Genomic DNA, 144179 nt, shown 5'->3' on the forward strand with positions numbered 1-144179 from the left:
ACTGGCTGTTACGTAGGTGGGACGAATTCGTCCCGCCTAGCCCAGAGAGGTTATCAAGCTGGGTATTTTTTTATACAACTTTTCACATAACAAACATTACCTGTCGTTGTTGATGTTGGCCTAGGAACAGTGGGTTAACTGCCTTGTTCAGGGGCAGAACGACAGATTTTTACCTTGTCAGCTAAGGGATTTGATCTTGCAATCTTTTGGTTACTAGTCCAACGCTCTAACCACTAGGCTACCTGCTGCCTGAGGTACATATGTACACATACAGTGCATTTGGAATGTATTCAGACCCCTTGACCTTTTCCACATTTAGTAACATTACAGCCTAATTCTAAAATGGATTCAATTGTTTCTTTCCCTCATCAATCTACACACAATACCCCATAATGACAAAGCAAAAACAGGTTTTTAGATGTATTCAGACCCTTTACTCAGTACTTTGAAGCACCTTTGGCAACGATTACAGCCTTGAGTATTCTTGGGTATGACGCTACAAGCTTGGCACACCTGTATTTGGAGAGTTTCTCCCATTCTTCTTTGTAGATCCTCTCAAGCTCTGTCAGGTTGGATGGAGAGTGTTGCTGCACAGCTATTTTCAAGTCTCTCCAGAGATGTTTGATCAGGTTCAAGTCCAGAGTCCACTCGTGCGCTGTTTTGGCTATGTGTTTAGGGTCTTTGTCCTGTTGGAAGGTGAACCTTCGCCCCAATCTGAGGTCCTGAGCATTCTGGAGCAGGTTTTGATCAAGGATCTTTCTGTACTTTGCTCCGTTCCTCTTTCCCTCGATCTTGACTAGTCTCCTAGTCCCTACCACTGAAAGACATCCCCACAGCATGATGCTGCCACCACCATGCTTCACTGTAGGGATGGTGCCAGTTTTCCTCCAGACTTGATGCTTGGCATTCAGGCCAAAGAGTTAAAACTTGGTTTCGTCAGACCTGAAAATATTGTTTCTCATGGTCTGAGAGTTCTTTAGGTTATTTTGAAGCAGTGGCTTCTGTCTGGCCACTCTACCATAAAGGCCTGATTGGTGGAGTGCTGCAGAGATGGTTCTCCCATCTCCACACAAGAACTCTGGAGGTCTGTCAGAGTGACCACCAGGTTCCTTGTCACCTCCACGGCTAAGGACTTTCTCCCCCGATTGCTCAGTTTGGCCGGGCGGACAATTCTAGGAAGAGTCTTGGGGGTTCCAAACTTCTTCCATTAAAGAATGATGAAGGCCACTATGTTCTTGGGGACCTTCAACGCTGCAGAAATTTTTTGGTACACTTTCCCAGATCTGTGCCTCGACACAATCCTGTCTTGGAGCTCTACGGACCATTCCTTCAACGTCATGGCTTGGTTTTATCTATGACATGCACTGTCAACTGTGGGACCTTATATAGATGTGTGTGCCTTTCCAAATCATGTCCAATAAATTGAATTTACCACAGGTGGACTCCAATCAAGTTGTAGAAACATCTTAAGGATGTTGTAGAAACATCTTAACGTCTCTTGGGCAGGTGGGACGCTAGCGTTCACACCACCCACGGTTCACACTATTCAACAGCCAGTGAAAAATCAGAGCTACAAATTCAAAACCACAAAATGTCATAATTCAAAGTTCTCAAACATACGACTATTTTACACCATTTTAAAGGTACATGTCTCCTTAACCTGTTATGGCTAGGGGGCAGTATTTTCACGGCTGGATAAAAAACGTACCCGATTTAATCTGGTTACCACTCCTACCCAGTAACTAGAATATGCATATACTTATTACATATGGATAGAAAACACCCTAAAGTTTCTAAAACTGTTTGAATGGTGTCTGTGAGTATAACAGAACTCATTTGGCAGGCAAAAACCTGACAAGGTTTCAGGCAGGAAGTGGCCTGTCTGACAAGGTGTCGTTCTTCTTGTCTCTGTTTATTGAAGAGTGAGGATCTTAGCTGTCCCGTGACACTTCCTACGGCTGCCATAGGGTCTCAGAAGGCGGTAAAAAGCTGAATCGTGGCTTTGCAGGCTCTGGCTGAAACAAAGTAGCGCGTTTGGGTAGTGGCTGGTTACAGTACTGTGAGACTCAGGCTCGTGCCCGCGTCGACCGAAAGCTTTGTTTACTTTCCTCTGTTTAGCTAAAAGGAGATTCCCGTTCGGAATATTATCGCTTTTTTACGAGAAAAATGGCATAAAAATGGATTTTAAACAGCGGTTGACATGCTTCGAAGTACGGTAATGGAATATTTAGATTTTTTTTGTCACGAATTGCGCCATGCGTGCGACCCTGATTTACCATTTCAGATAGTGTCTGGGACGCACGAACAAAACGCCGCTATTCGGATATAACGATGGATTATTTTGGACCAAACCAACATTTGTTATTGAAGTAGCAGTCCTGGGAGTGCATTCTGACGAAGACAACAAAAGGTAATCAAACTTTTATAATAGTAAACCTGATATTGGTGAGTGCTAAACTTGCCGGGTGTCTAAATAGCTAGCCCGTGATGCCTGGGCTATGTACTTAGAATATTGCAAAATGTGCTTTCACCAAAAAGCTATTTTAAAATCGGACATATCGAGTGCATAGAGGAGTTCTCTATCTATAATTCTTAAAATAATTGTTATGCTTTTTGTGAACGTTTATCGTGAGTAATTTAGTAAATTCTTAGTGAATTCGCCGGAAGTTTGCGGGGGGTATGCTAGTTCTGAACGTCACATGCTAATGTAAAAAGCTGTTTTTTGATATAAAAATGAACTTGATGGAACAAAACATGCATGTATTGTATAACATAATGTCCTAGGGTTGTCATCTGATGAAGATCATCAAAGGTTAGTGCTGCATTTAGCTGTCTTCTGGGTTTTTGTGACATTATATGCTAGCTTGAAAAATGGGTGTCTGATTATTTCTGGCTTGGTACTCTGCTGACATAATCTAATGTTTTGCTTTCGTTGTAAAGCCTTTTTGAAATCGGACAGTGTGGTTAGTTAAAGGAGAGTCTTATCTTTAAAATGCTGTGAAATAGTCATATGTTTGAAAAATTGAAGTTTTTGTATTTTTGAAGAATTTGTAATTCGCGCCACGCCTATCATTGGATATTGGAGCAGGTGTTCCGCTAGCGGAACGTCTAGATGTAAGAGGTTAATGTAACCACATTGTCCGATTTCAAAAAGGCTTTATGTTAGGACAGTTCCAACACAAGAAAAAGCACACAGCCATTTTCCTAGCAAGGACAGGCGTCACAAAAACCAGAAAACCAGCTAAAATTATGCACTAACCTTTGACGATCTTCATCAGATGACACTCCTAGGACATCATGTCACACAATACATGCATTTTTTGTTTGATAAAGTTCATATTTATATCCATAAACCCCATTTTACATTGGCGCATGATGTTCAGAAAATATTTTGCCTTCAATACTGCCGGGGAATCAGCACAACAATTTACAAAAATACTGACCAGAAACGTTGATAAAATATTAAACTGTTATTCAAAGAATTATAGGTGAACATCTTCTTTATGCAAACGCTGTGACAGATTTCAAAAAAGCTTCACGGGGAAGCACACTTTGCAATAATCTGAGTACTGCGCTCAGAAAAATACACTAGGCAATACAGATACCCGCCATTTTGGAGTCATCTAAAATCATAAATAGCATTAGAAATATTCACTTACCTTTGATGATCTTTATCAGAGGCACTTCCAGGAATCCCAGGTCCACAATAAATGTTGTTTTGTTCGATAAAGTCTATAATTTATGTCCAAATAGCTCCTTGTTGTTAGCGCGTTCAGTTAGCTACTCCAAATGTAGGAAGCGTGTGGAAAATGTCAGGACGAAAATTTAAAAAAGTTATATTTATGTTCGTTCAAACATGTCAAACATTGTATAGCATCAATCTTTAGGGCCTTTTTCACTTAGAACTTCAATAATATTCCAACCAGACGATTGCAATGTCTTGAAAAACGTTTTGGATGCCAAGCATTTGCCATACCAAATGGTGATGCAGCCATTCAAGATGCTCTCAATGGTGTAGCTGTATAACTTTTTCAGAATCTGAGCGCCCATGCTGAATCTTTTCAGCCTCCTGAGGGGGAAGAGATGTTTTTGTGCCCTCTTCACGACTGTGTTGGTGTGTGGACCATGATAATTCCTTAGTGATGTGAACACCGAGGAACTTCACGTTCTCGACCTACTCGACTACAGCCCCGTTGATGTGGAGTATGGTAAGATTTGCCAAATAGAGTGCGAGGGAGAGCTTTGTATGTGTCTCTGTGTGTGGAGTAAAGGTGATCTAGAGTTTTTTTTTGCCTCTAGTTGCACATGTGACATGCTGGTAGAAATGAGGTTAAACGGATTTCAGTTTTCCTGCATTAGTCACCGGCCACTAGGAGCGCTGCCTCTGAGTGAGCATTTTCTTGTTTGCTTATGGCCATATACAGTTCGTTGAGTGCGGTCTTAGTGACAGCATCGGTTTGTGATGGTAAATAGACAGCGATGAAAGATATAAACTCTCTTAGTAAATAGTATGGTCTGCAGCCATCTCTTTCTTCTTTGAGTTTCGGGATTTGGGCCTGGTCTAGGATAATCAATATGCCTTTCGCCTCCGACTCATTGAAGTAGAAGTCAGAGCAAAAAAATACACAAAATAGCACAATTGGTCAGGAGCCTGTAAAGCGGCCACTATTGCATCCAGCGCCATTCTTACAGGACATTATTGATGTCACATAGGCCGTTTTCATGACACTTTTCTAGTTTTACATGGGGGAATTTTATTTTGAACATTTCAGAAATCCCGTGAGCCAGAAGTACTTTTTTATTGTTGCTGACGAGATCCTGGTGACCCCGATATCTTCCCCCCGCTGAAGGGCTTCCACTAGATAACACAGCCACAAAGTCAAAATTGGCTATATTGTAAAAAATCCTGTAACCTAAATGTTCATTATTTAACCTGTTGGGGCTAGGGGGCAGTATTGACACGGCTGGATAAAAAAACATACCCGATTTAAACTGGTTACTACTCTTTTCCAGAAACGAGAATATGCATATAATTAGTAGATTTGGATAGAAAACACTCTAAAGTTTGTCAAAACTGTTTGAATGGTGTCTGTGAGTATAACAGAACTCTTTTGGCAGGCCAAAACCTGAGAAGATTCCATACAGAAAGTGGCCTGTCTGACAATTTGTGGTCCTTCTGTTGCCTCTCTGTAACGGCTGTCTTCTGTAGAAATGGACCAAGGCGCAGCAGGTATGTGAATACTCATCTTTAATTAAAATAAAGGAGTAGAGCATCCACTTAACAATTCAAACAAAGTGACAACAGCTACAGTTCTGCAGGCTAGAAACGCAGTGCAAAAAACAACCACCCACAACCCCAAAGAAAAACACACACACCTATATAGGACTTCCAATCAAAGGCAACTATACACACCTGCCTTCAATTGGAAGTCCCAATCATCCACCCAACATTTAACCAATACAAACATGCCACGTCCTGACCCCAAAACTAAAACACTAGCTCCATCTGCTGGTCAGGACGTGACACTCTCTATCGAAAATACAGTATCTCTGCTGTTACGTGACACATTCTAAGGCTCCCATTGGCTCTCTGAAGGCGCCAGAAAGTGGATTGGGGCGTCTGCTGTCTCTGGGCAAGGTTCAGGAGCTCTGTTTGTGAGTGGTCAGCCTGGTGGCTCAGAGCCTGGAAATGCGCAGTCATGAGACGTGGCCATTTTTTTCTTCACCTGTTTGAATGAATACAAGGTTGTCCGGTTGGAATATTATAGCTATTTTACGAGGAAAATCACATAAACATTTATTTTAAACAGCGCATTACCCTTTGGATAGTGACCTGAACGCACAAACAAAACTGAGGTATTTGGATAATAACTATGGATTATTTGGAACCAAAACAACATTTGTTGTTTAAGTAGAAGTCCTGGGAGTGCATTCTGACGAAGAACAGCAAAGGTAATCCAATTTTTCTATTAGTAATTCTGAGTTTACTGAGCCTCAACGTTGGCGGGTGTCTGAATAGCTAGCCTTGATGGCCGAGCTATGTACTCAGAATATTACAAAATGTGCTTTTGCTGAAAAGCTATTTTAAAATCTGACACCGCGATTGCATAAAGGAGTTCTGTATCTATAATTCTTAAAATAATTGTTATGTGTTTTGTAAACGTTTATCATGAGTAATTTAATAAATTCACCGGAAGTGTTTGGTGGGTATGCTAGTTCTGAACATCACATGCTAATGTAAAAAGCTGGTTTTTGATATAAATATGAACTTGATTGAACAAAACATGCATGTATTGTATAACATACTGTCATAGGAGCGTCATCTGATGAAGATCATCAAAGGTTAGTGCTGCATTTAGCTGTGGTTTGTGTTTTTGTGACATATATGCTTGCTTTGAAAATGGCTGTGTGATTATTTTTGGCATAATCTAATGTTTTCCTTTCGCTGTAAAGCCTTTTTGAAATCGGACAATGTGGTTGGATTAACGAGAGTCTTATCTTTCAAATGGTGTAAAATAGTCATATGTTTGAGAAATTGAAGGAATAGCATTTCTAAGGTATTTGAATATCGCGCCACGGGATTCCACTGGCTGTTGAGTAGGTGGGACGATTTCGTCCCACATACCCTAGAGAGGCTAAAGGTTTGAGAAATTGAAGTTATAGCATTTTTGAGGTATTTGTATTTTGCGCCACGCGATTCCACTGGCTGTTGAATAGAGTGGGACGCTGACGTCCCACATTTCCCATAGACGTTAAATCCCACTAGTTTCTGTATACTGTAAAGTCAAACAAAAAACAGACATATTTTCAGTGGCGGATCGTCCATTAATTATATAAACTCATCAAAAAAAGAAACGGCCCTTTTTCAGGACCTTGTCTTTCAAAGATAATTCGTAAAAATCAACATAACTTCACAGATCTTCATTGTAAAGAGTTTAAACACTGTTTCCCATGCTTGTTCAACGAACCTTAAACAATAAATGAACATGCACCTGTGGAACGGTCATTAGACACTAACAGCTTACAGACGGTAGGCAAAAGAAAGATGCCCAGGGTCCCTGCTCATCTGCGTGAACGTGCCGAGGACTGCAGATGTGGCCATGGCAATAAATTGCAAGGTCCGTACTATGAGAGGCCTAAGACAGCGCTACAGGAAGACAGGATGGACAGCTGATTGTCCTTGCAGTGGCAGACCACGTGTAACAACACCTGCACAGGATCGGTACATTCGAACATCACCCCTGCGGGACAGGTACAGGATGACAACAACTGCCTGAGTTACACCAGGAATGCACAATCCCTCCATCAGTGCTCAGACTGTCCACAATAGGCTGAGAGAGGCTGGACTGAGAGCTTGTACGCCTGTTGTAAGGCAGGTCCTCACCAGACATCACCGGCAACAACGTTGCCTATGGGCACAAACTGGACTGACAAAACGTGCTCTTTACTGACGAGTCGCAGTTTTGTCTCACCAGGGGTGATGGTCGGATTCGCGTTTATCGTCGAATGAATGAGCGTTACACCGAGGCCTGTATTCTGGAGCGGGATCGATTTGGAGGTGGAGGGTCCGTCATGGTCTAGGGCGGTGTGTCACAGCATCATCGGACTGAGCTTGTTGTCATTGCTGGCAATCTCAATGCTGTGCATTACAGAGAAGACATCCTCCTCCCTCATGTGGTACCCTTCCTGCAGGCGCATCCTAATATGACCCTCCAGCATGACAATGCCACCAGCCCTGCTGCTCGTTCTGTGCGTGATTTCCTGCAAGACAGGAATGTCAGTGTTCTGCCATGGCCAGCGAGGAGCCCGGATCTCAATCCCATTGAGCATATCTTGGACCTGTTGGATCGGAGGGTGAGGGCTTGGGCCATTCCCCCCAGAAAGGTCCGGGAACTTGCAGGTGTCTTGGTGAAAGGGTGGGGTAACATCTCATAGCAGGAACTGGCTAATCTGGTACAGTCCATGACGAGGAGATGCACTGCAGTACTTAATGCAGCTGGTGGCCTCACCAGATGCTGACCGTTGCTTTTGATTTTGACCCCCCCTTTGTTCAGGGACACATTATTCCATTTCTGTTAGTCACATGTCTGTGGAACTTGTTCAGTTTACGTCTCAGTTGTTGAATCTTGTTATGTTCATACAAATATTTACACATGTTAAGTTTGCTGAAAATAGACGCAGTTGACAGGGAGAGGACATTTCTTTATTTGCTGAGTTTATATTATATAATTCAAGGATTATGTTTTAAATGCTCATAAAAGGGACTTGCTCCATTCAGCCATAAGATCATTTGTGAGGTCGGGCACTGATGTTGGGCGATTAGGTCTGGCTCGCAGTCGACGTTCCAATTCATCCGAAAGGTGTTCGATGTGGTTGAGGTCAGGGCTCTGTGCAGGCCACACTGATCTCGAAAAACAATTTCTGTATGGACCTTGCTTTGTGCACGGGGGCATTGTCATGCTGAAACAGGAAAGGGCCTTCCCCAAACTGTTGCCAGAAAGTTGAAGCACAGAATCGTCTAGAATGTCATTCTATGCTGTAGCATTAAGATTTCCCTTCACTGGAACTCCCGAGTGGCGCAGCGGTGTAAGGCACTGCATCTCAGTGCTAGAGGCATCAGTACAGACCCATAAGGCAGTGCACAATTGGCCCAGCGTCGTCCGGGTTAAGGTTTAACCGGGGTAGGCCATCATTGTAAATAAGAATTTTATATAAAAATTACTTACCTTGTTAAATACAGGTTAACCTCTCTGGGCCAGTGGGACGTCAGCGTCCCACTCTATTCAACAGCCAGTGGAATTGCGTGGCGCGAAATACAAATACCTCAAAAATACTATAACTTCAATTTCTCAAACATATTACTATTTTACACCATTTGAAAGATAAGACTCTCGTTAATCCAACCACGTTGACCGATTTCAAAAAATCTTTACAGCGAAAGCAAAACATTAGATTATGTCAGGAGAGTACCCTGCCAAAAATAATCACACAGCCATTTTCAAAGCTGTAACGATCGTCTGGAAGAGGGGACCAAGATGCAGCGTGGTAAGTGGTCATAATGATTTTTAATGATACACTTCAAAAAAACAAACAGGGAAAACGAAAGCCAACAGTTCTGTCGGTGCAAACCACACAACAGAAACAATCCCCCACAAAACCCAAAGGAAAAACAGGCTCCTTATGTGTGACTCCCAATCAGCAACAACGAACTACAGCTGTGCCTGATTGGGAGCCACACACGTCCCAAAACAAAGAAATACAAAAACATAGAAAAATGAACATAGAACGCACACCCAATGTAACACCCTGGACTAACCAAAATAAAGAACAAAAACCCCTCTCTATGGCCAGGGCGTTACAGTACCCCCCACCCAAAGGTGCGGACTCCGGCCGCAAAACCTGACTCTGAAGGGGAGGGTCTGGGTGGGCCTTCTTACACGGCGGCTCAGGTGCGGGACGTGGCCTCCGCTCCACCCTCGGCGTCGCCCACTTAGGTGGCGCTCCTGGCCGCACCGGAGGACTGGTGGGCGACCCTGACTGCGCCCGCCTGGCGGGCGATTCTGGCTGCGCCCGGCTGTCGGGCGGCCCTGGCGGCTCCGGGCTGGCGGGCGGCCCTGGCGGCTCCGGGCTGGTGGGCGGCCCAGGTGGCTCTGGCCCAGGATTCACCAGGCTCGGAGACATGAAGTAAGCCTGGCCCTGGGCGCAGGCACAGGACTCACCAGGCTGGGGAGACATGAAGAAGGCCCTGGGCGCAGGCACAGGACTCACCAGGCTGGCAGGCGGCTCTGGAGGCTCCGGCGGCTCCGGGCTGGCGGGCGGCTCTGGCGGCTCTGGCCCAGGATTCACCAGGCTCGGGAGACATGAAGGAGGCCTGGCCTTGGGCGCAGGCACAGGACTCACCAGGCTGGCGGGCGGCTCTGGCGGCTCCGGACAGGCGGGCGGCTCTGGCGGCTCCGGACTGGCGGGCGGCTCCGGACTGGCGGGCGGCTCTGGCGGCTCCGGACTGGCGGGCGGCTCCGGACTGGCGAGACCCACTGGAGGCCTGGTCCTAGGAGGAGGCACAGGACGGACCAGGATGGGGAGACCCACTGGAGGCCTGGACCGAGGAGGAGGCACAGGATAAACCGGGCTGTGGGGGAGCACTGGAGTTCTGGTACTTAGGCTATTTACCCACACTCCAGGCTGAATGCCCACTTTGGCCCGGCACGGGCGGAGCGCAGGCATTGGGCGAACTGGACCCTCCCAACGCCCTGGAGACACAGTGCGCAGAGCCGGTGCAGGATAACCTGGACCGAAAAGGCGCACTGGAGACCAGACGCGCTGAGCCGTCACAATCCGTCCTGGCTCGATGCCTGCACTCGCATGGCACTTGCGGGGGGCTGGCCTATAGCGCACCGGGCTATGCACGCGCACTGGAGACACTGTGCGCTTCACAGCATAACACGGTGCCTTACCAGTACCATGCTGCCTGCCGTAAGCATAGGGAGTTGGCCCAGAATTCCTTCCTGGTTCCGCCACACTCCCCGTGTGGCCCCCCCCCCCATTCTTTTGGGGGGGGCTGCCTCTCGTGCCTGTTGCGCTCCCTCGCTTCGTACCAGCGCCTCTCAGCTATCGCCGCCTCGATCTCCCACTGCGGGCGGCGATACTCCCCAGCTTGAGCCCATGGTCCTTTACCATCCAGTATCTCCTCCCATGTCCACGAGTCCTGAACGCTTTTCTCCTGGTGCTGCTCCTTCCTCCGCTGCTTGGTCCTTTTCTGGTGGGGGATTCTGTAACGGCTGTCTGTGGAAGTAGACCAAGGTGCAGCGGAGTTAGTGTTCATCTTTGAATTTTAATACACGTAAGAACACTATACACACAAAACAAGAAAACCGACAGCCAAACAGTCCTGTCAGGTGCAAAACACTAAACAGAAACAATCCCCCACAAAACCCAAAGGAAAAACAGGCTCCTTATGTGTGACTCCCAATCAGCAACAACGAACTACAGCTGTGCCTGATTGGGAGCCACACACGTCCCAAAACAAAGAAATACAAAAACATAGAAAAATGAAGCACTAACCTTTGATGATCTTCATCAGATGACACTCCTAGGACATTATGTTATACAATACATGCATGTTTTGTTCAATCAAGTTCATATTTATATCAAAACCAGCTTTTTACATTAGCATGTGATGTTCAGAACTAGCATACCCACCGCAAACTTCAGGTGAATTTACTAAATTACTCAGCATAAACGTTTGCAAAATACATAACAATTATTTAAAGAATTATAGATACAGAACTCCTTTATGCAATCACGGTATCAGATTTTAAAATAGCTTCTCGGCAAAAGCACATTTTGCAATATTCTGAGTAGATAGCTCGGCCATCACGGCTAACTATTCAGACACTTGCCAACGTCGAGGCTCAGTAAACTCAGAATTACTATTACAAAAACTGGATTACCTTTGCTGTTCTTCGTCAGAATGCACTCCCAGGACTTCTACTTCAACAACAAATGTTCTTTTGGTTCCAAATAATCCATAGTTATATTCAAATAGCTCTGTTTTGTTTGTGCGTTCAGGTAACTATCCGAAGGGTGACCCGCGGGCGCATTTCGTGATAAAAAAATTCAAAATGTTCCTTTACCGTACTTAGAAGCATGTCAAACGCTGTTTAAAATCAATTTTATGCGATTTTCCTCATAAAATTGCGATAATATTCCAACCGGACAACCTTGTATTCATTCAAACAGGTGAAGAAAAAAATGGAGTAGTCTCGTGACTGCGCATCTCCTGTCTCTGAACCACTAGGCTGACCACTCACAAACAGAGCTCCTAAACCTTGCCCAGAGACAGCAGACACCCCAATCCACTTTCTGGCGCCTTCAGAGAGCCAATGGAAGCCTTAGAAATTGTCACGTAACAGCAGAGATACTGTATTTTTGATAGAGAGGCAACAGAAGGACCAGAAATTGTCAGACAGGCCACTTCCTTTATGGAATCTTCTCAGGTTTTGGCCTGCCATATGAGTTCTGTTATACTCACAGACACCATTCAAAACGTTTTAGAAACTTTAGAGTGTTTTCTATCCAAATATACTAATTATATGCATATTCTCGTTTCTGGAAAAGAGTAGTAACCAGTTTAAATCGGGTACGTTTTTTATCCGGCCGTGAAAATCCTGCCCCCTAGCCCCAACAGGTTAACCACTGCAATAGATGAGGTGAGCTGAACGGCCATCAGAAAAGAGGAGACAAGATGGATCACTGTGAGCAATACTTTTTCCAGACAAATATTAAAAATCTCTATTCTTACACAACATGCCAAAATCGTGCAGAACACCAATACATATCTACTATCAGTGTAGATATTAATGCAGGGAAACTTAAATCCATTTTACCAAATTTCTATCAGCATGTTAAATGTGCAACCAGAGGGAAAAAAACTCTGGACCACCTTTACTCCATGCACAGAGACGCATACAGAGTTCTCCCTCGCCCCCCATTTGGCAAATCTGACCATAATTCTATCCTCCTGATTCCTGCTTACAAGCAAAAATTTAAGTAGGAAGCACCAGTGACTAGATCAATAAAAAGTGGTCAGATGAAGCAGATGCTAAGCTACAGGACTGTTTTGCTAGCACAGAATGGAATATGTTCCGGGATTCATCCAACGGCATTGAGGAGTACACCACATCAGTCACTGGCTTCATCAATAAGTGCATCGGTGATGTCGTTCCCAAGGAGCGGGACTCTAACCAGCAAGCTTATAAGAAATCCCGCTATGCCCTCCGACGAACCATCAAACATGCAAAGCGTCAATTCAGGACTAACATCGAATTGTACTACACCAGCTCTGAAGCTTGTCGGATGTGGCAGGGCTTGCAAACATTACAGTCTATAAAGGGAAGCACAGCCGAGAGCTGCCCAGTGACATGAGCCTACCAGATGAGCTAAACTACTTCTATGCTCGCTTCGAGGCAAATAACACTGAAACATGCATGAGAGCACCACGCTCTCCGCAGCCGATGTGAGTAAGACCTTTAACCTGTTAGGGCTAGGGGGCAGTATTGACACGGCTGGATAAAAAACATACCCGATTTAATCTGGTTACCACTCCTACCCAGTAACTAGAATATGCATATACTTATTACATATGGATAGAAAACACCCTAAAGTTTCTAAAACTGTTTGAATGGTGTCTGTGAGTATAACAGAACTCAAATGGCAGGTAAAAACCTGAGAGATTCCTTTACAGGAAGTGGCCTGTCTGACCATTTCTGGAACTTCTTTGCCATCTCTATCGTTTACTAAGGATCTCTGCTCTAATGTGACACTTCCTACGTCGTCCATAGGCGCTCAGAGCCCGGGAAAAACCTGAATGTCGTCATCCCAGCCCCAGGCTGAAACACATTATCGCCTTTCTCAAGTGGCCGATCAAGGGACTCTGGGCTTAGGCGCATGACCTGACCTTTAAACAGCGGTTGACATGCTTCGAAGTACGGTAATGGAATATTTAGAATTTTTTTTGTCACGAATTGCGCCATGCGCACGACCCTTCTTTACCATTTCGGATAGTGTCTGGAACGCACGAACAAAACGCCGCTATTCGGATATAACGATGGATTATTTTGGACCAAACCAACATTTGTTATTGAAGTAGCAGTCCTGGGAGTGCATTCTGACGAAGACAACAAAAGGTAATCAAACTTTTATAATAGTAAATATGATTATGGTGAGTGCTAAACTTGCCGGGTGTCTAAATAGCTAGCCCGTGATGCCTGGGCTATGTACTTAGAATATTGCAAAATGTGCTTTCACCAAAAAGCTATTTTAAAATCGGACATATCGAGTGCATAGAGGAGGTCTGTATCTATAATTCTTAAAATAATTGTTATGCTTTTTGTGAACGTTTATCGTGAGTAATTTAGTAAAATGTTAGCGAATTCCCCGGAAGTTTGCGGGGGGTATGCTAGTTCTGAACGTCACATGCTAATGTAAAAAGCTGGTTTTTGATATAAATATGAACTTGATTGAACAAAACATGCATGTATTGTATAACATAATGTCCTAGGGTTGTCATCTGATGAAGATCATCAAAGGTTAGTGTTGCATTTAGCTGTCTTCTGGGTTTTTGTGACATTATATGCTAGCTTGAAAAATGGGTGTCTGATTATTTCTGGCTTGGTACTCTGCTGACATAATCTAATGTTTTGCTTTCGTTGTAAAGCCTTTTTGAAATCGGACAGTGTGGTTAGATTAACAAGAGTCTTGTCTTTAAATAGCTGTAAAATAGTAATATGTTTGAGAAATTGAAGTAATAGGATTTTTAAGGTTTTGAAAATCGCGCCACAGGCTTCAAGTGGCTGTTACGTAGGTGGGACGAATTCGTCCCGCCTAGCCCATAGAGGTTAAACAGGTCAACATTCACAAGGCCGCAAGGCCAGAGGGATTACCAGGACATGTACTTTGAGCATGCGCTGACCAACTGGCAAGTGCCCAAGGACACTAAGGTAACCTGCCTAAATGACTACCGACCCGTAGCACTCACATCTGGAGCCACGAAGTGCTTTGAAACGCTGGTCATGGCTCACATCAACACCATTATTCCAGAAACGCTAGATCCACTCCAATTTGCATACCGCTCCAACAGATCCACAGATGATGCAATTTCTATTGCACTCCACACTGCCTTTTCCCACCTGAACAAAAGGAACACCTATGTGAGAAAGCTATTCATTGACTACAGCTCAGCGTTCAACACCGTAGTGCCCTCAAAGCTCATCAATAAGCTAAGGACCCTGGAACTAAACACCTCTCTCTGCAACTGGATCCTGGACTTCCTGACGGGCCGCCCCCAGGTGGTAAGAGTAGGTAACCACACTTCCGCCATGCTGATCCTCAACACAGGGGCCCCTCAGGGGTGCGTGCTCAGTCCCCTCCTCTACTCCCTGTTCACTCATGACTGGACGGCTAGGCACGACTCCAACACCATTATTACATTTGCCAATGACACAACAGTGGTAGGTCTGATCTCCGACAATGACGAGACAGCCTATAGGGAGGAGGTCAGAGACCTGGCCATGTGGTGACAGGACAACCTCTCCCTCAACGTGATCAAGACAAAGGAGATGATTGTTGACTACAGGAAAAAAAGGACCGAGCACGCCCCCATTCTCATCGATGGGGCTGCAGTGGAGCAGATTAAGAGCTTCAAGTTACTTGGTGTCCACATCACCAACAAACTAACATAGTCCAAGCACAACAAGATAGTCATGAAGAGGGCACAACAAAACCTTTTCCCCTCAGGAGACTGAAAATATTTGGCAATGATCCTCAAAAGGTTCTACTGATGCACCATCGAGAGCATCCTGACTGGTTGCATCACTGCCTGGAATGGCAACAGCTCGGCCTCCTTCCGTAAGGCATTACAGAGGGTTGTGCGAACGGCCCAGTACATCACTGGGGCCAAGCTTCTTCCTATCTAGGACCTCTATACCAGGCAGTGTCAGAGGAAGGCCCTAAAAATTGTCAAAGACTCCAGCCACTCTAGTCACGGCAAGCGGTACCGGGGTGCCAAGTCTAGGTCCAAGAGGCTTCTAAACAGCTTCTACCCCAAGCCATAAGACTACTGAATACCTAATCAATACCTAATGAATACCCCACCCTTCCTATCTTTTACAGCACTGCTACTCTCTGTTATCATCTATGCATAGTCACTTTAATAACTCTACCTTCATGTACATGTTACCTCAAATAACCAGTGCCCCCGCACATTGACTCTGTACCGGTACACGCCTGTATATAGTCTCGCTATTGTTATTTTACTGCTGCTCTGTAATTACTTATTACTTTTATTTCTTATTCTTATCCTTATTTTTTTAAACCGCATTGTTGGTTAGGGGCTAGTAAGTAAGCATTTCACTGTCTTCACTGTTGTATTCGGCGCATGTGACTAATACAATTTGATTTGATTTGATAACAAGTAAAATAAGGATGTTACAGGGAGAATTTGGGCATGGCATCAAAGCCCCATTTTAACCAGGGCCTGATAGATGGGAAAAATACCCTTTTCTGCTTCTTTGCTAAGAGTGTACTGAGCTTTATATGGTCTGTGATTATACTTCAGGACAACATTCACCGGGGTGGCACCTCTCATCTTCCCATTATCGGTCTTGGAGACGGCTCAGAGCTGTTCTGGCACTTCATCCAGCTATGGTATGTGCATGTTATCTTTAGACTCGACCATCGAATTCTCTGCAGGAATAGGTTCTTTCTTCGGTATCGTTCGGGTGGTAGCACAGAAAGTGGAGGAAAAAGGTTGCTGTTGATGGTGACCACTTCCCATCACCTTCCCAGGCCACCCAATCATTGGCTGTCATCTGTATTGTTTTTTTACATACTACAATGTGGGACAGCACCTGTTACTTCATACAGTGTTCTCTGTACATCAGACATCAGAACTCCGGCCGCTGTAAATTACTCACCATAGTATATTCCATCAATTGTCACTTCCACTCTGCTTTTCTGCTTTGTCCATCTTTGTTGTGTTAGGTTCTGACAAACTGAGTAAAAACTCAGACGGACAACTAGGAAAAGCTCAAACCAAGTTTATTCACCCGCTGGGTCAAACAGCTGAAAAAGACAAAGACATGTTTACACTGGTACATATATTTATACCGTCTACTTGGCAGAGTAAACTCCTAGACAGCAAATACATCTCTGTTGTTAGGCAGGACTTTAGTGGTGACTGTTCTTTCTCACTTCATCTGACCTGACCTCGGCCCAAATTCCTAAATTCCTCCCCAACTCACGGCTGTCCTACCTTATCTGTTGACTGAAACCAGACCATTGCACTTCTCTCCATATGATACATGAGATTTAACAATAACATGTTCTGACAGAATGTAAACTTTCTGCAGTCCCCTTTCTCACTCAGGAGATTTCCATACACTCAGTTCTAATATGTTAACATGAATAAGGATATTTCAAGTTAGATCCAAACAGTTGATATTCAGGGTCTCCTTCACATGAGGGGACAGCTGCTGTGCAGTGAAGATGTTCCAGGACCTCCCATGCACAGTGGTGTGAGGAGGTAAGTGATCTCTCTCGCAGTTCACCTTCCACCTCAGCATCGTCAAATTAATCTTGCACATCAGATCTCTTCCTAGGAGGTTTACAGGGCAGGTGGAGGAGTACAGAAATCGATGTTTCCAACTTCCATCTTCCCATTTAACATAAGTGAGGCATTCTTTAGAGGGAATTCCTGATGCTCCAACATTGTGGATTACTTTTGGGCCAGATTGTTTCAACACTGAGATAGCAGCCCCTGTGTCTTCTAGGAATGGAATCTTCTGGCCAAGTATTTCAATTTTATCAGGGGACTTTCAGTCGAAAAGGTGGCAAGTTTCAGCATCTGGCATGTTTCTTGTGGTTCTTCATCATCGGAGTCTTCTTCTGTTTCCACCTCATCCTATGTTCTTTGCCCACCAAAGGGATTTCCAACCCTTACATCTTCAGATGGTCCTGGACATTCACCCTGTTAATCTCCATCACCAGGACAGTCCCTTGCTAAATATCCTGGCTTGCCACAGTTGTAGCATCTCCAGTCTCCCCCTTCCTCTACCTCGTCCTTGACCTCCACCTCCACAGTATCCTCTTCCTCCTCATCCTTCTCCTCCAGCGAAAAACATCAACTGTGCAGCTTGTAGTTTAGCACCAGTCTTGGAGTTCTTCGACCTGATCTGTCTTTCTGCATGGTTTGACATCAGCAAGGTTTTTTTTCTCCCACCCAATGCATGTAGTGGTCACAGATGTCGTCAAGTCGCAGGCCACAGCAGGCTGCCATATGATTCTTCATCAGGGGTCAGACCAGAGTTCTGGAGGAAGGTCTTCTCCATTCGTTCCTCAAAGCTCTCATCAGCCTTCATCACGGTGGAATGTATTTTCTGCCAGTCTGTGTGATTTGGGTATGTTGTCTTTACATTATCAAACACAGCAGTGAGTTGCATCCCTGTTCCAATCTTCCTTACACTGGTTTCACAACTTCAAACACCGACAGAGTATTTCCTCAATTTCACAAGTGGTGGGGTTATACATGGCAATGATTGCTCTCACCTCTTCTTCAAACGTCATAGCATCTTTTGCGGGGTCAGTCACATCCTTTACAATGGCTTTCACCTCATCCACATCCCAGAGTCGATCCACAGTCATAGCAGCTCCCCCGAAGGTTTGGATATGATATCAGTGGGAAGAGCTTCTTGAGTAGGTGCCGCTCGTCTCCTTTGCGGTCTTTATCATCCTTATCAGAGCTGGATTCTGGAGGGCTGTCGGCTTTGTCCCTTCGTCTAAGGTCATTGTCAGTCTTTGGTTTTGGCCTTATCTTGGGTTATCTTGGGTTTTTAATCAATTTTGGGTTTCACCTCTTCTACACCGGCTCCCGCCTGCTGCCAATAATAGGCTGGGGCACGGTCAGGTTCCATGATTGTGGAACTGGCCCGTACCCGGGGTTCACTGGTCTGGCACCCAGGGGTTTGTTTCGGCATGGTTGTTGGTCACCCCACCAAGAAGTCCTCCCAGAGGAACCGGAGGGGGTGGTGGCTGTGGCGTTGCTGTTACCATGATTGGATACAGTTGGTTGAACTCTTCTCTCATCCTTCTTCTACTTCTCTCATCTTCCTTTTGTTTGTCTTCGTCTTTCTCTTGCACTTGCTTTACCATCAGTCCTTTTATTGTTTTCTCCTTCAGAGAATCTGCTTCTCTCTCCCACTTTCTAAAATCATCCCACTTCACTTTAACTTCTATGGGCTACGTGGGACACAGCCAGTGAAATATCAGGGCGGCAAATTCAAAAACAACAAAATGTCATAATTAAACTTTCTCAAACATACAACTATTTTACACCATTTTAAAGATACACTTCTCCTTGATGTAACCACATTGTCCGATTTCAAAAAGGCTTTACAGCGAAAGCAAAACATTAGATTATGTTAGGAGAGTACATAGACAAAAATAATCACACAGCCATTGACCATCTTCATCAGATGACACTCCTAGGACATTATGTTACACAATACATGTATGTTTTGTTCGATAAAGTTCATATCTCTATCCAAAAACAGCATTTTACATTAGCGCGTGATGTTCAGAAAATGTATTCCCACCAAAACTACTGGTGAATGTGCACATCAATTTACAAAAATACTCATCATAAACGTTGACAAAATATATAACAATTATTTAAAGAATTATAGATAGACTACTCCTGGATGCAACTGCTGTGTCAGATTTTAAAATAGCTTTACGGAGAAAGCACATTTTTCAATATTCTGAGTACATAGCTCGCCATCACAGCAAGCTATACAGACACCCGCCAAGTTCGGGGCAACCTAAACTCAGAATTAGTATTAGAAATATTGTCTTACCTTTGCTGATCTTCGTCAGAATGCACTCCCAGGACTGCTACTTCCACAAGAAATGTTGTTTTTGTTCGAAATAATCCATATTTATGTCCAAATACCTCCGTTTTGTTCGTGTGTACAGACCACTTATCCAAAGGCATGATGCGCGAGCGCGGAACCAGAGACAAAAAGTCAAAATGTTCCGTTACCGTACTTAGAAGCATGTCAAACGCTGTTTAAAATCAATCTTTATGGTATTTTTAACGTAAAATTGCGATAATATTCCAACCGGACAATAGCATATTCTTTCAAGAAGAAAAAGAAGGAACTGCGCGCTCGCGGGATCGAGCATATCCAATCCCTTTGTTGCCAGGCAGTCCACTCAGTAACTGAGCTCCTATACTCTGCCCAGTGACAGGAGAATGCTCAAACCACTTTCTGAAGGCTGTTGACAGCCAATGGAAGCCTTAGGAAGTGCCACGTGACCCCACAGAAACTGTAGTTTTGATAGAGAATCAAAAGAAGAACTACAATTCTCAGACTTTCCACTTCCTGGTTGGATTCTTCTCAGGTTTTTGCCTGCCATATGAGTTCTGTTATACTCACAGACACCATTCAAACAGTTTTAGAAACTTCAGAGTGTTTTCTTTCCAAATCTACTAATATGCATATTCTAGTTTCTGGGCAGGAGTAGTAACCAGATTAAATTGGGTACGTTTTTTTATCCGGCCGTGAAAATACTGCCCCTATCCCAAAGAAGTTAAACCCAGACTTGGACCACACACCTTCTCCACAAAATAGCAGGCAGAGGGAGCAAAATAATGATTGCTTTGCAACACTTGCAGTTAGCCACTGATTCATCCAAACCACTCATAGTTGAATTTGCGATTTCCGATACGTTTTATCTATACTTTATCTTCATTGAACAAGGATTGAAAAGGATTTGCCAGTAGATTGTTGACGTGATTAATGAGGATGACTGCAAGACTTGCTTGCTAGCTAAGTATGACGTTGACATGATAAGTCCAATCAAAGCTACAGTAGATATAACGTGATTTGACATCATTTTATCTGTGGCCAATGACCTTGAGCCTTCTTGGATGGGCACTTCTAATGCAAATCTATGGTAGCACCCAAGGGGGCTTTAATTGCCTAGCTCTTCCTGTAGATTCTGCGGTGCTGAAGTGTCCCCATTAGTGAAAGAACAGTGAGCCAATCACGTTGCAACTAGAGAAGATTACCTACACCTACACTCTGTATATTCCACAAGCTGCCCCTCCACCATAGAAAGCACTGAGCTAGGCTGAAACACCTGCAATTTGGATCTGCCTTACTCAAGAAAGCAAAAAAGAGACAATGTTTGTATGTGGCTTTATTAACTTTTTACATTGTTTTGCAAACTGATATGGGACTCATATTAATGCCAAAATAACATGTGAAAATAATAAATATATATACACTCCTGTTCAAAAGTTTGTGGTCACTTAGAAATGTCCTTGTTTCTGAAAGAAAAGCACATTTCTTTCCATTAAAATAACATCAAATTGATCAGAAATACAGTCCAAACAAGTCAAACAATGTTTATAATCAAACCTTAGGTACCCTAATACCTAAATAAACGATACAATTTAAGACAGAGAATCGTTAGTCTTTACCGGAGAAAAATACCAAAGAACGCGCTCTCTTTGACGCGCTTGTAAACCCTTCAGCCAAAATGGGAGCCACCTAGAAAAACTACAATTTCTGACTCATTTTTTCTAAAACCAGCCTGAAAGTCTTTCTAAAGACTGTTGACATCTAATGGAAGCCCTAGGAACTGCAATCTGGGAGGACTTGGCCTTACAATAAAAGTGATAGCCATTGAAAATAGAGGTAGGCTGATTTTTTTGGGGGGGGAGATGGTTTGTCCTCAGGGTTTCACCTGCCATATCAGTTCTGTTATACTCACAGACATAATTTTAACAGTTTTAGAAACTTTAGAGTGTTTTCTATCCAAATCTACCAATTATATGCATAGCTTCTGGGCCTTAGTAACAGGCAGTTTACTTTGGGCACGCTTTTCATCCGGACGTCAAAATACTGCCCCCTACCCAAGAGAGGTTAAAGTTGTTGCCCAAACCTATGAACGTGCTGTTGTAATGGCTTCTGAAGTAGCTCCAAGTGCCACTTTTGTTCATTGCTATGCACACCGGTTCAATTTACTTCTGAGTCAGAGCGTGAAGATCATTCCCAAAGTTAGGGTTTTCTTTGCGACACTTGGCATCTTCACCACTTTTTTTTGCAAGTCGACCAAGAGGGTGATGTTGCTTGAACAGGCTGGATGTGCACGCTTGCCGAAAAACACATCAACACGTTGGAATTTCACTTCTCGAATTGTCAACACTGTGTTGAAAAACTATGAGCAACTGAGGGACCCATTCACCTATCATAGAGCACCCTACCATGGACGATGATACTGTGTCATGTGCAGGTGGGTTCAAGGCAAAGCTTGAAGATTTTGATTTTATTTTTATACTTCTAACATTTGAGGGGATATTTGCTCACACAGATATTTTGTTTGGCATAGTGCAACAGAAAGCCATGGATGTAGCCTACTGTAAGAGAAGCATAGAGAATCTGACAAGCAGAATGGAGGAGCACAAGTCTGATGTAGCATTTAGTGCCATAAATGAGAAGGCAGCAAGCATGACAGAGGATCCAGAGATCATGCACAGGAGGAAGTGTGGGTAGGGCACACAGGATGTAACGCACACCTACAAGGCACTGTATGACTCAATTCATTATAATATCAAGTCTCAGATAGCACAGAGGTACAAAAGCCTGAACAGCATGCGATTCTTGGAGTTGTTTGATGGTAGAACATTCCCAGATGATGCTCTGACAAACCTATTGCAGACATATGGCAATTTTTTTTATCACGAAACACTGAAAACAGCGCTGCAAGTAGTTTACTGTGACGAGGAGATTCAAGGGTACATTGCAAAGCTGTGTGACACAATCCTGTACTATAAGAGCAGTGGACTTGATGAAGCGATGCCTGAGCTGTACAGGCTCATGCGCCAAGTTGCTACTATAGGGCAACATCAGCTGTGGTGGAGCTAAGCTTCTCCTGCCTCAAAAGGCTGAAGAGCTACTCTCGGAACACTATGGGACAAGAGAGTCTGAGGAACCTTGCAATCCTATCCATAAAGAGGAGAATTCTTAAATCACTGCAGAAAAATTCTCAATGGTATGAGAAGGCCATTGACCAGTTTGCCAAGCAGACTATGAGAAGAATGGACTTCATCTTTCTCCATTATAATACATTTTACATTAGTTTAATTGTTATTGAATTTGTTACCAATTTTATTTTGTATTGCAGTGATATTTATTTTGTTTTTTGTTTTCAACAGTAATTCCCCCCATGGTCCCCAGAGAGAATACAGTATTTGGCATGTGTCAAAAAGTAAGTGATTGACGTATTTTATGTGTCACGTGGTTATGCCCATATATGTACATCCTGTCCAGATGTTCTCACACTATCGAGTGAGTGTTTATGTAACCTGATACTGCAGCTGTTCCTTTGAAGTAAAGCATGTGTTTGCACTAAAGCTGTCATGGTGATTGATGTGTAGTGACCTTGTTGAACTGTGGAATGTGTTTGAAGATTGGAAAGAGTAGGGCAATGTTGTAGTGAACTTATGGCTCTGCTGTTTCGGGATCTTGTATATGAAACAGTAATTGCCGGGGTAGGTCAGCCAGAGTATAAGTAAAATCTGTGAACACACCGAGCTCCAAGTAACCTCAAGAGTGCTAAACCACAGAAGACTCTAAAAAAGAAAGAAATAAAACATGGATTGTTTTATTACAGACACGCCCGTGATGACCTTAACATTGGAAGCAGGACCCTGGGTTTAAACATAGAGAAAGGGATGAGTATAAAGCATCAATATACAATGTGCTAAAAAAGCGTTTTCTAAATTTGTATTGAACCCAAATACCGCCCGCAACTGTGCTGAGGGATCAAGTGTTAATGTCTAATGGACAACTATGGACTGTAGAGTGAAACTCTATACCATAGTCGAAGGAGAAGAATATACAGACCAGACCTTAGGAGTGGACTACAGGCTTGAAGACTGGCATGTGTTTCGCAAGGTGGTTTGTCCTGAACTGAAAGTTATCACAAGGGGTATAGCTTGTTCACGGACTACGAGGCCCATTGGGAAGGTGCCCCTTACTCCTCAGGAATAATATTTCATAGGGTGAAATACAAAAAAAGAACGGACTTCCATGTGGGTGTGTGGAGTTCTATATCAGCAATGAGAAAATCCGCAACGGTAACATTCGTGATGGTGGACTGACCGGGGATTTTAGGTTGCGTATGCTTATTCCTTTTAAATAGTTGGGATATATTTGAATTGAAAATGTTAGAGTTAGTGGATGCTCTCTTGTACAGAGCCAACGCCGGTAGAGTATTGTTAAACTAAGGAGGTGCATTATACGTATGAATCCTAAGGATGTTGATTCAAAGGAACCCCCAGAAGGGCCATCCCCTGAAAAAAACTAAGTACGGGGCTGTTACATTAACCACGCCCCGATACCAAAGGAATGGTTCAACAATAAGAGGGGTGACCATAACTCCTATTATTCTTAATTTCAGCATATACCATGGAAATTCATATACCATATGACGACTCCAATACGTCATGGGTACAAGACCCTAAGGACTCTAAGCCTCACAGCCCTCCTTTCTACTCCCCCCAGGCATGCCCCTGACACCCCCTACATGTACACATCATGAGGATGTATTTGATGGGGTGGTCAGTACTATTTTTGTGGACACCATCAAGGCCTCTGTAGCCACACCTTTAGATGTGGTGATTGGAGAGTATATAAGAGAAAAATGCCCAGGTTGTGAGATCAATCACCCCAGCCAACGACAACACTTCAACCACTTTGAGGAACTGTTGAAAAGACTGTGGTTTGGCCATTTTATACCATCGATGGTCAGAGCCCTGGAGTTTATGGGTCTTGTGCCGTCTATTCCTAGGGTTTATGGTGTAACAGAGGCTTTCCTACATGAACTGAAGGAGACGATCTTCATCCATGAGAAACTCAAAGAAATCAGGCAAGCACTGGTGGACGACAACAAATTCAAGGAAGCTTTGGTGGCTGATGTGGTGACTTTCTGGCTCAATAAACCCCAAGAAAACGAGTAACAATATATATTTTTTAATTTAGATATAAAGCAATGGGTAACTATTTGCGTATGATGTTAACCTCTCTGGGCTAGGTGGGACGAAATCGTCCCACCTACGCAACAGCCAGTGTAATCCCGTGGCGCGATTTTCAAATACCTTAGAAATGCTATTACTTCAATTTCTCAAACATATGACTATTTTACACCATTTTAAAGACAAGACTCTCGTTAATCTAACCACACTGTCCGATTTCAAAAAGGCTTTACAACGAAAGCAAAACATTAGATTATGTCAGCAGAGTACCCAGCCAGAAATAATCAGACACCCATTTTTCAAGCTAGAATATAATGTCACAAAAACCCAGAAGACAGCTAAATGCAGCACTAACCTTTGATGATCTTCATCAGATGACACACCTAGGACATTATGTTATACAATACATGCATGTTTTGTTCAATCAAGTTCATATTTATATCAAAAACCAGCTTTTTACATTAGCATGTGATGTTCAGAACTAGCATACCCCCTGCAAACCTCCGGTGAATTTACTAAATTACTCACGATAAACGTTCACAAAAAACATAATTATTTTAAGAATTATAGATACAGAACTCCTTTGTGCAATCGAGGTGTCCGATTTTAAAATAGCTTTTTGGTGAAAGCACATTTTGCAATATTCTGAGTACATAGCCCAGCCATCACGGCTAGCTATTTAGACACCCACCAAGTTTAGCCCTGACCAAACTCCGATTTACTATTACAAAAGTTTGATTACCTTTGGTGTTCTTCGTCAGAATGCACTCCCAGGACTGCTACTTCAATAACAAATGTTGGTTTGGTCCAAAATAATCCATCGTTATATCCAAAAAGCGGCGTTTTCTTCGTGCGTTCAAGACACTATCCGAAGTGTAAATAAGGGTCACGAGCATGGCGCATTTCGTGACAAAAAAATTCTAAATATTCCATTACCGTACTTCGAAGCATGTCAACCGCTGTTTAAAATCCATTTTTATGCCATTTTTCTCGTAAAAAAGCGATAATATTCCGACCGGGAATCTGCATTTAGGTAAACAGACAAAAGAAAAGAAAGCATTCGGTCGACTCGGACACGCGCCTAAGCCCACAGTACTCTGATCGGCCACTTGCCAAACGCGATGAAGTGTTTCAGCCAGAGCCTGCCTCGATATCGTTCAGCTTTTCCCCGGGCTCTGAGAGCCTATGGGAGACGTAGGAAGTGTCACGTTATTGCAAAGATCCTCAGTCTTCAATAAAAAGAGCCAAGATAAAACACAACTTGTCAGACAGGCCACTTCCTGCATGGAATCTTCTCAGGTTTTGGCCTAAAGAATGAGTTCTGTTATACTCACAGACACCATTCAAACAGTTTTAGAAACTTTAGGGTGTTTTCTATCCAAAGCCAATAATTATATGCATATTCTAGTTACTGGGCAGGAGTAGTAACCAGATTAAATCGGGTACGTTTTTTATCCGGCCGTGTCAATACTGCCCCCTAGCCCTAACAGGTTAAGTTGGGGATAGGGGGCAGTATTTGCACGGCCGGATAAAAAACGTACCCGATTTAATCTGGTTACTACTCCTGCCCAGTAACTAGAATATGCATATAATTGTTTGATTTGGATAGAAAACACCCTAAAGTTTCTAAAACTGTATGAATGGTGTCTGTGAGTACAACAGAACTCATATGGCAGGCCAAAACCTGATTCCAAACAGGAAGCGCCCTCTCTGACCATTTCTTGGCCTTCTAGTCATCTCTATCCAAAACAAAGGATCTCTGCTGTAACGTGACATTTTCTAAGGCTCCCATGGGCTCTCAGAAGGCGCCAGAACGTTGAATCATGACTCTACAGTAGCGCATTTGGTAAGTGGTCGATCTGAGAACAATGAGACGGGGGCGCGCATGCACGTGATAAGTCCATTTTCTTCTTTGAGTCTTTGAACGAAAACAACTTCTCCCGGTCAGAATATTATCAATTTTTACGAGAAAAATCGCATAAAAATAGATTTTAAACAGCGTTTGACATGCTTCGAAGTACGGTAATGGAATATTTTCATTTTTTTTTGTCACGATACGCGCCGGGCGCGTCACCCTTCGTTACCCTTCGGATAGTGTCTTGAACGCACAAACAAACATTCTGACGAAGAACAGCAAAGGTAATCCAATTTTTCTTATAGTAAATCTGAGTTTGGTGAGTACCAAACTTGGTGGGTGTCAAAATAGCTAGCCTGTGATGGCCGGGCTATCTACTCAGAATATTGCAAAATGTGCTTTCAGCGAAAAGCTATTTTAAAATCGGACACCGCGATTGCATAAAGGAGTTCTGTATCTATAATTCTTGAAATAATTGTTATGTTTTTTGTGAACATTTATCGTGAGTAATTTAGTAAATTCACCGGAAGTGTTCGGTGGGAATGCTAGTCACATGCTAGTCACATGCTAATGTAAAAAGCTGTTTTTTGATATAAATATGAACTTGATTGAACAAAACATGCATGTATTGTATAACATAATGTCCTAGGAGTGTCATCTGATGAAGATCATAAAAGGTTAGTGCTACATTTAGCTGTGGTTTTGGTTTTTGTGACATTATATGCTAGCTTGAAAAATGGGTGTCTGATTATTTCTGGCTGGGTACTCTGCTGACATAATCTAATGTTTTGCTTTCGTTGTAAAGCCTTTTTGAAATCGGACAGTGTGGTTAGATAAAGGAGAATCTTAACTTGCAAATGGTGTAAAATAGTCATATGTTTGAGAAATTGAAGAAATAGCATTTCTAAGGTATTTGAATATCGCGCCACGGGATTCCACTGGCTGTTGACTAGGGTGGGACGCAAACAACCCACCGAGCCCAGAAAGGTTAATACCTCTTGAATCGCTCGTCACGCATGCGGGATCAACATCCAGTGAAAAATCATATTGCCATATTCATAACCGAACCATAACAAAATGTAATAATTTTTTTTTCTCAAACATAGGACTATTTTATACTGTTTTATAGATACATCTCTCCTGAATCCAACCACGTTGTATGATTTCAAAAAGGCTTTACAGCCAAAGCAAAACATTACATTATGTTAGAGGAGTACATCGTCAAAGTAGCCACTGTCATGACGTTGGCCTCTTTGAGTACAGGGAGGACAGTTGACCCCCTCCCCCCTTGCACCATCCCCCAACCTACCTCCCCCTACCCAGGCCCTGTGTGAAAGGGTTGTAAAACTCTAAGAGGGAATCTCTTGCCACATGTCCCATAGAGAGACACAGGAAATTCTTCCAACTCACAGAATTGGGGAACCGAATGACATTTGTGTTCTGGAGAAGGTATGGAAGATTGGTGAAGAATCCAGCTACGAACTGGTCCACTTGGTACAATTTTGTGATACTCAGAAGAGACAATATAGCCATATTACCATAAAACTGTTTATATAATAGCCTCAGCTTGAGACTTGCATCCACATGGTTGTATAAAATGTATTAATAAGGATAAAGCTATTTGTAATACATTGAGATGCTATGTACTGATGTTAATGTGATAGAATTGGATTTCTGTACCAAGCTTAACTCAGTCATCGGCACGCCCCCAGGGACACAGACAGGACCAGGCGTCATTTGACAAGCCTGTTCTATGGTCACTATAAAACACACCCTGATTTACATTTCTAGGAGACCAGGCCTCCACTCCATTGTGAGAAGTTGGCCAATAGGTTTGACCATCCAATCCATCTACTGAAAGTGAACCATACCACGTGGTTAACTTTTAGACTATCGATACCGACAGAATAAGAACAAGTCTTTGATATTAATTATTAGTCTGCAGCTAAGTAAATTATATCATTGAACGCGAAGACCAACGAAACATCCATTCTATAACGACATTAATGAATGTCGCTTTGAAAGATCCATTCTAACGAGAGAGAGAGAGAGAGAGAGAGAGAGAGAGAGAACGCGGACAAAACTCTCCATCAGAACGACGCTCCAACAAGGATCCCGACGACACACTGAGCGTAAATATATATTGATTGCAATTGTTCCCGAATGAGTGAGCGTTCAATTGTCAATTGTTAATATTAATGAACTCTGTAGGGTCTTCTCAGCTGCCCTTTATGACCCATTGTTCTACAAGACACCAGCCACGCCTGTTTAGACCACTAGGGCACATTACTCTACCAATTCTTTGTGATGATAATTACTGTTTGTATACTTTCTGTGAATTAATTAGTTTAGTAAATAAATGATTTTAAGACAATTGATGTATGGATGACTCTTAGTAAAGACTGGGTTCGTGCAGATACAACAATTTACGACGTTTGGAATGAGACTGGACGCGAGGTAAAATACACCATTTAAACCAGAAGATAATCGGCCTATACTATAATAGAATATAATATATAATGTTATAATATAGGAAAGTTATATTAGGAAAATTATAACTTTGTAATCTGAATATTCTCCTTGGTGCCCCGATCTCCTAGTTAATTACAATTAAACGATTAATCAGTTTAATCGCGTGATAATAATTACAGGGAGTTAATTGATAAACATGTCTTCAGTTTAATGGTACCCCAAAGACACGACACCACATCGCCATTTTCCGACCAACCACATGCATCACAAATAACCAAAAAACTGCTAAATGAAGCACTAACCTTTGACAATCTTCATCAGATGACACTCCTAGGACATCATGTTACACAATACATGCATTATTTTGTTCGATAAAGTTTATATTTATATATAAAAACAGCATTTTACATCGGCGCGTGATGTTGAGAAAATATTTTCCCTCAAATGCATCCGGTGAAGCAGCGCTACAATTTACTAAATTACTATTCGAAAACATTTTTAAAATGTAATATTGTCATTCAAAGATTTATAGATTAACATCTCGTGAATGCACCCGCATTGCTAGATTTAAAAATAACTTTACTGGGAAATCACACTTTGCAATAAAAGGAGATTCTATACTCAGAAAAATAGGCTATGCGATACAGTTTAGCGCCATCTTGGAACAATCGCATATCAAATCTACTCTTGTATACTATTGTAAATATTTCCTTACCTTTGATTATCTTCATCAGAAGGCACTTCCAGGGATCCCAGGTCCACAACAAATGTAGTTTTGTTCGAAAAAGTTAATAATTTATGTCCCAATAGCTTCTTCTTGTTAGCGCGTTCCGAAGGCTACTCAAAATGTACCGGAGTGCGCGGGACTTGTCGTCACGAATGTGCAAAAAAATATATTTAAGTTCGTTCAAACATGTCAAACGTTGTATAACATAAATCTTTAGGGCCTTTTTCAACCAGAGCTTCAATAATATTCAAGGGGGACGATTGCATTGTCTTACTAAACGTTTCGAAAGGGGAGGGTAGCCAGGGGTGCCCGCATCATAATGGTAATGGCAGTGACCAAGTTCCAAAGCCTCTCTATCGGTCAGTTTGTACCATAGAAGACTCAAACCACTTTGTAAACACTGGTGACATCTAGTGGAAGCCTTAGGAAGTGCTCAATGAATCCTAACTCACGGTGTGTTTTATAGGCAAAGTGCTGAAGGTGAGTCCACAAATCAGATTTCCACTTCCTGTTAGGATCTGTCTCGGAGTTTTGACTGCCATATGAGTTCTGTTATACTCACAGACACCATTCAAACAGTTTTAGAAACTTTAGGGTGTTTTCCATCCACATCTACTAATTATATGCATATCCTAGCTTCTGAGTTTGAGTAGGAGGCCGTTTAAAATGGGAACGTATTTTTTTCAAAATTCGCTGTAGTGCCCCCTATCCTTGGCATGCGCTAAATAATAAATACATTTTCTCTTTTGAGAGAATTTACAAATGTTATGCACCAAATGATTGAAAATAAAGTGAACAATGTATCACTCTTCACATCCAACAATGCAGGGGTTAATGCAGAGCGTGTGTTAAAAATTGAACAAATCATGAGTCATGTAAGACATACGGGGGAGACTCTATAATGGTCACAACTGGTGTCACGTCTTGTGGATTATTCTGAAGAACTAGAAACATCCTTGTCTAAGACTTTAGTTTATTTGTTTGAACCATCATGTAATTGTAACATGTATCATATTTTTTGCTTATATACTTATGTAACGGAATGTGTTTTAAAAATTCAGCGATATAAGCCTGTAAATGTAAACCAAGTATACCATGTGTTGCATGCATGGGTCATTGAGAAAACGGGTACTAATATCTTGCTAAGTATCATGAATTGTCTGGATACGTAATACTTAAAAAAAATGTATGCAAAAATTACAATGGAATGTTCTCGTTATTTGAAAGGGGCTCATTAATGTTATTGTACATCGGAGAGGCAAGAAGGATGGCTGACCGGATGCTGAAAAACATTTATTATTCCCCTTCTAACCCAGGGTCTTTTGGGGGGAAGGAGAGTCTCCAGAGAGCTATAGCTGAAGAAACAAGTAGCAGGTTACGCGATGCTCAAGTGAATGATTGGCTAGCAGAGCAGGATGCTTATGCACTCTGCATAAACCTGTGCAAAAACAATTTCCTCAAAATATATATTTTTTCTACTCATCCCTTGTCCCAGTTTCAGGCGGATCTATGTGACATGCAGGCACTTGCTGATAAAAATGATGGAAATCGATACATGGTAACGGTTATAGATATTACCCTTATTTGTAAGGGTCTTAAAAAATAAGAGTGGGGCAGAGGTGACCCGGGCCTTTGACTCTATCTTGGAAAAAGGAGGAGCACCCAAGAAAGTGCAGACTGACGGCGGTAAAGACTTTTTAATAATACTTTTCAGAAATTCATGAAGAAGCACAATATCGTACATTTTGCTACAGGTTTGGATTTGAAAGCTTCAGTTGTTGAACGCTTTAACAGGACTTTGAAGGAGAGGATGTGGAAATACCTTACAACACCCATAGATGCATATGTGGATATAATTCAAGATTTAGTAAAGGGTTATAACTACAGCTACCATAAGAGTATACGGATGAAACCCTCTGAGGTCTCTTCTGAAAACTCTTTGCAAGTCTTTAAAAATCTGCATAGTTTGTTCCCCCTTCGCTGTAAGAAAAAACTTGATTTTAAATTCATAGTGGGGGACTTTGTATGTATATCCAAGTTGAGGGGTGTTTTCAACTAAAAATATGAGCAAGGTTAAAGCGATGAGCTGTTCACAGTTAACGAATGTCTACCACATATACTTCCGGTCTACAAGTTAAAAGATTATGATGGGGAGCTTATAGAGGGTTCCTTTTATGAGAAGGAACTCCAGAAGGTAAAGACAAAGTATTTCACATGGAGGAGATTCTGGATCAAAAGAGAGAAAGGGGTAAAAAATAGGTGTTGGTCCGTTGGAAAAACTGTCCACCAAAGTTCAACAGTTGGGTATTAGAGGACGAGGTGGTGGAGGCAGTGGGGGTTAACTTAAACCCTCATGCAGGAAAAAAACACATCCATTCGAGTGTACACAGGAGTGCATCATGGAGCACAGTGGGTTTTACCTGCCTCTCCCCAGTAATGCGTCTGAAGATATATATAGGAATAACAAAAGTTTGAATTATACAACCAATTTTCCAAAGTCTAGAGAGTTATCAGAGGCCTGGGAAGTAGGTCTCAGCGAGATTACATACCCCTACAGCTGGTATAATATCAAGGATAAGGACTGTGATTTTTATTGTAAAAGGACATCTGAACCCCCTAAGCCTATAAAGCTTAAAAATGATTCTGTAGAACTGTAGAGAGGATCATCTTTGAGTTGAATGGCCTCCTAACCCTGAACCATATGAAAATACTATTGAACTACAACCCTATTCATAAACGTGTACAAATCTCAGGGGATGATGAGGGGGGTATAAAGACCAGTGGTAATTTAGCCTACATGTTGGGGATGAATCCCAATATATGGACGTATGTGAAAGATACATTATTCCCATTCCCAGCGGATATACATGCAGGGTTTTACAACATGTTTGTGTATACTGACATCATATCCTATCAAAGGGTAGGAGACAGTTATGTGCCCCTCCTGAGAACAGTTCATATCGATGGAAAAGATGGTGATGTAGTCACTGTTAACCTCTCTGGGCTAGGCGGGACGAATTCGTCCCACCTACGTAACAGCCAGTTGAATCCTGTGGCGCGATTTTCAAAACCTTTGAAATGCTATTACTTCAATTTCTCAAACATATGACTATTTTACAGCTATTTAAAGACAAGACTCTCGTTAATCTAACCACACTGTCCGATTTCAAAAAGGCTTTACAACGAAAGCAAAACATTAGATTATGTCAGCAGAGTACCAAGCCAGAAATAATCAGACACCCATTTTTCAAGCTAGCATATAATGTCACAAAAACCCAGAAGACAGCTAAATGCAGCACTAACCTTTGATGATCTTCATCAGATGACAACCCTAGGACATTATGTTATACAATACATGCATGTTTTGTTCAATCAAGTTCATATTTATATCAAAAACCAGCTTTTTACATTAGCATGTGACGTTCAGAACTAGCAAATTCCCCGTAAACTTCCGGGGAATTCGCTAACAATTTACTAAATTACTCATGATAAACGTTCACAAAAAGCATAACAATTATTTTAAGAATTATAGATACAGAACTCCTCTATGCACTCGATATGTCCGATTTTAAAATAGCTTTTTGGTGAAAGCACATTTTGCAATATTCTAAGTACATAGCCCAGGCATCACGGGCTAGCTATTTAGACACCCGGCAAGTTTAGCACTCACCAATATCATATTTACTATTATAAAAGTTTGATAACCTTTTGTTGTCTTCGTCAGAATGCACTCCCAGGACTGCTACTTCAATAACAAATGTTGGTTTGGTCCAAAATAATCCATCGTTATATCCGAATAGCGGCGTTTTGTTCGTGCGTCCCAGACACTATCTGAAATGGTAAATCAGGGTCGTGCGCATGGCGCAATTCGTGACAAAAAAAATCTAAATATTCCATTACCGTACTTCGAAGCATGTCAACCGCTGTTTAAAATCCATTTTTATGCCATTTTTCTCGTAAAAAAGCGATAATATTCCGACCGGGAATCTCCTTTTAGCTAAACAGAGGAAAGTAAACAAAGCTTTCGGTCGACGCGGGCACGAGCCTGAGTCTCACAGTACTGTAACCAGCCACTACCCAAACGCGCTACTTTTTTTCAGCCAGAGCCTGCAAAGCCATGATTCAGCTTTTTACGGCCTTCTGAGACCCTATGGCAGCCGTAGGAAGTGTCACGGGACAGCTAAGATCCTCACTCTTCAATAAACAGAGACAAGAAGAACGACACCTTGTCAGACAGGCCACTTCCTGCCTGAAACCTTGTCAGGTTTTTGCCTGCCAAATGAGTTCTGTTATACTCACAGACACCATTCAAACAGTTTTAGAAACTTTAGGGTGTTTTCTATCCATATGTAATAAGTATATGCATATTCTAGTTACTGGGTAGGAGTGGTAACCAGATTAAATCGGGTACGTTTTTTATCCGGCCGTGAAAATACTGCCCCCTATCCCAGACAGGTTAACTACGACAAGCCACACCATGTACCTGAGAAATGGAAAGATCGACCGGCCATCTTTATTGTCAAAACCCATCCTAAACACATGCCTGGTGAACATTGATTGGCTAGCTGTGACGGTAGAAAAATCACAACTTCTTTTGATTCCTACGGCTTTCCCCCCGGATTTTCACATTTCCCCCATCTATTAACCTGTTAGGGCTAGGGGGCAGTATTGACACGGCCGGATAAAAAACGTACCCGATTTAATCTGGTTACTACTCCTGCCCAGTAACTAGAATATGCATATAATTATTGGCTTTGGATAGAAAACACCCTAAAGTTTCTAAAACTGTTTGAATGGTGTCTGTGAGTATAACAGAACTCATTCTTTAGGCCAAAACCTGAGAAGATTCCATGCAGGAAGTGGCCTGTCTGACAAGTTGTGTTTCATCTTGGCTCTTTTTATTGAAGACTGAGGATCTTTGCTATAACGTGACACTTCCTACGGCTCCCATAGGCTCTCAGAGCCCGGGAAAAAGCTGAACGATATCGAGGCAGCCTCTGGCTGAAACACTTTATCGCTTTTGGCAAGTGGCCGATCAGAGTACTATGGGCTTAGGCGCGTGCCCGAGTCGACCCCATGCTTTATTTTCTTTTCTGTTTACCTAAACGCAGATTCCCGGTCGGAATATTATCGCTTTTTTATGAGAAAAATGGCCAAAAAATTGATTTTAAACAGCGGTTGACATGCTTCGAAGTACGGTAATGGAATATTTAGACATTTTTTGTCACGAATGGCACCATGCTCGTCACCCTTATTTACCCTTTCGGATAGTGTCTTGAACGCACGAACAAAACGCCGCTATTTGGATATAACGATGGATTATTTTGGACCAAACCAACATTTGTTATTGAAGTAGAAGTCCTGGGAGTGCATTCTGACGAAGACAGCAAAGGTAATAACATTTTTCTTATAGCAATTCTGACTTTGGTGAGTGCTAAACTTGCTGGGTGTCTAAATAGCTAGCCCAGTGATGCCGGGCTATCTACTGAGAATATTGCAAAATGTGCTTTCACCGAAAAGCTATTTTAAAATCGGACATATCGAGTGCATAGAGGAGTTCTGTATCTATAATTCTTAAAATAATTGTTATGCTTTTTGTGAACGTTTATCGTGAGTAATTTAGTAAATTCACCGGCAGTGTTCGGTGGGAATGCTAGTCACATGCTAGTCACATGCTAATGTAAAAAGCTGGTTTTTGATATAAATATGAACTTGATTGAACAAAACATTCATGTATTGTATAACATAATGTCCTAGGGTTGTCATCTGATGAAGATCATCAAAGGTTAGTGCTACATTTAGCTGTGGTTTGGGGTTATGTGACATTATATGCTAGCTTGAAAAATGGGTGTCTGATTATTTCTGGCTGGGTACTCTGCTGACATAATCTAATGTTTTGCTTTCGTTGTAAAGCCTTTTTGAAATCGGACAGTGTGGTTAGATTAACGAGAGTCTTGTCGCAAGTGTCCCACCTAGCCCATAGAGGTTAAACAGTTTTTGAACAAAAATGGATCAAAGATCTACTACAGCATCAAACAAGTACAAGATAACCTTTCCACTACATGTGGTCAACACTGTGTATTCTGCCTGTGGAGTTTCTTTTGAAGATGTTATGTCTCTTTATAATGATGATTTAAGAAGTAATGATAGCACCGTAGATTGTTTTGTTAGAAAATATCAAAGGTGTTTAAGTATGTATTTTAATACTCTATAATCAAGGTGTATGTTCACATTAAATGTTTCAATGTCACAAATGTTAAATTGTATAATTAAAAAACATTTTTTTTATTGAATTTTATCAAGTCATTCAAAAGTCTAACCACCCTGAGAGATCAGGATTAGGAAAAGGTCCGGAGGCGTTCAGGGGTGAGGACTCATCCATAAATTAGTTATTATTAGCCCTTTCAAAAGGGGGATGGGTACCAAGAACATCGTTAGGAGTGCTGTAGCTCTTTGAAGTGTTTTGTTTTAAAGTTTAAATCTGTTGGCGAAGCTTACAGTTTGGTACACCTGAGAGTGGAATGTTGAGGACTGCCAGGGCTTTAAGAAACTGACGCCACCGAGGAGGTCTTCTGTCATCAGCAATCTTGCTGTGGTAGTTTTAATTAAGCAAGTCCATCATATGAGAACCACTGACAACATCCCCCTGAAAGATAAACTCTCCTTTGTCATTTCAAGTAGCAGCCCCCTTGGAGTCTTTTATTTTATTTTTTTACTTTTATTTTGTTCATAATGTATCTAACATTTTTTCTGTTATGTGCTGTAACATGTGTGAACATGTCATGCATAACATTATCTTCAACATGCATTTGATCTTCAACCGGTAAGATCTCTGGTCCAGGCATTACAGGGGCATGACTCTCTCTATGCTCTTCATCCTTTAAGGGTTGCGGTAGGGAAGCGATAAATGGTTGGTTTCTCTTTCACCTTGTTTAACCAAGTGCCAAATACCTTTGCAAGAGGTTTGTGTGTTTTTAGACCTTATCATAGGGATTCAAACCTTTTCTGTTCAAAATTTCCTTCATGGCCATATCCAAATAATTTCCCGCTGTTCGTCTGATATTTTCAGGACCCTGTAATTGCTGTTTAAGTCTATCCAACTCTTGTTGAGGCACTAAGTCAATTTTATTGGCCATCACACTCTGTGTTCAACCCCCACGTCTGGCAGCAATAAGGCTGGTGATGAAGGGCACGGCTATACTTAGTAAAGGTAGAAGAAAACCGCCAGACTGTCTCTTCTTTTGAAGACTGGCCCTTTTATTGGAAAAGAGTTTGATCGCAGTCTTTTGTCTCTTCAATTTTTTTAATTGGGTCAGGGTGAGTGGAATGCAGCCTTTGAGAAGATTCAAAGCAATCTCACATAGTGATAATATGAGATCTGAAGAACAATGACCCAAGATGGCCTTGTGTTCTGGAGTATTTGATTTTAAATCCACGATTAAATTAGGAAATGGTGCTTTGGTAGCGTCCTCATACCTTTCCATGAAGTAGGATTTCCTTCCAGGGTACATCTGCTGAGCTAGAATGTTTATTTGTAGTTTGTCTCTAGGGTTTTTGTACAAAACCAAGTAATTGGCGTTCAAACTAATGGTATGGCTTTTTTTTACCTTGGTGAAACACATTTTGTACCAAGTAAAACACGGACAGGTTTTGATGATGAGTATATTAAGTAAAAGCTCGTGCTATTTCAGGATGTTCACTCCGGCACCAAAACCAGCAGATTGTTTTTATAAGGAGGTAAAAGTTCATCATCAGACAGGGATGCGGGTATTCCTTCAACAAACTTGATTTTTATTTTCTTCAACAACTCATCATACAAAGGTTGATAACATGAATGACACCACACAATATTGTCAGGTTTCTGAGATAATACATGTTCAGAATTCTCTAAAATACTTTTTACAAAACAAGTTTTACCGCTATTGGATGGGCCTGCGATTAAGGCCGAAAATGGTAGTTGCAACCTGGGATCAAAACCTTCTACAGCAGCCATTATATCTTAAGGGTTAAGACACACAGGACTTGTAACATAAGTCAGTAACCAAAGGGCAAGCTGGTCCCATCAGGTACAAGCAATCTCTTGTCATAGACTACCAGGAATATTTTAGTAAGTGGGGCATTACATAGATGGAACCCGTTTTTATCCCTAACAATCTGTTTGTAGGAGTTAAACATTTCTTATTCACCTTTCTGGTCATTTATGAACCCCTCGACTAAGCGTGTGATTGATTCCAAGTTTACATGGGAGGCATTTTCATAATTTTGAGTCACGCCTTTGGCTTTCAACACCACATGATTGTCTTTAGTCCTAAAAGCATAGATTTTGGGACCACAGGATGACCACTCTATGATATGGTCACCATCTTCGAGTTCACTCGTTAAACCACCCAGATAGTTGCTAAGAGGGGGGTTCCAATCACCAGGTTTTCTTACATAGACCACAGTGTCTGTGTCATGGTAAAGAACCCTCCTCTGCAGCTGCTCCACGAGGGTGTATAGTTCAAGTCAAAGGATTTTAGTGAAATGGATAATACGATTAAAGACAAACGCACAGCTCTACAAATAGCTGTTAATGATGATGGCATATTCAATGAACTGATGAAAACTAACCAAGAGCTCCAGGACAAGCTGTCTACAGAAATAAAGGAACTTAAAATCAAGAAATTCAACCAAGACAAAAAAGACAATGCCGAGGATAAAGTCTACTTTTGGAGAAACCCTGACAAAGGAGGTCCTGCTCCTCTCCATGGCAGACGCAGGAGGGATGATGCTTACTTTGATCCACCCCCGTCTGACCAACACTCTACAACCAGCGCCTCATCGGCTTCCAGTGGCAGTTTTTTATTCAACGAGAGACTGGGCCAACGGAAGGGCGCAGTTGGCCGCAGGCACGCGCATCGAGGAGATGCCGCACCCGACGGGGTAAGAAGAAACGACTATCAGAGGAGACCGTTCACACGGTCCCAGAACCCACAGGACTGAGTGTCTTTAATTTATCAAGCAAGATATTGAGCCCTGCCCATGTCTCTTTGCTTAATAAAGGGTTATCTTTTGTGCCTACAACACAGTGTAACGATTTTGACGTTAAGGTAGACATGTTCAAGTTTTTTAGAAACATCCGTTTAAGGGAATACTTTAGCTCCCCCAATCCTGACACTTCTATTGAACCAGTAGGTTACTCACCTGTACATACGCCGACTCCTTTTAGAAGCAAAAGTTATTTTGTACCTCCAGCCAATCGCAATCACTCTATCGAGACATATTGCAGACTTGTTGAAAAAGATGTTGCTCATCTCCTTAAGAATAAACAGGAGTTCAAATCTTTCCATAATTTATCTAAGGATGAAAAACAAGCTTTGCTTGATTTACAATCCGATACGTCAGTCCTTATTCGTCCTGCTGATAAGGGTGGGTCGGTTGTACTCATGGATAGGACAGCTTATGTAAATGAGTGTCATAAACAACTGCTTGACAACACCTTTTACAAGAAACTCAGAAGTGACCCTACTTCCCAATTTCAGAATACTATCTTTACTGTCCTAGATGGTTATTTCAATTCTGGTCAGATAACCAAAAAAGAATATGACTTTCTGGCCATTCAACACCCTAAAATTGCCACTTTCTATACTTTGCCGAAATTACACAAGAATGTTACAAACCCTCCAGGGCGCCCTATTGTAGCGGGCATTGATGCAGTAACGGCCCCTCTATCTACTTTTGTTGACTTTTTTATTAGACCACTCGCAGAACAGCTCCCCTCCTTTGTAAAGGACACCAGCAGTATGATCTCTATCATTGAATCTCTTGATCCTCTCCCTGAGAACACCTTGTTAGTTACTTTTGACGTTGAGTCGTTTTACACAAATATTCCACACGAGGGCGGTATTGAAGCCATGGAACATTTTCTTCTGCAACGTGACCCTAATGAACTACCTTCCAGTGCCTGCATTATAACATTGGCTGAAATAGTACTCACACATAACTATTTCATGTTTCTAAATGATTTCTTTATTCAGACGAAGGGTACTGCTATGGGATCCCCCATAGCTCCTAACTATGCTAATTTGTATGTGGGTTACATGGAGAAACAATCCATGTTCAACCCTCTCAAAAGTGTTTTCTTGACTAACATCAGTATTTGGAAACGGTATATTGCCGATATTTTTGTTCTATGGAGGGGTGATGCAGAACAGCTCCAGGCATTCCATGCTTTTCTTAACTCCTGTTCTGAACATTTGAGATTTACTATGCAATCTGATACACGTCAAATCAGTTTTCTTGATCTTCTGATCTTGTGTGAAGATAATGTTCTATACACTGATCTTTACAGGAAACCTACTGATCGTAACAGTTTGTTGAGGGCTGATAGTTGTCACCCACTTCCCTTGAAAAATAGTTTGCCCTACAGCCAATTCTGTCGAATCAAAAGAATTTGTATAAAACAATCAGATTTCGACGGAAATATGGCTGAGACGCAGGATAAGTTCAAGGAGAGGGGGTACAACAATGATCAGATTAATATTGCCATTGAGAAAATTCAAAACAAAACGAGACATGACCTTTTTCAAGGTCAGTCTCGCAAAAAGACGCATTCTTGCGTTCTCACTACCCGCTATTCAAAGTGCTCTGAACAAATTAAAGGAATCGTTCACAAACATTGGCACATTCTGAAATATGATGATAGTCTCGGTAATGTGTTTTCTGACCTTCCCCTGGTCGTATTCTCGCGGGGCAGAAATCTCAGAGACCAATTGGTACACTCTGATTTACCACCCCAAGATATTCCTGAACGTCTATTTGCACCCATACTGGATGGAAATTACAAGTGTAATGGCTGTGCTCAATGCAATGGCACTTATAAATGTAGATCCTTCAAACACCCCCAAACAGGGAAATCTATCCCAATTAAAGGTGTTATTACGTGTTCCACTAAGGCAGTTATTTATCTTTTAACTTGTCCTTGTGGTAAAAATTATGTGGGTAAAACAAAGCGTGAATTAAAAGTACGTATCTCAGAGCATCGTAGCACCATTAGGTGCAAAAACTTGACTTACCCAGTTGCGGCCCACTTTTTGGAAGCAAACCATTCCATTTCGTCTCTGCGTTATATTGGCATCGAACATGTCACCCTCCCGAGGAGAGGGGGTGACCTTGATAATTTATTGTTAAAACGAGAGGCTGCCTGGATCTTTAATTTAAAGACCCTTGCTCCCTTCGGTCTCAACATAGACTTTGATCTGAAGCCATTCTTGTGATTATTGTGATTTTGCCATTGTAATTGTTTGTTAGATACATTTTAGACTACAAATGCTATGATCGTATGCTATCCATTTGTTTGTCTTTTTGTATGTTCTTTGTATGCCATTTTTTTTAAATATTTGAGTTAACCAATGATATTAGGCCACACTTGGCCATGATTACAAACACCTGTGTGTCTCTTGACACTATATAAATGACTCATCTCGCAGTGTTTGTGATGATACCCTGATGAAGACAGCTTTGCTGTCGAAACGTTGGTTATTCTATTTTTGCATCTGAGCTCTTAGAGTGTGCGGCTTTCCCTTATTTTCTAGTTTTCTACTCCGCTAGCCAGCACCTCGCCTTTATAGGTGTGCGTTTCTTTTTTCTAGATTGTATAGTTCAAGTCGACCATAGGCCTTGGTAAATGCTGCAAGAAACACGTTTACATTACCCGGGGGTAGAACCCACTTCTTGTTACGTCTCCATTGCACCAGGGCAATGTTTGGCTCAAGAATGAAAAATGTGAAATTTCATATTGGTCTGAAAAAACAAATTCGATAAATTCTTCGGGATCTTTAATAATTGACATTGTTAACATATTACTTCTCTGGGATAATTTCCCCAAAGAGAATTTAAATACATTTTCAACAGATTTCTTTTGGTTTTGTTGACCTCTATTTTGTCAGGGTCAAGACGTATGCCTTCTTTTTCATGATGGTCCTGAAATGAACTGTCTTTGCTCTCTTGATCTGTGACTGGGGCAGGATACCCTGAAGCCATTTGCTTGCATCTCAAGAAGGTCTTGATGTACTCTTTAAAAAGAGTGTCTGATTTCCTGGAAAAGTTCCACACTTCAAAGATTTTGGCCACACGGTACCCCTTCTCTATAGCCTTAGAGAATTCAACAGTGACGCATACACCGGTCAGGGCTCGGGCCAGTATATGGGTGTATGGGTCTGAATGATCACAAGGCTTTTCCTGGTTGTTGCTTTCACTGCAGGTGCAACAAAGGGGAAAGAAAAGTTTTCCTTGAGGTCCCTTGTGAGGCAACAGTGGCAGAACCAAGCCCTGGGGAGGGTAAACAGTTGCTTTTATCAGACCAAAATAGTTTTGTGGTAAGTCAAAGTCATGGTGAATAATTTCAGGATGACCCATAGGATAACAAGAGGAACTCACTACATGAGGATAAAGGGATGTAAAATCTACATATCCAATTTTCTCATCAGGTTGCGCTATATACCGTAATGTCAAAGCATTGGTATGACCTCCATACAAGGCCTGGAGGGGTTCCAGGTGTTCGAGTATGCCAAAGGTGGAAAGGAAAGCTCGAACATGAGGATCAGACTTTTTGAGTTCTGTCCACTCAGGTTCCCAGATAACCGTAACGCTCACCCCATAAGCAGCCTGTAAAGATTCCAATTTGTCTTGGAACTCCTGGTACATATCCCCAAAACTCTTTTGGGTTAAGACACACATGGCCTGGGACACAAAGCAAGATTTACAACCGTGGAAGAAACACCCGTTGTACTCATACACTGTCTCAACACCGTCAAAATGTGTGTAACCATCTACATGGTAGGGTACAATCTTTTTTTCCCCTTTTGTATGTTGAATAAACATGTTTTTAGCATGGGATAAGTCCTTCGACCATTGAATGGAGCTGCTAGAGTATGACTTGAATTGTCGGAGGTAGTTGTCAGGCGATGGAATAGCTATAGATACTGGAGGTAAAAAGTGTGTACGATAGGTTTTCATGCATGCCGATGCAATAGTTGTACAACTCCAGGGGTCATGGAGTAAGAAACTTAAACTGTCAATGTATCTCTGGTTGAAGGCGGGGTCTACAAAACACAATATTTTACTACCTTGGACTATGACCCTGGGTGCAACGCCTTGTTGTATCAAGGGGTACAAAAGAAGATAGGAATCATAGAAAGAGTAGAAGAAAAAAAATTAAAACTAGTGAAAGAGTAGTGCACAATTGGGGCCCTCTGCCGACCACTTTTCACCCTTGAAAGTCATGGTAGATACAAAAATAGGCAAATTAATCCCTGATTCCTGATTACTCTCAAAGTCATAAAACACATATTTCTCTGAATGTTCATTTTCAGCCAAGGGATGAAAATAGAACTCATGTTCCACTTCTTGAATCACTTCTTTGTCTCTGCTTTTCAAAGCCCTTTACAGATTGGGCAGCGTATGATACCACATAAGTGAGTTTGGGGGTTGTCTATTTTAAGGTTGTAATTGCAATGGCATTTTGGACATTTCTTGTTAATGTCACAACTGCTTACAGATTTACATGCCTTGGGGTGCAATGTTTCAATGTTGTGTTTTTCGTAGCAGTAGGCAGAACGACATGTATGATGACAATCTTCACATGGTGTTAAGTGTAAGGGCTGCATCGGACATTTTTCATCCTGACACACTGAACAGTTATAACGACAAGAGTGCCACCCTGTTGGCTGTAGCCTGAATGACATGATGGACACACATATTGTGCTCCTAAGAAAGCTCTGATGTTGGTAATACCATAAAAAAAAAGAGTTTTTCACATAAAAGTACAGAATATGGAGGATGAGATTGAGGGTTGTTCTGGAATTTCAAGAGAGCTGAATTATCTCTAATATGGTATAAAACCACAATCTTGATGTTCAGCAAATTTTCAAATTTTACTATGTCAGAGAAAGCCACAGCCTCCTGTATACCTAGACCTACAGCCTTTTGGAGCTCACTAGCCTTTTGGAGCTCACTAGCCTTTTGTAAAGCTTCTAGATCAGTACATCCAGGGTTGAGTAAATGTGATAGGCCTATTGCAAAGCATAACTAATTACCAGGAGTGTTAACGTTTATGAGATAGGCCTGCTTTTTTTAATGATTTCGGATTGCATGAGACTATCAATTTTCCTTCTTTGACCCCCTCCGCCTAGGGGTTGACAGACTATTTGTACAACAAGTTCTAAGGTCCTATCAGCTATGATGGATAAATAACATTGAACAAGACGTTCCAGCAGGGCTATAAATTGTTCAAGATCTGCTTCGCCATTGGGTAAAACAAGAGATACTGTGTTTTGCATGCTATCTCCACATATTTCAAGCTGTAAGACATCACGAGGTTCGGCAAAATCTGTAGCCCTTTCTAAAAGTTCTCCAAGAGTATCCAAAATCATCACATAAAAAACTGCATAATCATGGCTCTGATTGATACATGTGAATTAAAAAAACTGATGTTTTCATCATGTGGTTGCTCATTGTCATTATGTATAGGAGTTATAGGAGGTGTGTGTGTGTGTGTGTGGGGGGGGGGGGGGGTGCTGAAGATGATGTGCTCTCATTCATTTGGTTAATTAAGGATAATGTGTACGGGTTATAGGAGTTGTGTGTGTGTGTGTGTGTGTGTAGCTGCTGAAGGCGGGGTGCTCTCATTCATTTGGTTAATTAAGGATATAAGTTCACCTGTGATAATGGGTGTTCATGTGTAAGCGTTATAGGAAATGAGGGCTGATGTGGGGGGGCTGGAACTCTCTCGTTAATTTGGTTAATTAAGGAGATCAGTTCTGGTGTTATTCTACAAGTATCCATGTTACATATAGCTTTTATCGTTTGTTTGGGCGTTTTTTAATCAGATTGATGCTTAACAAGCGTGGCGTGGTTTTATGCCAGAAGGATAGATCTTGGCTGTACTGACATCTTAGTAAAGCAACCATACGTGTGCATAGCTGGACCTCTCTGGCTTTTAGAGCCCTGTAAAAGGCTGTGAGAAACATATCTTGAAGTTCTATTTCAGGATCAGTGTCCTCATTGATGCTATCTTCAATGAGTATTGGCTCTACCTCAGAATTGATTGTATCAAGCTGTTTAGCCGTGTCATACATCAACACATCATCCTCATCATAGCTCAACCCTTCATCAGCAACATCAATCATCCTTGACATTAACAGCATTGAATGTATCAACCGGTTTAGATGATTTACTCTGAATGTCATTGGCATCCTCTTCCTCCTCTTCCTCTTGGTGTATTGGGTCTTCTATGTTTGTATAGGCCTGGGAGGAGTCTGAAAGAAAAATACATACAAAAGTGTATTAGAAATAAAATATACATTATATTAAATAACCAATAATAGTACTAAAAGAGAAAATGTTTTTTTTTAATCCGTACATTTCAAATATATTAACACATCACCTAACTCCCTGTTTCTGTTTCTCACTGTTAGGCCTTGGGTTTTAGTTAAATTACCTTTGGTTGTTTGATGCCTGTTTTTCTGAAGAATTCTTGATGATGTGTTTCCTATCCTGATGTCCTCTTGATGTATAGACTGAAAGATTCGTATAGGTATCATTGGAATCTGAAAAAATAACATTATTTGAAATAGTTTTAACATATTCTTTAAAAAAATGTATAACTAATAAAAACTGTTCATACCATATCCATAGAGAGCATGCTCTTGAATCCAATCGTTTCAGACCAGTCGGCCTTCCCGGGCAGAGGTGATGCAGTTCTGTGTATTTGAACTGCTGTTCTGTGGAACCGTGCAGGACAAGGATATGGTGTAGGTGCAGGATTATATACCGAAGGGCTGGAGCTTCTTGGAGGTGTGTATATGTGTGCTAAATCTTCGATTCTTGGGTTGTTTTGAGTTTTGGCAAAGCCGGCCGTATAGAACGGTAGAATATGGTCTTTCAATGGTAGAGCCTATAATGCCTCGTGTATTCTTAGTGTACACAATTTGTTTAACGCTTAATGTATAAAGATTATTACGCATTTTATTTTTTAACTCACACCTAAATCATCTTGAGGGCGTAGGACCGAGTAAAGATACACCGTTGGTCGGTTGTTCCTCAAAATCATCGTCTTCTATAATTATAACTTCTGATGGTTGATGATCCAAATCAATTATTGCAGGTAACAGCTGGGTAAATGTAGGGTATCCTATAGACGTTTAAATAATATAGAAATACATTTATACAAAATATATACATGTTTACTTAAAAAAAACACACACAATTGACATAAAAACAACATGGCGGGCGACCCTGGCGGCTCCGGGCTGGCGGGCGGCCCTGGCGGCTCCGGGCTGGCGGGCGGCCCTGGCGGCTCCGGGCTGGCGGGCGGCTCTGGCGGCTCCGGACTGGCGGGCGGCTCTGGCGGCTCCGGACAGGCGGGCGGCTCTGGCGGCTCCGGACTGGCGGGCGGCTCTGGCCCAGGACTCAGCAGGCTGGGGAGACCCACAGGAGGCCTGGTCCTGGGAGGAGGCACAGGATAGACCAGGCTGGAGAGACCCCCTGGAGGCCTGGTCCTGGGAGGAGGCACAGGATAGACCAGGCTGGAGAGATCCCCTGGAGGCCTGGTCCTGGGAGGCGGCACAGGATAGACCGGGCTGTGGGGGAAGCACTGGAGTTCTGGTGCGTAGGCTTGCCACCCATACTCCAGGCTGAATGCCCACTCTTGCCCAGCACGGGCGGAGCGCAGGCACAGGACGAACTGCTTCCTCCCAGCGCTCCGGAGACATAGTACGCAGCGCCGGCGCAGGATAGCATGGACCGAGACAGCACACCGGAGACCAGATGCGCTGAGCTGGAACACTCCGCCCCGGCTCAATGCCCACTCTCGCCCGGCAGATGTTAGGAGCTGGGATGTAGCGCACCGGGCTCTCCACGCGTACTGGGGACACTGTGCGCTTTACCGCATAACACGGTGCCTGACCAGTACTACGCTGCCTTCCGTAAGCACGGGGAGTTGGCTCAGGTTTACCGCCTGACTCCGCCAATCTCCCCGTGTGCCCCCCCCCCCAATAATTTTTGGGGCTGCCTCTTCACCTCCACCTGCTTCCCCGGCAGGTTGTTGCAGTGGTCAAATAGCTGTTCCCAAGTCCAGTCTATTCTTCCCTCCAATTCCTCCAGCGACCAGGATGCCATCACCTCCTGAGCACGCTGCTTCATCCCCTCCTGGTGCTGCTCCTTCCTCCGGTGCTTGGTCCGTTGTTGGTGGGTGAATCTGTAACGGCCGTCGTCTAAATGAGACCAAGGTGCAGCGGAGGGTGTGTTCATCATGAAAGGATTTAATGATCGAATGAACACTATACAAAAGCGACCAAAAAAACGACTAGCAACAGTTCTGTCAGGAACACACTAAACAGAAAACATTCACCCACAAACCCCAAAGGAAAAACAGGCTGCCTATGTATGACTCTCAATCAGCACCAACGATCTACAGCTGTTCCTGATTAAGAGCCATACACGGCCAAAACAATTTAAACCACCAACATAGAAAATGAACATAGAACGCCCACCCATGTCACACCCTGGCCTAACCAAAAACAGAGGAAAAAACCCTCTCTATGGCCAGGGCGTTACAGTCATCCATTTTCTAAATATCTGCAAAACCATATATATAACTACTGTTAAATATTTGAAGAAACCTTATGAGAGAGAGCGAGAGAGAGGGGCTATGGTTTGCATGTTTTTCATTTTTCAGAACAATTCTAATCATGTTTTATTGGTCACATAGCAGATGTTAATGCATATGTAGCGAAATGCTTGTGCTTCTAGTTTCAACAGTGCAGTAATAACGTAATATCTAACAATTCCCGACAAATACTACACGCACATCTAACAACTAATCTAACAAGCCCCCACCAACCACCTAATACACACACAAATCTAAAAAAGGGTGAATGACAATATGTGCATATAAATATATGGATGAACGATGGCATCGCTGCATAGGCATGATCCAGTAGAGGGTATAAAATGCAATATATACATGTGATATGCTTAACCTCTTACATCTAGACGTTCCGCTAGCGGAACACCTGCTCCAATATCCAATGATAGGCGTGGCGCGAATTACAAATTCCTCAAAAATACAAAAACTTCAATTTTTCAAACATATGACTATTTCACAGCATTTTAAAGATAAGACTCTCCTTTATCTAACCCCACTGTCCGATTTCAAAAAGGCTTTACAACGAAAGCAAAACATTAGATTATGTCAGCAGAGTACCAAGCCAGAAATAATCAGACACCCATTTTTCAAGCTAGCATATAATGTCACAAAAACCCAGAAGACAGCTAAATGCAGCACTAACCTTTGATGATCTTCATCAGATGACAACCTTAGGACATTATGTTATACAATACATGCATGTTTTGTTCAATCAAGTTCATATTTATATCAAAAACCAGCTTTTTACATTAGCATGTGACGTTCAGAACTAGCATACCCCCCGCAAACTTCCGGCGAATTCACTAAGAATTTACTAAATTACTCACGATAAACGTTCACAAAAAGCATAACAGTTATTTTAAGAATTATAGATACAGAACTCCTCTATGCACTCGATAGGTCCGATTTTAAAATAGCTTTTTGGTGAAAGCACATTTTGCAATATTCTAAGTACATAGCCCAGGCATCACGGGCTAGCTATTTAGACACCCAGCAAGTTTAGCACTCACCAATATCAGGTTTACTATTATAAAAGTTTGATTACCTTTTGTTGTCTTCGTCAGAATGCACTCCCAGGACTGCTACTTCAATAGCAAATGTTGGTTTGGTCCAAAATAATCCATCGTTATATCCGAATAGCGGCGTTTTGTTCGTGCGTCCCAGACACTATCTGAAATGGTAAATCAGGGTCGTGCGCATGGCGCAATTCGTGACAAAAAAAATCGAAATATTCCATTACCGTACTTCGAAGCATGTCAACCGCTGTTTAAAATCCATTTTTATGCCATTTTTCTCGTAAAAAAGCGATAATATTCCTACCGGGAATCTCCTTTTAGCTAAACAGAGGAAAGTAAACAAAGCTTTCGGTCGACGCGGGCACGAGCCTGAGTCTCACAGTACTGTAACCAGCCACTACCCAAACACGCTACTTTTTTTCAGCCAGAGCCTGCAAAGCCACGATTCAGCTTTTTACCGCCTTCTGAGACCCTATGGCAGCCGTAGGAAGTGTCACGGGACAGCTAAGATCCTCACTCTTCAATAAACAGAGACAAGAAGAACGACACCTTGTCAGACAGGCCACTTCCTGCCTGAAACCTTGTCAGGTTCTTGCCTGCCAAATGAGTTCTGTTATACTCGCAGACACCATTCAAACAGTTTTAGAAACTTTAGGGTGTTTTCTATCCATATGTAATAAGTATATGCATATTCTAGTTACTTGGTAGGAGTGGTAACCAGATTAAATCGGGTACGTTTTTTATCCAGCCGTGAAAATACTGCCCCCTAGCCATAACAGGTTAATGTAAGATATGTAACCATTATTAAAGTGGCATTATTTAAAGGGGCATTGTTTAAAGTGACTAGTGATCCATTCATTAAAGTGTCCAGTGATGCAACGTGACTGGATCTCAATGTATACAGCAGCCTCTCTGAGTTAGTGATTGCTGTTTAGCAGTCTGATATATATGATTTTATCCACAACATTTTGGGGAAAATACCTGTGTAGGCCCCTAGTCCATTCTCTTTTAACAAATAAATAAATAAAGCATTTAACAATAACCCCTCCGCTCATTCAATATATAAATAGAATATATATATATACCTTGTTAAAAAAAACCTAACTTTTATAATATACAATATATACATATTAATATGCATAGTTAGATATATAAAACAGGCATTCTTTAGATTGTAATTTCAACTCACCTTCAAAATTCTCCATATGTTTAAAGGATTGCAGGGGCCTCTTACCGTCTATATCTTTTCAGAGCAGCCACGCTACTGTGTCCTAACTGAGACATTGTAGGAATTAACTTTTATAGGTCGGGGTGGATAGGTATCTTCTATGTTTAAGAGGACGGCGTGATTGACTGCGACAGCCACCCCATGGAGAGCACCTCACAACTGTTTTTCAAACATTTGTGAGGTGCTCTCCTGGGGTGTAAGGGGTGTAAAACTTTTTGTTGATCACCACCCAGAGAAAAAAACACCTGTTGTTTGGGTATCCTTATATACAGTACATATAGCCCCCTACTGCTGAATTGATGAGAAAAAAAACATTGGTTCAAACACACATGCAGAGACACACACACACACACACCAACCTTTTGAGGTACATAGACAGAGAGAGACAGCCGGATATTTCATTCAATGCAAATTACATTTAAAAAAAATATTTAGTACCGAAATGCATACATATAACACATTTTTTATTGAACAATACTGTCATTATTCTTTAATTCCCTCCTTAGAGAAAAAGGCCTGAGGAAGGATCTATGGTAAACCCACACCGCCATCGGTCTCTAAATCATCATCGTCAAGATGTGACCGGTTCAGACATTGTCTCTTCCCCGCATGATATCCCGCTCCATCCAGGTTTCGTATGTTTTCTTTTCTAGGATAGATCAACCATCTTGCCATTAGTCCCAGGTTCTGTCTTAATGATAGAAGGACCCATTGTTCACGATGTCGTAAAAGATTTTCCACTCGTTTCGTCATGTCAAGGTCTTTATGATAATCCCCCCGCCTGAAGCTAAAGACAAGCACAAAATAGTTGACCTCTGTGCAGGCTTTTGAAAGTACATATGAACTAACTGATTTGAACTATTGAATTCGGCACAACCTAAAATTGTCACTTTGGAGTCTGGACTATATGCCACTGAAGAGATTCTTATGGCTTTCAAATCATCTCCCCTGTAGACTTCCTCTTCCAATGCATACCCCGGGAGGGTTGTCCCACTCAGGGCCTGTTCGATCTGACATAGAGCAAGTCTTATCTTAAGCCATTCTCTTATCCGCAACGCAAGAGAAAAACTCCCTGAAAAAGGGTGCTGAGGCAGCTGTTTGTGAAAATCTTCACCGTTGAAACGTTCGGTTGGAAAATGTAACCCATATGTCCATCACTCATATCATGCACACCATTAAAACAATCAGAGGCATCACAAAGAATGGCTTCGATGGTTTTGTCATTGTGTTCATGACACGAAGGACACAATACACCGACAATTGGTCTAGGAGCCATGTTTTATATATTTCTTCTTTAGAGTCTTCTGTGGTTTAGCTCTCGAGGTTTCTTGGCGCTCGTTGTGTTCATAGATCTTACTTATACTCTGGCTGACCTACCCCAGAAATTACTGTTTCATATACAAGATCCCGAAACAGCAGAGCCATAAATTCACTACAACATTGCCCTACTCTTTCAAATGTTCAAACATTCCACAGTTCAACAAGGTCACTACACATCAATCACCATGACAGCTTTAGTTTAAACACATGCTTCACTTCAAAGGAACAGCTGCACTATCAGGTTACATAAACACTCACTCGATAGCGTGAGAACATCCAGACAGGATGTACATATATGGGCATAACCACGTGACGCATAAAATACGTCATCAATCACTTTTTAATACATGCCGAATACTGTATTCTCTCTCTCCCCCCCATGGCTCTCTGAAGAACAAAATAGCCCTGTGCCCTCTGAAGAACTGAAGCCCCTGGTCCTCTGCCCTCTGAAGAACAGGACAGCCCTGTGCCCCTCTGAAGAACAGGACAGCCATGTGCCCCTCTGGAGTACTAAACAGCCCTGTGCACCTCTGAAGGGCTCTGACCACTACAAGGTAATTCAGCGTTTGCTCTTATTGCACTACCTCAAAAGTAACTTATACAATATTGGTTACTGAGATGAAATTACTTTTCTTTTGGAGCCAGTTTCCCAGACACAGATTGAGCCTAATCCAGGACTGCATTTACGTACATTAGAATGTTGGTGATTAACAGGAGGAAAAAACACACATCATAAAGTTAGTATTGCATGCAGTTTAGTACTGGTCTTCGCCTACTTCACACCATCCACATGGCACTGACCACATTTTCGGTCTAGCATAAATTGGCTTTTAGGAGATTATACATTTCCTGAGATCAGTTAACATGACCATTATAGCATTTGCTTTTAATTTAATTACAAATTCTTAAATTCTGTGAAAAACAAGGTTTAAGCCTGCATTTACCACAGACCTTGTTTTTAGTGTTGATCTAAAAACACAATTTTCCCATAGGATTTGTCCAACAAACCATGGTGGAGTTTGTGCCATTACTATTGCTCTCTATAGCAGCTGGGTCTGGCCTACCTAGTTCATTTAATACATATTTTCCAGCGAGTGGTAGTCTCACTTCCCTTCCTTCTCAAACCTCATTGTGGCTGCTTTGTGTGATCTACCTTCTTGCCCTTTGTGCTGTTGTCTGTACCCAATAATGTCTGTACCATGTTTTGTGCTGCTACCATGTTGTGTTGCTGCCTTGCTAGGTTGTTGTCTTAGGTCTCTCTTTATGTAGTGTTGTCTCTCTTGTGATGTTTTGTCCTAAATTTATATTGTATTTCTTTTTTAATTTTAATCACTGGCCTTTTGCCTTTTGGTAGGCCGTCATTGTAAATAAGAATGTGTTATTAACAGACTTTCCTAGTTAAATAAAAAAACAGGCCAGCCCTGTGCCCCTCTGAAGAACCATTTCATCCACTGGCACATTGAATGTTTCCTCTCCAAGCACTGTGAGTAACCCTATACATTTTCTTTCATTACTATGAAGAGTCAATCACATACACAAACACGATCACATTATTACACATCAATGTGATTTTACTCCTTGCTTGGAGTAACTCATTCTTTGTTCTTTTGTCTAACTGTGTGTTTTTTTGTCTTCCCAGTCACATCCTGTCCTGCCGTTAGTGGAGGAGTTGGGCTCTTCTCCAACATCATCCATCCATGATTATCTTTTATCTGCACTGAAGCCTCAACACCTCAACCCTGTCCTGCACTGAAGTCAAGCCTCCAAACACCTACTCATGCCTCATACAATCACTGCTGCCCTTCCCAACAGTGTAAGTAGCTCTCTCATTCCCATTCCCCATAATATTTTACTATAAATGTATTTAATAAACGTTTTCGGTTAAAATAATTTGGTAAGGAAAAACTCGGGGCCTGTTATCTTTCATTATATCAGCTGGGAGTTCAACTTGACCTGCCTTTATTCTGTTTCTCTGATCCACCCGGTGTCTTTTCCACAGGAGGCCATCTTGATCTCCATGTCCAGCCTGAGGAAGAAAATCACAGCCACATTTCCAGACAAGGCCAACGGTTCGTAACAGGAAGTGGCCACTGACAAACCATCACTGAAAGGAAGTCAAAAGGACTAATAATTTACACCTTTTATATACTTCTGGGATCAAATGAATGGACATTCTGTGCCATCAGCATTTTTTATTCAAGAATAGAAGATCACAGCACAAGTGAAGAATCACGATATTCTTGGTGGTACTCCTTGTCTTTTGTATCTGGTCAGTAGGTGTGTTCCATCTATATCCACTGTTACCCTTTTGTCTTATGTTTCTACTATCCCCTGTGTATAGGACTCCATGCAAATTTAAACGTCATGTACATGCATCTTTTTTCAAATGTTATTTGTTCTCAAGACACACATTACAGAACATTCATGAAGAATAACAAGTCAATCAGCACAATGCTAACAATAAATAACGTGATACATTCTTTTGGATCGTTCAAACTAACAGCTGCATGCCTCGGGATGTCACAGAGGTAAAGGGTCAAAGATGACGAGACAATGTTTGTCCGTGTCATGGTTTGACAGGATAAAATAAACTCTGCATCCAGTACAGCACAGTTGTGTGAATGCCTTAACCTCACACACCCTTACATTCAACAGGCATGTTATGATTCCATTGGGTTGGCACAAGCCAACCTACAGTGCTATAAATGTAAGCTTAAAGTGTTCTGATGTTGGTATTTGTACTGTGTTAAGTGAAAGCCACACAAGGTTTGATTGGATAACGTAATGCAACAAACATGTCACTTAATTTGAGCCATACTGTCTATAAGCATATGTCCCTGAAATGAATTCCTTTAACGTCTTGGATAATACAATCTCCCCTCAGTATGAGAAAGTTTATATTATAACATTTGCTTTTGAGGACTTTTTTTAAACAAACATTAGAAACATGTAAAAATATTTTTTGGGGTTTCTATTTACAATAAACATGAGTTGCCCTATAATTAGAAATGTGTTTTTTATTTTACAAAGCTAGCTATAAAAAAAAAGCATAAAATCAAAGGTTACAGTTTTTTTCTGTGTACCGCAAAGGAGTGTGTAATTTCATTGGAATTTCATTTTCTACTGTACACAGAAAAACAGTATTAACTCCTGTAAAACTTAGATTTTACACTTTTTAGTAGTTAGCTTTCTAAAATAAAAAACACATTTCTAATTTATATTACTAGTTACAAACCAAGCTCACAGCTTCTTTTGTGAAAGAAATACTTAGTCATCACAGGGCTACAGTAATTCCCAAGATAAATTACTACCATTCAGAGAAGGGGGCATACCTTGTGAGAGGAACCAGTCATCTCACCATGTGGGGTGAGTGAAGGTGATATTATACTGCTTGGCCCAGTGTGCAAACACCTGTTTCTCCGTGATGAACCGATGGTGGGGCCCCTTTCGGCCCTTCTCGTTCTGCAGGTAGGTGACACACTCTTCTGGGCCCCTGGGCTTGTAGTAGTGGTAGGGCATCTTCTTGGGCTGGGGCTTTTTTCTAGGAGAAGGGGCGTTACAAAGGATTGCATTGACAATGTGCTTCAAGACAATCAGCATACATAATGGGTAGCAATAACTCTATGGCTCCTTTGTAGACAAGAAAGATAGATACCCGCACACTGTCGAATGCTCCCCTCGCTGTTTTACAGTGCAACGTTTCGACCCAAAAGTCTTCGTCATGCTTCTTTCATAGAAACACAATCATAATACATAATATTACATTGTGTATATGAAAGCAATCCTGTCAACTGCAGACAATGGTTTCATAATAATCAGCATTATAGATGAACCATTTGCTCACTGAACACATTTAGGATTACACAATGTAATAGTTTGATTTAAGTGATTGATAGATTGCTATTAGTGATTTATCGTTATGTTTAGCCTTGTTCATACTCACCCACAGTGACTGGGTGGAACCATCCCGTACACTTTAATATTGTCACACATCTCAATGGCGATCACCATGGTGAACCAGCCAGTGCTCAACCAGGACTGAGACTTCGCTCTTTGGAAGGAAACCGTAGGATAAAATGTTAGTGAGAAAAAAATAATTCTTAAGAAGAAAGCTTTTGTATTTCTTGATAGGGGCATTTCTATCATTAGATGCCAGGAAAATCATCATGTTGTGATCATCAAGAAATGTAATTAGAATTCAATTATAATTTGTATTCATGAATTGAAGCTGAATTCCATATTGAATTGAAATTTCATGAAACTGAATTAATTTAGCATTATCCCATCGTTCTGTCCTCATTCCCACCTTCATCCCTTTTACCCACCTGTCTCGTCCAGTCTCTTTCTGAAAGAGTGTATCAAACTTATGCATCTTGCTGGGCGTGATTGTGAAGCTGGACAGGTTACTGTAGGTCATGCTCACTCTCTGGATCAGACGGTACAGCGTTCCTTTAGCCTCTCTACCAATCTTGGTGGGCGGTCCCCAGAATATGACCGCAGAGTTTGCTTTATGATCCGTGTGGTTGAGAAACTCGGTGGGCTGCCTGACCACCCTGAACACGCTGGAGTGGGCCACCACTCTGAGAGTTGTCCGGTTGCCCACGTCACGCTCGAACCCTGTGGTGGGGGCGTCGTTCATGCGGATCACGCACTGGGTGCGGTCGATTTCCGGTCCGGCCCCACTGCCCAGTACGTGGCTGGAGCTGGTCACCAGAGCACAGTGGTGGCAGTGCAGGGTCATATTCTGGAGAGGGAATGGAGAAATTTCAGAAAATATATACAGTATATAATTATCTTTCTCTCATGCGGGTCGTTCCATGAAATGAGTCCCCGTTTGTCCATTTGATATTTAAGTAGAAATTGTGTACCAATATTGGATTTTAAAAGCCTGCTATATTAAATGAAGTGCCCTTTAATATAGACCACATGCAAAATATCTGATTTTTATATGAATAATGACTTGCCAAAATGTATGTCGCTCTGATTTCTCGGGAAGATTTTAACCCACATAACCCCAAAAACGGTCATTTTAATATATCTTTTTTTAAAGATTTTCAAATGAAACATTTAACATCTAATAGTGTAGTGTAAAAGCAGGTGAGCTGTTTCTACTGGTGTTTTGTGGTGTAAAGTTAAGTGGGTCGGGCATAACACATCAACCCTTTTACCCATAGACAGACAGTTGCCCCTCAAGCTCTAAGAAATCCATAGATAGACATTCAGTTGCTCCTCCCTGTTGCACACAACAACCTAGCAAGCCTAGCACATAACGTTCTGAGAACCATATTTTTCTTACAGTGCATTCAGAAAGTATTCAAACCCCTTGACCTTTTGAACATTTTGTTACAGCCTTATTCTAAAATTGATAAAATAAAACATTTATCCTCAATCTACACACAATACCCAATAGTAAAGTAAATAAACAGGTCTAGACATTTTTGCAAATTTATAAAATAAAAAACACATACTTTATTTACATGAGTATTCAGACCTTTTGCTATGAGACACGAAATTGAGCTCAGGTGCATCCTGTTTCCATTGATCATCCTTGAGATGTTTCTACAACTTGGAGTCCACCTGTAGTAAATTCAATTAAATGGACATGATTTGCAAAGACACACATGTCTATATAAAAAGGACCCACAGTTGACAGTGCATGTCAGAGCAAAAACCAAGCCATGAGGTTGAAGGAATTGTCTGTAGCTCTGAGACAGGATTGTGTCGAGGCACAGCTCTGGGGAAGGATACCAAAAAAATGTCTGGAGCATTGAAAGTCCCCAAGAACTCGGTGGCCTCCATCATTCTTAAATGGAAGAAATTTGGAACCACCAAAACTCTTCCAAGAGCTGGCCACCCAGCCAAACTTAGCAATCAGGGGAGAAGGGCCTTGGTCAGGGAGGTGACCAAGAACTTGATGGTCATGGACAGAGCTCCAGAGTTCCTCTGTGGAGATGGGAGAATAGTCAGGATCAAGGGAAATGTGAATGGCGCAAAATACAGAGAAATCCTTGATGAAAACCTTCTCCAGAGCGCTCAGGACCTCAGACTTGGGCGAAGGTTCACCTTCCAACAGGACAACAACCCTAAGCACACAGCCAAGACAACGGAGGAGTGGCTTCGGGACAAGTCTCAATGTCCTTGAGTGGCCCAGCCAGAGCCCAGACTAGAACCCGATCGAACATCTCTGGAGAGACCTGAAAAATAGCTGTGCAGTGATGCTCCCCATCCAACCCGAGAGAGCTTGAGAGGATCAGCAGAGAATGGTAGGAACTCCCCAAATACAGGTGACAAGCTTGTAGCATCATACCCAAGAAGCCTTGAGGTTGTAATCGCTGCCAAAGGTGCTTCAACAAAGTACTGAGTAAAGTGTCTGAACACTTAAGTAAAGTAGATATTTCAGTTTTTTTGGGGGTATGTAATACATTTTAGAATAGGGCTGTAACGTAACAAAATGTTGAAACAGTTACGGGGTCTGAATATTTTCCGAATGCACTGTTGGTGGGAATTTCAGTACTTCAGCATAGCGTTTTCTCATGGTTCTATTTAAAATCATGTTCTGAGAAACTTCCATAAAAACATTGGTAACGTTCAAAGAACATTCTAAGAATGTTATTTAAAATCCTACATTCCATTCAACAAAACTCAATCTTCTATCTTGTTAAGTGTGTTCATGTGTGTTGGCCACACCCACTAAATTCAGCCACACCTGATCCTAATGAGAGCTTTTTTCCTTTGAAATGGGGTCTGTTTGAATAGACAAATTAACAGCTTTGTATGAGTTAAATAAAGATGGCATGCTAGCTCCATCCTGGTGGCGCAGTGGACTAATTCCATGGATAGAGAACACAATAAAAAAAAGTGTTTGCATGATTAATGCCAAAGCAAATGAATTTCCATGTGTCCTATCTGTGCAAGGAGTTCAAAAAAAGTTAACCCAAACTAAGCTAGCACTATTATTAAAAAAGTCTTATTGAAACATGTTCTCAGAACATTAATTACCTTCAAAACAACCTGTAATTTCCATTCTCAAACATTAATGAAACCTCCCTGCAACCTAAAAATGTACATTCCCAGAACAGCTGAAATTTACCTTGCGTTCTCAGAACGTATAAAAAACGTTTTGTTTTACCGGTCAGGAAACTTCGTTCCCAAAACCAACAGGAAACCAAAAACGTTCCCACAACTTCCAAGGAACCAAATGTGCTAGCTGGGAAGCTTCCATTCCCTTGTCACAAGGGGATTTACGGCTGATTTTAAGTCAACCCTGCTACTTTATTTGGCACATTATAGGCACATTTTTATTTATTTCACCTTTATTTAACCAGGTAGGCAAGTTGAGAACAAGTTCTCATTTACAATTGCTACGTGGCCACTTACTATAGTCTTTTTTTATTGTATCTCTTGAGATGGGAAAACATTTTGATTATTAAGTTGAACATGTGTTGAGTTGAACGTTTTTTTCCCCCCACCAAGTTACACTACACAAAAGGGACTCATTTAATGAAAGACCCATGCACAAATATGAACATACACTGCACATGTACTGTAAACAAGCACACCACAAGTATACACAGCTATATGAACACAGTTGAATGGACTGTGCAACAGCTTTCCACTAGGAACAGTGAAGTTTTACTTCATTTTGAACTTGGGATGTTCCTAAAAATAAATGCATGTTTTGTTTTTGGGCTGTGCATGATTGCGTCTATGAATCATGCAGTATGTAGCTACATTTAACCAGTGTTAAAAAATGTATCCACTGATACAACTTGATGCCGCAAGTGTGAGCGGGAACAGGGTTCAAATTACACCTAAAGTTTTGGAGGTGCCCTAAAAATAGTTGACTTGATCAAGACTATTTGAACCCTTTGGGGGAAGCAAATAGTAATGTTTTTAGGCTTGTGGGTGGGAGTACATTTATATGTTATACTGATTGTTACAAGGGTGCCCTGCATATTAATATGATTATTACCACCATATTATTATGGTGGGTAAGCTTACTGTAGGGGAGAGTGGGGTAAGTTGAGCTAAAGGGATACATTGAGCCACTCAATGCTAAAGGGATACATTGAGCCACTTAATAGGAAACCATACATAAAATTAATCATTTGACCAAATATTTAGGAAGAGGTCATCATTCCATAGAGTCTGTGAAGGATAAAATCACATGGAAAAAGTGATAAGCAAGTTAGGTCCAAAGAATTTGTTAGAGGTTTTATGATGCTTGTATAAAAACTAAAGTAGATCATTTTAAGATTGTTCTGTACATCAGTTGGGGTCTCTATAAGCTTCAATATGAGGTCCTAAACCTAGCATGAAAGTGCATCCTTGCAGTGGTGTAAAGTACTTAAGTAGAAATACTTCAGTCATTTTTGGGGATATTGATATTTTACATCACTACATTCCTAAAGAAAATAATGTACTTTTTACTCCTTACATTTTCCTAGACACCCAAAAGTACTCGTTACATTTTGAATGCTTAGCAGGACAGGAAAATGGTCAAACATCACACACTTATCAAGAGAACATTTATGGTCATCCCTACTTCCTCTGATCTGGCAGACTCACTAAACACATACTTGATTTGTAAATTATGTCTGAGCATTGGAGTGTGCCTCTCTGGCTATCAATAAATACATAAAACATCTTAGTATAAGCAATTTTAAATTACTTATACTTTTACACTTATCCTTAAGATATTTTAGCAATTACATTTTACTTTTGATACTTAAGTATATTTAAAAACAAATACTTTTAGACTTTTACTCAAGTAGTATTTTACTGGGTGACTTTCAATTGAGTCATTTTCTATTAAGGTATCTTTACTTTTACTCAAGTATGACTTGTAACTGTGTGAGCTAATGTAGTAAATGTTTGCCATAGGGCATGTTGAGCCAATGGCCATAGGGCATGTTGAGCCAATGGCAAGTTAAGCAAGTTGAGCCAATGGAAAGTTAAGCAAATTGAGCCAATGGCAAGTTAAGCAAATTGAGCCAATGGCAAGTTAAGCAAATTGAAGCGTTTTCTACCCAGGCGTAATGCAAGGCGTTATATCGCGGAGATATGAGGTAACAACAGTGCCTATGTTAAAAGTGTTTTTTTGTTTTTTTAAGTACAAAGTGTTTGTTACGTGGTAAGCCAGTGTTAAAATATGCTTCAAACTATTAAAAAGACAAAAAAGTGGTTGGGATTGTGTTAAATTGTGTCTGGGAAATAAAGATATACATGGATTTAAAAAGGTAGTGGTAATACTTAATTCAGTACTGACATTTCTAGGCGGCTTAACTTACCCTGTTCCACAGCTCAACTTACCTCATACCTGTAATGTTTACATTAATTCTTGAGGGATACACAACATCCTGAAATATGTAGATATCTTTGTTAGAAACAATACTATATTTCCCTAGACGGCTCAATTTACCCCACTCTCCACTACCGGTTTGTAGTGTACTGCATGTTCTGATTAAATACTTGTTCTGCCCTATGAGCACAAGATGTTGAAAAAAATATATGTTTGGTTGAGCTCCCATGTGTTTTATATTAGAGTGGCCTTCTTGACCAGGTCTAAAGGATTAAATAGAGGTTCCATAGAATTTCTCTGTAATTCCAACCCTGAGTGTGAGTTACCTTGTTTCCATAGACGGCAACATAGCCCTCCTTCCCTGCCCATTTCTTGAGGTCGGTGACCTTGATGGCATGATGAGGCGTGGACGCCCTGAAGGGACTGTATAAGGGGCTGATGTCGTTGCCACTGTTGGAGCTATAGAGGATGAGGAGGGTCATCAGGAGGAAAATGGCTCCGAAGATCACCATCTTCTGGCTCTGCTGCCCTTGCTGGAAAAGATGTGGGGGTACATGTAAATTATATGCATCAATAGTTATTGCTGTGTTGTTTGTTACTCTTTAGTGACAGACTGTTACAGGAAGGTAACAAATCGATTAACTGGCCAGCGTGTACACTGTATTTGGTTCTGGGTGCCGAGATCAATGTTAGTGCTTTGTTTTCGATCTGACTGTTCAAATAAGGCTGTTCAAATCCCATTTGCAGGGCAAACTGGTGACTTACAGTGCATTCAAACTCCTTGACTTTTTCCAAATTTTGTTATGTTACAGCTTTATTCTGAAATTGATTAAATTGTTACAAAAAACAAATATATTTTAACTGAAATATTACATTTACATACGTATTCAGACCCTTTACTCAGTACTTTGTTGAAGCACCTTCGCCAGCAATTACAGCCTCGAGTCTTCTTGGGTATGACACTACAAGTTTGGCACACCTGTATTTGAGGAGTTTGTCCCATTCTTCTCTGCAAATCCTCTCAAGCTCTGTCAGGTTGGATGCGGTGTGTCACTGTATTGCTATTTTCAGGTCTCTCCAGAGATGTCCAGGCTCTGGCTGGGCCACTCAAGGATATTCAAAGACTTGTCCCAAAGCCAGTCCTGCTTTGTCTTGGATGTGTGCTTAGGGTTGTTGTCCTGTTGGAATGTGAAGTGTCACCCCAGTCTGAGGTCCTGACCACTCTGGAGCAGGTTTTCATCAAGGAATTCTCTGTACTTTGCTCCATTCATCTTTCCCTTGATATTGACTAGTCTCCCAATCCCTTCAGCTGAAAAACATCCCCACAGCATGATGCTGCCAACACCATGCTTCACCGTGGGGATGGTGCCAGGTTTCCTCCAGATGTAACACTTGGCATTCAGGTCAAACAGTTTGATTTTGGTTTCATCAGATCAGAGATTGTTTCTCATGGTTGGAGAGTCCTTTAGGTGCCTTTTGGCAAACTCCAAGAGGGCTGTCATGTGCCTTTTACTGAACAGTGGCTTCCGTCTGGCCACTCTACCATAAAGGCCTGATTGGTGGAGTGCTGCAGAGACTGTTATCCTTCTGGAAGGTTCTCCCATCTCCACATAGGTACTCTGTAGCACTGTCAGAGTGACCATCAGGTTCTTGGTCACCTCCCTGACCAAGGCCCTTCTCCCCTGATTGCTCAGTTTGGCTGGGTGCCCAGCTCTTGGAAGAGTCTTGGTGGTTCCAAACTTCTTCCATTTAAGAATAATGGAGGCTACGGTGTTCTTGGGGACCTTCAATGCTGCAAACCCTTCTTGGTACCCTTCCCCAGATCTGTGCCTCGACGCAATCCTGTCTCGGAGCTCTACGGACAATTCCTTTCACCCCATGGCTTGGTTTTCACTCTGACATGCATGGTCGACTGACAGGTGTGTGCCTTTCCAAATCATGTCCAATCAATTGAATTTACCACAGGTGGACTCCAATTAAGTTATAGAAACATCTCAAGGATGAGCAACTGAAATAGGATGCACCGGAGCTCAATTTCAAATCTCATAGCAAAGTGTCTGAATACTTATGGAAATGTAATATGTTTTGTTTTTATACATTTGTAAAAATGTATAAAAAACTGTTTTTGCTTTGTCATTTAGTGGTATTGTGTGTAGGTCGATGAGGAAAATGTTTTATTTAATCAATTTTAGAATAAGGCTGTAATGTAACAAAATGTGGAAAAAGGGGTCTAGATACTTTCCAAATGCACTGTATTTGAAGTTCAGGTTTAATTAGCATCTTTGCACCATATGTGACATACATAATGTTATGCTATAAAATTGTACAAAACATAGGCCTATTACGGACAGTAATTATACTTGATAGCAAATTCTACAAAAACAGTTAATTGAATCTAGAATAAGCATTTCAGGTCCCTTGTAATTATCTTTATGAACACTAACTGAGGGTGTATCAATTCTCAGAATTAACTTACCTTATCAACTAGCCTCAGCCCCATGCTTCTAGATCAGGCTGAGCTACATCACATGTTATGTGCTTTTCTGGTCATCACCCCTGTCAAGAGGCAGATGATCCATAGTGAATACACACTAAATCTTTCATAGGCTGCTATGTGCATGGGCTTATATTGTCAATACCAATTCACTAATCCTGTTGTAGGTCACAATTGTCATGGGAAATAATACAAAAGCAATATGTTGTCCTGCAGAATAATCTATTGTGCTTATTGCATTGCAAAAAAAGAAGGAAAATAAACATAGTGGTTGTCAAATTCTTGAGAAGTGTGCAATTCCGACTGATATCATAAATCAGCCTAGGCCCTATCTGTTTTACAGAACAGGTGCAGTGGTTTATCAAAACAAACACCCCTGGTTTAAATAGAAAGTGATATTTGTTGCGCCCACATTTCATTTTAGCGCACTGAAATCTTTGTGGACAAAACTGTTAATCCGAGCCTATCGAAACATATTAAACATTACAATCCAATAGAATAAAGCCATTACTATGGGAGACATGACAATTTTCCGTCAAAGACCTAAACCAGTTGCCTCACCGCTCACGCAGCCAGCCATCAGAGATGATTCGTGTTGACACCATAAATAGCTTTATTTTAAACCATAATAGCGGAAAATGGCGGTCATTCAACAATAACAGTGGATTAATGACAAAATGTAATGGAAACGAGGGTTGCTTACCAACTCAGAGTTTTATCCATATGAGATCCGTCCGTACACCATTGACGTTTGATCTGTCAGCGCTTGCCCCATCTTCCTGCACAATTGTAGGAGGGACTGGCTCCCCAGCTAACACATATTGTTCATTGAAGTTGTTGGAACGTAAGTTTTTGGTTTCCCATTGGTTTTGGGAAGAAGTCATACGTTTTTTGACCGGTAAACAAAACGTCTTTTAAACATTCTGAGAACAGAAGTGAAAATTCCGCCTGTTCTTGGAACTTAATTTTTAGGAGCAGTGAGGTTCTGAGAACGTTTTCCTATGGTTCCCTGAAAGTTTTTCTGGGAGGTTTTATTAACGTCTGAGAATGGAAATGATAGGTTATTGGAGGTAATTAAATAACGTTATGAGATCATTCTCTAAATGTTGTTAATGTTTTGAACTAAATTTAAAGGATATATGGAGGTTTTTTAACCTGTTAGGGCTAGGGGGCAGTATTTACACGTCCGGATAAAAAAACGTACCCTATTTAATCTGGTTATTACTACTGCCCAGAAACTAGAATATGCATATCATTATTGGCTTTGGATAGAAAACACCCTAAAGTTTCTAAAACTGTTTGAATGGTGTCTGTGAGTATAACAGAACTCATATGGCAGGCAAAAACCTGAGAAGATTCCTTACAGGAAGTGGCCTGTCTGACAAGTTCTTGTTCTTCTTGACTCTCTTTATTGAAAACTGAGGATCTTTGCTGTAACGTGACACTTCCTACGGCCCCCATAGGCTCTCAGAACCGGGGAAAAAGCTGAATGATGTAATTCCAGCCCCTGGCTGAAAAACATTAGCGCCTTTAGTAAGTGGTCTATCAGAGGACAATCTGACTGAGGCGCGTGCACGAGGTGATCCCATGTTTTTTTTTCTCTCTCTTTGAACGTAAACACGCTTTCCCGGTCGGAATATTATCGCTTTTTTACGAGAAAAATTGCATAAAAATTGATTTTAAACAGCGGTTGACATGCTTCGAAGTACGGTAATGGAATATTTAGATTTTTTTGGTCACGAAACGTGTCGTGCGCCCTTCTTTACACTTCGGATAGTGTCTTGAACGCACAAACAAAACAGAGGATATTTGAACATAACTATGGATTATTTTGAACCAAACCAACATTTGTTATTGAAGTAGAAGTCCTGGGAGTGCATTCTGACAAAGAACAGCAAAGGTAATAACATTTTTCTTATAGTAAATCTGACTTTGGTGAGGGCTAAACTTGGTGGGTGTCTAAATAGCTAGCCCTGTGATGCCGGGCTATCTACTTAGAATATTGCAAAATGTGCTTTCACCGAAAAGCTATTTTAAAATCGGACATAGCGAGTGCATAGAGGAGTTCTGTATCTATAATTCTTAAAATAATTGTTATGTTTTTTGTGAACGTTTGTCGTGAGTAATTTAGTAAATTCACCGGAAGTTTGCGGGGGGTATGCTAGTTCTGAACGTCACATGCTAATGTAAAAAGCTGGTTTTTGATATAAATATGAACTTGATTGAACAAAACATGCATGTATTGTATAACATAATGTCCTAAGATTGTCATCTGATGAAGATAATCAAAGGTTAGTGCTGCATTTAGCTGTGGTTTGGTATGTGACATTATATGCTAGCTTGAAAAATGGGTGTCTGATTATTTCTGGCTGGGTACTCTGCTGACATAATCTAATGTTTTGCTTTCGTTGTAAAGCCTTTTTGAAATCGGACAGTGTGGTTAGATTAACGAGAGTCTTGTCTTTAAAATGGTGTAAAATAGTAATATGTTTGAGAAATTGAAGTAATAGCATTTCTAAGGTATTTGAATAACGCGCCACGAGATTCCACTGGCTGTTACGTAGGTGGGACGAAATCGTCCCACTGGCCCTAGAGAAGTTAACTTCTATGGGAAACGTGGGACGTGAGCGTCCCACTCTATTAAACAGCCAGTGGTATATCGTGGCGCGAAAAACAAAAACCTTAAAAATGCTATAACTTCAATTTCTCAAACATATGACTATTTTACACCATTTGAAAGATAAGACTCTCGTTAATCCAACCACATTGTCTGATTTCAAAAAGGCTTTACAGCGAAAGCAAAACATTAGTTTATGTTAGGAGAGTACCCAGCCAGAAATTATCAGACAGCCATTTTCAAAGCAAGCATATATGTCACAAAAACATAAATCACAGCTAAATGCAGCACTAACCTTTGATGATCTTCATCAGATGACACTCCTAGGACATTATGTTATACAATACATGCATGTTTTGTTCAATCAAGTTCATATTTATATCAAAAACCAGCTTTTTACATTAGCATGTGATGTTCAGAACTAGCATACCTCCGGTGAATTTACTAAATTACTCATGACAAGCTGTTTTTGATATAAATATGAACTTGATTGAACAAAACATGCATGTATTGTATAACATAATGTCCTAGGAGTGTCATCTGATGAAGATCACCAAAGGTTAGTGCTTCATTTAGCTGTGTTTTGGGTTTATGTGAAATATATGCTTGCTTTGAAAATGGCTGTGTGATTATTTTGGGCTATGTACTCTCCTAACATAATCTAATGTTTTGCTTTCGCTGTAAAGCCTTTTTGAAATCGGACAGTGTGGTTAGATTAACGAGAGTCTTGTCTTTAAAATGGTGTAAAATAGTCGTATGTTTGAAAAATTGAAATTATTGCATTTTTTAGGTATTTGTATTTCGCGCCACGTTCTTCCATTGGATATTTGGCGAGGCGTTCCGCTAGCTGAACGTCTAGATGCAAGAAGTTAAACCAATGCTCTTCTGTTCTCTATCCATAGAATTAGTCCACTGCGCCGCCAGCATGGAACTAGCATGACATGTATTTTTTTAAGTCTATTCAAACAGACCCCATTTCAAATGAAACAAGCACTCATTAAGATCAGGTGTGGCCAATTAGCGGGCGCGGCCAACACACTCAAACACACTTGAGAGTTTTGTTGACGCTGAGAATGTAATTTAAAAAGTATTCACAACCACTGAATTTTTTTCACATTTTGTTGTGTTACAGCCTGAATTTAAAATTGATTAAATTGAGATTTTGTGTCACTGGCCTACAGAGAGACTAAATAGAACCATGACAAAACCTGCAGAAAATGTTATGCTGAAAGACTGAAATTCCCACAGAAGAACATTGTTTGCTAATGTTCTCTTACCTATTTGAGAACATCTCAATGTCAAACCAGTTGGACTTCCTAGAAGTAATGAAATACCAATAAAATAACGTTCCTTAAATGTGCTGAGAATGGTCCGAAGCTAAGCAAGTATCCTGCACCATTTCTAGAAAGTTGTGGGAAGGTTGTATGCAAAATAACCATAGGACAACCATGCTCTCAACAAGCTCTGAAACATATGGTTCACAGAATGTTATGTGCTAGCTGGGTTGCGTCATCAACATTTCATCACTGCAGTGGAAATGCCAGGGATTTCTTGTCTAATAGCTGGTGGGTTTTATTATTGCATATAATTTACAGCACTGTCAGCTCATACAATAAATACAGTATATTATGTATGGCATAAGAATATGATAATCATGGTGACTGAGCAATTCCTGGGTTGTACGTTTGGCAAACAATTAGATATGAATGAATAATGGGTCATTTTGTATTTATGTAACAATTTCTTGATTATTAAGATGTTTAGAAATAATTGATAAAGACACAGAAGCTAGTATTTGAGGATAAATTGCAAACAACATTGAGCACCATCTCAACACTAAGTGGTCTCTCATTAAACCATATCAATATGTGTTAAGATCACCCACACAGCTGATCTCAATTTCTGCCACTATATGCCACCATATACCACTCCCTAAAGAGATAATCTACTGTGGCAATTTAGGCTACTCTACACATTTTATTGATGTAAAGCTTGTGTTGGTATACTTACTTTTCATTGCCAATTAATTTAATCCATGAATAAAACTTGTCTTAACACAGTATGGTCATATCTTATCAAAAGAGGAAAATAAAGTATTCCTAAACTGTCTACATCTAACATTGGTAATTTAATCAAGCCAATAATGATTGCGTTAATATAATCTGTTTTCATTCAATTATAGTCTAATCAATTTATGTCAAATGACAAATTATATTCTAATGTGGCCCAAACATAGATGTCTATAATATACTGTTTTCGTGTACTTTACTGTACCGTAAACTTGAGTGGAGTATAGTTCAATACAGGAAAGTAGAGTACCGTTCAGTACAGTACTCTACTGAACTATACCCTTCTCGGGTTAACTGTACTCGAGTTCCTTACATTTCACTGGGTCTGTAGTTTTACATTAAATACTTTCCATTAATTACCAGCCTCGCTATTTTCAATGTTCCTGCTAGATTGATTTTTCATTGGGGCCTGGAGTAGAGAACCTAGACACAGCTGTCTGGTATCTAACTAATTTGACACAGTAACAACAGGAGATCAACTAATCTGCTGGTTTATTCTTGTTGGTTTTAACACACAGTGGCATGTATTCTCCCATTCGTAGCGTTTTAAGAAATCCAGCGCTAACCTACAGCTGCGTGTTATGTTCTGCCTGTTGGTTGCAATTGACTGAGTGTACAGAATATATTTATTTTTTAATTTAACCAGGCAAGTCAGTTAAGAACAACCTCTCTAGGCTAGGCGGGACGAATTCGTCCCACCTACGTAACAGCCACGGCTATCCTGTGGCGCGATTTTCAAAACCTTAAAAATCCTATTACTTCAATTTCTCAAACATATGACTATTTTACAGCCATTTAAAGATAAGACTCTCGTTAATCTAACCACACTGTCCGATTTCAAAAAGGCTTTACAACGAAAGCAAAACATTAGATTATGTCAGCAGAGTACCAAGCCAGAAATAATCAGACACCCATTTTTCAAGCCAGCATATAATGTCACCAAAACCCAGAAGACAGCTAAATGCAGCACTCACCTTTGATGATCTTCATCAGATGACAACCCTAGGACATTATGTTATACAATACATGCATGTTTTGTTCAATCAAGTTCATATTTATATCAAAAACCAGCTTTTTACATTAGCATGTGAAGTTCAGAACTAGCATACCCCCCGCAAACTTCCGGGGAATTCGCTAACATTTTACTAAATTACTCACGATAAACGTTCACAAAAAGCATAACAATTATTTTAAGAATTATAGATACAGACCTCCTCTATGCACTCGATATGTCCGATTTTAAAATAGCTTTTTGGTGAAAGCACATTTTGCAATATTCTAAGTACATAGCCCAGGCATCACGGGCTCGCTATTTAGACACCCGGCAAGTTTAGCACTCACCATAATCATATTTACTATTATAAAAATTTCATTACCTTTTGTTGTCTTCGTCAGAATACACACCCAGGACAGCTACTTCAATAACAAATGTTGGTTTGGTCCAAAATAATCCATCGTTATATCCGAATAGCGGCGTTTTGTTCGTGCGTTCCAGACACTATCCGAAATAGTAAAGAAGTGTCACGCGCTTGGCGCAATTCGTGACAATAAAATTCTAAGTATTCCATTACCGTACATCGAAGCATGTCAACCGCTGTTTAAAATCAATTTTTACGACATTTTTCTCGTAGAAAAGCGATAATATTCCGACAGGGAATCTCCTTTTCGGCAAACAGAGGAAAAAATCCCAAAGGCGGGGTCGGTCGGGGTCACGCGCATAAGCTAGTGTCTCTTGATGGGCCACTTGAGAAAGGCGATAATGTGTTTCAGCCTGGGGCTGGAATGACGACATTCTGTTTTTTCCCGGGCTCTGAGCGCCTATGGACGACGTGGGAAGTGTCACGTTAGAGCAGAGATCCTTAGTAAATGATAGAGATGGAAAAGAAGTTCAACAAATGGTCAGTCAGGCCACTTCCTGTAAAGGAATCTCTCAGGTTTTGACCTGCCATTTGAGTTCTGTTATACTCACAGACACCATTCAAACAGTTTTAGAAAATTTAGGGTGTTTTCTATCCATATGTAATAAGTATATGCATATTCTAGTTACTGAGTAGGAGTGGTAACCAGATTAAATCGGGTATGTTTTTTATCCAGCCGTGTCAATGCTGCCCCCTAGCCCTAACAGGTTAAGAACAAATTCTTATTTACAATTAAGGCCTACCGGGGAGCAGTGGGTTAACTGCCTTCAGGGGCAGAACGACAGATTATTACCTTGTCAGCTCGGGGATTTGATCCTGCAACCTTTCGGTTACTGGCCTAATGCTCTAACCACTAGGCTACCTGCCGCCCCACATTTTACAAATATTTCACATTTTCAGGGTTGGGAAAACCAGATAATACTTCTGAATAAACAACAGTACTGAATATAGAATACGCAATAGGCCTACTGTAAACATTTATAATACATCTATTTGGAATCCACCACCATAATTAACTTCTATGGGCTACGTGGAACACTGCGGGACACAGCCAGTGAAATATCAGGGCGGCAAATTAAAAAACAACAAAATGTCATAATTCAACTTTCTCAAACATACAACTATTTTACACCATTTTAAAGATACACTTCTCCTTGATGTAACCACATTGTCCGATTTCAAAAAGGCTTTACAGCGAAAGCAAAACATTAGATTATGTTAGGAGAGTACATAGACAAAAATAATCACACAGCCATTTTCACAGCCATTTTCCATATATCAGACCCTATACCACGGGTATGACAAAACACTTATTTTTACTGCTATAATTACCAGTTTATAATAGCAATAAGGCACGTCTGGGGTGTGTGATATATGGCCAATATAACACGGCAAAGGGCTGTATCTACAGTATCTCACAAAAGTGAGTACACCCCTCATATTTTTGTAAATATTTAAGTATATCGCTTCCGAGATCAGACGAGATCAGGCGTACCCAGGCTGGTATGGCCGTAAGCAAGAAACAATCTCTTGGTACAACATATATAGTCAAAGTCACCCCTAAGTGAAAATGTCCAAATTGGGCCCAATTAGCCATTTTCCCTCCCCGGTGTCATGTGACTCGTTAGTGTTACAAGGTCTCAGGTGTGAATGGGGAGCAGGTGTGTTAAATTTGGTGTCATCGCTCTCACACTCCCTCATACTGACTGGTCACTGGAAGTTCAGCATGGCACCTCATGGCAAAGAACTCGTTGAGGTTCTGAAGAAATTAATTGTTGCTCTACATAAAGATGGCCTGGGCTATAAGAAGATTGCCAAGACCCTGAAACTGAGCTGCAGCACGGTGGCCAAGACCATACAGCGGTTTAACAGGACAGGTTCCACTCAGAACAGGCCTCGCCATGGTCGACCAAAGAAGTTGAGTGCACGTGCTCAGCGTCATATCCAGAGGTTGTCTTTGGGAAATAGACGTATGAGTGCTGCCAGCATTGCTGCAGAGGTTGAAGGGGTGGGGGTCAGCCTGTCAGTGTTCAGACCATACGCCGCACACTACATCAAATTGGTCTGCATGGCTGTCGTCCCAGAAGGAAGCCTCTTCTAAAGATGCACAAGAAAGCCCGCAAACAGTTTGCTGAAGACAAGCAGACTAAGGACATGGATTACTGGAACCATGTCCTGTGGTCTGATGAGACCAAGATAAACGTATTTGGTTCAGATGGTGTCAAGCGTGTGGCGGCAACCAGGTGAGGAGTACAAAGACAAGTGTGTCTTGCCTACAGTCAAGCATGGTGGTGGGAGTGTCATGGTCTGGGGCTACATGGGTGCTGCCTGCACTGGGGAGCTACAGTTCATTGAGGGAACCATGAATGCCAACATGTACTGTGACATACTGAAGCAGAGCATGATCCCCTCCCTTCGGAGACTGGGCCGCAGGGCAGTCTTCCAACATGACGACCCCAAACACACCTCCAAGACGGCCACTGCCTTGCTAAAGAAGCTATGGTAAAGGTGATGGACTGGCCAAGCATGTCTCCAGACCTAAACCCTATTGAGTATCTGTGGGGCATTCTCAAATGGAAGGTGGAGGAGTGCAAGGTCTCTAACATCCACCAGCTCCGTGATGTCGTCATGGAGGAGTGGAAGAGGACTCCAGTGGCAACCTGTGAAGCTCTGGTGAACTCCATGCGGGTTAAGGCAGTGCTGGAAAATGATGGTGGCCACACAAAATATTGACACTTTGGGCCCAATTTGGATATTTTCACTTAGGGGTGTACTCACTTTTGTTGCCAGCGGTTTAGACATTAATAGCTGTGTTATTTTGAGGGGACAGCACATTTACACTGTTATACACTGTTGTACACTCACTACTTTACATTGTAGCAAAGTGTCATTTCTTCAGTGTTGTCACATGAAAAGATGTACTCAAATATTTACAAAAATGTGAGGGGTGTACTCAATTTTGTGAGATACTGTAGGCACTCCGCGTTGTGTCATGCAGAGAACAGCCCTTAGCCGTGGTATATTGGCCATATACCAAACCTCCTCGGGCCTTATTGCTTAAATATACATTCTCACCTCTGCCAAATGGAAACTGTTGTCCACTTGTCTGTCCCATTTCCTTAATATGTTTTATTTCGCAGTGGAAATCAACACCCATGCCCCCACACTCCAACCCTCCTCCTGTTGCTGCCCAAGAACTGTCTGATACAGTTGCTCACCAGGAGACCAGTTGCACCCCCATCCCCAACCAGGTTGAACCCCCAATAATCCCCACCACCCAGGAGACCAGCTACACCCCCAACCAGGTTGAACCCACAATATCCCACACTGCCCAGGAGACCAGCTACACCCCCATCCCCAACCAGGTTGAACCCCCGATATCCCCCACCACCCAGGAGACCAGCTACACCCCCATCCCCAACCAGGTTGAACCCCCGATATCCCCCACCACCCAGGAGACCAGCTACACCCCCATCCCCAACCAGGTTGAACCCCCGATATCCCACACCGCCCAGGAGACCAGCTACGCCCGGATCCCCAACCAGGTTGAACCCCCGATATCCCACACCGCCCAGGAGACCAGCTACGCCCGGATCCCCAACCAGGTTGAACCCCCAATATCCCACACCGCCCAGGAGACCAGCTATGCCCGGATCCCCAACCAGGTTGAACCCCCAATATCCCACACCGCCCAGGAGACAAGCTACGCCCGGATCCCCAACCAGGTTGAACCCCCAATATCCCACACCGCCCAGGAGACCAGCTACGCCCGGATCCCCAACCAGGTTGAACCCCCAATATCCCACACCGCCCAGGAGACCAGCTACGCCCGGATCCCCAACCATGTTGAACCCCCAATATCCCACACCGCCCAGGAGACCAGCTACGCCCGGATCCCCAACCAGGTTGAACCCCCGATAAGCCCCACCGCCCAGGAGACCAGCTACACTATCCTCAACCAGGTTAAACCCCCAATAATCCCCACGACCCAGGAGACCAGCTACACTATCCTCAACCAGGTTAAACCCCCAATGACCCCCACCACCCAGGAGACCATTTACACCCAAACCGAACCAAAGAAGACTGGAGAAAGTCCTGTCACCTTAAAAAAATAAATCAAACCCGCTGAGCATGACACAGCCAACCCCATCCAACCCCGACCAAGGAAGAGGAAATACGACTAAATGCAAAAAGGTAAATCAGTATCTAACTTATATTGTTTATTCATAAATGTTAATGATGTCAATAACTTCAATTATGTTTTTAATAAATTAATTAAAAAAATTCCAGTGATTGATGGTCCCCTACTTTTCAGGAGGCAGGCATACTGTACACTCTTAGAAAAAAGGGTTCCAACAGGGTTCTTCAGCTGTCCCCAAAGGATAACCCTTTTTGGTTCTAGGTAGACCCCTTTTTGGTTCCAGGTAGAACTATATTGGGTTCCATGTACAACCCTTTGTCTTAAGGGTTCTACATGGAACCAAATGGGTTCTACCCGGAACCAAAAAGGGTTCTCTTATGGTGACAGCCAAAGAACCATTTCTAAGAGTGTAGTCTAAGGCTAGGCATAGATGTAAAATGAATAATGCAAATGATTGGCCCGCTAACTTTATTCATGTTCTGGTGGGTGTTGATTAAATAAATACATGGATTTGTTTGAGTGTCCAGTGCATCAGGGGCAAACGATTTTCCCTATTCTCAAAATTCTTGCCAATAGAACTTCAAAGGAGGTAAATCTGCAGTACATTGAAATTGCATTTACAGGCTAATCCTAGTACAACACCAATTATAGTTAACTTGCAGTGCATAGACCTTGTTGCTAAAGTGGCAATATGTAACTTTTTGGGTGGCCTGACCAAATTCACATAGAAATGTTAGTTACAGATCATTCTACTTGAAAGCAAGTCTAACAAGCAGTAGATCTGTTCTACAGTGTGCGTGATTTCTATGCTTCCCATTCTTATGTTTGGTTATTGAGTCTTTTACTTTGGTTTTGTACAACAGCTTCAAACGGTTGATATTAGCTACCATGAAATGGCAGAGCGATTTCTGCATAGTGTAGCTTTAAAACTAAACCGACATTTAATTTGTTGCATAATAAATGGTCAGGAGCAGAAAGTGAGGTGGAAGCCATGCTCTGGATGGTATGTTTACTTCAACTAATCTCCTAGAATGAATTGAGGATATACTGTACACTCAACATCATATGTATTTTGACAGTGAAGTTAAAATGTACAATTTGACTCTAAACTCCAGAATTTTGGATTTGAGATCAAATGTTTCATGAGGCGATAGTAGAGGTCACCTTTTCACAATTTAGAAATGAAATCACTATGTATATAGTCCCAATTTGAAGAAGCCATAAGTATTTGGACAAATTCACTTAAAGTGTATTAAAGTTAGTACATGAAACCTTTTATTTAAATACTAAATTCTGGAGTATAGATCCACATTTCACATTTTAGCTTCACTCTCCAAATACATATGGTTTTGGCTGTACCTTGGTACTGGACATTACAGTGCCTTGCGAAAGTAGTCATACCCCTTGGAAAAGCCTTTGACAGTGATTACAGCTGTGAGTCTTCTTGGGTAAGTATTTTAGAGCTTAACACCAGGATTGTGCAATATTAGCCATTATTATTTTCATAATTCTTCAAGCTCTATCAATATGTTGAGGATCATGTCTAGACAATTTAAAAGTCTTGCCATAGATTTCCAATCAAATTTAAGTCCAAACAATACAATACTTGGCAACTCAGGAACATTCACTGTCTTCTTTGTAAGCAACTCCAGTGTAGATTTGTCATTGTGTTGTAGGTTATTGTCCTGCTGAAATGTGAATTCCTCTTCCAGTGTCTGGTGGAAAGCAGACTGAACCAGGTTTTCCTTTAATAATTTGCCTTTGCTTAGCTCCATCCCGTTTCTTTTCATCCTGAAAAACTCCACAGTTTTTAACGATGTCAAGCATACCCATACCACAATGCAGCCACCACCATGCTTGACAATAAGGAGGCAGTTACTCAGTGATTTGTTGTGTTGGATTTGCCCTAAACATAAGGCTTTGCATTTGGGCCAAAAAGTATATTCCTTTGCAATTTTTTTCAGTATTAACTTTAGTTCCTTGTTGCATACAAAAAATATGTTGGGGCGGCAGGTATCCTAGTGGTTAGAGCATTGGACCAGTAACCGAGAGGTTGCTAGATTGAATCTCCAAGCTGACAAGGTAAAAATCTGTTCTGCCCCTGATCGGACCCATTTTTTTTTCAATTTTTGCCTAAAATGACATACCCAAATCTAACAGCCTGTAACTCAGGCCCTGAAGCAAGGATATGCATATTCTTGGTACCATTTGAAAGGAAACACTTTGAGGTTTGTGGAGATGTGAATGGAATGTAGGAGAATATAACAACAGATCTGGAAAAAGATAATACAAAGAAGAAAAAAAAAACTGTTCTTCTGTAAAAAAAAAAAAATTTGTACCATCATCTTTGAAATGCAAGAGAAAGAGTATTATTCCAGCCCAGCTGCAATTTAGCTTTTGGCTACTAGATGGCAGCAGTGTATGTGCAACGTTTTAGACTGATCCAATGAACCATTGGATTTCTGTTTCAAATTTTGTATCAAGACTGCCCAAATGTGCCTAATTGGTTTATTAATAACTTTTCATGTTCAAAACTGTGCATTCTCCTCAATCAATAGCATGGTATTATTTCACTGTAATAGCTACGGTAAACTGGACAGTGAAGTTAGATTAACAAGAATTTAAGCTTAATGCCAATATCAGATAGGTCTATATCCTGGGAAATGTTCTTGTTACTTACCTCATGCTAATCGCATCAGCCTACGTTAGCTCAACGTCCCGCAGGGGACCCACCGATCCATCTACCAATCACTGCCCTTTGAGGCTTTCCAAAAGCTCCCTGGTCTTTGTAGTTGAATCTGTGCTTGAAATTCAATACATGACTGAGGGACCGAGGTATAGGTAGTTATTAAAAAATAATGTCAACCCCTATTGAGTCCATATAACAATCTGTGATTTGTTAAGCCAAATTTAACTTGTTAACTAATTTAGACATGCCTTTATAAAAACGAAATCACACATTTCTTCCACTTTGACATTAGAGTAGACCATTTTGAGTTGATTGTTGACAACAAAAATCTAAATTAAATAAATTTCAAGTCAACGTAACACAATAAAAGGTGAAGAAATCCAAGGGGTATGAATACTTTTGCAAGGTACTTTATGTACAGTAGTTGAAATATTATATTTGAGGAGGCGCTTGACCAACGTGAGATTAGGTACTAACAAAAATCATAAAACCCTTTGATAGGAATAGGTGCAACCATTGCTCACGATTATATATTGAATTATTTATTTTCTGCTTAAAAACATGACATAACATAAAAAGTATTCTTTGTCTTACAGTGGCAAGAAATGGGACAATGACTGGATCAAGGCCGAGGACCGGGTTTCTCCAGTTTAACCTCCTACTTTATGCACTAATGTATTCCTCACTCTCCCTTCACATGTATCCCTGTCAATCATAAATGGTTGGCCAAATTCACCATGATTTACCATTGAAAACATTCCTGGAGCATCAGCATGCCAACCATTTGATCTCAATTAGTTTCATGAGAATATGCATTGATATACAAAAGTATTGCAACAGTGCTAAATTTTTTGTTGTTTTGGATCTGTACTCCGGCACTTTGTATTTGAAATTATACAATGACTATGAGGTTAACGTACAGACTATCAGCTTTAATTTGAGGGTATAAAACGTCGGCGCACTATTAGAAAAGGCGCACAGGTTAACATACACAGTTCTTCATTTTACCTGCGCCTTTTCCAATATAGTAAAGCTACAACATTCTGTTTGGAACAAATTAATGCAAATCTGAGACTTAAAGGTCACTTGTTTCCTTCTGTCTTTCTACTGGAAGGTTGTTCGTTCAATGCATAAAGGTACTGGATAATTCCTTTCCAAATGCCACCCTATATTCCCTTGAAAGTGCACTACGTTTGACCAGAGGCCTAGGCACATAGTACAATGTTGATATATTAGTTATGAGCAGTGGATTGGGCTGATCAACTTTAGTACTTAGTGAATGTCTTATGAGTAATGAGAAAAGAATCATCAAAAGTGATGAGAATGGAGCGTTTTGGCCGACTGACCTTGACCTTCACAATTCATATCCAAGTTTATTATAGGCCTATAGGCTAGGCACAGCTAGGCTATATATTATAATACATAGGCCTACGTGTATATCAACACAGCTTACATAATGCTATAACGTATATTACTTTACCTGCATTTTTTCTGTTGGATATAGGCCTGAGTCATATTGACAAGCAGCATGTTTAGCGCATAGAGGCATACCGTCTATCTGCTTGGTATCTAGGCTAGTTGTCCACGGAAGATATTTGATGAAGATGAAAGTGAAATCATTCCACAACTGCTTTTTTTGAATAGACAGTGAGAATACATTTTCATCGTTGTTGCTTATCAGGAATATGATGTGCCGAGGACCATGGCAATAGAGGTGCGGTTATAAGGCCATGTGGGTAATGACTGTTGAATGTCTTTTTTTACTTCTAAAGCGTCAATATCGATGTAACAATGTTTATATAAGCATTTCTATACATACACTTGTTTTCTGCCATGAACCTTTATACAACCCTAGGAAACCTTTGTAAGAGGTCAGATCTGGTCATAGAGTCCCCAAAAATATGTTTTTGTTTTTTGTAGCTCAGTTTTATGGCTTGGCACAAATAATCCTTTACATGAATCAGACATAATTATGCAATCCCATACCCCTGGGGGCCATGGGGTGCTCAGTAGCACCACCAACAGTTGACTTTCTCCCAAACTTTGATGCTTTTTTAAATCAAGAATAGATGAACATATCCAGACATGATTTGACATGAAGGTTTAGTAAGGGGACCTTATTAAATCAAAAGAATCACACATGTCAAGCTTAAATAGTTATGGCGAAAAACACATTTCAAAAAGTGTACTACTTCAGACATTGAATTGGCATGTGCTGATGCAGTACAGTGTTATGTACGTCCTAATGAATGTACATATCATTATACACATTAATTAAAATTATATTGGCTAAGATAATGATAAAGAACATACCGATTAGGAAAAAAACTACAAAATGGCGCAACATTTGTAGTTCACAACTTTTCCGGTTTCTGTAACATAAAAATGTATCTGTTTCATCAATTATTTAATAGAATCCGACAATGTATACGACATTCAAATGAAAGTAACATTGCGTGAGAATAATTTATGAATAGTTTAAAAATGTAATCAGAAAATTCAGAAACATTAGTTTATTAGGTCACGGGCATTGCGACGCACATAACCAAAATTTTAATAAGACTAACACGCTCCGCTGTTGCTAAAAGTCGCATTAAAAGTATGTCACTTGTCACTTGCCTGCAACTGGCCTGGTCAGGATGGGACAACACTACAGAATGTTCACATCTGCGTGAATGTGCCTTAGGCATGCTGCAAGGAGGCATGAGGACTGCAGATGTGGCCAGGGCAATAAATTGCAATGTCTGTACTGTGAGACGTCTACGACAGCGCTACAGGGAGACAGGACGGACAGCTGATTGTCCTCGCAGTGGCACCACGTGTAACAACACCTGCACAGGATCGGTAATTCCGAACATCACACCGGTGGGACAGGTACAGGACGGCAACAACAACTGCCAGAGTTACACCAGGAACACACAATCCCTCCATCAGTGCTCAGACTGTCCGCAATAGGCTGAGATAGGCTGGAATGAGGGCTTGTAGGCCTGTTCTGTAAGGCAGGTCCTCACCAGACATCACCGGCAACAACGTTCACTATGGGCACAAACCCACCTTCGCTAGACCAGACAGGACTGGCAAAAAGTGCTCTTCACTGACGAGTTGCGGTTTTGTCTCACCAGGGGTGATGGTCAGATTTGCGTTTATCGTCGAAGGAATGAGCGTTACACCGAGGCCTGTACTCTGGGGCGGGATCGATTTGGAGGTGGAGGGTCCGTCATGGTCTGGGGCATTGTGTCACAGCATCATCGGACTGAGCTTGTTGACATTGCAGGCAATCTTAACGCTGTGCGTTACAGGGAAGACATCCTCCTCCCTCATGTGGTACCCTTCCTGCAGGCTCATCCTGACATGACCCTCCAGCATGACAATGCCACCAGCCATTCTGCTCATTCTGTGCGTGATTTCCTGCAAGACAGGAATATCAGTGTTCTGCCATGGCCAGCGAAAAGCCCGGATCTCACTGTTGAATCGGAGGATGAGGGCTAGGGCCATTCCCCCCAGAAAGGTCCGGGAACTTGCAGGTGCCTTGGTGAAAGAATGGGGTAACATCTCACAGCAAGAACTGGCAAATCTGGTGCAGTCCATGAGGAGGAGATGCACTGCAGTATTTAATACAGCTGGTGGCCACACCAGATACTGACTGTTACTTTAGATTTTGACCCCCCCCTTTGTTCAGGGACACATTATTCAATTTCTGTTAGTCACATGTCTGTGGAACTTGTTCAGTTTATGTCTCAGTTGTTGAATCTTGTTATGTTCATACAAATATTTACACATGATAAGTTTGCTGAAAATAAACGCAGTAGACAGAGAGTTTACAATGAAGTATTCCTTAAATACAATAGCAAGGGTGCCAACATAAATTGTACATATTAATGAACGTTCCCCTACTTTGCCTGCTTAGGTCAAGTGCCACATGTGAAGCAAGGTCTTGCACATTCTCCGATTCCCTCTTTAGGCTTTCCCAGCGCTGCTTGACTTCCTTTAGGACAATTAACTCTTCCTCCTTCAGTCGTCTCAGGAGCATCACCCGGTCAAAGGCTATTTTCTTTGTGAGTAGGTCAGCTGTAAATTCATAAGAATGCAATGTGGATTTGTAACTTTAATGGCAATGCTGTCTGTGTTTGCGCAACTGAACAAACACAGATAGCAAAACAGAAACATAGTTATTGTGACACACAAACATACTACATACTTTGTCAATGCAGCTCCCAGGCCATACATGAAGGTCTGCGGAAAGGATCTCATCTGCAGATGGTATTGCTGAATCTGGTGAGGGAAAAAGGAAACTGCACACTGATCTTTAATAAGCTTACAGTATCGGCCTCACGGCCAATAGCTCTAACGAAGGCCGTGAGGCCGATACATAAGTTCATTAAAGATCAGTGATTCTATCAAGAGCAGTGTGTGGTTTCCTTTTTCCCTCATCTTGTCCAACTGTTACCATGCACCTGCAAAAAAGATTGCTCAGATGTGCGAGAGCCTTTTGAATTTTTAATTGCTGAATCTGGTACAAGGGTGTTGTACAGCTCTATGGCAGCTGTTAATTTGGCCTTTTCTTCCAATATCTTTCTGCGCAGAGGGTGTCGTTTCTTGCATCCATCTGTCATCAAAAGGAGAATGGAATTATTTGTTAAATTGAATGGCTTTTAAATGAAAGTGAACTTAAGTGTGTGCAATTCAATATTCATTAAATGTAACAAACCTGTCTGACGGTAGAGGTTCTGTTTCCTTTGTTTGATGCTAAGAAACAGGACTTCAATTGTTCTCTGTAGTACCTGGGGACCATCCATGTTCTCAGCTGTTTCCTCTGAAATACAATAAATCTATAAATGAACACTATATCTCCAACGGTGAGTAGTTGCACTCACTTCCCGGAGGAGCATGTGAAGGTTTCTGTAACAAATGATTTGTTATGTGGGGGGTGAGTGAGCCCCAACCTGGAGGACCAGGGAATGTTTTGTCTGCCTCCTGCCCTTCCACCTGTCCGGCTTGATTGCACCTGCCGGTGGAATACACCCTCTAAGGGTTAGCTCTCAGGGTCATTGGAGTACGCAAGCCTCTCCACCACATCAAGGTGACAGTCCAGGAGAGTTACATTTAGGATTTTTGATTTATTTGTATTAATTTACCTGTATTAGCCCATTGCTGAACTTCCGAGTCTCATCGCCTACACCCAAATCACTCTTAAACTTTGAGAGTCTGGGTCTCCTCCTGGTATTTTTCTGAGAATTATGACAAAAACAAAACAGAATAATTAATTATTTTAAAATAAATTAAATTCATAGATATAATACTTCTAAAATAAATGTATTGATCCACACAATGCACCTTCAAGTATCTTCGGGAAAATGCTGTCAAGGCTGTGGGTAACTGGTAAAAGGAGTCAGGCGCAGGAGAGCTGAGATGCGTGGAAAAGGTATTTAATACAAGATAACACCAGTATAAACACAATACTACGGTACGGGAAAAATACCGGTACCACGAAATAAACGGACGTAAATAACAAAACCCGGCAACAAATAACCAGCCGTCAGTAACAGCCTGAACAGTAGAACAAACACGCACACAAACATGGGGGAAACCAGAGGGTTAAATAATGAACATGTAATGGGGGAATTGAAACCAGGTGTGTAGAAAACAAAGACAAAACAAATGGAAAATGAAATGTGGATCGGCGATGGCTAGAAGGCCGGTGACGTCGACCGCCGAAAGCCGCTCGAACAAGGAGAGGGACCGACTCCGGTGGAAGTCATGACAGTACCCCCCCCCCCCCCCCCCCCTTTGATGCGCAGCTCCAGCAGTGCGCCGACACCTGCCTCGGGGACGACCCAGATGGTGAGGCGCAGGGCGATCCGGATGGAGACGGTGGAACTCCCGCAGCATCGAAGGGTCCAATACGTCCTCCACCGGCACCCAGCATCTCTCCTCCGGACCGTACCCCTCCCACTCCACGAGGTACTGAAGGCCCCTCGCCCGACGCCTCGAATCCAGTATGGATCGGACTGCATACGCCGGGGCCCCCTCGATGTCCAGAAGGGGCGGAGGAACCTCCCGCACCTCAGACTCCTGGAGTGGACCAACCACCACCGGCCTGAGGAGAGACACATGGAACGAGGAGTTAATAAGGTAATCTGGGGGAAGCTTTAAACTGTAACAAACCTCGTTCACTCTCCTCAGGACTTTGAATGGCCCCACAAACCGCGGGCCCAGCTTCCAGCAGGGCAGGTGGAGGGGCAGGTTTCGGGTCGTGAGCCAGACCCAGTCCCCAGGTGTGAACACCTCACTGCGGTGGCGGTCTGCGCTGGCTTTCTGATGCCTCATGGCCCGCTGAAGGTGCACGAGTGGCATCCCATGTCTCCTCTGATGCCACAGCGCCAGAACCGGCTGGTACCCCAGTACGCACTGGAAGGGGGAGAGGTTGGTAGAGGAGTGGCGGAGTGAGTTCTGGGCCATCTCTGCCCAGGATATGAACGCTGCCCACTCTCCCGGCCGGTCCTGGCAATACGACCGCAGAAACCTACCCACATCCTGGTTTACTCTCTCCACCTGCCCGTTACTCTCGGGGTGAAAACCTGAGGTAAGGCTGACCGAGACCCCCAGACGTTCCATTAACAACCTCCAGACCCTTGACATGAACTGGGGACCTCGATCAGATACTATGTCCTCAGCCACCCCGTAGTGCCGGAAGACGTGTGTGAACAGGGCCTCCGCAGTCTGTAGGGCCATAGGGAGACCGGGCAAAAGGAGGAGACGGCAGGACTTAGAAAACTGATCCACAACGACCAGGATCGTGGTGTTACCCTGTGAGGGAGGAAGTCCACCGACAGGTGCAACCACGGCCGTTGTGGAACGGGTAAGGGTTGTAAGTTCCCTCTGGGCAGGTGCCTAGGGGCCTTGCACTGGGCGCACACTGACCAGGAGGAAACATACACCCTCACGTCCTTAGCCAAGGTGGACCACCAGTACTTCCCACTAAGACAGCGCACTGTCCGACCGATGCCCGGATGACCAGAGGAGGGTGACGTGTGGGCCCAATAGATCAAACGGTCGCGGACAGCAGACGGAACGTACAGACGCTCAGCTGGACACTGGAAGAGAGTGGGCTCTGTACGTAACGCCCGCTCAATGTCTGCGTCCAGCTCCCACACGACCGGTGCCACCAGGCAAGAGGCCGGGAGTATGGGAGTGGGATCCATGGACTGCTCCTCTGTGTCATACATCCGGGACAGTGCGTCTGCCTTCGCGTTCTGGGAACCTGGTCTGTAGGAAAGGGTGAAGAAAAAATGGGTAAAGAACATGGCCAACCTTGCCTGGCGAGGGTTCAGTCTCCTCGCCGCCCGGATGTACTCCAGATTGTGGTGGTCCGTCCAGATGAGAAAAGGGTGTTTAGCCCCCTCAAGCCAATGTCTCCACGCCTTCAAAGCCTTGACGACATCCAACAGCTCCCGGTCCCCCACGTCATAGTTTCGTTCCACCGGGCTGAGCTTCTCCGAAAAGAAGGCACAGGGGGGCGAAGCTTTGGTGGCGTACCCGAGCGCTGAGAGAGCACGGCTCCTATCCCAGCCTCGGACGCGTCCACCTCCACTATGAACGCCAAAGAGGGATCCGGATGAGCCAGCACGGGAGCCGAGGTAAACAGAGCCCTCAGGTAACCAAAAGCCCTGTCCGCCTCAGCCAACCACTGCAAACGCACCAGTCCCCCCTTCAGCAGTGAGGTAATGGGAGCCGCTACCTGACCAAAACCCAGGATAAACCTCTGGTAGTAGTTGGCAAACCCTAAAAACCGCTGCACTTCCTTTACCGTGGTGGGAGTCAGCCAATTACGCACGGCTGAAATGCGGTCACTCTCCATCTCCACCCCTGAAGTGGAAATGTGGTACCCTAGGAAGGAGATGGACTGTTGAAAGAACAGGCATTTCTCAGCCTTGACGTACAGGTCATGCTCCAACAGTCGACCAAGCACCCTGCGCACCAGGGACACATGCTCGGCGCGGGTAGCGGAGTATATCAGAATTTTGTCGATATACACCACTACACCCTGCCCGTGCAGGTCCCGCAAAATCTCGTCTACAAAGGCCTGGAAGACTGATGGAGCATTCATCAACCCGTACGGCATGACGAGGTACTCATGGTGCCCTTAGGTGGTACTAAATGCCGTCTCCCTCCAGGATACGCACCAGGTTGTAAGCGCTCCTGAGATCCAATTTTGTGAAGAAGCGCTCCCCCTGCATTGACTTGACTGCACTGGCTATGAGAGGTAGCAGGTAACTGTACCTCACAGTGATTTGGTTGATGCCTCGATAGTCAATACACAGGCGCAGACCTCCATCCTTCTTCACAAAAAAGAAACTCGAGGAGGCAGGTGAAGTGGAGGGCCGAGTGTACCCCTGCCCCAGAGATTCGGAGACATATGTTTCCATAGCCGCCGTCTCCTCTTGCGACAGGGGGATACACGTGACTCCTGGGAAGTGCTGCGTCTACCAGGAGATTTATCGCACAATCCCCCCGTCGATGGGGTGGTAATTGAGTCGCCTTCTTTTTACAGAAGGCGAGAGCCAAATCGGCATATTTAGAGTGGATGTGCAAAAACATGTGAGCAACAGGGGGCTCTGGAATATATGGGTTCAAATAATAAACTTCTGACAACTTTAACCCACTAAGTGATATGTATCCAAATACTTGACATCTTCAAATGGGGGGGAAATAATAATGGGTTCAAATAATAAACTTCTGACAACTTTAACCCACTAAGTGATATGTATCCAAATACTTGACATCTTCAAATGGGGGGGACTAGACATATAAAGTGCTTTTATTTCTAAACGGTAAATCAGATAAGTCTGAAAATACACTGAAATAAAAGGTGACATTCTGTACTGTAACCTCATATCAAACATTTGATCTCAATCCCGAAATTCTGGAGAATAGAGACATATTTAAAAATGTTGCATCACTGTCAAAATAAAGATGTAGTGCAGTATAATTCAGTAACATCAAGTTGACCCCAATTTTGACAGTGAAACAATTTAAACATACCTATTTCTTCATCAATGCCGAAAACTGGAGTGGATTCCAATCCACTGGTCCTTGTCTCTAAAATAAGATATGCAAAAAAGGATTGGACTTAATGGGGCGTTCAGAAGTTGATGAAGCCATTTTTTGGATGTATATTAATGATATGTACTCATTGATTCTTGAAGATTATAAATTATGAATGCCTCGTGAGTTTAATTCAACTGTCGTACCCCATCAGAAACCAAAATATAAGCTTGTTTTACCCAAATTATAAGCTTGTTTTAGTCAAATGTTTGCAAACAAAGTAAATGTAAAAAAAAAAACACTGTATAGCCTTAAAACATGTTTAAAGCGATTATTTTAATAACATTGATGGTAAGTTATTGCATCCATAGCTGTCTATAAATTGAAAGTGGTTACATTTCCCCAATGCCATCACTCAGCTTTTACCCAAAACAGGGGAGGGGAGTGTGCTTTGTAATGGTTTCAACTACCGATTAGGGCTTTAATAAAAATACAAATACAATAAATTAATTATAAGGCCACTGAATAACAAGGAATTGTATAGATTAATCTATTCAATCCCTCATCAATACCATATTCTTCCTCCTCAGTGACTGGCCAACAATTTTGCACTGGTCTGGCTCTTGGTGTACTGGCCCTTGGAGCTGAAAAAAAGGTTTTTAATTCAAAAGATTTGCTGGAGTTCTGACTCTCCTTTCATTAAATATGTATTTTCATCAGAGACAGACAACAGTTAGAGACAGGGAAAGGTGGGATCAGACCTGCATGTAAAATATTATGTGCTGTGGGTAGATGGTACTAGACCGGCCTATGGAACGGCAACAAACGTTTGATATGCTACGATACAGTATGTTTGAAAGGAAAAAGTCAGATCACATTTTTACATTTACGTTTTTAGCAGACGCTCATATCCAGAATGCATACATTTCATACATTTTATTTTTTCTGTGTTGGCCCCCCGTGGGAATCGAACCCACAACCCTGGCGTTGCAAACACCATACTCTACCAACTGAGCTACAGGTCAGGGACGAATAAAATGAAACACCTAGACGGGATGAAACTTACCAAGAGAAGTGGTTGTAGTTGCCTTCCTGGTTTGAGGAACAATCTGTCCTCCCTCATCCCTTGTTCCTGGAGGCTTGATTGTCTTTTTCTTATTATTTTCATAAAAAGTGCATTTCAATTATCATGGCTGACCCACTAATAAAAGTCTCCCACAAGCATGGCTTGCTTGTGCACATACAAGCAATACTTTTATTTTCACATAAGGTGAAGTGATTTCTCAGCTGAGGAAAGGCAACTGCAGTAGACCCACGTTCTGGCTCACTCACACAGCTAACGTGTAGAAGTTCACAAGGATGCTAACAAGTGCACCCTTGTGCCTCATGCTCAATGGGCAATATCATTGATGCCTGTGATCAGGTCGTATCACGGAGTCTACATTTAAATTGACATTTGTGCCATGTGGGCTCTACTTTGACAAACAAAATGCAATGATAAATCATAAATCTGTGGTGCTGGGGGTGTGTTGGGAATATTTGTGCGTGTATGGGAGCTATGGGGGTTACATTACATTAAATCCAAAAGCTTTCTAGCTATTTCGCACTGACAGTAATTTTAACACAAGAAAGTTTCTAGTGAAAAGGTGCTTACACTCAGAGCCACGTATTTACACTCAGCCAGCTCATAGTACAATTCCACCCTAGCCTTATTACGGGTTAACGTTTTGGTCATTTTGGTTGGCCAACAATATTTTAAGACTACAATGACTGCATACATTTCCCAAATGTTATACGAAAAAAAAAAGTGGTATTGATGGACAATGGCAAGGCTGCTATTGTATTTTCAGTTACAGTCTGGTCAATAAAAATGGTTTACACGTTTGTTTTTTGTAATAAATTCATGGAACTACAACCGATAAAATACCATTAGCCATCATGCATTGCTTAAATTCATTCTATTTTGAAAAGTATGTTCAGAAAAATCAAAAACAGTACATATAGGCATACAACTACAATGTTTTAATAGGGATTAAATAAAGACAAAATATCTATATATTCATAACGTAAAAAAGAATATGAAATATAGGCTATCGTGTCAATGGTTATTGCAAAGGCTTGTGTGTACTGGTTAAATGTGTCTTTTCGCACAAATTAAGTAGGACAAAAATGCACAAAAACGCACCAAATCTGCTGAAATACTTTTATGTACATATATGCACGAATTGAATGTGAGGTTGGGCTGAAATAGCAACACCACCACCTTTGCCTCTCCTATTAGCCCTAAACACATTGTTACCATCCATAGCAACATCAGAGTCCAGGGTTTTATCAGTTAACCAGGCCAAGATCTTGACATGATCAATTTTAGGTAATAAACTATGAATATTAAGATGTAAAAATGTCAAACCTTTTCTGCATTTAAAATCATACGGAGGTTCAGGATACTCAACAATTGGATTATACCTATTAGGAAAAGAAAACAAAGTAGGAATAGCAATGACATTTCTCCAGTGAGCACCATTAGGCATGTCACCACTTTCAGATACAACATGTGGAACTCTCACAGTGACCAAAGAGGAGATGGTAAAAACTGACTTACGTGTAATGCTAATATTGTCCTCATATAAATTTTGTTGACCAACAACCTTTCCAATGTTTGATGACAACAGCCAGGAGCCATTTTCACCCAGGTGAATTCCGTCTTCCACAAAGTAGCCAGGCCCATTCCAGAAGGAGTCAAAATTGTTGACGAAGGACATGCCCAAGTACTTGGTCAGACGCATTAACCACTCACTGGTAAAGAGACCAAAGACAGATAATACACTCTGTCCCACAACGGCGAGGAGATGGAATTGGGCCCGAGACAATTATATGTCCTGCTAATTTCTGAGCATTCTCCAAGAGTTGTCAGAAATTGTCTCTTAGCTTTACAGATTTCATACACATAATATCATTAGACCCAATATGCAACACAATTGTTTTCAGAGCAGGAATCTGTTTCTTGATGGTGGGCATGACTTCTAATAAATCCAATACCCTAGCTCCAGGAAAACAAAATGTACGGGTATTTCGGACTTCCACCGATCTAACCATGGAGCTTCCCATAAAAATGGTTGATGGCTGCTGTCCATTTCGAGCCGTAGCCCTCAGCCCAACCTTAGCCCCATTAGTGGCTCCTCTAACTCGCCCCCCACAAATGATAGGAATAGCAGAGCCCACCGTAGACCCTGGTGAAGCAGAACCCACCTTAGTCCTCGGCGATGCCATCACAATATTGGCTGATACCAAAGGAACCTCTGACGCTCCATGAGAAGATGGGGCAGGCGTTGTGCCGAAAAGCTTCCCCTGCCAAAATTCCCCTCCCCCCTTCGCGTGAACGCGCACGCACTCAAATCCTCATTGCTGCGACTTGCTGCTAGTTGAGATTTCTGATCACGTTAGGCTGCGTTTCATTTTATTTTTTATGACGGTTTGATCGCGGGGAGTCACTAGTAATGTCTGCAGTTTTCGGTTTGGCTATTTGTTTCAAGTGTATTAGTCTATTAATTATTCATTTCGGTTGCCTATCCTGATGTGAAATTTGTTCTATAGAAAGTATTTGACTGATGTGTGCCACAGAAAGTATTTGACTCTAGCCACAAAATTAAGGAAATTAGAAGGGGGGGGGGGGGGGGGGGCTATTTTCTTGCCTGCCGAAATTCTCCCTCCCTTCTATCTTGGGACTGCAAGGCCTGGCACAATTCAGAATCATTTTTGGTGACCTATCATGCCCTCTGCTGTGTGCCACAGGAAGTATTAGACTCTAGTCACAAAAGGAAATTGTTATTTCAGCAATAATAGTTTTCAGAGCCCTCTACTGTTCTCTCTACCCATCACTCAATCCCCCATCCCATCGTGCTTTTCCCTCTTATGGCTTTTCCTACATTTTTTTTCTACTTTTTCTGTTTTAGTTTTTAAGAATGTAGGTACAGTAGCAATAATAAAATAATAATAACAATAATAAATCAAAATTTGGACTCCAGGCGAAAAATAAAGTTCAAATATATAAGTCAACATGAGTGCAGAGGAAAGGGGGCAAACTAGATCCCAACTATCTCGGCCCATATATGATTCGAGGTCTCAAAGGGAAAAGCGCGGACTTGGAAGATGACAAGGGGGTTATCTTCCCTAAAATAAGCGTGGATCACCTGAGGCCTCATATAGAGGAGACTCATCAGATCCCTCATAAAATAAAATCAGCAGCCTCCAGAACCACCACACCAGCAGGTGCAGCCTCCACAGCCACCACACCAACGGCCTCCACAACCACCACACCAGCAGGTGCGGCCTCCACAGCCACCACACCAGCGGCCTCCACCTGTATGTATGTAATCTTGTCTGGTTGATCCATGTATATATCTCAGTACACTTACAGGTACATTTTTACAGGTGTTGCAGAGGCTTGGGGAGGAAAAGATGTATATATGCTGTTGTCTAGAATCGGCCCATATAAAATCTTTCATCAGGATCTCCACAGAACTGGTCCAAATATGGAGCTGGAAAGTGAGGTAACACTGTGTTGCACATACAGTATGTGTGTATTAATGTATGTGTGTGATTAATCTGTGTATTTATAAGGGAAACCTAAATTGTTGTTTTTCCATGTAACAGGTGTACCTTCATTGTCTTTCTTTTTTTCTGTCAGACCATCAATGCCTACATGTTCCATCTGGTGCGGAATTTTAACAGGCAGTCAACCCAGCAGCTTTCTACATTGACACCTTTGAAATGACTGGCATTTGAGGAAGCAAGAAATCAAAACTTTATTCTCATAATATTATATGTTATATTTGACAGATTTTGAACTCAAGCAACTGTATCCTTGCTCTTTTAAATTTCAGATTGATCAAATGATGTACAAGTACATTATTGGCATCACCAATGAATACAACCACTGGACTGTGACGATAAGAGCCACTAAGACAGTACTAAGAACTAAGAAATACATACATAATACAGAATATACATGTGAACACATACACATGTGTAAAATGTGTGTGACATGTGTGTATTTATGTGTGTGTAATGTGTGAATGAAATATGTGTGTATGTATGTGTGTGTAATGTGTCTGTCTGTCTGTCTAAACTTGAAAGGTTATGCTGCAATCCCAAAGGAGGGCTCTGTTCCTCAACCCAATGGGGGAAAGTAACAGAAAGATAAAAAGATGCTGGGGTGACAAGGTAAAAACTGCTTTTAATTTAAAAAAAAGGTACAATGGAATCAATAAAGTCTTTGAAATGCTATACTGTTATTAATCTCTATATTGTAATCAATAAAGTGTTTAAAAATGCTGTACTTGTCACGATCGTCGTAAGAACATTCAGACCAAAGCGCAGCGTGAAATCGGTTCGACATTTTATTTGAAGTGAACCGCACAAAAAAACAACAAAGAACAAACGAAACGTGACGTTCTGGAGTGCTCACAGGCAACAACACAAAAACACAAGATCCCACAAAACACAGTGGGGAAATGGCTGCCTAAATATGGTCCCCAATCAGAGACAACGATAAACGGCTGCCTCTGATTGGGAACCATACCAGGCCAACATAGAAATAAAACAACCTAGATTACCCACCCTAGTCACACCCCGACCTAACCAACATAGAGAATAAAAGGCTCTCTATGGTCAGGGCATGACAGTACCCTTCCCCAAAGGTGCGGACTCCGGCCGCAAAACCTGACTCTATAGGGGAGGGTCCGGGTGGGCATCTAGCGTCGGTAGCAGCTCCGGTGAGGGGCAAATACCCACTCCGCTCGTGGGTCCGGCCATGGAGCCGGGTAGAACGCCGTGCCCGGACTGGGCCTCGGCACAGAGGAGGGCCCTGGCCATGGAGCTGGGTTGAACGCCGCACCTGGACTGGGCACCGGCGCCGAGGAAGGCTCCGGCCATGGAGCTGAGTTGGCCGCCGTGCCTGGACTGGGCACCGGCGCAAAGGAAGGCTCCGGCCCTGGAGCAGGACTGGACGCCGTGCATGGACATCGGCGCAGAGGAAGGCTCTGGCCCTGGAGCGGGACTGGACGCCGTGCCTGGACTGGACATCGGCGTAGAGGAAGGCTCCGGCCATGGAGCGGGACTGGACGCCGTGCCTGGACTAGATTACCCACCCTAGTCACACCCCGACCTAACCAACATAGAGAATAAAAGGCTCTCTATGGTCAGGGCGTGACAGTACTTTTATTAACATATATGTTCAGATCATTCCTGAGAGAGAAGGGGTGTAATATCTCCAGATGGGCATGTGGTACCCTTCCTCACCCATGCCAACAAGATGTTACTTCTTGTGGGGTCTTTGCGTTGAAAGTAAGTATGAGAGTATAAGTAATGCACAATTAACCTACTGAAGTATACTGACTAAAAGGCAAAACAGAACTGTCAAATTATGTTAACATCATGAGAGAAGAAATTGAAATTGAACATACCAGTGTTTTGGAGGAGTGTGACTGCAATTTCTTCTCTCATGATGTTAACATATTTGTCCGTATTTGAAAAGACAATCGACTCCTCCTTCAGAACACACTCAGCAAACTGGGAAAAAAATGTAATGGGCATTTCAGTTTTCCCCAACAAAATTATGTAACACTTACGATTATAATTCGCAAGTATACAACGACACAGCTATAATATAATTTGACAGTTCTGTTTTGCCTTTTAGTCAGTATAGAAGTTGGATCAAAGATAACCTTGAAAGATCCATATAAATGTTGTTTTTTTATCTACAATTATACTAAATTAGAAATAGAGCATACCAGTGTTTTGTAGGAGAGTGACTGCTAATTTAATATAATTGTAGATTAAAAAAAAAAAAATTATATGGATCTTTCAAGGTTATCTTTGATCCAACGTCTGACTAGATGGCCACTAAAACACATGTATTTAAATACTTTTGTAACAAGAAACCTATACCATTCCCTTGTTCCCTGTTTGCTCAGAAAAATACATGTAAAGACTACTTGAAATTATGTTTTGCTAGATGACCTGAGCCAACTGTGCCACTTCTGTGGACAATAATGAGGAAGACACTAACTGGATAATTGCTTGTTCACTTCTAAAGACACATTTTTACGAATTTGAGTACGAATTTGTATAAGCAGTAATATTTCTAGATGTACTAATATTTCTAGATGTACTAGATGTACTATTATCCGCTTTGTCTGATAATTAAATAATTGTAATTCAAGAAAATGTATTTGTTTTAAATATATTAACATTTTTCATCATAAATTTCATATTGGTTGTGACCGCTGCCCACGATGGTTCCACTAGTCCTGTATGAAAACCATCCCATCATTGGAGGATTATGTCTGCGCTGCCTGTCAAGACTAGGTTTAATACATAATCCACACCATACTTATTATTGAGTGTATTAATGCCTTCTCACATGTATCTGGTTATCTCCAAATATTAGGAAATGTGAATTTTTTGTGTTGAAAAGATGTGACTTAAACTCAGTATGTAATATCCCTGTAAACGATGTGATCATATGTATATTAAAGTTAGCAAATATCAGAAAGGGCCAATTTAGATCTCTCCTAATGTAGTAAAAATTGAGATCTTTACCTGGATGTGTATTTATTTCTTTTTTAATCTGAAGGTCTGTCCAGATTATTTTACTCAAATTGAATACAATTATACTCTACAAAAGATAATTTGGTCCCAGTCTAAATAGTAAAATTCAGAGTTATTTCTACTCTATTCAGTGCTTATATTTAACTCTACAAACTGTAATATACTCTATGTAGCTTAACATGGAAATAACTCGGCCAATTCACTCAATATAGAACTTAATATTATCAGTCAAGAGTAGCATTTGTACAACTAAACGCCAATAAATTAGAAGTCATTATTTAACAAAGCACTTTATTCTTAAATGTAAGACATTTGCAATACATACATCAAAATACTGATAATAAAATAAAATTGTGGACTGAAATGAAATGTTGGCCTCTGTTCACTTTAATACATGTACATAAAAAAGCTCAATATTGCAATTCAATACATCTAACAATGACAGAGGATTTTGTGAAACTGGCATCTCACATATCAAAAACACTGATGATAAAATAAAATTGTGGCCTCTAATATGACATTTTGGCATCTGTCCCTCCTTTATTAAAAGTAAATAAAAAAGCCAATATTGCAATATAAGAGTCGCAGGAAACAGTATGGGACAATAAACAAACTTGAATCATCACAACTGTAAGACACCTGTATATCAAATGCTTGTGACAGAAAAGCTCTTTAACATCAACTACATAAGGTCCCTCTGTTGTACACTTAACTCTATATGCATTAAAATGCTCATCAATAATTTTTTTTAAGGCAAAAGTAACCAACAGTAACCACTCATCTTTAACAACATGGTGGATTTTCTGAAAAACTGACATCGACACAAACAACTAAACGATACCTATTTCCATGGTGTTTGGCCCATTTAACATTTAAAACCATAGTGTCAATTGGTACCTGAAGAGTCTCAGCCATCTTACAGCCCCAGTCCACCACATTTAAAGATAACATTTTACCTGGACCGATTTTGACTCTGTTGGTGTCAAATGTCTGCCAACTGTATGCTATTTGACCTGTTTTTTTTTTTTTTGCCAATGTTTTAGTTACATTTTTGAAGCTTTTTAATTGTTTTTTAAAGAAATTATGCTTTGCTTCATAGGGCATGCACCAGCTGTGCAAAACTGGTCCAATTTTAAGCATACATGTGGGGTAATGCACCATAAGATGATGCTTCGGTAGCAGCCTCTTTTCTGGAAACAATTGCTTGAATAACCTGTGGTGTTCTGCGATTAAGTGTTTAAAAAAAAAAATGATATCATTGGAGAAAATACAATGTTTACTATCTGTAGGCAACAGCAACAGTAAATACCAGTGTAGATCATTTGGACAAATTAAGTCTCCAAAGATAAGTGGTAGGTTGCGAAGTAAACACCAGGACTGGATAGCATTTAACCCCAAGTCGAGTCCTCTCCTAACTTCACTGCAGGAGGTTTGTTTTGCTCCATGTAACTATAGTTAAAGCTCTTTATTCTACTGTCTATTTCATTTGATGTGTACTTGTCTATCAAGTGCAGTATTAGCAGTTTCATTTCATATTGTGCCACTTCCTCCAAGATATCATGAATAATATCGACAGAGAAGTTTTCACATGTATTGAAGTACTGCAAGGAGTTCATAATGCAAGAACGTTTAACACCCATCACAGAGGGAAGATTGGGATTTGTCTCCTTTTTTGGCAGTGTTCTGCATGAAGTGCTCGACTTCACATAACTATCTTGGGTGAATCTTCATCAAATTCAGTCTGAAAGTCCTGTCTCAGCAAGGCAAAAGCGGCAACAATACCTGGCACTGAATGATTCAACAAAACCAAATAGACAGTGAAGACCAAGGTTGTCACCTGTAACTTGGACAATAGTTCCATACACTGGTTGATCATACAAGGGGACCATACTTCCATCCCTCTCAAGTACTTGAGAGAATAGCCATATGTTTTAACATCTTGGGCATGAAATAAACAACCAAATGAATGTTAAGCAGAAATGAGTTGAACTTTGGAGAAAAATTCCATAAGGTGAAATAGATTGCTCCTAATTTATGTATTCCCCGTTTTGATCCAAGAGGATTTGCAGTTTCAAAATCATAGAAAAGCTATCTGAATTTCATGCTTCGGTTTTGAAAATAGAGCATGGCTCATGAACAGATCTCCATCACAAGTCATAAAGTTCTCTTGAACTGGAATCAGTCCACATCATCTCCATTATATTAGGGTGTTTGTAAATATTTTATTTTTTTCATAATTGGGATGTATCAGTAACAACAATTTGATCATAGCCTCCAGTAGTCCGAATGCGTTGTGTATCAAATATTGTTCCAAGAACGTATTCAACTGGTCTACCCTTCCCCACTTTTCTGTAGAATACTGCCTTCTCTTACTTTCAGAATTTAATACACTAAAACGATTTATTTTTTCAAAACACTGATCAATTTTACACTCAATGTCACTTTTAATAGGCTCCTGTATAGACAGACACTTCTTCACTGATTCTTTAGCTTGAATATGAATATCATCAACTATCTCTTCCATGGAAATGACCAAAGAGTTAATGGTTGTTTCACCTACACCTGCCACTTTAAGTTCAGCTATGGTTGCAGCGCGGCTGTCTACAAGACTCTTATTGTCAAGGACTGAGTCAGAAGGGGAACTTGTTGATGGCAAGTCATCAAAATGACTTACTGCTACATATTCAGCTGTAGAGGGGCCTCACCATGAACAGAACAAAGTTCATGTGCTTTATAAAGATGCTTTCTGAACCCAGAAAAAGTGCCATAAACTTGTGAACAACCAGCCTGACTGCAGCATTTAAGACGAAGTGTCTTTCCTGGGCAAAGTCCGTGGACCAACTTCAAGTGTTTTGTCAAGGGATTAGCACTTCCCTAGGGGCTTTTGCAAGCAAAACAACATTTTAGATGAATGATATGAAAAAGTTGTGTGAAATGAAAAAGGTTATTTCCTATGCTGCGTTTTAACCCTTTGCGACTTCAAAACTTTTAGTAACTCAATGCAGCATCCGAGCCCTCAACTCTGCAACCCTAGGATTAACCTTAGTGGTATCAACATCAATTTCATGAGTTGTGGTTTGCAAGAAGTTGTACACATTTACCAGATCCTGGTTGTACGAGATACCAAAGACAAAATAAGCTTTGAAAAGCTCATCAAAACAGGCAAGAGACTTACATGGTATTGCATGTTTGTCAATCACAATGAAGTACTTGTGAATCACACTCCTCTGGGTCCCCACAGCAAGCAGATAGGGTTGAAGGCTTTCCATGATGCTCTCCAGATGCTGGTCCCAGTCTGTGACAAGATCATTAGCGTGCTATTAAAATTAATCCCGGTTCGCAAACAGTTTGTGAAAATGTAAATTACAGCTACACATGATCTTACCATGATTTGTCCATATTATTAAAAGTAGTTATTAGGATTAGGAATGGGGACAGAACAGTCAGTTGTAACCTCACCTTGATAAACTTCACAATGTGGTCACTGGCGTGTCTGGCTGAGATTTTTCCTGGTCTCTTGCGGCCATGAGGTGACGATGGCAGAAGGTGGACAAGGACATGTCGCTGTCCCACCCTGAAACTACACATTTTCATTGAAAGTCACATCATTCCATTTTGCTTTCAAAAACAATGCTCCCTTCCATTAGTATAATACTTATTCCAGCATACCATTTTCCAATTCTGTTGTGGATTCAGCATTTTGAACCAGGTCTTGCAGGTCGCCTGTCTGTGTGAGGCCACGGCTTTGGTCAATGACTTTCTGCTTGTAGAGGGTAGGCCACATCTCCATGAACTTTGCAGAGGTTGCATCACCAAACCTCAGACTAAAATCTTGCTCAATCTGCAGACAAGATGGAATAAGTAAAGACAGAACAGTAAACATTATGGTGTGGCACTATCATCATGTAATATATCACAGTCCTAATTAGACTGTTGTAGAACAGAAAACAATTGTCCTGACAGTTTCAAGGCAAGGCAGTCGAAGATCCACCTACCATTCCTGCTATGTCTTGGAATCTTGAAAACGCTGTGAATATTTCAAAGGACTTCAGGAACCATCTTTTGGCGATAGACGAATGTCTGTTTCATCTTCTCCTTTACAATTGCTTCATCAGCGCAATGGCCTCACAACACAGGCTTTGGACGGTTTTCCTCTCTGAAGGAGTCTATCAGCTTTTGGACCACCTGTAACATGGTGAAACTTTTACAGATGAATGGGTTTGTCTGCTCTATACAAGTATACAAGATTGTGTCATAAGACATAAAAAACAAGGTTTGGAAACTCTGCAAGGATGGCCATGCATGCAGTTATGTCACGAGATGAAAAGTAGGATTTATTTGACTCAGTAACAAAATTTATACTAAGAAATACTAAAAGAGTAAGAGACTAAGAAACACTTGCTTATACAGATGTTCACATACAATTATTCTCTGGTCATGTGTCATGAATGAGACTACCGTAATTTCTGGACTATAAACCGCAACTTTTTTCCCATGCTTTGAACCTCGCGGCTTAAACAATGACGTGGCTAATATATGGATTTTTCCCGCTTTCCCCAAAAAAACACATTCTGTGACGTGCTCAGTTTTTTGGCGGCATGAAGCTTTCATTAGACCAATGAAATTGCTGAACGGGTTAAGGTCAAACAACTTTTTTGTTTACTGTTTAGAACCTGTTAGGGCTAGGGGGCAGTATTGACACGGCTGGATAAAAAACATACCCGATTTAATCTGGTTACCACTCCTACCCAGTAACTAGAATATGCATATACTTATTACATATGGATAGAAAACACCCTAAATTTTCTAAAACTGTTTGAATGGTGTCTGTGAGTATAACAGAACTCAAATGGCAGGTCAAAACCTGAGAGATTCCTTTACAGGAAGTGGCCTGTCTGACCATTTCTTGAACTTCTTTGCCATCTCTATCATTTACTAAGGATCTCTGCTCTAACGTGACACTTCCCACGTCGTCCATAGGCGCTCAGAGCCCGGGAAAAAACAGAATGTCGTCATTCCAGCCCCAGGCTGAAACACATTATCGCCTTCCTCAAGTGGCCGATCAAGGGACACTGGCCTTATGCGCGTGACCCCGACCGCCCCCGCCTTTGGGATTTTTTCCTCTGTTTGCCGAAAAGGAGATTCCCTGTCGGAATATTATCGCTTTTCTACGAGAAAAGTGTTGTAAAAATTGATTTTAAACAGCGGTTGACATGCTTCGAAGTACGGTAATGGAATATTTAGAATTTTATTGTCACGAATTGCGCCATGCGCACTTCTTTACTATTTCGGTTAGTGTCTGGAACGCACGAACAAAACGCCGCTATTCGGATATAACGATGGATTATTTTGGACCAAACCAACATTTGTTATTGAAGTAGCAGTCCTGGGTGTGCATTCTGACGAAGACAACAAAAGGTAATCAAACTTTTATAATAGTAAATATGATTATGGTGAGTGCTAAACTTGCCGGGTGTCTAAATAGCGAGCCCGTGATGCCTGGGCTATGTACTTAGAATATTGCAAAATGTGCTTTCACCAAAAAGCTATTTTAAAATCGGACATATCGAGTGCATAGAGGAGGTCTGTATCTATAATTCTTAAAATAATTGTTATGCTTTTTGTGAACGTTTATCGTGAGTAATTTAGTAAAATGTTAGCGAATTCCCCGGAAGTTTGCGGGGGGTATGCTAGCTCTGAACGTCACATGCTAATGTAAAAAGCTGGTTTTTGATATAAATATGAACTTGATTGAACAAAACATGCATGTATTGTATAACATAATGTCCTAGGGTTGTCATCTGATGAAGATCATCAAAGGTGAGTGCTGCATTTAGCTGTCTTCTGGGTTTTGGTGACATTATATGCTGGCTTGAAAAATGGGTGTCTGATTATTTCTGGCTTGGTACTCTGCTGACATAATCTAATGTTTTGCTTTCGTTGTAAAGCCTTTTTGAAATCGGACAGTGTGGTTAGATTAACGAGAGTCTTGTCTTTAAATGGCTGTAAAATAGTAATATGTTTGAGAAATTGAAGTAATAGGATTTTTAAGGTTTTGAAAATCGCGCCACAGGCTGGCAGTGGCTGTTACGTAGGTGGGACGCAAGCGTCCCACCTAGCCCATAGAGGTTAAATCGAGCGCGCTCAAACTTCCCATCATTCTGATTACGGTAGTAATTTTGTCACCCTGATTCCTGGGGGCACAACAAAGTATTTGCAGCCACTCGACATCAGTGTAAATCCTGCATTTAAGGTGGCGCTCCGTGTTCAGTGGGAGGCTTGGATGACAAGTGGGGAGAAATCCTTCACTAAAACGGGCCGCATGCGAAGAGCAACTTATGGTCAAGTCTGCCAGTGGGTCCTGACAACGTGGAGTATTGTCAAAAAATCCACTATCATCAACGGTTTTCGAAAGGCTGGACTGCTGCGTGTTGACGAGGGCTCAGCGGGAGATTTGCCTCCGGATAAAAGTGACGAGAGCAACAATGAAAACGATTCAATATCAGATAAAGCAATTCTGAGGCTATTCAACTCCGAGTGGTTTCAGTGGTTCAGTGGTTTCAGTGCACAGGAGGAGGAAGATAGTGACCAATGACATTCTTGGTAGGCTACTGTTTACTGCTAATTTAAAAATGTTTGTTACAAGCTGTGTTTCGATAAAGCCTATTTATTTTTGTTACAAGCCGTGTTTCGTTAAAGCCTATTTATTTTTGTTACAAGCCGTGTTTCGTTAAAGCCTATTTATTTTTGTTACAAGCCGTGTTCGTTAAAGCCTGTGTAAAGTTCATTTGTTTCAATGTACCGGTGGGCACCTGCGGCTTATAGACATGTGAGTGGGGTTATATCCTACCTGTTTGTCCCTGTCCGGGGGTTTCATCGGATAGGGCCACAGTGTCTCCTGACCCCTCCTGTCTCAGCCTCCAGTATTTATGCTGCAGTAGTTTATGTGTCGGGGGGCTAGGGTCAGTCTGTCACATCTGGAGTATTTCTCTTGTCTTTTCCGGTGTCCTGTGTGAATTTAAATATGCTCTCTCTAATTCTCTCTTTCTCTTTCTTTCTTTCTCTCTCTCGGAGGACCTAAGCCGTAGGACCATGCCTCAGTACTACCTGGCTTGATGACACCTTGCTGTCCCCAGTTCACCTGGCCGTGCTGCTGCTCCAGTTCCAACTGTTCTGCCTGCAGCTATGGAACCCTGACCTGTTCACCGGACGTGCTACCGGTCCCAGACCTGTTGTCCCAGACCTGCTGGAACCCTGACCTATTCACCGGACGTGCTACCTGTCCCAGACCTGCTGTTTTTAACTCTCTAGAGACAGCAGGAGCGGTAGAGATACTCTCAAAGATCGGCTATGAAAAAGCCAACTGACACTTACTCTTGTGTTACTGACTTGTTGCACCCTCAACAACTACTATGATTATTATTATTTGACAATGCTGGTCATTTATGAACATTTGAACATCTAGGCCATGTGCGGTTATAATCTCCACCCGGCACAGCCAGAAGAGGACTGGCCACCCCTCATAGCCTGGTTCCTCTCTAGGTTTCTTCCTAGGTTTTGGCCTTTCTAGGGAGTTTTTCCTAGCCACCGTGCTTCTACACCTGCATTGCTTGCTGTTTGGGGTTTTAGGCTGGGTTTCTGTACAGCACTTTGTGATATCAGCTGATGTAAGAAGGGCTATATAAATACATTTGATTTGATTTGATGTGCGGCTTATTTATGTTCAAAATAATATATTTTTTTTTATTCAGTGGGTGCGGCTTATATTCAGGTGCGCTTAATAGTCCGGAAATTACGGTAACTACATTCAAAATCACTTACACGTCAGTGACTGACACATGGTCTTCTGTCATCCCTCTGATGCTTCCCTTTGAACAAATTTCAGTCTCCATGCTAGATATCCACTCCCATCTTCTGCATTGTAATAATGCTCCTAAAGTAAAGTATAATTCAGTTTGAGTGAGTAGGTTATTTTTATCCTTAAAACTACAGATGCACCCATAGATGAAGATTTGCTAATTCAACAGGTCTGACCCTCACAGTGCAGATCTTAACTGGGCTTTTATACCACCAGAGCTGAGCTTAGGAGAGATGGCAGAGATGGTGGGCATACAGACATGTTAACAGATCTACAGTTTAAATAAAAATGTCACCCAACAGTAAAACAACAATTTAAATATTGACATTCTGGAAAAATTGTAAGGTGTAAGAGTCCCAGAGAGTTAAAAAGGTTAGACTTCGTTTTTAAAGTACTTACATAACCAAACTTGCTCCTAGGATCAGCCTGGTATGGGAACAAGGCAATGATGCCCTTTGCGTAGTCCTCTTTAACACACCTTGAAGGACTTGTCCTAGACACACACACTTTACTGTTTGAGATCCAAACAAAAGTATTGATGTGTAAATCACAACTTCTGCTAAAAATTGTGTTAGGTGGTAAGGTATGTAATGAGTATATGACATATATCCATGTTCACTTGTCATTTGTGCAACCAATATCTGGACCATAATCGCATCTTCTGCTTTCTGTTAGGCTTTTTGTCCGAGCATACTCATTCATGATCCTCTCTCCTCCAGGTTTGTTCTTCAGAATGTCTTCAATCATCTAAGTTGGAGTAATTTAAAAAACACACTAACACTTTTAAAACAGCAATGAAATAGCAAGTATAATAAAACACCTTGATCACCCTTTCATTGATGTCATTTATCACTCAATCTTCAAGTTTGGCATTTGTTTAAACTGGAAATTTGCAGTACTTACATGAGATAGACGATTATCCTCAGTAGTCTTTCTTGTAGCAGGGTAAAATATCAAAATGAGAAAAGAAATCAGCAGATATATCTGCTTGTCTCACATATTCAGAACATGTGTTAGGCTAGCCAGGACTGTATGGATGAATGTGAAGCTCTAAGCTAATAAGCAACTCACCATCAGGATTAGGGTCTTGGGGTAAACAAATCCAGCACACCAAGGTCTTGATTCTTTAGAAGAAACTCAAACACCTCATCAACTTCAGTCTTCGATTCATCATAGACTTTTAAGTCCAAGGTTGGAATGTCAAATTTATTGGCAACTGAAGACAAAATAAGATTGCACAACCTTGATTAAATATGTTGTGTATTTTTCGAGAAATACCAGAACAGAAGACAGAAATCAAGGGGTCATCTTTACGTGAACATTGTAATACAGCCTGTCTACTACTGCCACATAGTGAATTATTATAACAGCAGTCTGAGTATTACAGCATTACACCACAGATAGCTATCAACACAGATTGTAGCAGCATACAAATGTTAGTATCACTTATTCTTTAAAACCATTAAAGACCTGCAAAGACAATGAGCACAGCTACAGATAAGCATAATTAGACAACTCCCAGAACATAAACCAATCTTTGACTGATCTGTGATCTGGGGAGGTGCAAGTTTGCTTTGTATTCATTATCAGCAAAGAAATCTGCAATCAATTTGACAGTAAATATAACGTAAGTATATTTAAAGTGTGTCAGTATAAGTATACTGCTCAAAAAAATAAAGGGAACACTTAAACAACACAATGTAACTCCAAGTCAATCACACTTCTGTGAAATCAAACTGTCCACTTAGGAAGCAACACTGATTGACAATAAATTTCACATGCTGTTGTGCAAATGGAATAGACAACAGGTGGAAATTATAGGCAATAAGCAAGACACCCCCAATAAAGGAGTGGTTCAGCAGGTGGTGACCACAGACCACTTCTCAGTTCCTATGCTTCCTGGCTGATGTTTTGGTCACTTTTGAATGCTGGCGGTGCTTTCACTCTAGTGGTAGCATGAGACGGAGTCTACAACCCACACAAGTGACTCAGGTAGTGCAGCTCATCCAGGATGGCACATCAATGCGAGCTGTGGCAAGAAGGTTTGCGGTGTCTGTCAGCATAGTGTCCAGAGCATGGAGGTGCTACCAGGAGACAGGCCAGTACATCAGGAGACGTGGAGGAGGCCGAAGGAGGGCAACAACCCAGCAGCAGGACCGCTACCTCCGCCTTTGTGCAAGGAGGAGCAGGAGGAGCACTGCCAGAGCCCTGCAAAATGACCTCCAGCAGGCCACAAATGTGCATGTGTCTTCTAAAACGGTCAGAAACAGACTCCATGAGGGTGGTATGAAGGCCTGACGTCCACAGGTGGGGGTTGTGCTTACAGCCCAACACCGTGCAGGACATTTGGCATTTGCCAGAGAACACCAAGATTGGCAAATTCGCCACTGGCGCCCTGTGCTCTTCACAGATGAAAGCAGGTTCACACTGAGCACGTGACAGACGTGACAGAGACTGGAGACGCCATGGAGAACGTTCTGCTGCCTGCAACATCCTCCAGCATGACCGGTTTGGCGGTGGGTCAGTCATGGTGTGGGGTGGCATTTCTTTGGGGGGCCGCACAGCCCTCCATGTGCTCGCCAGAGGTAGCCTGACTGCCATTAGGTACCGAGATGAGATCCTCAGACCCCTTGTGAGACCATATGCTGGTGCGGTTGGCCCTGGGTTCCTCCTAATGCAAGACAATGCTAGACCTCATGTGGCTGGAGTGTGTCAGCAGTTCCTGCAAGAGGAAGGCATTGATGCTATGGACTGGCCCGCCCGTTCCCCAGACCTGAATCCAATTGAGCACATCTGGGACATCATGTCTCGCTCCATCCACCAACGCCACGTTGCACCACAGACTGGCCAGGAGTTGGCGGATGCTTTAGTCTAGGTCTAGGAGGAGATCCCTCAGGAGACCATCCGCCACCTCATCAGGAGCATGCCCAGGCATTGTAGAGAGGTCATACAGGCACATGGAGGCCACACACACTACTAAGCCTCATTTTGACTCGTTTTAAGGACATTACATCAAAGTTGGATCAGCCTGTAGTGTGGTTTTCCACTTTAATTTTGAGTGTGACTCCAAATCCAGACCTCCATGGGTTGATAAATTGGATTTCCATTGATTATTTTTGTGTGATTTTGTTGTCAGCACATTCAACTATGTAAAGAAAAAAGTATTTAATAAGATTATTTATTTCATTCAGATCTAGGGTGTGTTGTTTAAGTGTTCCCTTTATTTTTTTGAGCAGTGTATGTTGTTCCATAGGATATTGTGTGAAATTTTAAACTTTTCACTCACCACAATCCATAAAGGACTTTAAGGTTAGTTGCGTACAGCCTGCATCCTTGATGACAAGAAAAAGTTCATTTAAATCGCATTAACACAAATGCACAAATTACAAGAGAGCAGTGCTCTGTTTAGAGTAAAACACATGTTGCATCGACCTGCCTGCCGCTAAATACTGTCTACTAACAGCTCTCTTTTCAGAGTAAAACGCACGTGTCTGACCAACCAAACAGCAGCTAAAAAAATTGTATAGCTCTGAAGTTCGGAGTAAAACGCAGGTGTTGCACCGACCAAACTGCAGCTAAAAACCAAAACCGTCAACGGTAACAGCTCTAAAGTTCAGAGTAAAACACACGCACGTGTTGCACCGACCAAACTGTGCTAAAACTGTCCATCAGCTCTATTCAGAGTAAAATGCACATGTAGCGCCGCTAAATTTCTGCTAACAGTTCGCTTTTCAGAGTAAAGTCCGCTAGCTACTGATAATTGCTAATAACGCTCTGTTGAAAATGTAAAACAGGGGATGCACCGATCCAGCGGGTGAACATACTGTCCATAAACCACTAGAGTTTTAAGTTCCTCGGCGTATACATCACGGACAAACTGAAATGGACCACCCACACAGACAGTGTGGTGAAGAAGGCGCAACAGCAACTCTTCAACTGCAGGAGGCTGAAGAAATTCTGCTTGTCACCAAAAACACTCACAAACCTTTACAGATGCACAATCAAGCACATCCTGTCGGGCTGTATCACCGCCTGGTACGGCAACTGCACCGTCTTCAACCGCAAGGCTCTCCAGAGGGTAGTGAGGTCTGCACAACGCATCACCGGGGGCAAACTACCTGCCCTCCAGGACACCTACACCACCCGATGTCACAGGAAGGCCAAAAAGATCATCAAGGACAACAACCACCCGAGCCACTGCCTGTTCACCCCGCTATCATCCAGAAGGCGAGGTCAGTACAGGTGCATCAAAGCTGGGACCGAGAGACTGAAAAACAGCTTCTATCTCAAGGCCATCAGACTGTTAAACAGCCATCACTAACATTGAGTGGCTGCTGCCAACATACTGACTCAACTCCACCCACTTTAATAATGGTAAAATTGACGTAATCAATTTATCACTAGCCACTTTATATTATATAATGTTTACTTACCCTACATTACTCATCTCTTGTGTAAATATTTTACGCTATACCATCTACTGCATCTTGCCATCTTGATGTAATGTATCACTAGCCACTTTAAACAATGCCACTTTATATAATGTTTTCATACCCTGCATTGCTCATCTCATATGTATATACTGTACTCTATACCATCTACTGTATCTTGCCTATGCCGTTCGGCCATCAGTCATTTATATATTTTTATGTACATATTCGTATTCATTCCTTTACACTTGTGTGTATAAGGTAGTTGTTGTGAAATTGTTAGGTTATATTACTTGTTAAATATTACTGCATGGTCGGAACTAGAAGCACAAGCATTTCGCTACACTCGCATTAACCTGTTTGGGATAAGGGGCAGTATTTTCACGGCCGGATAAAAAACGTACCCGATTTAATCTGGTTATTACTCCTGCCCAGAAACTAGAATATGCATATATAGATTTGGATAGAAAACACCCTAAAGTTTCTAAAACTGTTTGAATGGTGTCTGTGAGTATAACAGAACTCATATGGCAGGCCAAAACCTGAGAAGATTCTATATGGGAAGTGCCCTGTCTGACCATTTCTTGGCCTTCTGTAGCCTCTTTATCGAAAATACAGGATCTCTGCTGTAACGTAACATTTTCTAAGGCTTTCATTGGCTCTCAGAAGGCGCCAGAACGTGGAATGATAACTCTGCAGTCTTTGGGCGAAAAACAGTAGGGGTTTTGGAGAGTGGTACTTCTGAGAACAATGGCACTGGTGCGCGCGTGCATGTAATGACTCCATTTTCTTCTTTCAGTGTTTGAACAGATACAACGTCTCCCGGTTGGAATATTATCGCTATTTTACGAGAAAAATCGCATAAAAATTGATTTTAAACAGCGTTTGACATGCTTCGAAGTACGGTAATGGAATATTTAGAATTTTTTTGTCACGAAACGCGCCGGCGCGTCACCCTTCGGATAGTATATTGAACGCACAAACAAAACGGAGCTATTTGGATATAACTATGGATTATTTGGAACCAAAACAACATTGGTTGTTGAAGTAGAAGTCCTGGGAGTGCATTCTGACGAAGAACAGCAAACGTAATACAATTTTTCTTATAGTAAATCTGAGTTTGGTGAGTGCCAAACTTGGTGGGTGTCAAAATAGCTAGCCATGATGGCCGGGCTATCTACTCAGAATATTGCAAAATGTGCTTTTGCCGAAAAGCTATTTTAAAATCTGACACCGCGATTGCGTAAAGGAGTTCTGTATCTATAATTCTTAATATAATTGTTTATGACATTTTGTGGTTTTAAATTTGCCGCTCTGATTTGTCACTGGCTGTTGAATAGTGCGGGACGATTTCGTACCATCTACTCTAGAGAGGTTAAGAGAGGTGAGTTTTGCTTCAATGTGATTGCTGGTGATTTTAATCAGGTTGTGAAACTGGCTCATGATTTGTTGATGTTTGTTAGATAGCTGGCTGATTTAACCTCAAGGAGTAAAAGCGATTAAGTCAAGTGATTGGCTCATTGACAGGCTGGTGTTTGATTAGGGCTATGTGTGTATACATTATGTGAAAGCAGTTTCAGTATGATCATGATGAGAATACCAGTTGCAAGTGATCCAAATGACTTGTTGATAGAAGTGTTAGCTAACAGCCTTGTTTCCATCCCAGGTGGACCAATTCCTGGGAGACAAATGCTGAGCCCCAGCACGCGGAGCAATGACACCATGAGCACCATCTCCTCTCTGGCCCCCAGCAAACACTCAAGATCCTCCCGCAGCATAGCTTCTGTACGTTTGACTCCTTACTTTCTTTCGATCACTCTTTCTTGTCCCTGATTTCTCTCCTCTTTCTCAGTGTATCCTTTACCTCACTTAGGCTAGTCTTTTTACACCTTCAGAGTCCAGGTTATATTTAAGCAATAAGGCCCGAGGAAGTGTGGTAGATGGCCAATAGGGTCCTTATGGCCTAAACTCAGCCAAGGTGAGCGCGTGAGGTATTTGTTTTAGAATGCATTGTTTGATTATAATGACCCAACCGAAGCCGAGCGGATGGGTTGTCCGCTTTGACTCCTCGCTCAATTAGAACGTGTCTCTATTTTTGCGTTATATCACTGGCGCCGTAGTCACACAAAACAATAACATTTTTGTTATTATTAACTTTTCTTTTCAAGCTCATTTTGAATTGGAAGAGCTAAGGGTTGAGGCTTTACTATACATGCTAAATTATACCAATTCATCCACTTATGGAAACAACATCGCTATCAGCAAAGATGATTGGAGATCTGGACTATCCTGATAGCATACAGTCACTGCTCTGCCTGTCCCATAATTTCCACCCGATTGCTCTGCCCAACCGCTTCTGGTGAGTTTTTTTTGTTGCTTTAGCCTTGGTATATTGGCCATACACCACAAACCCCTGCGGTGCGTTATTGTTATTATAAACTGGTTACCAACATAATTACAACAGTAAACAAGTAATCTTTTGTCATACCCGTGGTATATTGTCTGATATACCATGGCTTTCAGCCAATCAGCATCCAGGATCCAAACTGTCCTGTTTATAATATACATTAATGGCCATCAGTTTAGATCAGGGGTGGGCAAACTTTTTTTGCTCAAGGACCAAGTCGTGATTTCGAAATTCAACGGTGGGCTGCACAATTTTTTTTATGAACGATTTGTTTCTTAAAATCAACTGCCCAGAGAAAGGGCAGTTATTTGAAAATATCTAGGTCCATTGTAGAAATTATATACTGTCTACCTAGTTTTAGACCTTAAAGTGTGGACTGAGTGTGTATTATTAAAAAATATATATATAACCCATTGTTTATTTTTTTTCCTCAATCTTCCCATGTAACGATTGAATGGGCTCCAGCCCGTGGGCCGTAGTTTGCCCACCCCTGGTTTAGGTTGTCAATGGCAGTTTTTTTGTGTCACAGATACGAGTCCCATCTTGTCCGAATCAGTCAGCCAATCCCTCAACTCCCTTGGGAGGCAGAGCCTGTGGAGGAGGAGCCAGGAGTCATGGATGAAGAAAATGCAGAGAACCTCTACATCATTAGTAATTGCCCTCATGAACCCCCTCATATCAATCAAATGTATTTATAAAGCCCTTTTTACATCAGCCGATGTCACAAAGTGCTTTACAGAAACCCAGCCTAAAACCCCAAACAGCAAGCAATGCAGATGTAGAAGCACAGTGGCTAGGAAAAACTCCCTAGAATGACCAGAACCTAGGAAAAAACCTAGAGAGGAACCAGTCCTCTTGTCACGACTTCCACCGAAGTCGGTTCCTCTCCTTGTTCGGGCGGCGTTCAGCGGTCGATGTCACCAGCTTTCTAGCCATCGCCGGTCCACTTTTGATTTTCCATTTGTTTTGTCTTTGTTTTCTACACACCTGGTTTCTTTTCCCCAATTACATGTTCATTATTTAACCCTCTGCTTCCCCCATGTTTGTGTGCGTGTTTGTATATAATGTTCAGGTCGTTACTTGTTGGCTGGTATTGTTTGCCGGGTTCGTTATTACGCCCGTTATTTACGAGTGACCGGTAATTTCACGCACCTTTAGTATTATTTTTATACTGGTGCTGTTTGTGGAATAAATTACATTTGCTCTCCTGTGCCTGATTCCATGCACCAGTTACCCACAGCCTGACACCTCTTCTGGCTGTGCCGGGCGGAGATTATAACAGTACATGGCCAAGATGTTCATAGATGACCAGCAGGGTCAGATAATAATAATCACAGTTGATGTAGAGGGTGCAACAGGTCAGCACCTCAGGAGTAAATGTCAGTTGGCTTTTCATAGCCGATCATAGTTAGTTAGAAACAGCAGGTGCGGTAGAGAGAGAGTCCAAAACAGGAGGTCCGGGACAAGGTAGCACATCCAGTGAACAGGTCAGGGTTCCATAGCCGCACGCAGAACAGTTGAAACTGAAGCAGCAGCAGGTGGACTGGGAACAGCAAGGAGTCATCAGGCCAGGTAGTCCTGAGGCATGGTCCTAGGGCTCAGGTCCTCAGAGAAAGTTACATTTACTTAAATTCACACAGGACACCGGATAAGACATGAGAAATACTCCAGATATAAAAGACTGACCCTAGCCCCCCAGCATAAATACTGGAGGCTGAGACAGGAGGGGTCGGGAGACACTGGCCCTGTCCGACGATACCCCCGGACAGGGCCAAACAGGCAGGATATAACCCACTTTGCCAAGGCACAGCCCCCACACCACTAGAGGGATATCTTCAACCACCAACCTACTACCCTGAGACAAGGTAGAGTATAGCCCACGAAGACCACGGCACGACACCGAGGGGGGCGCCAACCCGGACAGGAAGATCACGTCAGTGACTCAACCCACTCAAGTGACGCACCCCTCTTAGGGACGGCATGGAAGAGCACCAGTAAGCCAGTGACTCAGCCCCCGTAATAGGGTTAGAGCCACAGAATCCCAGTGGAGAGAGGGGAACCGGCCAGGCAGAGACAGCAAGGGCGATTCGTCGCCACAGTGCCTTTCCGTTCACCTTCACACCCCTAGGCCAGGCTACACTCAAGCATAGGACCTACTGAAGAGATGAGTCTTCAATAAAGACTTAAAGGTTGAAACCGAGTCTGCTTCTCTCACATGGATAGGCAGACCATTCCATAAAAATTGAGCTTTATAGGAGAAAGCCCTGCCTCCAGCTGTTTGCTTAGAAATTCTAGGGACAGTAAGGAGGCCTGCGTCTTGTGACCGTAGCGTACGTGTAGGTAGGCTTAAAGATTCAGATAAAGGATGGGCAACTCCCATAAAGGAGGGCCACTGTGATTTGAATTAATCAGTGATTGTAGTGATTTTTGTTTGTTTTCATGGTTTCAGTCCGAGTCGCGTAAAAAGGTCTTTGCCGAGAAGCTGGAGACCCTTCTGCACTGGGCCTACTACCTACAGGAGGACTTTGGCACCACCATTCCCCCAGATAGCCTGTTGACAGACTTTGGTAATTAGCATGCTACACACACCTGTTGATTTTCTTTGTGGACGGTAGCTTTAGCATTAGCTATTAGAATGCTGCTAACATTCATCTATTTATTTTCTGCATCGACAGTAGCTTTAGCATTTAGCGATAATGGGTAATTTAGATGGTGTAGTCCTTGTGTTTTGGCACAGACTGTTTACTTTGTTGTCCTGCCAGAGAGTGAGGGAACGCTCATTCTGCCAAACTTGGACAGTAGAATGTGCGAAGACAACACCACTACGAACACTTAAGGCGATTCCTTCTTCTCAGCGGCAGAGGTTGGTTTCTCTTTCTTTCTCCATCTCTCTCATTCACTCAGCATCTCTCACGCACGTATTCTCTCACTCAAACTCACACACACTTCCTTACACTTACGTTCTCCTATACATTCACAGTCCATCATGACTATCATGTATCCTATGTATCCTCATGACTATCATGTATCTTGTGATATTAACATGTATGCAAAGGAATGTGCCTCTCCATCTCTTCTCCTCTGTGCAGCTGTATGACCAGCTATCTCTGGATGAGGTGTACCAGCCTCTGAGGCCCGCTGCTCTCTACAACGAGGCTGTGTCACTAGTCCAGGACGGCAGCGTGCTGTGTTGCGAGCTCCGGTAAGTGCTAGCTAAGTACTAGAGCTGAGTTCAAATATTATTTTTTGAGTGCTTAATTAAAGTGATAGATTTGGAGAGGGTTTGTACTTCTGGGTCTATTCTATAGCTTCCATTGCTCCGAAGGCAAGATCAATCGAGTGCAAATACTATTTGAGTACTGTTACTCACAACTAGGGCTGTTCCGGTGACCGTATTACCGCCACACCGGCGGTCACAAGTCATGAAGGCAGTACTCTGTCCTTCTAATCACTCTGACATCAATGCAAATGTAATCGAAAATCTAATCAAACACTTCATGAGTAAAATGTTTCTATAGGCTATGCAATTGCGTGAGAAAAGAGTGATGGCCTCTACTAAAAAGAGGAGGATCCCATCAGCTTTCCATAGACTAGGCCTACTATATTTATTTCTCAATTTTCCAAATATTAAGCACATTGTTTATTTTTACAATAGGAGTATAGCCTTCCTGGCTGGCATGAAAAGGAACCACCGGAAAAGTGTCCTCCATTCGCTATTTGATTAAGTGTGTAGATGACTAGTATTTTTCCCTGCTGCCCCTGTTTCGAGACAGGTACATTTACATTACATTTTAGTCATTTAGCAGACACTCTTATCCAGAGCGACTTACAGTAGTGAATGCATACATTTCATACATTTAAAAAAATAAAAAATTCTGTGCTGGCCCCCCGTGGGAATCGAACCCACAACCCTGGCGTTGCAAACACCATGCTCTACCAACTGAGCTACAGGGAAGGTACATGCTAATGGTCCATTGTAAATAAAAACAAATTTCACACATACAGTACCAGTCAAAAGTATGGACACACCTACTCATTCAAGGGTTTTTCTTTATTTTACTGTTTTCTACATTGTAGAATGATAGTGAAGACATCATACCTATGAAATAGCACACATGGAATCAGGTAGTAACCAAAAAAGTGTTAAATATATCAAAATATTTAATTTGAGATTCTTCAAAGTAGCCACCCTTTGCACACTCTTGGCATCCTCTCAACCAGCTTCACCTGGAATGCTTTTCCAACAGTCTTGAAAGAGTTCCCACATATGCTGAGCATTTGTTGGCTGCTTTTCCTTCATTCTGCATTCCAACTCATCCCAAACCATCTCAATTGGGTTGAGGTCGGGTGATTGTGGAGGCCAGGTCATCTGATGCAGCACTCAATCACTCCTTGGTCAAGTAGCCCTTACACAGCCTGGAGGTGTGTTGGGTCATTGTCCTGTTGAAAAACAAGTGATAGAGACCTGGCCGTGTGGTGCCAGACAACAACCCTTTCCCTCAACGTGATCAAGACAAAGGAGATAATTGTGGACTACAGGAAAAGGAGGACCGAGCACGCCCCATTCTCATCGACAAGGCTGTAGTGGAGCAGGTTGAAAGCTTCAAGTTCCTTGGTGTCCACATCACCAACAAACTAACATTGTCCAAGCACACCATGAAAGTCGTGAAGAGGGTACGACAAAACCTTTTCCCTCTCTGGCGACTGAAAAGATTTTGGCATGGGTCCTCAGATCCTCAAAAGGTTCTACAGCTGCACCATTGAGCATCCTGACTGGTTGCATCACTGCCTGGTATGGCAACTGCTCAGCCTCCGACCACTAGGCACTACAGAGGGTAGTGTGTATGGCCCAGTACATCACTGGAGCCAAGCTTCCTGCCATCCAGGACCTTAATACCAGGTGGTGTCAGAGGAAGGCCCTAAAAGACTCCAGCCACCCTAGTCATAGACTGTTCTCTCTGCTACCGCATGGCAAGGAGTACCGGAGCGCCAAGTCTAGGTCCAGGAGGCTTCTAAACAGCTTCTACCGAAGCCATAAGACTCCTGAACACCCCCCCTCCCCATCTTTTACACTGTTGCTACTCTGTTATTATATATGCATAGTCACTTTAATAACTCATGTACATATTACATATTACCTACATGTACATATTACCTCGACTAACTGGTGCTCCCACACATTGACTCTGTAACGGTACCCCCATATATAGCCTCGCTATTGTTATTTTACTGCTGCTCTTTAATTATTTGTTACTTTCCTTTTTTTAAGGTATTTTTTATTTTTTTACTGTATTGTTGGTTAAGGGCTTGTAAGTAAGCATTTCACTGTAAGGTCTACACCGAATGTATTCGGCGCATGTGACATACAATTTTATTTTGTTTTTGCTCGTTAGCAGGTATCAGGAGAATAGAATTATTGTCAGATTTGCCAAATGGAGGGTGAAGGAGAGCTTTGCGTCTTTGTGTGTGGAGTAAATTTGGTCTATAGTTTTTTTCCCTCTGGTTTCACGTGGTAGAAATGAGTTCAAACGGATTTCAGTTTGCCTGCATTAAAGTCCCCGGCCATTAGGAGCGCCGCATCTCGATGAGCATTTTCTTGTTTGCTTTATGGCCTTATACAGCTGGTTGAATGCGGTCTTAGTGCCAGCATCGGTTTGTGGTGGTAAATGGACAGCTACGAATAATATAGATGAGAACTCTCTTGGTAGAGAGAGTTGTAGACCACTCTCTCGTGTGGTCTATAGCATTTCATAAGGTACTCTACCTCAGGCGAGCAATACCTTGAGACTTCTTTAATATTAGACATTGCGCACCAGCTGTTATTGACAAATAGACACAACCTGCCCCTCGTTTTACCAGACGTAGCTTCTCTGTTCTGCCGATGCATGGAAAATCCTGCCAGCTCTATATTATCAGTCGTCGTTCAGCCACGACTCGGTGAAATATAAGATAATACAGTTTTTAATGTCGCGTTGGTAGGATTGTCTTGCTTCTATATCATCCATTTTGTTTTCCAATGATTGCACGTTGGCCAATAGAACGAATGGTAGTGGAGGTTTACTCACTCGCCTATGAATTCTCAAAGGCAGCCCGACCTCCACCCCCTTTTTCTCCGTCTTTTCTTCACGTAAATGATGGGGATTTGGAACCGTTCCTGAGAAAGCAGTATATCCTTCGTGAGACTCATTAAATATTTTTTTTTTCCTACAGTTCGACGTGAGTAATTACTGTTCTGATGTACAGAAGTTATTTTCGGTCATAAGAGATGGTAACAGCAACATTATGTACAAAATAAATAAAAAAATAAGTTACAAACAACGCAAAAAAAACTAACAAAATAGCACAGTTGGTTAGGAGCCGTAAAACGGCAGCCATCCCCTCCGGCGCCATTCTAGTATAATATAAGGACAATTCGGAGTAGGCTATTCTTTTCTTCTGAAATAGACTACATGTTCTTCATATCATGCTTCTTTAGACCTGTATAAAATAATTTATGGATTTATTGTGAAGGTCTAGGCTATATTACATGGATTTATTAGACTTTTTAAAATGGCTTGTAGGCTATGTGTGGAAGCCAGGAGATGCTACATGTATTTATATTAATTAACAGTCAATTACCGTGAGACCGACAGTTATTTGCTTGCCAATCACCAGCTGATGAAATTTCGTGACCGGCACAGCCCTACCAACAACCATATATTTCCGACATAAAACAAACTGATATCTATTCCCGTTTCATTTTCTCATCTTTCCCCCTTCTCCGTCCCTCAGAACTAAGCTGCTAGAATGCTATGGTGATCAGGACTTCCTAGCCAAGTTCCATTGTGTGAGACAAGCTTTCCAGGTCTGAAATGCTTACTGAAGATGATTTATTGGTATTTATAAACTGGGTGGTTCGAGCCCTGACTGCTGATTGGCTGAAAGCCGTGGTATATCAGACCGTATACAACGGGTATGACCCAAAAATATGTTTTACTGTGCTAATTACGTTGGTAACCAGTTTATAATAGCATTAAGGCCCCTCTGGGGTTTGTGGTTGCGTCGTGCCAAAGAACAGCCCTTAGCCGTGGTATATTCTCCATATACCACACCCCCTCGTGCCTTATTGCTTAAATAGACGATTTGATGTGACCAAGATGGGTCTTTGCTGAAGTCCGCAGTGCTAGGTTGTTGTTTTCGACAGGCTCTGTTGCTGGACGAAACTCACCGGACGTTCTTCATGGAGACCGGCAAGCAGATGATCACAGGACTCATGACCAAGGCAAACAAGGTGACAATACTCACCTATATCCGTACCGATACATGCACTACGTGACCAGAAGTATGTGGACAACTATGACAAGTATGTTGAACATCTCATTCCAAAATCATGGGCATTAATATGAAGTTGGTCCCCCCTTTTCTGCTAAAATAGCCTCCACTCTTCTAGGAAGGCTTTCCACTAGATGTTGGAACATTGCTGTGGGGACTTGCTTCCATTCAGCCACAAGCATTAGTGAGGTCGGGCACAGATGTTGAGCATTTAGGCCTGGTTCGCAGTCGGCCTTCCAATTCATTCCAAAGGTGTTTGATGGGGTTGAGGTCAGGGCTCTGTGCAGGCCAGTCAAGTTCTTCTACACCGACCTCGACAAACGATTTCTGTATGGACCTTGCTTTGTGCAAGGGGGCATTGTCATACTGAAATAAAAGGGCCTTCCCCCAAACTTGCCACAAAGTTGGAAGCACAGAATGGCTGAAATAGCCGAAGCCACTAATTTGAAGGGGTGTCCACATACGTTTGTGTGTGTGTGTGTGTGTGTGTGTATATATACTGCTCAAAAAAATAAAGGGAACACTTAAACAACACATCCTAGATCTGAATGAAAGAAATAATCTTATTAAATACTTTTTTCTTTACATAGTTGAATGTGCTGACATCAAAATCACACAAAAATAGTCAATGGAAATCCAATTTATCAACCCATGGAGGTCTGGATTTGGAGTCACACTCAAAATTAAAGTGGAAAACCACACTACAGGCTGATCCAACTTTGATGTAATGTCCTTAAAACAAGTCAAAATGAGGCTCAGTAGTGTGTGTGGCCTCCACGTGCCCGTATGACCTCCCTACAATGCCTGGGCATGCTCCTGATGAGGTGGCGGATGGTCTCCTGAGGGATCTCCTCCCAGACCTGGACTAAAGCATCCGCCAACTCCTGGACAGTCTGTGGTGCAACGTGGCGTTGGTGGATGGAGCGAGACATGATGTCCCAGATGTGCTCAATTGGATTCAGGTCTGGGGAACGGGCGGGCCAGTCCATAGCATCAATGCCTTCCTCTTGCAGGAACTGCTGACACACTCCAGCCACATGAGGTCTAGCATTGTCTTGCATTAGGAGGAACCCAGGGCCAACCGCACCAGCATATGGTCTCACAAGGGGTCTGAGGATCTCATCTCGGTACCTAATGGCAGTCAGGCTACCTCTGGCGAGCACATGGAGGGCTGTGCGGCCCCCCAAAGAAATGTCACCCCACACCATGACTGACCCACCGCCAAACCGGTCTTGCTGGAGGATGTTGCAGGCAGCAGAAGGTTCTCCACGGCGTCTCCAGACTCTGTCACGTCTGTCACGTGCTCAGTGTGAACCTGCTTTCATCTGTGAACAGCACAGGGTGCCAGTGGCAAATTTGCCAATCTTGGTGTTCTCTGGCAAATGCCAAATGTCCTGCACGGTGTTCGGCTGTAAGCACAACCCCCACCTGTGGACGTCGGGCCCTCATACCACCCTCATTGAGTCTGTTTCTGACCGTTTGAGCAGACACATGCACATTTGTGGCCTGCTGGAGGTCATTTTGCAGGGCTCTGGCAGTGCTTCTCCTGCTCCTCCTTGCACAAAGGCGGAGGTAGCGGTCCTGCTGCTGGGTTGTTGCCCTGCTACGGCCTCCTCCACGTCTCCTGATGTACTGGCCTGTCTCCTGGTAGCGCCTCCATGCTCTGGACACTACGCTGACAGACACAGCAAACCTTCTTGCCACAGCTCGCATTGATGTGCCATCCTGGATGAGCTGCACTACCTGAGCCACTTGTGTGGGTTGTAGACTCCGTCTCATGCTACCACTAGAGTGAAAGCACCGCCAGCATTCAAAAGTGACCAAAACATCAGCCAGGAAGCATAGGAACTGAGAAGTGGTCTGTGGTCCCCACCTGCAGAACCACTCCTTTATTGGGGGTGTCTTGCTAATTGCCTAGAATTTCCACCTGTTGTCTAGTCCATTTGTACAACAGCATGTGAAATTTATTGTCAATCAGTGTTGCTTCCTAAGTGGACAGTTTGATTTCACAGAAGTGTGATTGACTTGGAGTTGCATTGTGTTGTTTAAGTGTTTCCTTTATTTTTTTGAGCAGTGTATATATCCTTACCCCAAAAACCCTGTATCTTCACTATCTCTCTGAACATGTTTCACAGTGTCTCGAGTTGTAACTTCATTGTTTTGTTCCTCTTTGTTCCCTGTAGAGTCCCAAAGCCTTCCAGGGAGCGTATGAGGACATGCTTCTCTATACCCAGAGAGAGGAGACTTGGAGCTAGAGGGATGAGGGGTGAGGCATTTTCCCCCAAAAAAGTTATTCTCAAACATAAATGAAAGTGTGTAGAGATTCTAGTATTTCTTTCATAAGACAGTTATAGCTAGAATCAGTGTCTATAAATCGCTCTGAGTAGATTGACTAGTGCGTGACAACTCATGAACTCTCACACTTTACATGTGGTGTAGAGCTGGGCCATATTCATTGCACACCAAACAACTAAAACAGGGAGGGAGTACCTGAACGTATTTTCTACCAATAAGAAATGTTTGTTTTGCTATTGTGTGCACTAATGAATATATGACCCAGGTGTATTTGAAGCTCCTGACCTCGTATGACCTCTGCCAGGTGGTGGTAATGAACTTCTTTGACATTGCGCTGGACTTCATCCTAATGGATGCCTTCGAGGACCTGGAGAGCCCACCCTCGTCCGTGGTGGCCGTGCTGAGGAACCGATGGCTCTCCGACAGCTTTAAGGAGACAGTGAGACCACACAGAATCTCACACACACACACACACACACACACACTGAAAAAAACACACACACACACACACACACTCCTATAGTCATCATGCTATATTGATCCTATCAGGCTTAATAACAACTGTAATTCAAACATAACATAATTACACAGGCTGACATGCTGGACAACAGGGTCTACTGCATTCACTTCAACTATACCATTGGTGAAAATATCCTGAAATGTAATAAACCATGTGTGTGTGTTTCTCAGGCCCTGGCTACTGCGTGCTGGTCCGTTCTGAAGGCCAAGAGGCGTCTGCTGATGGTTCCAGATGGCTTCATCTCCCCTTCTGAGCCCTGTCCTGGCCTTTGGCTTCCAGGGTCCCAGACAGCACCTCAGTGAGGTGTGCACCATCTTCAAGGTGGGAGTTTTAATCTGGACTTTTCCCCCTGACCTTTTGTCCCTGATTTATCTACTACCAGTATTTACAGGTCACACATCACTTTGTTTTTTCATTTTCTGCTAATTTGCTGTTTTACTCATGATTTTGCAAGGAATTTCTTGCTTGTGCTTTGTATGTCCCGGTGTTACCTTGATTCTTGCATAGAGCTCACTTTAAATCACAAGTTGAATCAAAGTGATCTCTATGGCGCTTTAATCTCTGGGAAGTATTGTAATTCCTGTAGACAGTGTACCCAGATTTTCAGGAGTAAAATGCATGTGGAAAACAAGCTTGATTTTTCTTAGAAATAAATTACATCTCATGATGACATTGCTCACCAATGTACTGAACTCATGGAAAGACTGTATCGACTGCATATCTCACTCTCTCTCTGCTACTCCACAGCAACAAATAATGCAGTACCTGAAGGACATGTTTGACCATGACAAGGTGCGCTTCACCTCAGCCCAGTCTCTGGCCGAGGACCTCCTGAGCCTGTCCCACCGCCGCAGTGACATCTTGCTTGGCTACCTGGGCATCGTCAGCCTGCTGGAGCCCTACCCCAAGGAGATGCAGCCGGCCCCGGCCTGTCCAACCACCCCTAAGACATGGGTAGTGTTCAGTAGGGGGTAAACGTTATAAAAACAGAGTGAAACGGGGAGGTGAATTACCATAAGCTAAAGCGATCTCCTCTTGACTATCTTCCCGACACCCTTGGGCAAAAGAACTTGCACTGAGATGTGATGTTATTGTCTGCTGAAGGACCAATCGATCAATCGATTATCCATTCATTTATTATATTTATTATGATAGTGCTAGGAACCTGATTGATGAAAAGGCACCTTTTCAAGAGACCGTGTAACACAAATATCTAATAGTAAGTTCAGGGGCAGGGCATTGGACAGTTAGACTCTTCTGTGTACAGAAAAAGTGCACTGATATCCCCATCTTGCCCTCATACTTACAATATAATGATATTGTCATAATATTGAGGTACTGTGGGGTAGAAAAGATGCCAAGCAAGGGGATGCAGCCATCCACTGAAATCCTATACTGTGGCATTTACCTCTGTGACAACCTGACGTGACAATGCAGGTTGAATTTAGACAATGCTCAGGAGAACATGAAATATGTCATTAACTGCTTTGTTGAGATGGTCAATTCTGATGATTTTTGCCGAGTTGGGTGTATTAGAGAGAAAGTGAAATCCATCCTTCTTATTGTCTGTAATCACTATTTGTCTGTAAGAAACAGTGATATTGGTATGTGCAGCTCAGGGTTTCCAATAGGAAAATGTGGTTCCGGACATTTGACCGGCAATATTTTAATTGACCTATATGGATTGGGTGCTCAGAATGACAGAAATCACATCACATTTAGATTAGGGTAATTCATCTTAACAATACATGCAACTCGAGGAAGCAACAGCATGCGTCCTTCTTATTGCTCTCTGATGCGCACTTTGAAGATGTTAGAGTTAATGTCCACATTTTACTTTCCTCAGCCAACAGGACGAGTAACAAACAGCAAAATCACTATCTTAAAATTACTACCATAGAAAGAAAAGTGAACCTAGAAAAAGCCTATTCCAAACACTCTGGGACAGTTGTTGGACAATAGATACCAAATTCATACAACCAGTACATCAAAATAACTTTAAAAAGCATTGAGGCTGATGCAACAGATAATAACGTTTAGATTAAAATGTTGATAAATGATTATTTCTTCACATTATAGCTGCATAGCAATGTGCCTGCGGCAGTAGGCCTAGGCTACGCATAAATGTTTGTTCCATAATGCAATTAGCGTAAAAACACTGTCAAATGTGCACTGCATATGTGAGGGGTTTCATGTGACAGAGATGAAAATATGTTTGAAATTTTGAAAGAAGGGATATCTAAAGATGCAACAATTAGCATGGGTTGCTTAAATGACTAGGATTGTGCCTTTGGCTATACTGGACAATGAAAGAAAGTTGATTTGAAAACCAATAGAACCTAAGAGAATTAGGCTACTTGTTTCAATGGCATAAGGCAAGTGTGAAATTGTGGTGTGAATATCAGGGTGGGGGGGGGGGGGGGGGGGGGGGGGGGTGTTAACAGAGTAGACTGGGCTCCTCCCCTTGATTTTGATTTTTACATTTTAAAACTAATTTCCTGCAATTCTACACAGTTTGACTTGACTTACTATGCCTTTCTTGAGGAGTATTTTGAAAACGCAGCGTAAGTGGATGATTCCCCAGATTCAAATTTTTGGGGGGTGGACATATTTTTTGGGGAAAATGGCTAACTTCCTGCATTTCAACACAATTTCCCATGGGGCAGAGATAAACATTTGTAGTTTTAACTCTTGAGGATACCCTAGGATAGGGGGCGCCACAGCGCATTTTGAAAAAAATTCGTTCCCATTTTCAACGGCCTACTAATCAAACTCAGAAGCTAGGACATGCATATACTTATTATATATGGATAGAAAACACCCTAAAGTTTCTAAAACTGTTTGAATGGTGTCTGTGAGTATAACAGAACTCATATGGCAGTCAAAACCCCGAGACCGATTGAAACAGGAAGTGGAATTCTGAATTGTGGACTCGACTTCTCATCTTTCCCTATTAATCACACCGTTAACAATGGTTCAATGAGCACTTCCTATTGCTTCCACTAGATGTCGCCAGTCTTTTCACAGTGGTTTGAGCCTTATACAGTCGAAACTCAGTGAATGAGACGCATTGGAAATTGGTCACAGGGGATGGGCCATCACCATTATGACGCCGGCGGCCCTGTCTACCCCCACCTTTGGAAATGTTTTAAAACACTCTGCAACCGTCCCCGTCGAATCTTATTGGCTCTCTAGGTGTTACAGGCCCTGAAGATTAATGTTTTACAACGTTTGACATGTTTGAACGAACCTAAATGGGAAAATGTTTTATTTCGAAACGGCTGTGCCGCGCCCGGCAGAGTATTTGGATACAGCATTCAGACGCGCTAACAACAGAAAGCTAATGGAACATAAATGATGGACTTTTTCGACCGAAAATACATCTGTTGTGGACCTGGGATTCCTGGAAGTGCTTTCTGATGAAGACAACTAAAGGTAGGCGATTATTGACAATATTATACAAGATGAGATGTGACATGCGATTGTTCCAAGATGGCGCCGAGCTCGGTTTATTAGCTCATTTTCTGTGTATCGCATCTCCTTTTATCGCAAAGTGTGATTACCCAGTAAAGTTAATTTAAAATCTGGTATGACAGGTGTTCTCAAGAGATATTCATCTATAAATGTTAGATTGACAATATAAATTAAAAAAATCGTTTTCGAATAGTAATTTAGGGAATTGTAGCACTGTTTCCCGGGACGCATTTGAGGGGAAAATAGTTAGTCAACGTCAGACGCCGATGTAAAATGCTGTTTTTATATATAAATATGACCTTTATTGAACAAAAGAATGCATGCATTGTGTAACATGATGTCCTAGGTGTGTCATCTGATGAAGTTTGTAAAAGGTTAGTGCTGCATTTAGCTGTTTTTTGGTTATTTGTGATGCAAGTGGTTGGTCGGAAAATGGCTATGTTGCTGCTATCATCTAACATAATCTAATGATTTGCTTTTCCTGTAAAACCTTTTTGAAATCGCACGACGTGGGTCGATTCAGGAGAGGTGTATCTATAAAACAAACAAAAAAAAAATTACTTTTTTAAAATTTAAATTATTAATTTTTTTTATGCTAATTGGCGATATGATTTTTCGCTGGATTTTGATCCCGCTGACGGGATGAGACGCTGAAGTGGTTTTAAAGGCAATTTCCTGCAATTCTACACATTTTGCCATGGAGCAGGGAGATAAGTAACTGTCCAGTGAAAATCTCACTTAAAAGTTACTATTCTGTTACAGTTTAAGTTTACATACACTTAGGTTGGAGTCATTAAAACTCGTTTTTCAACCACTCCACAAATTTCTTGTTAACAAACTATAGTTTGTAATTTTTCCAACAATTGTTTACAGACAGATTATTTCACTTAATCACAATTCCAGTGGGTCAGAAGTTTACATACACTAAGTTGACTGTGCCTATAAACAGCTTGGAAAATACCAGAAAATTATGTCATGGCATTAGAAGCTACCGATAGGCTAATTGACACAATTTGAGTCAATTGGAGGTGTATGTGTGGATGTATTTCATAGCCTACCTTCAAACTCAATGCCTCTTTGCTTGACATGGGGAAATCAAAAGAAATGAGCCAAAACCACAGAAAAAAAATTGTAGACCTACACAAGTCTGGTTCATCCTTGGGAGCAATTTCCAAATGCCTTTAGGTACCACGTTCATCTGTACAAACAATAGTATGCGTGTATAAACACCATGGGACCACTCAGCCGTCATACCGCTCAGGAAGGAGACGCCTTCTGTCTCCTAGAGATGAACGTACTTTGGTGCGAAAAGTGCAAATCAGTCCCAGAACAACAGCAAATGACCTTGTGAAGGTGCTGGAGAAAACAGGTACAAAGTATCTATATCCACAGTCCTATTTCGACATAACCTGAAAGGTTGCTCGGCAAGGAAGAAGCCACTGCTCCAAAACCACCATAAAAAAAAGCTAGACTACGGTTTGCAACTGCACATGGGGACAAAGATCGTACTTTTTGGAGAAATGTCCTCAGGTCTGATGAAACAAAAATAGAACTGTTTGGCCATAATGGCCATCGTTATGTTTGGAGGAAAAAGGGGGAGGCTTACAAGCCGAAAAACACCATCCCAATCGTGAAGCACGGGGGTGGCAGCATCATGTTGTGGGGGTGCTTTGCAGCATCATGTTGTGGGGGTGCTTTGCTGCAGGAGGGACTGGTGCACTTCACAAAATAAATGGCATCATATTGAAGCAACATCTCAACACATCAGTCAGGAAGTTAAAGCTTGGTAGCAAATGGGTCTTCCAAATGGACATTGACCCCAAGAATACTTCCAAGGTTGTGGCAAAATGGCTTAAGGACAACAAAGTCAAGATATTGGAGTGGCCATCACAAAGCCATGACCTCAATCCCATAGAAAATTTGTGGGCAGAACTGAAAAAGCGTGTGAGAGCAACGAGGCCTACAAACCTGACTCAGTTACACCAGCTCGGTCAGAAGGAATGGGCCAAAATTCACCCAACTTATTGTGGAAAGCTTGTGGAAGGCTACCCGAAACGTTTGACTCAAGTTAAACAATTTAAAGGCAATGCTACCAAATACTAATTGAGTGTATGTAAACTTCTGACCCACTGGGAATGTGATGAAAGAAATAAAAATTGAAGTAAATCATTCTCTCTACTATTACATCTGACATTTCACATCCTTAAAATAAAGTGGTGATCCTAACTGAACTAAGACGGGGAATATTTACTAGGATTAAATGTCAGGAATTGTGAAAAACTGAGTTTAAATGTATTTGGCTAAGGTGTATGTAAACTTCCAACTTCAACTGTAACTCCTACCCAAATAATGTTGTTTGTCCTCATTCTGTACTCGTATTTGTGGCCAAAGCATTAATGAGAGAGGGAAAATACTTCAAAAACCACACCTCAAACTTGTATCTCAAACAGGTAATTTAATGGTTAACATTTTTTGTGCCAGAGCGCAGAATAACTGATGAATTTACAAACGTGCAACAAATTTTGAATATGACAGGTGACGGTAAACGTCGCAAAAAAACGTAGCTAATGAAATTGTTGCCAGCAGCACAGTTACAGTCACCAACGCTCTAGATAACAGGAAACCGCCTAACCAGCTCTGCTAGGGCATGTAAAATGGTCAGAGATGTGTTCTCTCATTTGTGTCTGGAAGTAGCTAGCAAGCTAGCCAACTTTACCCAATTAGTTTGGGTGCTTGACTGCCGATGTGAGGTCAGAACACTCGGCTCAAACCTACTCCTCGGCCAGAGCTTCTAGTATGCATTCAGATAGCAAACTCTGTGAATTTAGGAACGGACAATGACAATGCTCTGAATTTACGAACGCCCAGAGTGCACTCTGGATCTCCAGAATGAATTTACGAACACACCTTTTTAATTTTGATTAATTATTGGAATCAGATATTTCTGTTGGATGACTTACATCAATTGATTGACGAATGACAACTGTTCTGCCTATTTTAGTCTTCTAAGCTCCAATTACTGTATATAATATGATATACTGTATGAATTGATCAGTATGTATCACATCCCAATGGAAGATTAATGTAATAGTTATTAATTACTGCTCAGATTCCCAAACGGTGGCCTTTGGGTTGTGAGATTATTTTCCTTTTATGTTGAACAAACAATAGATGTATTATCAGAGAATCACACTATCCTCAGCAGCCTTCGCATGTGGATTCTTGTCATACATGTACTGCGGTTTGCTTCTTGTCTATGTACCTGTGACTTCCTTTAATTCATTCCCTTAATTACCAGTAATTGTGTTAGCAAAACTAGAAACAGTTGAGATCAACACAGAAAATATCAGATTTAGTGATAGAATTGTAAATAGTTAACTGCTTAATACTGTTTATTCTGTATGGCTTATACTTCAATCTCAGAATTCAGGTATAGGGACTCTTACAGTATGCTGAGACAGGCTTTGGTTATTCAATCTCTTAAACATCTGCATTATGAGACATTAGGTTTATGATTTCAAATGGCCAAAGAGGAGAAAAGAGTAAGTCTTCGTTTTAAGTATGAAATTACTTGTACACTGTCATATTAATGCCTTTTTGTTGTCTTTTTAGTTGTAAAATTACAATGCCAGCACAAACTGTAAACATCTCTGAATCTACATATTTTACCTTATTTAAAAATTTTTTTTTATATATCTCTATTTGGTTTTTATCAATCAGACACATGGTGACTGTCTGGCTTTTTGCATTGCATTGCCTAAAAGAGATCCCTCAAGTCAATCAATATTTCAAGTCAGTAGTTAAGTGTGAATGACAATTCTATGATTACATCTACTTTCAAATTTCTTTGCTGTAGCCTTTGTACTTTACATGAAAGTATGGGGTCAGACAACTATATTTTAGTAGAAATAACTAAATACATATGCCTTGGTTGGGTGTGTCAAGAACTGAAGGCAACAAAAACCCAACCAAGGCATATATATTTAGGTGTCACCAAATAGTTTTGGAATCTCCACCAAACCAGCATTTACATTTACATTTATGTCATTTAGCAGACGCTCTTATCCAGAGTGACTTACAAATTGGTGCATTCACCTTATGATATCCAGTGGAACAACCACTTTACAATAGTACATCTATATATTTTTTTTGGGGGGGGTTAGAAGGAGTACTTAATCCTATCCCAGGTATTCCTTAAAGAGGTGGGGTTTCAGGTGTCTCCGGAAGGTGGTGATTGACTCCTCTGTCCTGGCGTCGTGAGGGAGCTTGTTCCACCATTGGGGTGCCAGAGCGGCGAACAGTTTTGACTGGGCTGACTCGTCAAGCCACGGAGCAGGAGGGGAGGACCGAGCCGGCCGGGAGGATACGGGACATAGAGAGTCAAAGGATGCAGAAAGGGAGGAGATGAGGGTTGAGGAGACAGAATCAGGAGATTGGTTGGAGAAGAATTGAGCAGAGGGAAGGGATGATAAGATGGAAGAGGAGAGAGTAGCAGGAGAGAGAGAGCGAAGGTTGCGACGGCGCAATACCATCTGAGTAGGGGCAGAGTGAGTAGTGTTGGAGGAGAGCGAGAGGGAAAAGGATACAAGGTAGTGGTCGGAGACTTGGAGGGGAGTTGCAGTGAGATTGGTAGAAGAACAGCATCTAGTAAAGATGAGGTCAAGCGTATTGCCTGCCTTGTGAGTAGGGGGGGACGGTGATAGGGTGAGGCCAAAAGAGGAGAGGAGTGGAAAGAAGGAGGCAGAGAGAAATGAGTCAAAGGTAGACGTGGGGAGGTTAAAGTCACCCAGAATTGTGAGGGGTGAGCCATCCTCAGGAAAGGAACTTATCAAGGTGTCAAGCTCATTGATGAACTCTCCAAGGGAACCTGGAGGGCGATAAATGATAAGGATGTTACCTCTTACATCTAGACGTTCCACTAGCGGAACACCTGCTCCAATATCCAATGATGGGCGTGGCGCGAAATACAAATTCCTCTAAAATCCGAAAACTTCCATTTTTCAAACATATGACTATTTTACAGCATTTTAAAGACAAGACTCTCGTTAATCTAGCCACACTTTCCGATTTCAAAAAGGCTTTACAGCGAAAGCAAAACATTAGATTATGTCAGCAGAGTACCCAGACAGAAATAATCAGACACCCATTTTTCAAGCTAGCATATAAAAATAAAAACACAGCTAAATGCAGCACTAACCTTTGATGATCTTCATCAGATGACAACCCTAGGACATTATGTTATACAATACATGCATGTTTTGTTCAATCAAGTTCATATTTATATCAAAAAACAGCTTTTTACATTAGCATGTGACGTTCAGAACTAGCATACCCCCCGCAAACTTCCGGGGAATTTGCTAACAATTTACTAAATTACTCACGATAAACGTTCACAAAAAGCATAACAATTATTTTAAGAATTATAGATACAGAACTCCTCTATGCACTCGATATGTCCGATTTTAAAATAGCTTTTTGGTGAAAGCACATTTTGCAATATTCTAAGTACATAGCCCAGCCATCACGGGCTAGCTATTTAGACACCCGGCAAGTTTAGCACTCACCAATATCAGATTTACTATTATAAAAGTTTGATTACCTTTTGTTGTCTTCGTCAGAATGCACTCCCAGGACTGCTACTTCAATAACAAATGTTGGTTTGGTCCAAAATAATCCATCGTTATATCCGAATAGCGGCGTTTTGTTCGTGCGTCCCAGACACTATCCAAATGGTAAAGAAGGGTCGCGCGCATGGCGCAATTCGTGACAAAAAAAATCTAAATATTCCATTACCGTACTTCGAAGCATGTCAACCGCTGTTTAAAATCCATTTTTATGCCATTTTTCTCGTAAAAAAGCGATAATATTCCGACCGGGAATCTCCATTTAGCTAAACAGAGGAAAGAAAACAAAGCTTTCGGTCGACGCGGGCACGAGCCTGAGTCTCACAGTACTGTAACCAGCCACTACCCAAACGCGCTACTTTGTTTCAGCCAGAGCCTGCAAAGCCACGATTCAGCATTTTGCCGCCTTCTGAGAGTCCATGTGAGCCGTAGAAAGTGTCACGTAAGAGCAGAGATCCCCTGTAAGTGATAGAGATAATCAATAAGGCCAAGAAATGGTCAGACAGGGTACTTCCTGTACAGAATCTTCTCAGGTTTTGGCCTGCCAAATGAGTTCTGTTATACTCACAGACACCATTCAAACAGTTTTAGAAACTTTGGAGTGTTTTCTATCCAAAGCTAATAATTATATGCATATTCTAGTTTCTGGGCAGGAGTACTAATCAGATTAAATCGGGTACGTTTTTTATCCGTCCGTGAAAATACTGCCCCCTAGCCATAACAGGTTAAGCTTGAATGGGCTAGTGATTGTGACAGCATGGAATTCAAAGGAGGAGATAGACAGATGGGTCAGGGGAGAAAGAGAGAATGTCCACTTGGGAGAGATGAGGATTCCAGTCCCACCACCTCGCTGACCAGATGCTCTCGGGGTATGCGAGAACACGTGGTCAGACGAGGAGAGAGCAGTAGGAGTAGCAGTGTTTTCTGTGGTAATCCATGTTTCCGTCAGCGCCAAGAAGTCGAGGGACTGGAGGGTAGCATAGGCTGAGATGAACTCTGCCTTGTTGGCCGCAGACCGGCAGTTCCAGAGGCTGCCGGAGACCTGGAACTCCACGTGGGTCGTGCGCGCTGGGACCACCAGGTTAGAGTGGCAGCGGCCATGCGGTGTGAAGCGTTTGTGTGGCCTGTGCAGAGAGGAGAGAACACGGATAGACAGACGACACATAGTTGACAGGCTACAGGAGAGGCTACGCTTATGCAAAGGAGATTGGAAAGAAAATTAACTAAACAACTGGGGAAGTGAGAGAGCAGGGCCTCCCTCACTAACCATTCGCTGAAACACTCAAATATAACTATTCCAACTTCCACTTAGAAATGATAATTGATGTAAACTACAGTGGTTCAATGTTTCCAGGAATAGGCTGAAACTTAGTTTACAATGTCCGATTCCCATTCACTCATTTACAGTGGTGTAAAGTACTTAAGTAGTTCTTTAAAGTATTTTTTGGGGGTATCTTTACTATTTATATTTTTGACAACTTTTACTTTACTACATTGCTAAAGAAAATAATGTACTTTTTGCTCCATACATTTTCCCTGACAGCCAAAGAACTCGTTACATTTTGAATGCTTAGCAGGACAGAAAAATTGTTATTCACACACTTATCAAGAGAACGTCCCTTGTCATCCCTACTGCCTCTGATCTTGGGGACTCACTAAACACAAATGCTTGGTTTGTATAGGATATCTGAGTGTTGGAGTGTGCCCCTGGCATCGTGCCATCTGGTTTGCTTAATATAAGGAATTTGAAATGATTTATAGTTGTGATATTTAAGTATATTTGAGCATTTACTTTTGATTCTTAAGTATATTTAAAACTGAATACTTTTAGACTTTTACTCAAGTAGTATTTTACTGGGTGACATTCACTTTTAAGGTAGTCATTTTCTATTAAGGTATCTATTACTTTTACTCAAGTATGACAATTGGGTACTTTTTCCAACACTGCTCATTTATGAATAAATCAAATGTTCATATTTCTCTGTAAATGACACGATTGGACAGGGGTGGACATAACTTGGCGGGGTGTCTGGGGATCCTCCCATTTTTGGGGGCATCTAAAGCTAATTTCCTGAATTTCTAGACCACATAATTTGACCCATTGCCCACAACAAAAAGTAAGCAAATATACCCACAGTCATCATGCTACTGTAGGTAAGAGACCATTATTAAATGTTTAAGTAATAAGACTGAACTAAATCATTCCACCTTTTAACCAATAGCCTAATAAATGAACAAACCTTACAAATAAAGTACAAAGACTTAACTTTTGATTGTCTTTATTAAGACGTCGTCTATATAACAGTTTAGCCAGATCGCCCAGCCAGCCTGAGCCGCCTGTATGCCCGACCCCCACCAGTCTAGTCAATAACTCAACTCTCTCCCCAACACAACTTCCTTCCCATCTTTTTTTTTTTATTTCTTTTTTTTACATGTTTCAAAGGAAAGGTTTGGTAATCAAAAGTTGAATTAAAAACACACACCTTCTACACATTAACACACAGAAACAGTACATCCTCCATATAATTCATATCATAGGCCTAATAGTATTATAGAGCTCTTTTCACTTGCACACGATATAGCTGGGTCACCCCGCCTTGCCCCTAGAGGTCCACGGCCCTGCAAGCGCCCCAACCCAAAACACACCACTCAGCTTTAGGATCTTAGTGAAACATTCAATATTGGTTTCAGGTGTGTTAGGCCAAGGCCAGCGTGACAACCGTCCGTATGGCAGACCCCCCCCCAGGGCCAGGACTTAGCAACTAGTGATTGCCTAAATAGGTATCTCCCCTGACTTGGGCATGTTTTCAATACAGACTCCTTTTGACGTACAGTATTCCATATAAGGAATCCAGACCTTCTGAAAGTTGCACAGTATACCCTTAATATTGTAATAAATCAAATCTAGTGATGCATAACTTGACATTTCTGCTATCCATTATGACATTGTGAGAGGATAACAAACTCTCCAATTAATGGCAATGCATTTCTTGGCCGCTATAAGTGCTGGGTTACACAGTTTCTTCTGATAAGTCTCCAGTATCAACATTTCCAAGCAAACAAAAACAGGGAGAATCTGTAGACATGCTGCGATAAAAGAACATACTCTTTACCAGAAATCAGCCAGCCTTCAGAAGACCATAATGTGTAAATATGTCCCCTTTTGTGTTTCTCACCTCCAGCAGAGTAACAACATTTCTGAGTGCATGATATTCAGTTTAACTGGCATATAGTTCTATCGATGGTCTTACATTGCAGTCATTTATGTCTGAGATTATATGAACATGACTGGGCATTCTAACATATCTGTATCCATTCATCATTAAGTGTCTCCCAGATCATTTTTGTTTGACATCTTTAGAGATTTGTCAGACTGCCTTAAAATATTTTAAATCTTTGAAGCTTCTTGCTTGTCCAGTGTTAGCTGCACAGAGAACAAAGTGTTGTATCTGCAAATGTTCACCTCAGCGCCGTCTTCTCTGTTTGCCTGACCCTGCTGGATCCCCTGTCACCATCTGACCCTGCTCAGATGAGGCATGACAAAGAAATACCTTGCTGTACATTTATACATATCATCGAAGAATAGAATCAATGGTTCAATAGTTGAAATGGCCATTATTCCCAGACTGTAGCCTACATCAACTCAAGATGGAACTTTATATCCATTCACTGATTGTTATAATATACTGCAAAATTCACCTGAGCTCCATAGACTGGCCTTCCCTGGTTGTCTGACCCTGCAGGGACACCTGTCACCATCTGATCCTGCTAAGACATGATGAGTATAGTGCTGTATACTGACTGTGCCCCATGACAGTGAAGCCTATAGAGCTGTTTATTTAATCGTTATTTTACCAGGTAAGTTGACTGAGAAGACATTCTCATTTACAGCAACAACCTGGGGAATAGTTTCAGGGAATAGGAGGAAGATGAATGAGCCAATTGTAAGCTGCTGGGGATGATTAGGTGGCCATGATGGTATGAGGGCCAGATTGGGAATTTAGCCAGGACACCAGGGTTAACACCCCTACTCTTACAATAAGCGCAATGGGATCTATAATGACCTCAGAGAGTCAGGACACCCGTTTAACATCCCATCCGAAAGACAGCACCCTACACAGGGCAGTGTCCCCAATCACAGCCCTAGGGCATTGGGATATGTTTTAGACCAGAGGAAAGAGTGCCTCCTACTGGCCCTCCAACACCACTTCCAGCAGCATCTGGTCTACCATCCAGGGACTGACCAGGACCAACCCTGCTTAGCTTCAGAAGCAAGCCAGCAGTGGGATGTAGGGTGGTATGCTGCTGGCTGTGTCAGTGTGAAAAGTATGGAATTAGGTAGGGAAACTGACAGATCAATAACGTTACATTGCTATACTGACTAATAGAAACTCACATTACGCTGAAGAAACAGAATATATCGGTCTTCAATCACTTGGCTGCTGGTTTCATCGTTGAATTCAGGTCTAGTGTATATTTTTAGTTTTTCCCTCACTCAACTTTTTTCATTCAACTTTTTCACCCCGGAGGTTTTATCTGGACATGGTTCGTCAGGACTTCAGACAGCCGAAGCTAAGTAACATTAACATGATGCCTTCTAATTGCAGTCGTTGTACTTATAATATACAGGAGAACGATCGCCTTACGGCGAGGATAGCTGTGCTGCAAGCCCAGCTTCAGACGCAATCGTTAGGCAAGGGTAATTTCAGTGTAGGAAAGGATGAAACAGCGTCTGTGCCACCAGTAAGTACAGATAGTAACGTTAGTATAAACCCCCTTGCAAGGTCCCCGCAGCCGGACAACTTTCTCATGGCTTCAGGAGGGAAACGCTGTAGAAATGCTCAACCGGTGTTGCTTATTCAGCCGACAGAAACTTTCAACCGGTTCTCACCATTAAGCGAGTCGGAGTCGGAGGCCGAAACTTCTCTGGTCTCTGCTCCTCCCGTTATGGGGTCTGAGATGCCGAAGCCTCTCACCATTAGCTCTGACAAATTGAAAACCCTAGTCATTGGCGACTCCATTACCTGCAGTATTAGCCTCTTGACGGTCGCCTAGGATAGGGGGCGCTACAGCGATTTTTGAAAGAAATTCGTGCCCATTTTAAACGGCCTCCTACTCAAACTCAGAAGCTAGGATATGCATATAATTAATACTTGTGGATAGAAAACACCCTAAAGTTTCTAAAACTGTTTGAATGGTGTCTGTGAGTATAACAGAACTCATATGGCAGTCAAAACCCCGAGACAGATCGTAACAGGAAGTGGAATTCTGAATTGCGGACTCAACTTCATCACTTTCCCTATAAATCACACCGTGAGCAATGGTTCATTGAGCACGTCCTATTGCTTCCACTAGATGTCCCCAGTCTTTACAAAGTGGTTTGAGCCTTCTACTGTGAAAACTGACACAATGAGAGTCTGTGGAACGTGGTCACATGAGGAGGGCCATCTGTGACCCTCCTCAAAGTGGTTTGAGTCTTCTACTGTGAAAACTGACTGAAAGAGAGGCTGTTGATCTTGGTCACATGGGGAGACCAATCACCATTATGATGCGGGCGCCCCAGGCTACCCTCCCCTTTCGAAATGTTTTGAAAGACAATGCAACCGTCCCCATGGAATATAATTGAAGCTCTGGTTGAAAAAGGCCCTAAAGATTTATGTTATATAACATTTGACATGTTTGAACGAACTTAAATATTTTTTGGGGGGGCAAACATGAGGAGAAGTCCCACGCACGACAGAACATTTTGAGGTGCCTTCAGAACCGCTAACATGAAGAAGCTATTGGGACATAAATTATTAACTTTTTCGAACAAAACTACATTTGTTGGGGACCTGGGATCCCTGGAAGTGCCTTCTGATGAAGATAATCAAAGGTAAGGGAATAATTACAATAGTATACAAGAGTAGATTTGATATTCGATTGTTCCAAGATGGCGCAGACCTGTATTGCTAGCCTATTTTTCTGAGCATACCACGTCGTTTATTGCAAAGTGTGATTTCCCAGTAAAGTTATTTTTAAATCTGGCAATGCAGGTGCTTTCACGAGATGTTCATCTACAATTCTTTGAATGACAATATTACATTTTTAAAATGTTTTCAAATAGTAATTTAGTAAATTGTAGCGCTGATCACCGGATGCATTTGAGGGAAAATAGTCAACGTCACGCGCCGATGTAAAATGCTGTTTTTATATACAAATATGAACTTTATCGAACAAAAGAATGCATGTATTGTGTAATATGATGTCCTAGGAGTGTCATCTGATGAAGATTGTCAAAGGTTAGTGCTGCATTTAGCTGTTTTTTGGTTATTTGTGATGCATGTGGTTGGTCGGAAAATGGCTATGTGAATACTTTGACGATATACTCCTCTAACATTATCTAATGTTTTGCTTTTGCTGTAAAGCCTTTTTGAAATCGGACTACGTGGTTCGATTCAGGAGAGGTGTGTATATAAAACGATATAAAATAGTCCTATATTTGAAAAAAAAAATTGTTATATTGTTCTGTTATGAATATGGCGAAATGATTTTACGCTGGATGTTGATCCCGCATGCGGGACGGGTGCTTCAACAATAATCTTGATGTGATTGGCCTGACTGAAACATGGCTTAAGCCTGAATTTACTGTGTTAAATGAGGCCTCACCCTCTGGTTACACTAGTGACCATATCCCCCGCGCATCCGGCAAAGGCGGAGGTGTTGCTAACATTTATGATAGCAAATTTAAATTTACCCCCAAAAAAACAACAACAACGTTTTCGTCTTTTGAGCTTCTAGTCATGAAATCTATGTAGCCTACTCAATCACTTTTTATAGCTACTGTTTACAGGCCTCCTGGGCCATATGCAGCGTTCCTCACTGAGTTCCCTGAATTCCTATCGTACCTTGTAGTCATCGCAGATAATATTCAAATTTCACATGGAAAAGTCCACAGACCCACTCCAAAAGGCTTTCGGAGCCATCATCGACTCAGTGGGTTTTGTCCAACATGTCTCTGGACCTACTCACTGCCACAGTCATACTCTGGACCTAGTTTTGTCCCATGGAATAAATGTTGTGGATCTTAATGTTTTCCCTCATAATCCTGGACTATCGGACCACCATTTTATTACGTTCGCAATCGCAACAAATAATCTGCTCAGACCCCAACCAAGAAGCATTAAAAGTCGTGCTATAAATTCTCAGACAATCCAAAGATTCCTTGATGCCCTTCCAGACTCCCTCTGCCTACCCAAGGATGTCAGAGGACAAAAATCAGTTAACCACCTAACCGAGGAACTCAATTTAACCTTGTGCAATACCCTAGATGCAGTTGCACCCCTAAAAACTAAAAACATTTGTCATAAGAAACTAGCTCCCTGGTATACAGAAAATATACAAGCTCTGAAGCAAGCTTCCAGAAAATTGGAACGGAAATGGCGCCACACCAAACTGGAAGTCTTCCGACTAGCTTGGAAAGACCGTACCGTGCAGTATCGAAGAGGCCTCACTGCTGCTCGATCATCCTATTTTTCCAACTTAATTGAGGAAAATAAGAACAATCCGAAATTTATTTTTGATACTGTCGCAAAGTTAACTAAAAAGCAGCATTCCCCAGGAGAGGATGGCTCTCACTTCAGCAGTGATGAATTCATGAACTTCTTTGAGGAAAATGACGGACTCTTTAAATCTGCGTATTCCTCCAAAGCTCTGTTGTCCTGAGTCTGCACAACCCTGCCAGGACCTAGGATCAAGGGAGACACTAAAGTGTTTTAGTAATATATCTCTTGACACAATGATGAAAATAATCATGGCCTCTAAACCTTCAAGCTGCATACTGGACCCTATTCCAACTAAACTACTGAAAGAGCTGCTTTCTGTGCTTGGCACTCCTATGTTGAACATAATAAATGGCTCTCTATCCACCGGATGTGTACCAAACTCACTAAAAGTGGCAGTAATAAAGCCTCTCTTGAAAAAGCCAAATCTTGACCGAGAAATTATAAAAAACTATCGGCCTATATCGAATCTTCCATTCCTCTCAAAAATTTTAGAAAAAGCTGTTGCGCAGCAACTCACTGCCTTCCTGAAGACAAACAATGTACACGAAACGCTTCAGTCTGGTTTTAGACCCCATCATAGCACTGAGACTGCACTTGTGAAGGTGGTAAATGACCTTTCAATGACGTCAGACCGAGGTTCTGCTTCTGTCCTCGTGCTCCTAGATCTTAGTGCTGCTTTTGATATCATCGATCACCACATTCTTTTGGAGAGATTGGAAACCCAAATTGGTCTACATGGACAAGTTCTGGCCAGGTTTAGGTCTTATCTGTCGGAAAGATATCAGTTTGTCTCTGTGAATGGTTTGTCCTCTAACAAATCAACTGTAAATTTCGGTGTTCCTCAAGGTTCCGTTTTAGGACCACTATTGTTTTCACTATATATTTTACCTCTTGGGGATGTCAATCGAAAACATAATGTTACATTTCAATGCTATGCGGATGACACACAGCTGTACATTTCAATTAAACATGGTGAAGCCCCAAAATTGCCCTCGCTAGAAGCCTGTGTCTCAGACATAAGGAAGTGGATGGCTGCAAACTTTCTACTCTTAAACTCTGACAAAACAGAGATGCTTGTTCTAGGTCCCAAGAAACAAAGAGATCTTCTGTTGAATCTGACAATTAATCTGGATGGTTGTACAGTCGTCTCAAATAAAACTGTGAAGGACCTCTGCGTTACTCTGGACCCTGATCTCTCTTTTGAAGAACATATCAAGACTGTTTCAAGGACAGCTTTTTTCCATCTACGTAACATTGCAAAAATCAGAAACTTTCTGTCCAAAAATGACGCAGAAAAATTAATCCATGCTTTTGTTACTTCTAGGTTAGACTACTGCAATGCTCTACTTTCCGGCTACCCGGATAAAGCACTAAATAAACATCAGTTAGTGCTAAATACGGCTGCTAGAATCCTGACTAGAACCCAAAAATTTGATGATATTACTCCAGTGCTAGCCTCCCTACACTGGCTTCCTGTTAAGGCAAGGGCTGATTTCAAGGTTTTACTGCTAACCTACAAAGCATTACATGGGCTTGCTCCTACCTATCTTTCCGATTTGGTCCTGCTGTACATACCTACCGTACGCTATGGTCACAAGGCTCCTAATTGTTCCTAGAATTTCTAAGCAAACAGCTGGAGGCAGGGCTTTCTCCTATAGAGCTCCATTTTTATGGAATAGTCTGCCTACCCATGTGAGAGACGCAGACTCAGTCTCAACCTTTAAGTCTTTACTGAAGACATATCTCTTCAGTAGGTCCTATGATTAAGTGTAGTCTGGCCCAGGGGTGTGAAGGTGAACGGAAAGGCTGGAGCAACGAACCGCCTTTGCTGTCTCTGCCTGGCCGGTTTCCCCTCTTTCCACTGGGATTCTCTGCCTCTACCCCTATTACGGGGGCTGAGTCACTGGCTTACTGGTGTTCTTCCATGCCGTCCCTGGGAGGGGTGCGTCACTTGAGTGGGTTGAGTCACTGACATGGTCTTCCTGTCTGGGGCGCCCCCCCTTGGGCTGTGCCGTGGCGGAGATCTTTGTGGGCTATACTCGGCCTTGTCCCGGGATGGTATGTTGGTGGTTGGAGATATCCCTCCAGTGGTGTGGAGGCTGTGCTTTGGCAAAGTGGGTGGGGTTATATCCTACCTGTTTGGCCCTGTCCGGGGGTTTCATCGGATGGGGCCACAGTGTCTCCTGACCCCTCCTGTCTCAGCCTCCAGTATTTATGCTGCAGTAGTTTATGTGTCGGGGGGCTAGGGTCAGTCTGTCACATCTGGAGTATTTCTCTTGTCTTTTCCGGTGTCCTGTGTGAATTTAAGTATGCTCTCTCTAATTCTCTCTTTCTCTTTCTTTCTCTCTCTCGGAGGACCTGAGCCCTAGGACCATGCCTCAGGACTACCTGGCTTGATGACTCCTTGCAGTCCCCAGTTCACCTGGCCGTGCTGCTGCTCCAGTTCCAACTGTTCTGCCTGCAGCTATGGAACCCTGACCTGTTCACTGGATGTGCTACCTGTCCCAGACCTGTTGTCCCAGACCTGCTGGAACCCTGACCTATTCACCGGACGTGCTACCTGTCCCAGACCTGCTGTTTTTAACTCTCTAGAGACAGCAGGAGCGGTAGAGATACTCTCAAAGATCGGCTATGAAAAAGCCAACTGACACTTACTCTTGTGTTACTGACTTGTTGCACCCTCGACAACTACTATGATTATTATTATTTGACAATGCTGGTCATTTATGAACATTTGAACATCTAGGCCATGTGCTGTTATAATCTCCACCCGGCACAGCCAGAAGAGGACTGGCCACCCCTCATAGCCTGGTTCCTCTCTAGGTTTCTTCCTAGGTTTTGGCCTTTCACCTGCATTGCTTGCTGTTTGGGGTTTTAGGCTGGGTTTCTGTACAGCACTTTGTGATATCAGCTGATGTAAGAAGGGCTGTATAAATACATTTGATTTGATTTGTGATTGAGGCATAAATAACTAAAGTTAGTGAACTAGCTAGCTGACATTAGCAAACTTTTGGCTAGCTCTAGCTAATGGTATAATGGTACATCACCAAATTTACTTCTGTTGAAATGGGAAACAAAGACTACAAAACATTTCCATACCCACAACAGCTGTTAGATACTGCTACCTGACAGATAGCTAGAGGCTAGCTAGAGCTGAGCTGGCTGTGGTAGTTACTAGCTAGCTAACTAGCTGCTAGTAGTTCATTCACTTAAGTCAAGACGGGATGAAACATTGGATAACGTAACACATCAGTTACACTACTAGCTCAACACTGCAAATATTTTTTTTCTTCTGTCAAACAGCAGTTACCTTGCCAGCTGGATCAGTCAACTAAAGAGTAGCCAGTTTCTGCTCTGCTTGCTTGTACAACTCAGAGAAAAAGCACAAGTACACAGACAGCAGCTCCCTCTATTAATCTCTCCCATACTGGTCCTATACACCAGCCTTTCAGAAGCTTTGCCTTCACACAGCCTGTCCACACGCTCTGTTTTGTCTTGTATTTCAGCCAGAAAATAGCCTACCCGACAGCTCTGAGGCATCCGCATGGTCCTAAAGCACACTGGTGCCGCATTTTGTATCACAGTGCAATGATAAAATTGGGGGGGACAAAAATGCCATTTCAGAATGTGGGGGAGGGTCATTTTTTATTTTATTTAACTAGGCAAGTCAGTTAAGAACAAATTCTTATTTACAATGACGGCCTACCAAAAGGCAAAAGGCCTCCTGCGGGGAGGGGGGCTGGATATATATATATATATAGTACGAAACACACATCACGACAAGAGAGACAACACTACATAAAGAGAGACCTAAGACGACAACATAGAAAGGCAGCAACACATGACAACACAGCATGGTAGCAACACAATATGGTAGCAGCACAAAACATGGTTGGGCACAGACAACAGCACAAAGGACAAGAAGGTAGAGACAATACATCGCGCACATCATGTCCCCCCTGTCCCCAATGAAAGTTGCGAACCTGTGATTGGACAAGACTCGAGCAATAGCACTATGATCATTGGGCGGATTAGATTATGCTGAGCCTGGGACCCTGGGCAAGGCCTGTCACATGATCCAGCGAAAATGGGGAGGGAGGCGCACCCTTCCCAAATCGAACAATAATCTGAATCACTCTGTCATTTTGTCAACAAGGCAGCATGGTGCATCCTACAGAAACATACATCACTTTTCCATGTAATAAATGTTTCCATATAATAACTTGTTTTCATTAACAAAAGCAATCCTTTCTGCATTGGAAACACAGAATCCTAGTAATTATGGTGCTTTCACGACAACTGGAAACTCATTTAAAAAAAGGTTGAATCACATCAGTCATTTTCAGGTCAGAAAGTCGAGCTCTATAAAGTGCCCCGAGTTCCCGAATTGGAATTCCGTGATGTATGACCAAAACGAATTTTCCCAGTCGGAGTTGTTTTTTCCGAGTTCCATTTTGTCTTGAACTCACAGAAGTCCGAGATTTCTGAGTTCCCAGTGATTTTGAACACGGCGTTACTACGCGTGTTATCACATCACTTTTGTTTAGAACCGACTTTGCTGTGGGTTTTGAACAGACCACCTGGCTCATGCCCAGGAAGCAGCCCGGTTCCAAATCTAATGCAATTCATTTTCAGCAGATTCATAACACGACTACACGGGCCCCGGGCGGGATTAATCTAACCCCCTCTTTGGACGATAACTCCTCCTTTATATTCCAGTACAGGTTTGTTCGAGTATTGTGAATGGCTGAAGGGATTGTGTTTCGTATTGGTTAGACGGACTTTGGTATTACGTTTTGATTCGTCGATCCACATTGCCCGGTGTCCGGGTAAAATGGCGTCGGAAGAACACTGCTCGGTACCACCTCGATGGCGGTCGATATCGCTAACCCACGTAGAGTTCCCTGCTGGTAAGTGTATTGACTAATCATTATTATTATGTTACATTTGTCTGATAGATACTCGATGCTTTGGTAATCTGCAAGATATCGTGGGATGTTTTGCAACTGAATTGGCATGACCGACGTGACCTGCCAAATAGTGAGACAATAAAAAGCATATACACAGCTCCGCAGAGAACGTTGCTAACATTAACTGCCAAATAGTGTGACAGTTCCGCATGCGCAGTTGGAAAAGTTGTCCACAATGCCAAGTTAACTATTTCGAGTTTGCGTTGATACATAAAATGTTGAACTTAAATGATAATGAAACAGCGTATTCCCAGAATAAAATGTAGTTTAAAGTTTGTCGCGTATAATTTCCTACTTGACTAGTGACTGGCCCAGTATAGCCAGCTAGGTTTTGTTGATCGCAAAGTAGCTAGTTAGCTGAAAGACACTGTACGGCAGTAAATTGGCTAGCAAGGTTATGCATTCCAAGCCTAGAATATGGCCAAACCATATGTAGGTTGTGTACCTTTTTTTTTATCAACCAAATTGATAGTTTGTTTTTATTTTATTTAACCTTTATTTAACTAGGCAAGTCAGTTAAGAACAAATGCTTATTTACAGTGACGGCCTAACCCGGACGATGCTGGGACAATTGTACGCCACCCTATGGGACTCTCAATCACGGCCGGTTGTGATAGAGCCTGGAATCGAACCAGGATCTGTAGTGATGCCTAGCACTAAATTGCAGTGCCTTAGACCGCTGAGCAACTTGGGAGCTCCTCCCAAGTGTTTAAATGGTCTTGCAAAGGGATTGTTTATAGTATATTTTTTTCCCACAAAGGTGATCTGACTGGACAATTGTTGGCCTACACCAGCCTGCTACCCATAGTGATCCTTGTGGGCTTTGTCACCCTCATAGTGTTCAAGCGTGAACTGCACACGGTAAGTAAAATAACCCAGATCCTTGCCCCATATGGGACCTCAATTACAGAAATCCATAAAAGAGGTCCCAAATGGGGTTACCCAAGTCCCTGCTGGACCACTAAATGAGGACAGGACACGTGTCACACTCACACATGACGCATGCTAAAACTCTACATACAGAAATGCTTGTACAAGGTCATATACACTGCTCAAAAAAATAAAGGGAACACTTAAACAACACAATGTAACTCCAAGTCAATCACACTTCTGTGAAATCAAACTGTCCACTTAGGAAGCAACACTGATTGACAATACATTTCACATGCTGTTGTGCAAATGGAATAGACAACAGGTGGAAATTATAGGCAATTAGCAAGACACCCCCAATAAAGGAGTGGTTCTGCAGGTGGTGACCACAGACCACTTCTCAGTTCCTATACTTCCTGGCTGATGTTTTGGTCACTTTTGAATGCTGGCGGTGCTTTCACTCTAGTGGTAGCATGAGACGGAGTCCACAACCCACACAAGTGGCTCAGGTAGTGCAACTTATCCAGGATGGCACATCAATGCGAGCTGTGGCAAGAAGGTTTGCTGTGTCTGTCAGCGTAGTGTCCAGAGCATGGAGGCGCTACCAGGAGACATGCCAGTACATCAGGAGACGTGGAGGAGGCCGTAGGAGGGCAACAACCCAGCAGCAGGACCGCTACCTCCGCCTTTGTGCAAGGAGGAGCACTGCCAGAGCCCTGCAAAATGACCTCCAGCAGGCCACAAATGTGCATGTGTCTGCTCAAACGGTCAGAAACAGACTCATGAGGGTGGTATGCGGGCCCGACGTCCACAGGTGGCGGTTGTGCTTACAGCCCAACACCGTGCAGGACGTTTGGCATTTGCCAGAGAACACCAAGATTGGCAAATTTGCCACTGGCGCCCTGTGCTCTTCACAGATGAAAGCAGGTTCACACTGAGAACATGTGACACACGTGACAGTCTGGAGATGCCGTGGTGAACATTCTGCTGCCTGCAACATCCTCCAGCATGACCGGTTTGGCGGTGGGTCAGTCATGGTGTGGGGTGGCATTTCTTTGGGGGGCCGCACAGCCCTCCATGTGCTCGCCAGAGGTAGCCTGACTGCCATTAGGTACCGAGATGAGATCCTCAGACCCCTTGTGAGACCATATGCTGGTGCGGTTGGCCCTGGGTTCCTCCTAATGCAAGACAATGCTAGACCTCATGTGGCTGGAGTGTGTCAGCAGTTCCTGCAAGAGGAAGGCATTGATGCTATGGACTGGCCCGCCCATTCCCCAGACCTGAATCCAATTGAGCACATCTGGGACATCATGTCTCGCTCCATCCACCAACGCCACATTGCACCACAGACTGTCCAGGAGTTGGCGGATGCTTTAGTCCAGGTCTGGGAGGAGATCCCTCAGGAGACCATCCGCCACCTCATCAGGAGCATGCCCAGGCGTTGTAGGGAGGTCAAACAGGCACGTGGAGGCCACACACACTACTGAGCTTCATTTTGACTTGTTTTAAGGACATTACATCAAAGTTGGATCAGCCTGTAGTGTGGTTTTCCACTTTAATTTTGAGTGTGACTCCAAATCCAGACCTCCATGGGTTGATAAATTGGATTTCCATTGATTATTTTTGTGTGATTTTTGTTGTCAGCACATTCAACTATGTAAAGAAAAAAGTATTTAATAAGATTATTTATTTCATTCAGATCTAGGGTGTGTTATTTTAGTGTTCCCTTAATTTTTTTGAGCAGTATAGATTAGATTTTCATTGGCCATTAATATTAAAGATTAGGGTAATATTGAAAGTTGCATTACTGTAAGCACGTTTCTAAAAGCTGTATCCATTCACATTGTGGACTTAGGCAAATTATCACACCTAATCCTTTTCCCATTCGTCTTTCATAGATCTCCTTCTTCGGTGGGCTCGTACTGAATGAAGGGCTGAACTGGCTGCTGAAGCATATTTTAAGGGAGCCCCGCCCATGTGAAGGTGAGGAAAGCGACAAGCCACTTACTGCAGTGACCCAGTACATACACCAATAATAGGTGTCTGTCTGTGCATCAAATATCCAGTCAAGGCCAAAAGTTTTACACATATATTAATTTCCACAAAGTTTGCTGCTTTAGTGTCTTTAGATATTTGTCAGATGTTACTATGGAATACTGAAGTATAATTACAAGCATTTCATAAGTGTCAAAGGCTTTTATTGACAATTACATAAAGTTGATGCAAAGAGTCAATATTTGCAGTGTTGACCCTTCTTTTTCAAGACCTCTGCAATCCACCCTGGCATGCTGTCAATTAACTTCTGGGCCACATCCTGACTGACGGCAGCCCATTCTTGCGTAATCAATGCTTGGAGTTTGTCAGAATTCATGTTTTTTTGTTTGTCCACCTGCCTCTTGAGGATTGACCACAAGTTCTCAATGGGATTAAGGTCTGGGGAGTTTCCTGGCCATGGACCCAAAATATCGATGTTTTGTTCCCTGAGCCACTTAGTTATCACTTTTGCCTTATGGCAAGGTGCTCCATCATGCTGGAAAAGGCATTGTTCGTCACCAAACTGTTCCTGGATGGTTGGGAGAAGTTGCTCTCGGAGGATGTGTTGGTACCATTCTTTATTCATGGCTGTGTTCTTAGGAAAAATTGTGAGTGAGCCCACTCCCTTGGCTGAGAAGCAACCCCAAACATGAATGGTCTCAGGATGCTTTACTGTTGGCATGACACAGGACTGGTGGTAGCGCTCACCTTGTCTTCTCTGGACAAGCTTTTTTCCGGCTGCTCCAAACAATCGGAAAGGGGATTCATTAGAGAAAACAACTTTACCCCAGTCCTCAGCAGTCCAATCCCTGTACCTTTTGCAGAATATCAGTCTGTCCCTGATGTTTTTCCTGGAGAGAAGTGGCTTCTTTGCTGCCCTTCTTGACACCAGGCCATCCTCCAAAAGTCTTTACCTCACTGTGCGTGCCAATGCACTCACACCTGCCTGCTGCCATTCCTGAGCAAGCTCTGTACTGGTGCCCCGATCCCGCAGCTGAATCAACTTTAGGAGATGGTCCTGGCCCTTGCTGGACTTTCTTGGGCACCCTGAAGCCTTCTTCACAACAATTGAACCGCTCTCCTTGAAGTTCTTGATGATCTGATAAAAGGGTGATTTAGGTGCAATCTTACTGGCAGCAATATCCTTGCCCGTAAAGCCCTTTTTGTGCAAAGCAATGATGACGGCACGTGTTTCCTTGCAGGTAACCATGGTTGACAGAGGAAGAACAATGATTCCAAGCACCACCCTCCTTTTGAAGCTTCCAGTCTGTTATTCAAACTCAATCAGCATGACAGAGTGATCTCCAGCCTTGTCCTCGTCAACACTCACACCTGTGTTAACGAGATAATCACTGACAGCTGGTCCTTTTGTGGCAGGGCTGAAATGCAGTGGAAATGGTTTTTGGGGATTCAGTTCATTTGCATGGCAAAGAGGGACTTAGCAATTAATTGCAATTCATCTGATCACTCTTAATAACATTCTGGAGTATATGCAAATTGCCATCATACAAACTGAGGCAGACTTTGTGAAAATTAATATTTGTGTCATTCTCAAAACGTTTGGCCACGACTGTACACTGGGTCAAATCAAATTGTATTTGTCACATGCGCCGAATACAACAGGAGTAGACCTTACAGTGAAAGGCTTACGTACAAGCCCTTAACCAACAATGCAGTTTTAAGAAAAATACCTGATAAGTAAAAAAAAGAAGGAAAAAAAAGAAGAGAAATAAAAGTAACTAATTAAAGAGCAGCAGTAAAATAACAATAGCAAGGCTATATACAGGGGGTACCGGTCAATGTGCGGGGGCACCGGTTAGTCGAGGTAATATGTAGGTAGAGTTATTAAAGTGACTATGCATAGATAATAACAACAGAGAGTAGTAGCAGCAGTGTAAAAGAGAGGAGGGGGGGGGCAATGCAAATAGTCTGGGTAGCCATTTGATTAGCTGTTCAGGAGTCTTTTGGCTTGGGGGTAGAAGCTGCTGTTTAGAAGCCTCTTGGACCTAGACTTGGTGCTCCGGTAGCAGAGAAGTCTATGACTAGGGTGGCTGGAGTCTGACAATTTTTAGGGCCTTCCTCTGACACTGCCTGGTATTAAGGTCCTGGATGGTAGGAAGCTTTGCCCCAGTGATGTACTGGGCCGTACGTACTACCCTCTGTAGCGCCTAGCGGTCGGAAGCCGAGCAGCTGCCATACCAGGCAGTGATGCAAACAGTCAATGTTCTCGATGGTGCAGATGTATAACTTTTTGAGGATCTGAGGACCCATGCCAAATCTTTTCAGTCTCCCGAGGGGGAATAGGTTTTGTCTTGCCCGGCCAGACACCGATTTTTGTATCTGTCAAACACAGATGAGTCAATGGATTTTTACGGTGCCTATGTTGATGGACAGTGGAGGGGAATGGGAACTATCTACAGTTTTGCCTGTCGTTTTTACATATGAAACTCGCCTGACTGTCCATCAAAAGTTCAATTAAACTTTTGACAAACGAAAATGGACATTAACGAAAGCATTTGTTTTTCAACAGTTTTAATATCATCCGTATGTCTGGC

The 144179-nt window shown here is 42.1% G+C and overlaps 2 protein-coding genes, 1 long non-coding RNA gene and 1 pseudogene across 9 annotated transcripts in view; 3 read left to right on the forward strand and 1 right to left on the reverse strand.

The window, feature by feature from the left end:
* The first annotated feature begins 49568 nt into the window (after positions 1–49568).
* Positions 49569–53509, forward strand: LOC106562876 (uncharacterized). 5 transcript variants are annotated; one of them, XR_014379423.1, is made up of 4 exons: positions 49569–50212; positions 51296–52385; positions 52542–52715; positions 52902–53509. It is a non-coding gene; the product is annotated as an uncharacterized LOC106562876 (long non-coding RNA). The 5 variants fall into 5 exon arrangements; XR_014379424.1 differs by having other exon boundaries at positions 49576–51456; positions 51548–52385; XR_001319120.3 differs by having other exon boundaries at positions 49912–51639; positions 52291–52385.
* LOC106562874 (alpha-N-acetylgalactosaminide alpha-2,6-sialyltransferase 6) lies at positions 53075–63485 on the reverse strand. 3 transcript variants are annotated; one of them, XM_014127935.3, is made up of 7 exons: positions 63401–63485; positions 62680–62759; positions 60530–60736; positions 55228–55646; positions 54846–54953; positions 54558–54626; positions 53075–54443 (listed from the first exon to the last, which is right to left on the reverse strand). In XM_014127935.3, exons 2-7 carry the CDS (start codon positions 62701–62703, stop codon positions 54257–54259), a joined length of 1014 nt encoding a protein of 337 aa, XP_013983410.1. In that variant the 5' UTR covers positions 62704–62759; positions 63401–63485; the 3' UTR covers positions 53075–54256. The 3 variants fall into 3 exon arrangements, with proteins under 3 accessions (XP_013983410.1, XP_013983409.1, XP_013983411.1); XM_014127934.3 differs by having other exon boundaries at positions 54558–54629; XM_014127936.3 differs by lacking the exon at positions 54558–54626.
* Positions 63486–71956: 8471 nt separating this feature from the next.
* On the forward strand, positions 71957–118083 carry LOC106562878 (mitoguardin 2-like; annotated as a pseudogene).
* Positions 118084–138507: 20424 nt separating this feature from the next.
* The window catches only part of LOC106562872 (dolichyldiphosphatase 1), a 7270-nt gene continuing 1598 nt past the window's right edge, over positions 138508–144179 (forward strand). The window contains exons 1-3 of the mRNA XM_045689806.2: positions 138508–138660; positions 139481–139581; positions 141489–141573. Coding sequence (XP_045545762.1) covers positions 138585–138660; positions 139481–139581; positions 141489–141573 — 262 coding nt within the window. The 5' untranslated portion in view covers positions 138508–138584. The remainder of the gene's footprint in view (positions 138661–139480; positions 139582–141488; positions 141574–144179) is intronic.

This window comes from Salmo salar, chromosome 11 (assembly GCF_965601325.2).
Source record: "Salmo salar chromosome 11, fSalSal1, whole genome shotgun sequence".
Classification (NCBI taxonomy): Eukaryota; Metazoa; Chordata; class Actinopteri; order Salmoniformes; family Salmonidae; genus Salmo; species Salmo salar.

Bases quoted from the DNA above. Each gene is read 5' to 3' on its own strand.
- LOC106562874 (XM_014127934.3), bottom strand. From the start codon at position 62,703: ATGGGGCTGAGGCTAGTTGATAAG. The intron at 60,737-62,679 runs GTAAGTTAATTC...CATCTTTTCCAG, and splicing joins GGCTGAGGCTAGTTGATAAG to CAAGGGCAGCAGAGCCAGAA. The intron at 54,630-54,845 runs GTGAGTATGAAC...TTTCTATGAAAG, and splicing joins GTTCCACCCAGTCACTGTGG to AAGCATGACGAAGACTTTTG.